Consider the following 111,951-nt stretch of genomic DNA (forward strand, 5'->3'; position numbering starts at 1 on the left):
GAGCACATACGGGCAGCGAAACGGATTAACTCTCGTCAAGCCAGGTGTGCCCAATTTCTTACTCGATTTCAATTCATTCTGTCCTACCGCCCAGGATCCCAGAATGTGAAAGCTGACGCATTCTCCAGGATGCACCATACCGGAGAAAGGAAGGATCTGGGGGGCCCTATCCTGCCCTCGTCTCTCATCGTTGCACCTGTTGTTTGGGATGTGGACGAAAACATTCAACTGGCGGCTCAGGAGGACACAGCGCCTGCAAACGCCCCTCCGGTGCGTGTGTATTTACCCACCAGTGTCCGGGACCGCCTCCTGATCTGGGTGCACACCACCCTTATGGCAGGGCACTCCGGTATTACGCGCACCCTGCATTCTCTATCACAAAAGTACTGGTGGCCCACCTTTGCTTCTGATGTGTCCCGCTATGTCAACTCCTGTTCCGTATGTGCCCAAACGATGACACCTCGGAACGCCCCGGCAGGCAAACTAGTTCCTCTCCCAGTGCCTCAGCGACCTTGGTCACACCTGTCCATAAACTTTGTCACCGACCTTCCACGTTCTGACGACTTCACAACAGTCATGGTGGTCGTAGATCGGTTCTCCAAATCATGCCATTTTTTGCCACTAACTGATCTTCCTTCTGCTCTCCAGGTCGCTGAGGTCCTGTTCCAACAGGTCTTCCGGCATTATGGACCTCCGGAGGACATCGTCTTGGACCGTGGCCCCCGATTCACCTCCCGAGTGTGGAAGGCTTTCCTGGAGAAGATCGGGGCCACGGCCAGCCTCACTTCCGGGTATAGGCCTCAGTCAAATGGGCAGGTGGAGCGCATGAACCAGGAGCTGGGGAGGTTTCTTGGTTGCCACTGTCAGGACCGGCAGGGTGAGTGGGCGAGGTTTCTTCCATGGGCTGAATATGCCCAGAACTCCCTCGTTCACTCCTCACAGGGCTCACTCCCTTCCAGTGTGTCCTGGGGTACCAGCCGGCCCTGGCCCCTTGGACACCGAGCCAGACCGATGCGCCCGCTGTCGACGAGTGGTTCCACAGGGCCGGACAGGTCTGGGATGCCGCCCATGTCCATTTCCAGAGAGCCATTAGTCGGCAGAAGAACCAAGCCGACTGCCAACGCAGTGAGGCCCCTGTATTCCAGCCTGGTGATTGTGTATGGCTGTCCACAAAAAACCTCCCTCTCTGCCTGCCCTGCAAGAAACTGAGCCCCCGGTTTTTGGAGCCGTTTAAGGTCCTCTGGCAGATAAATGAGGTATCGTACCAGCTGCTCCTTCCCCCTCACTACCGTGTCTCACCCACTTTTCATGTGTCTCTCCTCAGGCCGGGGGTTACTGGTCCTCTGGTGGATACCATCCCCCGGGGTACGCCTCCTCCGCCCCTGGACATTGACGGGAGTCCGGTGTATACGGTGAGGGATCTGCTGGACTCCAGGTTCCGTGGGGGACGGCTCCATTACCTGGTGGACTGGGAGGGGTATGGTCCTGAGGAGAGGAGCTGGGTTCCGGCTGGGGACGTTCTGGACCCCAACCTAATTCGGGACTTCCACCGTCGCCGCCCTGACCGGCCCGCTCCTTGTCCTCGGCGTCGTCCTCCTGGCCGGCGACGTCCAGCGGGGTTACTGTCACATCTCCTCCCGTTGCTCCCCTCCAGCGCTCTGATTCGCCCGTCTACTGAGCGACCGGTCTGAGCGCACACACCTCGGCAACACTGGAATGGAAACCCAACGCACCCTAATCCCATAGGGTGGCGCAATTGGCCCAGCGTCGTCCGGGTTTGGCCGGTGTAGGCCGTCATTGTAAATAAGAATGTGTTCTTAACTGACTTGCCTAGTTAAATAAAGGTAAAATAGAAAATAAAAATAGCGCACCTGCACCTCATCTCATCACCACCCCTATTTCGCCCTGGACTGTTTTGTATGATGTGTGTGATTGTTTAGTTCTGTGTCGTTTACTCTATCTTTGTTATTTCTCTTTGTCATTGTTAAGTAAACATTGACCTTGTTAATTCCTGCGTCTGCGTCCTGCCTCTTCGTATACTCAGTACTCGTCACAATCATAGCACATTGTGCTTTATTGCGGGTGATAGGTTCAGTACACATCTTTGCTTTTGTATCAGAAAGTAGGCTGGCACTCCTTGAAGTCTCATAGATTGATACATTGCGCTCTTTTTGTCTAAAAAGCCCTCTTGCAATAACTTCTGCCATACCTTACCTCATTGTTAACCTTCAGACTTACAGTATAAGTTACCAGACCCAGACTCAAGGATGGCTAACCCTGGAGATCCCTTCAATATCCATCGAGTTAGGTAACTCTTCTTTTAATTTTTTTTGTGCCTCATGTGGAATGATCTCCAAAAGTCCTTAAAGTTGGTGGATTTGGTGCCTCTAGGGCAATTCAGGCAGATGTTAGCAGGCCTTTTTACTGAAGAATGTGTTTGTTTTGTGGTTGCTTTTTATGTATTGTTTAAATGATGTGTATATATACAGTACCAGTCAAAAGTTTGGACACACCTACCCATTCAAGGGTTTTTCTTATTTTTTTAAACTATTTTCTACATTGTAGAACAGTAGTGAAGACATCAAAACTATGAAATAACACATATGGAATCATGTAGCAACCAAAACATGATATATTTGTGATTCTTCAAAGTAGCCACCCTTTGCCTTGATGACAGCTTTGCACACGCTTGGCATTCTCTCAACCAGCTTCATGAGGAATGCTTTTCAGTCTTGAAGGAGTTCCAACATTTGCTGAGCACTTGTTGGCTGCTTTTCCTTAACTCTGCGGTCCAACTCATCCCAAACCATCTCAATTGGTTTGAGGTCAGGTGATTGTGGAGGCCAGGTCATCTGATGCAGCATTCCATCACTCTCCTTCTTGGTCAAATAGCCCTTACACAGCCTGGAGGTGTGTTTTGGGTCATTGTCCTGTTGAAAAACAAATCATAGTCCAACTAAGCGCAAACCAGATGGGATGGCGTATCGCTGCAGAATGCTGTGGTAGCCATGCTGGTTAAGTGTGCCTTGAATTATCAATAAATCACAGACAGTGTCACCAGCAAAGCACCCCCACACCATCACTCCTCCTCCTTCATGCTTCACGGTAGGAACCACACATGCGGAGATCATCCGTTCACCTACTCTGCATCTCACAAAGACACGGCGGTTGGAACCAAAAACCAAAAATGTGGACTCATCAGATCAAAGGACAGATTTCCACCGGTCTAATGTCCATTGCTCATGTTTCTTGGCCCAAGCAAGTGTCTTATTCTTATTGGTGTCCTTTAGTAGTGGTTTCTTTGCAGCAATTCGACCATGAAGGCCTGATTCACTCTGTCTCCTCTGAACAGTTGATGTTGAGATGTGTCTGTTACGTGAACTCTGTGAAGCATTTATTTGGGCTGCAATCTGAGGTGCAGTTAACTCTAATGAAATTATTCTCTGCAGCAGAGGTAACTCTGGGTCTTCCGTTCCTGTGGCGGTCCTCAGGAGAGCCAGTTTCATCATTGCGCTTGATGGTTTTTGCGACTGCACTTAAAGTTCTTGAGATTTTCCAGATTGACTGACTTTCATGTCTTAAAGTAATGATGGACTGTCATTTCTCTTTGCTTATTTGAGCTGTTCTTCCCATAATATGACAACACAACTGATTGGCTCAAACGAATTAAGAAGGAAAAAATTTCCACTAATTAACTTTTAACAAGGCACACCTCTTAATTTAAATGCATTTCAGGTGACTACCTCATGAAACTGGTTGAGAGAATGCCAAGCGTGTGCAAAGCTGTCATCAAGGCAAAGTGTTGCTACTTCGAAGAATCACAAATATAAAAAACACTTTTTTGGTTACTACATGATTCCATATGTGTTATTTCATAGTGTTGCTGTCTTCACTGTTATTCTACAATGTAAAAATTTTTAAAAAATAAACAAAAACCCTTGTATGAGTAGGTGTGTCCAAACTTTTGACTAGTACTGTAGATATGTATAGTGTAATTGTTGTGTGTTGATGTGTTGGACAGGTCGTCATTGTAAATGAGAATTATTCTTAATTGACTTACCTGTATAAATAAAGGAAAAAAATTGAACAAAAAAATAACCGTCTCCACACGTGACAAACTCCCCAACCTGTTATCTGTTGTGTGTGTATGTAAGGTGCGCCGTGCCATGTACCACTACAGTGTATACATCAACAGGGGATGTAGCTCAGTTGGTAGAGCATGGCGTTTGCAACGCCAGGGTTGTGGGTTCGATAAAATAATGTATGTGCTAACTGTAAGTCGCTCTGGATAAGAGCGTCTGCTAAATGACTAAAATGTAAAATGTAAATGTAATTATGACTGCTGTTACTACACATACAGTCAGAGGAATGAAGACAAAGCCTTGGTGCTGATGGCTCAAGTAAGGTGACAGCTGTCCTCTATGGAGCCCACTGAATAATTACGATCACAGGTTAAATATTGTCCCTCCCTCTCCTCGGGCAATAGCTGCTGGCCACAAACTGGTTGAATCAACGTTGTTTCAATGTAATTTGTCAACGTATTGTGACGCAGAATCTGTGAGGAAAATACATTGGATTTAAAAAAAAGTCAATAACCCTAACTGTTGTTATGAGGGTGACATTTCAACCACAGGATTATGTTTTCATGGTTAACAAATTTCAACATAAACAAACCTTGTTGAATTTGGTCCTTTAAAACAACTTCACGTCTTCACCGTTATATCCAATATCAGAAAAGATAACTATAGGCTGGGCAGCACCTCCTACTGGATAATTGATCTATCTACAGCTGCCCTTTGGTCTCCCATCCAGAGTTTTAACCTAACGAAGTCCAGCCCTGCTTAGCTTTGATATTTGTCACTGATTATTACCAATATGCTATCATGAGAATGATTGTTGAGAGATATCCACTTAAAAACGAAATAGATTCACTGTTGATATCATCAAGATATATTATTTCAATTCAAAATAGGATTAAACTAAAAATAGACAGTACATACTGTATGCACGCACCACTTTTCCGTTATTTATTTTTTAGAATGTTTTGAAACACTTAATTTTTTTCATTTCACTTCACCAATTTGGACTATTTTGTGTATGTCCATTACATGAAATCCAAATAAAAATCCATTTAAATTACAGGTTGTAATGCAACAAAATAGGAAAAATGCCAAGCGGGATGAATACTTTTGCAAGGCACTGTATATCCATAAAAATTATGCTGATTCATGATTTCAACTGGCAAGAGAAAAGCTGCCTGCCTGTCTGTCTCATCCCGACACCCAACACGTTCATTACTATGCGATAGTGGAGGTAAAGTTGATAAATTGCCTGGCTGGGCTGATGAGACAGTGGATTGTGCAGTCAGATGGAACAGAGTAAATAGACATTTTAACGTCATAGATTTAGCCGGTGGTAACTTGTGGAATAGACACCTGCTGGAATTTGGTTTTAACCAATCAGCATTCAGGATTAGACCCGTTGTATAATCTAAGTATAACAATAGGTTTCACAGCTTCACTTGTGAACCCCTAATTACAGTTTATATGGTTGTACTAGATTGTTTGGAACAACAAAGATATCCAATTTAAAAATAAGTCACTTGTTTTCGTAATTGGTTTGAGAATACAATTATTTTGGTTGGTCAGTTACTGGATGAGGATGGATAGTTACTCTCATTTGGGGAATTTCTTGATAAGTTTATAATTCCAATCACCCCTAACAAATATGCAATTGTTTTTGATGCGATTCCAATGGTGGCTTTATTGTTTTTGAAAAATTCCTCTGCGTTGATGTCAGTACAATAGATTTACATGATTATCTATTCTTTGAAAGTATTAACATCCTCATGTATAAATATTGTAATAAACAGATTAAGAATTGTTTGATACTACATTTCCCTCAACAAGATTTTTTTGGTCGAATATCTATGGTGATATACAATGGGGGAAAACATGAAAGTTTCCTAACAAATGTCGTATCAGCAAAAATGTAAAGGAAGTTTGATTTCGAATGTTACATAGAATGTATCCTGTGAAACATGTTTTGGAAAGATTCAAGTTGAATATTGATTATAACTGTGATTTCTGTGGATTGAAGAAGTAGACAATTTTTCATTTATTTTTACCTGTATTTATAGTAGAATGTTTTGCATCAGGGCCAGGCATAAGGAATTCAGTCAGGGTCTGAATTTACTGTTGAGAGTTACAATAGTAGAATACACAAGGTGTAAATTCAAAATATGGTTGTGCATCTGCAGTTTTTCTCTTGTTATGTCAGTCACTGACAGTCACTCAATTAGCCATGTCAGCTTACAATTTTTAGATTGGTAAATTAGTATAGCCAGTTATCTAAACTTGTAGTAATCATGGCTGGATACTGACCAGGCACGCAGGGCAAGTGCCCAGGGGCTCTGACCTCCATGCGCCCCATTGATTTTGTCACTCTCTCTCAGATATCATTGACATGGCATAAGTCATGGCAAACTGTGTATAATTGCAGGAAATTAGCTTTAAAACGGCAAAAATGTCTCTATGCCCCATGGCAAAATAGGCAGAATTGCATGAAATTTGTTATAAAATTGCTACATTTTTTCTACACCCCATGGCCAATCAAATCTCACTTAGGGCCCCCAAAAGTCTAGAGTCGGCCATGTTTTGGATTGACATAGAGAACTTTGTTAAAAAACAAACAGGCCATGTGATAAAATTGAATGGTTTTGATATAATGATTTATTTCAGAAAAAATAAATAAAATAAATAATAAAAAATTTGTAAAGTGGTTATCCCACTGGCTATAGGGTGAATGCACCTTAATTTGTAAGTCGCTCTGGATAAAAGCGTCTGCTAAATGACGTAAATGTAAATGTAAATTTATAAGGATGTAGTATATTTAATTCAACTGCTAATAATTATAGGTCAATTGCATATTCACAAAAACAAATGGTCTGATTCAAAACCTAACATTTTTCATTTTATAAATGAATTTAAACAATATGGCACTACTTTAACTAAAAGGCAGTAAAAACCTGCATTATTAGTGAATATGATTTGTTTGTGTAGAATCCCTGGCAATGTTAAAAGTTTGTAAGTATATTTTTTGTATGTGACTATTTCTCTTTCGCTTGTTGATGTTTGTTAATATGTTTGTTAATAAAGATGTATTTTATTTATTTTAAGTTTTGCACATTGTAATGAATACTCGGACAGAGTGGTAAGATCCAATCGCAGAATTGCGATGCTTTATTAGAGTACAGACAAGGGAATAGCTTAATCGTAGTCGGGCGGGCTGTGGTCAAAATCGGGCCAGGCAGAGACAGGCAGAGGTACCAAGGGAGCGGGCGTAGTAGTAGTCGAGGGCACAGGCACAGGGTCAGAGTACGGTAATCACTGGGATAGACAAGCAGAGGATTAAGCAATACGGGGAGTCAAACAACAAGGCACAGGTCGGATACACGGGTAATCAAAAACAACAAACTCTCTCTCTCTCTCTCGGAACAAAACACTTAGCAAGTCACAATGGAACAATACCTCGCACCAACTGAACTTCTGAGCACACCTTATATCCTACCCTAATTATGGACAGGTGTGCTCAGAACTCAGGTGAACCAGATCGAGTCTGATGACTCCCCCTCTCAGTAGATCGGGAAAGTGTCAGACTCTGTCTAGACCCAGCCAACCCCCGATCCCTTACAGTATCCCCCTCCCCAGGGCCGGCTCCTGACGGCCTTCTACCTCTACCGGGTGGTCTTCCTCTGGGTCGGGGTCCTGGATGATCTGGGTGTTCAGCGTGGAAAGTGGCCTTGAGAGCGGGATCTAGTATGTCCTTAGCAGGGACCCAGGACCGTTCCTCAGGTCCATATCCCTCCCAGTCCACGAGATATTCGATGCCCCCTCGTCTCCGTCTTGACTCCAGTATCTCGTGGACTGTATAGGTGGTGTCCTGTTCCTCCTCCAAAGGTGGTGTAGTAGGTTGTTGAGCGATGGGGGGGTACATCGGGCTATAGTGGACAGGTTTCAACAGGGAGACGTGGAACGTAGGGTTTATCCTGTAGTGTCGAGGGAGTAACAGACGGTAGGTGACAGGGTTAATACGTCTCTGTACCTTGAAAGGACCGATGTACCTGGGTTGGAGCTTCTTGCAGCTCCGTCGGAACCGCAGGTCTCGGGTAGACAGCCACACTCGTTGCCCGGGTTGATAAGTGGGAGTAGGTCTCCGGCGTTGGTCGGCGTAGGTCTTTTGCTGTTGTGAGGCCTGACTGAGATGTTGATGGGCCGTCTCCCAGACCTGCGCACTCCGACGGAACCACTCGTCCACCGCCGGTACCATCCCGGGTGCGGTATCCCACGGGAACAGGGGTGGTTGATACCCTAGAACACACTGGAAGGGCGTTAGACGTAGGGAGGTGTGAATGAGTGAGTTCTGAGCATACTCTACCCACGGAAGGAATCGTCTCCACTCTTGCGGCTGCTGCGAACATTGTTGCTGTAGATACTTCCCAATTTCCTGGTTGAGCCGTTCTGTCTGCCCATTGGCCTGGGGATGATATCCGGAGGTGAGGCTCACCGAGATGCCCAAGCGTTCGCAGAAGGCCTTCCATACCCAGGATACGAACTGGGGTCCCCGGTCGTAAAAACAATATCCTCCGGAACACCAAACTGCCGGAACACCTGGTTAAACATAGTCTCAGCCATCTGAGTGGCGTTAGGTAAACGGGTCATGGGTACCAACCGGCACATCTTGGAGAATCGATCGATGACCACGAGAATTACAGTATGGCCCTCCGATTCTGGTAGATCGGTAACAAAGTCCATAGCAATGTGCGACCAGGGTCGTTGAGGAGTAGGCAATGGCATCAGCTTACCCTCCGGTAGTGCTCGAGGCGCCTTGGACTGAGCACATACTGGGCAGGATAATACGTAGTCTCTGACGTCATCTGTGAGGGAATCCCACCAGTATTTTCGACTGATGAGTCGTGTAGTTCGAGTGATTCCGGGATGACCAGATCCTAGCGACGTGTGGCACCATTCCATCAGTTGCGGTCGAAGCGGAGCTGGTACAAACACCTTCGACACCGGGGTTTCTGGAGGGGCTGGTTCCGCTTGGAGGCTCTCCTGAATAGTGTCATCGATAGCCCACCTCACCGGACCAGCACGGCAACTCATGGGGAGGATAGGTTCTGGTTCCACGGGTCTTTCCGCGCGCTCGAACCGTCGGGAAAGCGCGTCTGCCTTACAATTCTTGGACCCGGGAATATAAGAGACAGTGAATTGGAAACGGTTGAAGAATAACGACCACCTTGCCTGTCGGGAGTTCAGTCGTTTAGCACTGTGAAGATACTCCAGATTGCGGTGGTCCGTGAGCACTTGGAACGGATGATCTGCTCCCTCCAGCCAATGTCTCCACTCCTCCAGTGCTAACTTCACCGACAGTAATTCCCGATTTCCCACGTCGTAGTTCTGCTCGGCCGGATTCAGCTTCTTAGAAAAAAAAGCACAGGGTCGTGATTTGGGTGGCTCACCTTGGCGCTGGGATAGCACGGCTCCAACTCCAACCTCCGAGGCGTCCACCTCCATGATAAACGGCAAGGTAGGATCCGGCTGATATAAAATGGGAGCGGTGGTAAAGCGTTGTTTCAGTGTCTCAAAGCCCGCACTGCCCCCTCCGTCCATTTCAGACCACGACCCTTGTAGCTGGTCATCGCCGACAGGGGAGCTGCGGTTGTGCTGAAATTACGCACGAACCGTCTATAGTAATTGGCAAACCCTAAGAATCTCTGGAGCTCTTTCACCGTCTGGGGTTGAGGCCAGTCTCGTACAGCTTGTACCTTGGATTCATCCAGTTTTACCCCGTCGGGAGTGAGTATGGCCCCAAGGAAGGAAATCGCAGTGACATGGAATTCACTCTTTTCGGCCTTCACAAACAGAGAGTGTTGTCGGAGTCGGTCCAGAACCTGTCGTACATAGGACACATGTTCACTCAGAGAGTTAGAGTAGATTAGGATGTCATCAATGTACACTATAACAAAGCGATCAATCAAGTCCCTGAAAATGTCGTTCATGAACGCCTGGAACACAGAGGGCGCGTTAGTAAGTCCATAGGGCATGACACAATATTCATAATGTCCTCGATGGGTGATGAAGGCGGTCTTCCATTCATCCCCTTCTCTAATGCGCACCAGATTGTACGCACTCCTGAGGCCCAGTTTACTGTAGATGGAGGCCTGCCCCACCTGCTCGAGGGCTGCTGGAATCAAAGGAAGCGGGTAACGATTTTTAATGGTAATATCGTTCAAACCTCGATAGTCTATACAAGGACGTAGTCCGCCATCCTTTTTCTTAACAAAGAAAAAACTGGATGCGGCGGGAGACGTAGATGGGCGAATGGCCCCTTGCTGTAATGCCTCATCAATATACTTGCTCATAGATTCTTGTTCCGGCTGTGACAAAGGGTAGATTCTTCCGCAAGGAGGTGTAGCCCCGGATAGCAGATCAATTGCACAGTCCCAGGCCCGATGCGGTGGTAACACGGTAGCCCTCTCTTTGGAGAACACCTGCGCGTAATCCTGGTACTCTGTAGGAACAACAGTAGACACCGCACCCTGCGCATCCTCCACAGTAGACGTTTTGCAAGGTAAATTGAGGCACTCTGCCCTACATACCTCACTCCAAGCCGTGATATCGCCAGATCTCCAGGAGATGACCGGATCATGGGTAACGAGCCAGGGGTGGCCGAGGACTAGCGGCTCCCGTGGAGTGGAGATGACGAACAGAATGATGTTCTCATGGTGCAGGGAGCCCACTTGTAACTTTATTTCCTCGGTACGGTGCGTAATGAACCCAGTGCCCATGGGCTCACCGTCTAGCGCGTTGACTCGCAGGGGAGGTTGAATTGGGATAAGTTGAACTCCCAATTCCTCAGCGAGACCCACATCCATAAAACTGGCAGCCTCCCCGGAATCAATAAGACCTTCCAATCTGCACACTCTCTCTCCAACAGATAAGGTAACTGGCACATACATTTGTTTAGATGTGATGTTGAAAACGTGAGTCTCACTCACCGGTTTGGCAGTTCCGAGGCGATATTCTGGGGTACGGTTTGGTCGTACCGGACATTGCCGAATGAAATGACCCGACTGACCACAATACAGGCATAGTCCGTCTTGCCGACGTTGTTGTCTCACCGAACCCTGTAGGGGTGACCGTCCCAGTTGCATAGGTTCCTCCTCCGATTCTCTCCTCCGCTCTGACGATTGCGTAGGACCAGTGACCGAGGGCTCCCGGACTGTGGATACCTTGTGTTGCACTATCAGATTATCAATAGAGATGGCGATGTTGATAAACTCATGTAGCGCAGTGATATCTCCTCGACAAGCCAACTCAGTCTGTACGTCTTTGCGCAGCCCTCTACGGAAAACGGTGAGCAAAGCAGTCTCGCTCCATCCGCTACCGGCTGCTATAGTACGGAACTCTAAAGCGTAGTCGGCTACTGTGCGACGGCCCTGCTGAAGTTCGCATAGTTGGTCCCCCACACTACGCCCAGATACTAGGTGGTCGAACACCTCTTGGAACAGTCTTTTGAACTGAACTTCCGCATTCAACTCGGGGACCTCAGCTGCCCAAAGCGCAGTAGCCCAATCCAGTGCTCTTCCCGTTAGCAGCGAAATCATGAAATCCACCCTGCTACGGTCATCGGAAAACATAGTACGATTATACGACATATACAGGGACGTCTGGAGTAGAAACCCCTGACATTTGCCAGGTTCCCCGTCGTACCTTGTCGGTAGAGAAATCGGAGGTGCATGACGAGGACTGACCGGGCTCGGGGTGGTGCCTTCAGCCGCACCAGCGTTGAGTAGTTGCAGGAGTTCATCCATCCGTTTCTCCTGTATCTCCCATTGCCTCTGTAATTCCGCTGGATCCATGGTTCAGGCGAGGTATTCTGTAATGAATACTCGGACAGAGTGGTAAGATCCAATCGCAGAATTGCGATGCTTTATTAGAGTACAGACAAGGGAATAGCTTAATCGTAGTCGGGCGGCTGTGGTCAAAACCGGGCCAGGCAGAGACAGGCAGAGGTACCAAGGGAGCGGGCGTAGTAGTAGTCGAGGGCACAGGCACAGGGTCAGAGTACGGTAATCACTGGGATAGACAAGCAGAGGATTAAGCAATACGGGGAGTCAAACAACAAGGCACAGGTCGGATACACGGGTAATCAAAAACAACAATCTCTCTCTCTCTCTCTCTCTCTCTCTCTCTCTCTCTCTCTCTCTCTCTCTCTCTCTCTCTCTCTCTCTCTCTCTCTCTCTCTCTCTCTCTCTCTCTCTCTCTCTCTCTCTCTCTCTCTCTCTCTCTCTCTCTCTCTCTCTCTCTCTCTCTCTCTCTCTCTCTCTCTCGGAACAAAACGCTTAGCAAGTCACAATGGAACAATACCTCGCACCGACTGAACTTCTGAGCACACCTTATATCCTACCCTAATTATGGACAGGTGTGCTCAGAACTCAGGTGAACCAGATCGAGTCTGATGACTCCCCCTCTCAGTAGATCGGGGAAGTGTCAGACTCTGTCTAGACCCGGCCAACCCCCGATCCCTTACACACATGATATCGGTGCAGTATCAGTACGGACCCAGTTTGACAGCGCAAAAAGGTAGGGTCATATCAAAGACAATACAGTACAATATAGAGCTGTGAGGAGGAGGAGCTCCGTGGACCCTTCATGTCCGGAAGTAATTTAGCCATTCATTGTAGCCATTGGCGCTCTGTCGAGTTGCTATTTTTCTCAGGTTCTCTCATGTCAATTAACTCGTGATATTCCTGGATTACTTATTATACTAATAAAGTCTTATTTAATCAACAAATATGATAGTCAGTTTAAAAAAGGTTATGGGTACAAGACTGTGTATATATCTGACTGTGTTGGCAAAATGACTACAAATCCCATCGAGCCAAGTGGGGAGAGGTTGCCGTTGTCACAGTTCCAAGACCAGTCAGAAATGTCCAGCTAGGGGCCTCCCGAGTGCCGCAGCGTTTTAAGGCAATGCATTGCAGTGCTAGAGGAATCACTACAGACCCGGGTTCGAGCCCGGGCTGTATTACAGCCGTAATCGGGAGTCCCATAGGGCGGTGCACAATTAGCCCAGCGTCGTCCAGGTTAGGTTAGGGGACGGTTTGGCCGGGGGGGGGGCTTTACTTGGCTCATTGCACTCTAGCGACTCCTTATGGCGGGCCGGGTGCCTGCAGGTTTCCTCCGACACACTGGCTTCCGGGTTAAGCGGGCTGGTGTTAAGAAGCGCGGTTTGGCCGGTTATGTTTCGGAGGACGCATGACTCGACCTTCGCCGCCCGTTGGGGAGTTGCAGCGATGAGACAAGATCAAAATTGTAAAAAGATCCAGCTAATCCTACGCCAATTAGGCCGGTGGATCTCAAAACTGAACTTGGATCCGCGTTAAGTAACAATTATATCCTTTTCCACCGTTGTCTTGCGACATGACAGATAGCTCGAACCAGTCATGACTATTCAACAAAACAATAAATCATATAATTTCAAAAGATAAGGTACAAATGCTTTAATTAGAAACAATGCTATTAATGACAATTTAAAAAGCTTCTATGAAAATCTATATAAATCTACATTTAACAATAGTTGGACTGATCCTACAGCCTTCTTAGACTCAACAATTATTTAGCAACTATCAGCAGACAAAGAATAATAAATATTAGATATTTAAAACATTCACGTGGAGAAACGCACCAGATATGGATGGCTTTCCCATATAATTTAATTTAATATTCTGGGACCAAGTAACGCCCCTATTTACACAAATGACAACACACGTCACTCAATTCCGTGTTTCCTAGTTCCATGTATCAAACAATTATTTCAGTTATATTAAAAACAGGAAAATCGGGATTCTCCCGAAGACTACAGACCCATAAATGTAATAAATTGCAACAATAAAATAAAAACAAAGCTCATAAGCAACAGAATGGCAAAATTCTTAGACTTGATACATATTAATCAAACAGGGTTTATTAAAAATAGACATTTACAAACAAATACAAGAACATGTTTCAATATAAAACAATACGCAAAAAAACCAAGATCTAGATTTATCAATAGTAGATGTCGAAAAGGCTTTTGACCGTCTTGAATGGCCTTTTCTATACAAAACTTTGGAAGCTTTCAACTTTCCAGCTAAAATAATACATTTCATAAAAATATTACAGTATATAAATATCCTAAAGCAAAAATATCAACAAATAATACAAGACATGGATGTCCTCTCTCCCTCCTCCTGTTTGCACTGGCAATTGAACCACTTGCAGAAAGAATTAGACAGGACCCAAACATAACAAATATTAGTGTTGGTAAACATGAATATAAACTAAGCTTATTTGCAGATTATCTCCTGATTTACCTGACCAATATTGAAAACTCAATACTTAGGATACTTAACCCATTACAGTCTAAGCCCCGTCTAAGCTAGGGGAGGGAGTCTACTAAACTATATGGAATTGTTTTAAGAAGGTCGTACCAATGATCATTTAGCTATTTGATTTTGAATTTTAAGACCACTTGAAGTATAAACAAATATATTATAATAATATTTGATTTTAAAAAATGGCCTTACTGCTATTAGCCCATACAAACGCATTGAATAACAGATTTGCTACATTGAACAACAGATGTACCGACTTCAGACAGGTCCCAAGCCGCCTGTGGGGGTAGTAGAGCAAAATGGTGCTTGTGAGAGTCTCATCATTCCATACAGGGATGTGGAAGTGCTACATCGGTGGATGTGGTGGATTGAGACCAGTGGGGATTTTAACATGTAAATCTTGGTAGGGCAAAATCTTTTTTTTTTTTAGATGCATGCCAGCAAAGCCACTACACAACACAACACAAAACAATAAATTAATTGCACTATAACGGTGACAAACGGTGACAAACGGTGCCCACAAACTGTTAGGGCCTACATAAAGCTGTCCCAACAGCAGAGCTTTCTTTTCAGCACCATTGAGTGAATCCTTACCACCGCTACACCTGGCTATCAGCGGAGCCTTGTCTGGCAGCAAAACAGTTAATTAAGCCTAATTTACTGCCTTTTTAAAAAACATAGCTGATATGGCTGACTTGCTTACACAAATGTGGTTTCTACTGACAATTGAGATGTACAAACTATGGCGTAAGGGAACGATGAGCGGATAAGAGGCAATCTGTAATTTCGATTAAGACATTAATGAGCGAGCTAAGATGAACGTAGTCAACATAACTATTTGTTCAGCACTTTTGAAAAGTGCAGTGACAGAATTCAGAACATGGGCTGTTCTTACAGTATTCTCCCTGTACACCAAGTCAGAACCATAGGATAAATAAAGGGGCATATACAGTGGGGGAAAAAAGTATTTAGTCAGCCACCAATTGTGCAAGTTCTCCCACTTAAAAAGATGAGAGAGGCCTGTAATTTTCATCATAGGTACACGTCAACTATGACAGACAAATTGAGGAAAATAAATCCAGAAAATCACATTGTAGGATTTTTAATGAATTTATTTGCAAATTATGGTGGAAAATAAGTATTTGGTCACCTACAAACAAGCAAGATTTCTGGCTCTCACAGACCTGTAACTTCTTCTTTAAGAGGCTCCTCTGTCCTCCACTCGTTACCTGTATTAATGGCACCTGTTTGAACTTGTTATCAGTATAAAAGACACCTGTCCACAACCTCAAACAGTCACACTCCAAACTCCACTATGGCCAAGACCAAAGAGCTGTCAAAGGACACCAGAAACAAAATTGTAGACCTGCACCAGGCTGGGAAGACTGAATCTGCAATAGATAAGCAGCTTGGTTTGAAGAAATCAATGTGGGAGCAATTATTAGGAAATGGAAGACATACTAGACCACTGATAATCTCCTTCGATCTGGGGCTCCACGCAAGATCTCACCCCGTGGGGTCAAAATGATCACAAGAACGGTGAGCAAAAATCCCAGAACCACACAGGGGGACCTAGTGAATGACCTGCAGAGAGCTGGGACCAAAGTAAAAAATCCTACCATCAGTAACACACTACGCCGCCAGGGACTCAAATCCTGCAGTGCCAGACGTGTCCCCCTGCTTAAGCCAGTACATGTCCAGGCCCGTCTGAAGTTTGCTGATGATCCAGAAGAGGATTGGGAGAATGTCATATGGTCAGATGAAACCAAAATATAACTTTTTGGTAAAAACTCAACTCGTCGTGTTTGGAGGATAAAGAATGCTGAGTTGCATCCAAAGAACACCATACCTACTGTGAAGCATGGGGGTGGAAACATCATGCTTTGGGGCTGTTTTTCTGCAAAAGGACCAGGACGACTGATCCGTGTAAAGGAAAGAATGAATGGGGCCATGTATCGTGAGATTTTGAGTGAAAACCTCCTTCCATCAGCAAGGGCATTGAAGATGAAACGTGGCTGGGTCTTTCAGCATGACAATGATCCCAAACACACCGCCCGGGCAACGAAGGAGTGGCTTCGTAAGAAGCATTTCAAGGTCCTGGAGTGGCCTAGCCAGTCTCCAGATCTCAACCCCATAGAAAATCTTTGGAGGGAGTTGAAAGTCCGTGTTGCCCAGCGACAGCCCCAAAACATCACTGCTCTAGAGGAGATCTGCATGGAGGAATGGGCCAAAATACCAGCAACAGTGTGTGAAAACCTTGTGAAGACTTACAGATAACGTTTGACCTGTGTCATTGCCAACAAAGGGTATATAACAAAGTATTGAGAAACTTTTGTTATTGACAAAATACTTATTTTCCACCATAATTTGCAAATAAATTCATTAAAAATCCTACAATGTAATTTTCTGGATTTTATTTTCTCATTTTGTCTGTCATAGTTGACGTATACCTATGATGAAAATTACAGGCCTCTCTCATCTTTTTAAGTGGGAGGACTTGCACAATTGGTGGCTGACTAAATACTTTTTTTCGCCACTGTAAGCAGACAATGAAAGCTCTTACAAGATTTGATGATGACATTTCTCTAAAACATGCTACATGTCACCACCAAGTCAGAACAGTAGGATAAGTTATGAGGGGGAAAGGGACCAAATTAGTATTACTTTCTTAGCTACAGTATACATATCTCACTGGCATATTACATCATTTATGCAGCAGCATAAAATACATTTTTGGACTCACCTTGTTGTGCTGTGCTCACTTGAACAGGAAGGTGGCGCGGCAGTCCGTCTTGTGGGGAAATTTTGTCATGAAACTTCGTCTTCAAAATCTGGCATTTTCTGGATTTATGGTTCTTTCAAGACAACTGGGAAAAAACAAGGTTGAATCATGACGTCAGTGATCTTCAGGTCGGAGCTTTAGAAAGAGGCCCGAGTTCCCGACTTGGAATTCCAAGTTGGATAACCGTTCAAAATGTATTTTCCAAGTCGGAGCTCGTCTTTTTCCGAGTTCCCAGTTGTTTTGAGCTCACTGAAGTCTGACATTTCCCAGTTCAGAGTTTCCAGTTGTTTTGAACGCTGCAGTAGTCATGCTGAAGTCAACCTTTTCTGGCCAATGGTGTTGAGTGTGAATGTTTATCCTTTTAAGCTTGGAAAACCCAGACTTGTAACACACACCCTCTCCACCGAATAGCAGGCAGAGGAAGCAAAATCAGGATTGCTTTACAACGCTTGCAGTTAGCCACCGATTCCTTCCAAACCACTCATTGTTGAATTTGCGATTTCCAACTTGTTGTGTAATGTTTATTTCCAATGGCCGATGAGCACCGATACGTTTTATCTATAATTTCTCTTCATATGACAAGGATTGAAAAGTATTTGCCAGTAGATTGTCGACGTTATTCATGATGATGACTGCTTGTCTAGCTTGCTAGCTAGGATTGTGAAAGTATGATGTTGACATGATCAGTCCAATCAAAGCTACGGTAGATATAATGTGATTTGACGTCATTTTATCTGTGGCCAATGACCTTGATCCTTCTTCGATGGGCACTTCTAATGTAAATCTATAAAGCAGAAAATAGACCATGTTTGTTTTTATTTTGATACTGCCCCCCCATGGGAATCGAACCCACAACCCTGGCATTGCAAACACCATGCTCTACCAACTGAGCTACATCCCTGCAGCCCATTCCCTCCCATACCCTGGGCCAATTGTGGGCCGCCCCATGGGTCTCCCGGTCACATCCAGCTGGATTCGAACCAGGATCTGTAGTGGCATAGATAGCACTGCGATGCAGTGCCTTAGACCACTGCGCCACTCGGGAGATATTAGTTCACCTGTTTCTTTGTGTTCTTGAACGTAGCCCTGTCTTTCATTTTTGTTCATTTATTTTACCTGTATGATTATTAACTCAATATAATAATTTTTTACATTGTTTGCAAACTGATATGTGACACGTATTAATGGCAAAATAACAGGCTCTGCCCCACCTTCCCTGAATGATGGGTCGCCACTGATTGAGACTCATCCAATGCAATTAACCAGATGCTGTAGCTCTAGCTTAAACTGACAGATTTTTATGGGGATTTTTTTATTACGCTAATTGATGTTCGCGGGGCGCGGACATCAACTCTAAGGGTTAATAAGTGACATACAACAAACATATAAAGATAATGTAATCCCATTACTCAACAATGTAATGAATACTCAGGGAGAAGATTCACGCGCAGAGCGCAGCAGGTGTTTATTACGCCTTCGTAGAAGGCAGGAATCGTGGTCACAGGCAGGCAATGGTCATACACAGGTAGGCAAACAGGCAGGTGAAACAAAACTAGGATGGAAAGCTAAACTGGTTCTCACAAACGAGCTAGGAAAATGCTTAGCAGAGTCAAAACGAACAATACATCACAAGGCACAAACAGAAAGAACTGAACTAAATAAGCAGCTGATGAGACCAGGTGAGTAACTAACACAGGTGAAATCAATGAACAAAAATGAAAGACAGGGCTACGTTCAAGAACACAAAGAAACAGGGCTACGTACAAGAACACAAGGTGAACTAAGAAAACAAATACAGAACCTTACAAACAAAATGAAAGCAGATCTATTTAAATGGACAATCTTCCCATAAATCTTACAGGTACAATAAACTCCTCAGAATGGCATGGCTACCAAAGTTTTTATATTTATTCTCGGTAATACTAATTACCCAACCGAAGACATTCTTTAAAAATATATACTCGGCCATAACAGACTTTATATGGGAAAATAAAACTCATAGAATAAAAAGTGAAGTTTTATATCTCCCAAAGTGAGTGTGGTTTTGACCTCCCAGGCTTGGAATTGTATCAACTTGCCACCCAAGTCGTTTACTTGAGACATATTGTTAAATGTACTAAAGAGGAACAATGGGTACATATTGAAGATGCGCATGCTCACCCCCAGAATCTTTTCATGTGTCTTTTTTCAAAGGATAAAGCTAAGCACATGTCACGACTTCCACAGACTAATGGGGATATGAACCAGGTGTGTGTAATTGACAAGACAAGACAAATGGAATGATGATATATGGAGCGGCAGTGGCTAGTAAGCCGGTGACGACGAACGCCGAAGCCTGCCCGAACAAGGAGGGGAGGCAGCCTCTGCGTTCGTCGTCACCGGCTTACTAGCCACTGCCGCTCCATATATCATCATTCCATTTGTCTTGTCTTGTCAATTACACACACCTGGTTCATATCCCCTCATTAGTCTGTGTATAAGTGTTCCCTCTGCCCCCTTGTCCTTGTGGGTGATTGTTTTATGTGAAGATGAGTGTAGCTCGGTTGAGCTACCCTTACTTTGGATTGCCGGGGTTATTTCTCCCCGTGTGCCTGTATTGTTTTCCAGTGTGCCTGTATTACGCCCTGTGTTGTTGACGCTATCCAGCGTAACTGTGTCCTATGGAATAAACTCTGTATTCGGTGATTTACCCTCCTGCGCCTGACTCCTTCAAATCACACTCTCACAGCACATTAACAACTTCATAGTTAAAAACATTATAACAATATGGAAGAAAATGAAACAGATTCTACAAGAATCAATATCACTCCCAAAAAACTCAACCCTATGGAACAATCCTTCGATAGCTTTTCAGAATGCACCGATGAATTGGTCCATATGGAAAACTAAGGCATAGAAACCGTAAATGACTTAGTAAAAGAAATACATTTATTTCCATGACAGAATTAAAAAGCAATTTTGGACTGACCAATAAAGATATTTTCAAATACATGCAACTTTAAAGTGTTATATCACGAAATTTGGATTTAAAATATTTTGGACATCAGAGCAATCTTGAAGGAACCTTGCAGAGAGTCTATCCAACTGACAACCTCTTAGGAAAACAATATTAACTATTGGAACCAAGACTTAAAAATAACTGATATTGGCACAAGATGGAGGGAATGCTGGAACATTCTAACTAAATTACAGGGAACGAAAACGTATGCTCAATCCAGTATAAACTAATGTATATAATTTATTATACAAGAGACAAAATTCACAAATTCTACAGCACAAGACAGAGTCATGTCTTAAGTGTAAAACTAACAATGACTCAATAATGGGAATGCAATAAAGTCCAAAAGTTATGGGCGGGGTTAGATTTAAAAAATATTTATATTTTATGCATATTTCAAGACATGTCATATGGGGCAGTGAGATACCCGATGGGTTGGAAAATACTCCTCTTGTAATTGTCTACTTAAAAACTGGAAATCAACCATTCCTCCATCGTTAAGACAATGGAAAAATCATTTGCTTCATTATCTGAATATTGAAGAGCGTGGATGACGCAAAGGAACAAAATGGTGCAATTTGAGGACATGTGGCTGAGAGTAGTGCAGGCACTGGAGATAGGGGAGAGAACAGGTGGGTCTGTGCAGGAGTGATGTTGTTGATGTTTGTGTGCATCTGTATGTTGCCTTTTGTATGTGTATGTTTTGTTTATACTGTTAGATAATAATAATATATATATATATATACAGTACCAGTCAAAGGTTTGGGCACACCTACTCATTCCAGGGTTTTTCTTTATCTTTACTATTTTCTACATTGTAGAATAATAGTGAAGACATCAAAACTATGAAATAACACACATGGAATCATGTATAATCAAAAAAGTGTTAAACAAATCAAAATATATTTTATATTTGAGATTCTTCAAATAGCCACCCTTGATGACAGCTTTGCACACTATTGGCATTCTCTCAACTAGCTTCACCTGGAATGCTTTTGCAACTGTCTTGAAGGAGTTCCCACATATGCTGAGGACTTGTTGACTGCTTTTCCTTCACTCTGCAGTCCGACTCATCCCAAATCATCTCAATTGGGTTGAGGTCCGGGGATTTTGGAGGCCAGGTCATCTCTGTAGCTCAGCTGGTAGAGCACGGCGCTTGTAATGCCAAGGTAGTGGGTTCGAACCCCGGGACCACCCATACACAAAAAAATGTATGCACGCATGACTGTAAGTCGCTTTGGAAAAAACGTCTGCGAAATGGCATATTATTATTATTATTATTATGCAGCACTCCATCACTCTCCTTCTTGGTCAAATAACCCTTACACAGCCTGAAGGTGTGTTGGGTCATTGTCCTGTTGAAAAACAAATGATAGTCCCACTAAGCCGAAACCAGATGGGATGGCGTATCGCTGCAGAATGCTGTTGTAGCCATGCTGTTTAAGTGTGCCTTGAATTCTAAATAAATCACAGACAGTGTCACCAGCAAAGCACCCCCACATCATAACACCTCCTCCTCCATGCTTTACGGTGGGAAATACAGTGCCTTGCAAAAGTATTCATCCCCCTTGGTGTTTTTCATATTTTGTTGCATTACAACCTGTAATTTAAATGGATTTTTATTTGGATTTCATGTAATGGACACCCCCTTTGCTATGAAGCCCCTAAATAAGATCTGGTGCAACCAATTACCTTCAGAAGTCACATAATTAGTTAAATAAAGTCCACCTGTGTGCAATCTAAGTGTCACATGATCTGTCACGTGATCTATATATAAACCTGTTCTGAAAGGCCCCAGAGTCTGCAACACAACTAAGCAAGTGGCACCACCAAGCAAACAGCACCATGAAGACCAATGAGCTCTCCAAACAGGTCAGGGACAAAGTTGTGGAGAAGCACAGATCAGGTTGGGTTATAAAAAATATCAGAACCTTTGAACATCCCACAGAGCACCATTAAATCCATAATTATAAAATGGAAAGAATATGGCACCACAACAAACCTGCCAAGAGAGGGCTGCCCACCAAAACTCACGGACCAGGCAAGGAGGGCATTAATCAGAGAGGCAACAAAGAGACCAAAGATAACCCTGAAGGAGCTGCAAAGCTCCACAGCGGAGATTGGAGTATCTGTCCATAGGACACTTTAAGCTGTACGCTCCACAGAGCTGGGCTTCACGGAAGAGTGGCCAGAAAAAAGCCATTGCTTAAAGAAAAAAATAAGCAAGAACGTTTGGTGTTTACCAAAAGGCATGTGGGAGACTCCCCAAACATATGGAAGAAGGTACTCTGATCAGATGAGATTAAAATTGAGCTTTTTGGCCCTGCCGATGAACACCATCCCCACAGTGAAGCATGGTGGTGGCAGCATCATGCTGTGGGGATGTTTTTCATTGGCAGGGACTGGGAAACTGGTCAGAATTGAAGGAATGATGGATGGCGCTAAATACAGGGAAATTCTTGAGGGAAACCTGTTTCTGTCTTCCAGAGATTTCAGACTGGGTCGGAGGTTCACCTTCCAGCAGGACAATGACCCTAAGCATACTGCTAAAGCAACACTCGAGTGGTTTAGGAGGAAACATTTAAATATCTTGGAATGGCCTAGTCAAAGCCCAGACCTCAATCCAATTGAGAATCTGTGGTATGACTTAAAGATTGCTGTACACCAGCAGAACCCATCCAACTTGAAGGAGCTGGGAGTTTTGTAAATTTTTCAAGGCAAAACTGTACAAAAATCCCTGTGGCTAGATGTGCCAAGCTTATAGAGACATACCCCAAGAGGCTTGCAGCTGTAATTGCTGTATAAGGTGGCTCTACAAAGTAGTGACTAGTCAGGCCGCTCAAGTTTTCTGTTTTTTAGTGTTATTTCTTGTTTGTTTCACAATAAAAAATATTTTGCATCTTCAAAGTGGTAGGCATGTTGTGTAAATCAAATGATACAAACCCCCCAAAAATCCATTTAAATTCCAGGTTGTAAGGCAACAAAATAGGAAAAATGCCAAGGGGGGTGAATACTTTTGCAAGGCACTGTACAAATGTGGAGAACATCCATTCACCCACACTGCATCTCACAAAGACACAACAGTTGGAACCAAAAATCTCAAATTTGGACTTCGGACCAAAGGACACATTTCCACCGGTCTACTGTCCATTGCTCGTGTTTCTTGGCCCAAGCAAGTCTCTTCTTCTTGTTGTTGTCCTTAAGTAGTAGTTTAGTTGCAGCAATTTGACAATGAAGGGCCTGATTCACAAAGTCTACTCCGAATAGTTGATGTTGAGATGTGTCTGTTACTTCAACTCTGTGAAGCATTTATTTGGCCTGCAATTTCTGAGGCTGGTAACTCTAATGAACTTATCCTCTGCAGCAGAGGTAACTCTGGGTCTTCCATTCCTGTGGCAGTCCTCATGAGAGCCAGTTTCATCATAGCGCTTGATGGTTTTTGCAACTGTACTTGAAGAAACTTTCAAAGTTCTTGAAATGTTCCATATTGACTGACCTTCATGTCTTAAAGTAATGATGGACTGTCGTTTCTCTTTGCTTATTTGAGATGCTCTTGCCATAATATGGACTTGGTCTTTTACCAAATAGGGCTATTTCTGTATACCCCCCCTAGCTTGTCACAACACAACTGGTTGGCTCAAATGCATTAAGAAGGAAATAAATTCCACAAATGAACTTTTAAGAAGGCACAGCTGTTAATTGAAATGCATTCCAGGTGACTACCTCATGAAGCTGGTTGACAGAGTGCCAAGAGTGTGCAAAGCTGTCATCAAGGCAAAGGGTGGCTGTTTTTTGGTTACTACATGATTCCATATGTGTTATTTCATAGTTTTGATATCTTCACTATTATTCTACAATGTAGAAAACTGTAAAAATAAAGAAAATCCCTTGAATGAGTAGGTGTTGTAAAACGTTTGACTGGTAGTGTATATATATATATTATAGAGTATATTCAATTGTAAGGGGTTTCGTGAGCTACATATAAGTTAGGTAGTTAGTTACAAAACCTGCAGACCCTGTCAGATATTGTAATTTGCTTTTAATTATAATTTTGCCATCCACTTCTTGGGGATTGTGGAGAAGCGCTATTCTCACTCTAAAGACATTAAGGTTAGTCAGGAGTCTGGACTAGTTGCTTTTACAATGCTCAGTATATCATGATCATAATCATAGACAACTGATACTTTTACTTCCCCTGTTATAACAAATTGATAACCCACATATTGTTACCCAGCTAATTATTGGGATCCAAAATAACAGTGTCATGATCTGACTTGTCTTCCCTGCTTCAGCAGAGCGGCTCCAGTGAGGGGCCTGTGTATCCCTACCGGTGTGGTATGAAATGCTGAAACCCTGTCGTCAGGCAGGTGTTGTGTGGCGGTGGTCCGTGTCAGCGGTCCTGCTTCCTCCATGGTCCTGAGGAACATGGCTGGTCTGACCCAAGCCCTACCCCCTCCTTGTACTGCCCTGCTGTGGAGGATCATTGACCCCCACTCCAAAGAGCTGCTGGACCGTGGCCTGGTCCTCTGGTTCCCAGGTCAGAGGAGATCTCACAGTTATTATTGGAAAAACACAATACATTTTGATTTGCATTTAAAAAAGAATAACAAACATTTCATATTAGCTGTGCTTGATCTGTACTGAAGAAGGGTGCCTCATCCAACGCTGCTGTTGTTGTTTTTGTTGTTGTTATGACTGTTGTTGTGATTTCTTTTCAGGTCCCTACAGCTTCACAGGGGAAGAGTTCCATATTCACAGAGGTCCTGCAGTCATCACAGTATTCCTACAGGCCCTAGGTAAGAGACACGTCTAAAATGGCATCCTTTTCCCTATGTAGCATGCAATACAAGTCCTCTTGTAGCATTTCCATTTGGTTGTCTGCACTGCTTTCCTTCCTGCAAACACTTTCCTTGAACTTGAGAGCAATGTTGTCAGCTTCCTTGCAATGTTAATGTTTGGCTGTTAGAGGGCAGTGTTGTATAAATCAATACTGTGCAGTAGAGGTCTCCACGGATTCGGGTGAATCCCTCAGGTCCGGGTCGGGTCTTGTTTATTGTCATCGGGGCTCGGGTCTATGTAACTACAGCTGATAGACCCGAGGGGACCCGACCATGGCTCTGCATAGTCTATAGCATGTTTATTTTACGCTAAGAAGGTGAATTTATTGACTAATAGAAGGCCTAGTCAACATATAAAGACCTATATGTTAACCAGAAGGTCAACTTGGCTTATAAACAAAAAAAAACATTACACTCGGGTCTGGTCAGGTCGGGTCTAGGTTGTCTTTTCTTGGGTCCATACAGGTTTGGGTCGGATTATTGTCGGGTCCGAGTCCCCATTTTAATTTTTTACTATCGGGTCGGGTCTGATTGTCATCAGGTCCGTTCGGGTCCGGATCCAGGTCCAACATTTTGGACCTGTGAAGACCTCTACTGCGCAGTGCCTGAGACTGCAATTAGATTGCATCTTCTCAGAACACAGTCAGTCAACAACACAATACATGAAGCTGATGTCTTGCTGTGCTGTGTGTGTGTAACTAATTGACCCTGGCTTTGACCCTGTTTGAGTGAGTCTCTGTCTTGCTGTGCATTGTGTTGTGCAGGAAGGCCTGGGGGGAGGTGAGACCTGCTGAGGCAGGGGAGTTCACACGGAGGGCTTTCCACGTGGGGAAGCTGGGCCTGACGGAGGTGGAGGACCTGGGGGAACTGATCCACGCTGAGAGAGAGGCCCAGGGGAGGCAGGCCCTCAGGCAGATGGACGGGGAGCTAGGACTGAAGCTACAGACTCAAACGGGTAACATTCATCTTACATAGCAAAGATAGTTTTTTTCACATGTAACATTGGTTATTTGGAAAGTGAACTTCAACTGTCCTGTCCCTGCCTGTCTCCCCTTCAGTTCAGTTCTCCAGGACAGTTCAGTGCAACATCTGCAGACAGAGATCGAGAGACAACTAAGGGACGAGAGGAGAGGAGAAAGGCTATGCAGTGGTGTGAAAGTGGTCATAGCAGGAGCTAGCAATGCTGGGACGAGCAGCCTGCTCAACACACTCTAATAATAATACACACACACACTAAAAGTATTACACTAAATTTCCCATTGACATCAATGCATGAGTACACTTAGTCATACACCTACACTTATTTCTAGAGAATACACACCTAATACAATCTGCAGATGTCACACACGAATGACAATGACAAAAAAAAATGTTTTATCCAGAGCGACCTACAGTGAGTGCATACATTTTCATACTGGGGTCCCGTGGTAAACGAACCCACAACCCTGGCGTCGCAAGCGCCATGCACTACCAACTGAGCTACAGGGAACACCACATAGAGAAAGACTCCACACACTCACGATATGGCTTAAGTCCGATGTCCCTTGAGAGAAAATACAGTGGCTTGCAAAAGTATTCACCCCCCTTGGCATTTTTCCTATTTTGTTGCCTTACAACCTGGAATTAAAATAGATTTTTTGGGGGGGGTTGTATCATTTGGTTTACACAACATGCCTACCACTTTGAAGATGCAAAATATTTTTTATTGTGAAACAAACAAGAAATAAGACAAAAAAACTGAAAACTTGAGCATGCATAACTATTCACCCCCCCCCCAAAGTCAATACTTTGTAGAGCCACCTTTTGCAGCAATTACAGCTGCAAGTCTCTTGGGGTATGTCTCTATAAGCTTGGCATATCTAGCCACTGGGATTTTTGCCCATTCTTCAACGCAAAACTGCTCCAGCTCCTTCAAGTTGGATGGGTTCTGCTGGTGTACAGCAATCTTTAAGTCATACCACAGATTCTCAATTGGATTGAGGTCTGGGCTTTGACTAGGCCATTCCAAGACATTTAAATGTTTCCCCTTAAACTACCCAAGTGTTGCTTTAGCAGTATGCTTCCGGTCATTGCCCTGCTGGAAGGGGAACCTCCGTCCCAGTCTGAAATCTCTGGAAGACTGAAACAGGTTTCCCTCAAGAATTTCCCTGTATTTAGCGCCATCCATCATTCCTTCAATTCTGACCAGTTTCCCAGTCCCTGCCGATGAAAAACATCCCCACAGCATGATGCTGCCACCACCATGCTTCACTGTGGGGATGGTGTTCTCTGGGTGATGAGAGGTGTTGGGTTTGCGCCAGACATTTTCCTTGATGGCCAAAAAGCTCAATTTTAGTCTCATTTGACCAGAGTACCTTCTTCCATATGTTTGGGGAGTCTCCCACATGCCTTTTGGAAAACACCAAACATGTTTGGTTATTTTTTTCTTTAAGAAATTGCTTTTTTCTGGCCACTCTTCCGTAAAGCCCAGCTCTGTTGAATGTACGGCTTAAAGGGGTCTTATAGACAGATACTCCAATCTCCGCTGTGGAGCTTTGCAGCTCCTTCAGTGTTATCTTTGGTCCCTTTGTTGCCTCTCTGATTAATGGCCTCCTTGCCCGGTCTGTGAGTTTTGGTGGGCGGCCCTCTCTTGGCATGTTTGTTGTGGTGCCATATTCTTTCCATTTTTTAATAATGGATTTCATGGTGCTCCGTGGGATGTTCAAAGTATCTGATAATTTTGTATAACCCAACCCTGATCTGTACTTCTCCACAACTTTGTCCCTCACCTGTTTGGAGAGCTCCTTGGTCTTCATGGTTCCGCTTGCTTGGTGGTGACCCTTGCTTAGTGGTGTTGCAGACTCTGGGGCCTTTCAGAACAGGTGTATATATACTGTGATCATGTGACACTTAGATTGCACACAGGTGGATTTTATTTAACTAATTATGTGACTTCTGAAGGTAATTGGTTGCACCAGATCTTATTTAGGGGCTTCATAGCAAAGGGGGTGTACATATGCACGCACCACTTTTCCGTTATGAATTTTTTTGAATCTTTTGAAACAAGTTATTTTTTTCATTTCACTTCACCAATTTGGACTATTTTGTGTATGTCCATTACATGAAATCCAAATAAAAATCCATTTAAATTACAGGTTGTAATGCAACAAAACAGGAAAAACGCCAAGGGGGATAAATACTTTGGCAAGGCACTGTAACTGCGTAATGACATTTATGCAACTGTGTGTGTTTGGCGGCTGCACCACAGGGCTTCCTATCCGAATAATATATGTATTTATCAGACTTCAGAGAAAGTCCTGTTATTGTTTCCTATTGAGCTTTGTCTTTCCCAGGGCCTGACTCATGCCCTCAGCTCTGACACCGATTAATGACCGAGCCTGGCTGTCAGTTGTTTCACTGGGCAGTAGGGAGATAGGGATGCTACCATATAGAACTTCACACTACAGTATGTACGTACAGTTTCGCCGGACTAAATCTGAATTAAGCCATGTGAGTCTGGATGAAAATATCCCATGGCAGGAGACGGTTGATGTGTTTGTCAAGGATCTTATTTTGACGTGATTCCAAGATGATGAAATAAGATAGATATGGGATATAAAAAAGACCTAAAGAACAGTTTCGGTCAAAATACAGGTTCTATCTTAAACGGAGAAGAACGCCGGGCTTCCATTCCTTAGGCCCATACTTTTATTTTTTGTTATAGATGCGAATTTCACCGTTGCAAAGCAAAAATTCTGTGTGGGATTCTGTTTGTTCTTATGGTGGATGAGATCCTTGGTGATGACTGAGTTCTCTCTCCATCCCTATCTATTTCTCTCTTCATCCCTCTATCTCTATCCCGCTCTCTCTCTCCCTCATCCCTCTCTCCTCATCCCTCTCTCCCTCATCCCTCTCTCTCACCCATCCCTCTTCATCTCTCTCTATCCCACTCTCTCTCTCCCTCATCCCTCTCTCCCTCATCCCTCTCTCTCCCCCATCCCTCTCTATCTCTCTCTCAAGCCCTCTCTCTCTCTGTCATCCCTCTCTCTCTGTCTCTCTCCCTCATCCCTCTCTCTCCCCATCCCTCTCTATCTCTCTCTCAAGCCCTCTCTCTCTGTCATCCCTCTCTCTCTCTCTCTTTCTCTCTCTTTCATCTCTCTCTATCTCTCTCTCTTTCATCCCTCTCTCTCTCTCTCTCTGTCTCTCTCCGTCATCCCTCTCTATTTCTATCTTCATCCCTCTCTCTCCCCTATCCCTCTCTATCTCTCACTGCAGCCCTCTCTCTCTCTCTCTGTCATCCCTCTCAATCTCTCTCCCCATCCCTCTCACTCATTGCAGGGACCACCAGGGATGTGGTGGAGACCACACTGGACATTGTGGGGTTCCCTGTCCTCTTTAGTGACACTGCGGGGTTTAGAGACAGCCTAGATAGTGTGGAGAGAGGGGTCTGCAGAGCCTGCCAGAGGTACTGTAGGTGCTTATCAATCAATCAACCAATCAATCAATATCAACATGTATATAGTACACCACATAATGTATGTTGTACAAGGCTTTATTGTCAAAATGGACATTTCATTTCAAGTAATTGAATATCTTTGTTATGTAGTTCACCTAAAATGAATACACTTAAAAGCTCTTAAGGATCGGGGACCCTTATTTCAACTTTCGCCTAAAATGACATACCCAAATCTAACTGCCTGTAGCTCAGGACCTGAAGCAAGGATATGCATATTCTTGATATAATTTGAAAGGAAACACTTTGAAGTTTGTGGAAATGTGAAATGAATGTAGGAGAATATAACACATTAGATCTGGTAAAAGATAATACAAACCAAAAAATATATGCGTTTTCTATTATAATTTTTTTGAATAATCTTTGAAATGCAAGAGAAAGGCCAGACAGTGATGTAGGGATATCAGTGTAATTTAGATTTTGTCCACAAGATGGAAGCATTGTGTGTGCAAAGTTTCAGACCGATCCCGTGAAGGATCTCTACACAATATTTTGTATCAAGTCTACTAGGACTTTTCCCAAATGTTCCGAATTGATCAATTTATACATTTTCAAGTACATAACTATAGAGAACATACAACAATTCTATGGTAATAAAAAATGTAAGTTAATAGTCTCCCAGAAATGTGATACATGATGGATCATTAGCTTCCCTAAAGAAAATACACTAACCTTAAAAATGGATTTTATCAAACAAAACTATGCTACATTCTATCTATGGGACCCTCAGGATGACAAATCAGAGCAAGATTACTGAATGTAAGTACATTATTTACCTTCAGAGGTGAATGTATCAAACCAGTTGCCGTGACAAAAGTGTTTTGTTGTTGTGCACTATCCTCAAACAATAGCATGGTATTTTTTAGCTGTAATAGCTACTGTAAGGTGGATTCTGCAGTTAGATTAACAATAATTTAAGCTTTCTGCCCATATAAGACATGTCTATGTCCCGGAAAGTTGGCTGTTGTTTACAATGCCATTCTAGTCACATATCGCATATTGAGCAGCAACCGTCCCGGTATAGGGGCGCCAATCCTGTAGAGGTTAATTCTTATCCGAGTGAAATCCAGCATACAGTGCACAAATTACCTTCAGTACTAGGATTTGGAAAGACATTAAACAATCCGTTATGGGGACATAATGTGTATTGGGAGTATCATCCTGTGAATTGTGACTTCTGTACAGAACAAAATCAAGTATTGTCTATCAATCAATCATTCAATCAATCAAATGTTATTTAGAAAGCCCTTTTTACATCAGCAGATGTCACAAAGTGCTATACAGAAACCCAGCCTAAAACCCCAAACAGTAAGCAATGTAGATGTAGAAGCACGGTGGCTAGGAAAAACTCTCTAGAAAGGCAGAAACCTAGGAAGAAACCTAGAGAGGAACCAGGCTCTGAGGGGTGGCCAGTCCCTTTCTGGCTGTGCCAGGTGGAGATTATAACAGTACATGGCCATTAAGGCCAGATTCTTCTCCAAGATGTTCAAACGTTCATAGACGACCACCAGGTTCAAATAATAATCACAGTGGTTGTAGAGGTTGCAACAGGTCAGTATATCAGGAGTAAATGTCACTTGGCTTTTCATAGCCGGGCATTTAGAGGTTGAAATAGCAGGTGCGGTAGAGAGAGTTGAAAACAGCAGGTCTGGGACAAGGTAGCACGTCCGGTGAACAGGTCAGGGTTCCATAGCCGCAGGCAGAAGAGTGGAAACTGGAGCAGCAGCACGACCAGGTGCACTGGGGACAGCAAGGAGTCATCAGTCATGAGGCATGGTCCTAGGGCTCAGGTCCTCCGGGATGGGAGGGAGAGAGAGAGGGAGAGAGAGAGAATTAGAGGGAGCATACTTAAATTCACACAGGACACCAGATAAGACAGGAGAAAAACACCAGATATAACAGACTGACCCTAGCCCCCCGGCACATAGACTACTGCAGCATAGATACTGGAGGTATCTACATTATATGGGCAATAGGAATAAAATGTTCAAGACACATGAAAATCCGTAAAAACAAAAAAATGAATAAAATAATTCAGGGCTTTTGTCCCATATATTTTATTTTGGGTCCAGTTCCAGTGATGTCCTAAGCGTATACATTTGTGCTAAAGAGAATGTATGGACATAAATACCAGACAAACACACTCAGGAGGTGGACGGTTGCACAATGGAGTGCCACCAAGCCCAATTGCATTATAATATTTACCATACAGAGGGTGAGGCGCGTACACACACAAACATACTCACACACACCGTCTGTGACAGAGACAATTACATACTGTACATACATACACTATATATACAAAAGTATGTGTACACCCCTTCAAATTAGTGGATTCGGCTATTTCAGCCACACCCGTTGCTGGTGTATAAAATCAAGCACACAGCCTTGTAATCCCTATAGACAAACATTGGCAGTAGAATGGCCTTACTGAAGAGCTCAGGACTTTCAACATGGCACCGTCTTAGGATGCCATCTTTCCAACAAGTAAGTTCGTCAAATGTCTTTCCTGCTAGAGCTGCTCCAGTCAACTGTAAGTGCTGTGAAGTGGACATGTCTAGGAGCAACAACGGCTCAGCCGCGAAGTGGTAGGCCACACAAGCTCACAGAACGGGACCGCCGAGTGCTGAAGCGCGCAGCGCGTAAAAATAATCTGTCACTGGTTGCAACACTCACTACCGAGTTCCAAACTGCCTCTGGAAGCAACGTCAGCACAAGATCTGTTCGTCGGGAAAGTCATGAAATGGGTTTCCATGGCCGAGCAGCTGCCTAAATTCACCATGCGCAATGCCAAGCGTCGGCTGGAGTGGTGTAAAGGTGACTTTCTTCTGAAGGTTGTGGTCAGCCGCTCTTGGAGGAGCATTATAGTTCAATTAAAGGTGCTTGTTTCTGACTATTAGTCTTGGTTGGACTGCATGGTAGTGAGTGTCCCCTGCCTCAGGTGGACCAGCCGCTCGCCCGCCTCTCTACCTTCGGGCGGGTGATCGAAGACTGCCCAGAAGAGGTGAACGAACTCCCCGTAGTTGTCCAACGCGGCTCCTCCTTCACTCCAGACCACGTTGGCCCACTCCAGGGCTTTCCACGAGAGGCAGGAGACGAGGGCGAACACCTTCTCCCACTCCGATGGAGCTGGGCTGATGGTGGAGAAGTAGAGATCCAGTTGCAGGAGGAATCCCTGGCAGCGGGCAGCTGTCCCATCATAATCCCTCAGTCGGGATAGATGAATCCCTCTGGGTGCTGGGGTGTGGGTGGCTGGATCCGGTCGCTCAGCTGGTCCCGAAGGATCGGGTTCTCTCCTCTCCAGGCGTTGGATGACCTGGAGAACCCGATCCTTCGCTTCTCCCAAGCTGGCTAGATTCGTAGAATGCTCCCGGACCCACGCCACGACTCCAGGCATGTGCTCCTCTCCTGCTGACTCCATGTCTTGGTGTGTGATTCTGTGGTGAGTGATTTTGAAGGAGTCAGGCGCAGGAGGGTAAATCACAGAATACAATTGTTTATTCCGAAAACACAGCGGTACGCAGCAATGCGTCAAACACTCCAGTGTGTAAATAAGGCGCACTGGGAAACAACAAAGCACACAGGTGAAATATCCCAGCGATACAAAATACAAGGAGCTCCACCGAGATAAACTAACCTCCACAATAAACAATCACCATGACCTGGCCTTGGCCACAGAGGGGGTACGTCTCTCCCTCACCCACTTGGGACGCATCACAGGACGGGTCGGAGACTTCTGGGAAATAACCAGATAAAACATTTATGCCTTAAATTAAATACCCATCCAATGCAGAAAGGACACCATCACACTGAATAATGTGCCAGTGTGAAACACACAGAGACTTAAATGCAGTTATTCTAGCAATACGTAGGAACTGGAACTGTTGTTGACCCAGTCCAGTCACTTCAATCAATAGCAGAGTTTACGGCAGTCATTTTGGATTGATCTTTTAAGTGCTGCGTTGTTTGGAATCTATGCTCAGCTCTCAGGCCTTGATGTTTTCTCCAGCAGCTTGGAAATGTGTTGCAGGGTCTGGCTGTATCACACTGCTGAAACAATAGAGCACAATGGAGAACAGTGAGTAAGAGAGCAAAATATACTATAAATGGGTATTATTGGAATTTAGGAAGTCTAGGTGTATGTGTGGCATTGGGCCCCAATTTTGTTAATGATTCTGTTATGTTAGGCTTCCTGCTTTCCTTTGGAAACCGGGGTGTTGATACCTGGAATTATGTAATCCTGTGAGAAACAATATTCCTTATAAGTGTTTGATAAGAAGATTACATTACTGCGTGTTCTTCCAGTTGTTACCAACTTATAACATTTTTATTTGTAATAAGTTGGTTAGAACTGGAAAAATACATGGAATTCTGCTCGTTTTTTTATAAGGAAAATCATCATCAAGTGATCAAAAGAAAACAAGAATGTGATACTCTTGTTTCTCTACTATGTGAACCTTTTCAACATCACTTTCATTACGAGACACACATAGACCTATAGTGAGCTGTGCCATGGACGTGTCATGGTTGAGTGATGAGTGTAGTTTAACCTGTATGGTAATTGTGTTTCCTCTGACGTAGTTGTGTGTGTGCGTTTGTGCATCCGTGTGTGCATGCACGTGTGTTGTGAGGAACGGGAGCAACGTGGTGTAATTGGGGGCATTGGGGTTCACATTCACAGATCCGATCTGTGTGCCCACTCCCCTTGGTTGACTCAGGGTAAGATGGAGTGAGTGTGTGTGTGAGAACACACAGGGCTCAAACAGTCCTTAAACAAAGGATTTCCTGAGAACAGTAGAGGCTCCTTCACCTGTAGCTCTGTCATCCATCATCAACAGACACAAGCAGAACGGAAACTCACTACCATGCAGTCCAACCAAGACTAATAGTTAGAAACAAGCACCTTTAATTGAACTACCGTATTGGTCCGAATATAAGACGGCCTTTTTTCCCCTCGAAATAGGTCCAAAAAAGTCGGGTCGTCTTATATTCGGGGTCTAGTATTCAGAGCGCAGTTTCTCTTCTTCGGCGCTCCCTTTAAATGTCAATACACATTCGCGGGCACAGATGGCGCCAAAAATTCGTTCCGGACGGAGGGAAGAGGCGTCCTTAACAACCAGCCCGTTACCGGTGTTTAAAGATGGAAAGACAGGCTGACCATTTAGAGACAAGTGGCTCAAAAGTGGGCCAGGTCAATAAACAACAGCGGAGGAGCTATGATGCCAATTTCAAAATAATGGTTGTCAATAAGGCAGAGTCATCTAACAACTGCCAAGCTGCCAAGACATTCGGGGTCACTGAGTGTAATGTAAGAAGATGGCGAGCAGAAAAACAACGTCTAAAAGATGCTAACAGTCAGCGAAAATCCTTCCGTGGTCCTCAAAGTGGTCGTTTCATTGAGGTTGACCGGAGGGTTTTTGAATATGTCAGGGAAAAAAGAAGTGAGGGAATGCCCATTACCAGAGCTGTCATCCAGGTTAAGGCCCTGGAAATCGCCAGAGAGCTCAACATCACTGGATTTAAAGCCAGCCTCGGCTGGTGTCGTAGGATGATGCGGCGTAATGGACTATCACTTAGACGGAGAACGAGTTTGGCCCAACGCCTGCCGTCAGACTTCGGAGAGAAGCTGCTTTCGTTTCAGCGCTTTGTTATCAACCTGAGGAAGAAGCACTCCTACCCGGACGACGTGCTTTGGGAGGAGCCGGTGGAAGCGGAGCAGCTGGGGAGCGATGACAGCGAGAGCGAACACAGCGGGGCAGAGGACGTGTGTGAGGGATAGAGAGACATCGGAGGAGAAGTTTGGCGAATTTTTGTTAAGTTTAGTTAAATGTGTGGCCTGTATTTTCTCTGTTATTTAAAAATGTTGCTTTATTATTGCTTGATATTAATTTTGAATCATACTGTACATAGTTTGCCTTTGTGTTTAATTCACTGTGTTTTTAATATTGTTATTTTAAAATAAAATGAAGTTCTTTGTTCGGCAAATCTAGTCTGCAAATCTGTTTTTCTAAATGTTTGTGTTGAAAAACGGGGGGTCGTCTTATAATCAGGGTCGTCTTATATTCGGACCAATACGGTATAATGCTCCTCCAAGAGTGGCTGAATATTATTATGCTATAGATTCAAATGACCACAACCTTCAGAAGAAAGTCACCTTAAACCAAATTCGAATTTGGCTGGGCGATATATTATATTTTAAGATACCTGGTATGGATCCACATACGGTATGGATTTTTACAATACCGTCTATAACAATGTTTTGATACAGTGCTAAATAAATGAAAAGTTTTCCAAATTGTACTACTTCACTGTCAGTTTTGTCCTAGTTTGGTTGCATATAAAACAATCAGAATGGAGAAAGAAATAAAACCGACTTAGAATTCAATTGTTGCCATCCTAGGGTCATGCACTACTCAATACATATTTAGAACTTTTATTATTCCGAAATATTAAATACCAGCCTCCCGAGTGGCGCAGCGGTCTAAGGCACTGCATTGCAGTGCTTGAGGCATCACTACAGACCTGGGTTCGATCCCAGGCTATTTCACAACTGGCCGTGACAGGGAGTCCCATAGGGCGGCGCACAATTGGCCGAGCGTCGTCTGGGTTAGGGGAGGGTTTGGCCGGGGGGATTTACTTTGCTCATCGCGCTCTAGCGACTCCTTGTGGCGGTGCTTCCGGGTTAAGCGGGCGGGTGTTAACAAGTGCGGTTTGGCGGGTCATGTTTTGGAGGACGCATGACTCGACCTTCGCCTCTCCCCAGCCCGTTGGGGAGTTGCAGCAATGAGACAAGATCATAATTGGAAATCACAAAAAAGGGGGTAAAAAAAATAACTACGAAAATAAATATTAAATACCGCCATATTGTCAAAAATAAGAAAACATTTTGTGATATGATATTTCAGCCATTTCGCCAAGCCCTAGTGTGGAATGTAGGCTGCCATAACATAACATACCTTAGAATGAATTATGTAATAGAATGTCTTAACTGAACTACCCCTCTGCGGCTCGGTGTGGGGATGGTGTGTTCTGTGACACCATGTGAACCCAGACTAGGATGTACAGTGCCTTGCAAAAGTATTCAGACCCCTTGGATTTCTTTAAATGCATTTGAAATCTTAATTTGCAAGGTTTTGGCTGCACTTCTCTTCTCAACACACTAACACAATACATGTTATTCTACATTTCAAAGGGCAAAAAAACTGTCAGATTCAAACCCTAGCCAATCTGCAACAATTACGTGGAGCTAGGCAGTCTACACAGAGAGCTATTTTGACCAGTCAGTCAAACAGACGTGATCTAGTTGCTTTGATTATCTGAACGTGCCATTGGACTTCTGTTAAGGACGCTTTCATGAACAAGTGTTGGATCACATCAAACTACGTTGACGATTTTAATTGGCTGATACAGAATTTGAACCGGATATACAGTGGGGAAAAAACGTTTTTTAGTCAGCCACCAATTGTGCAAGTTCTCCCACTTAAAAAGATGAGAGAGGCCTGTAATTTTCATCATAGGTACACATCAACTATGACAGACAATTTGAGCATTTTTTTTCCAGAAAATCACATTGTAGGATTTTTTATGAATTTATTTGCAAATTATGGTGGAAAATAAGTATTTGGTCACCTACAAACAAGCAAGATTTCTGGCTCTCACAGACCTGTAACTTCTTCTTTAAGAGGCTCCTCTGTCCTCCACTCGTTACCTGTATTAATGGCACCTGTTTGAACTTGTTATCAGTATAAAAGACACCTGTCCACAACCTCAAACAGTCACACTCCAAACTCCACTATGGCCAAGACCAAAGAGCTGTCAAAGGACACCAGAAACAAAATTGTAGACCTGCACCAGGCTGGGAAGACTGAATCTGCAATAGGTAAGCAGCTTGGTTTGAAGAAATCAACTGTGGGAGCAATTATTAGGAAATGGAAGACATACAAGACCACTGATAATCTCCCTCGATCTGGGGCTCCACGCAAGATCTCACCCCGTGGGGTCAAAATGATCACAAGAACGGTGAGCAAAAATCCCAGAACCACACGGGGGACCTAGTGAATGACCTGCAGAGAGCTGGGACCAAAGTAACAAAGCCTACCATCAGTAACACACTACGCCGCCAGGGACTCAAATCCTGCAGTGCCAGACGTGTCCCCCTGCTTAAGCCAGTACATGTCCAGGCCCGTCTGAAGTTTGCTAGAGTGCATTTGGATGATCCAGAAGAGGATTGGGAGAATGTCATATGGTCAGATGAAACCAAAATATAACTTTTTGGTAAAAACTCAACTTGTCGTGTTTGGAGGACAAAGAATGCTGAGTTGCTTCCAAAGAACACCATACCTACTGTGAAGCATGGGGGTGGAAACATCATGCTTTGGGGCTGTTTTTCTGCAAAGGGACCAGGACGACTGATCCGTGTAAAGGAAAGAATGAATGGGGCCATGTATCGTGAGATTTTGAGTGAAAACCTCCTTCCATCAGCAAGGGCATTGAAGATGAAACGTGGCTGGGTCTTTCAGCATGACAATGATCCCAAACACACCGCCCGGGCAACGAAGGAGTGTCTTCGTAAGAAGCATTTCAAGGTCCTGGAGTGGCCTAGCCAGTCTCCAGATCTCAACCCCATAGAAAATCTTTGGAGGGAGTTGAAAGTCTGTGTTGCCCAGCGATAGCCCCAAAACATCACTGCTCTAGAGGAGATCTGCATGGAGGAATGGGCCAAAATACCAGCAACAGTGTGTGAAGACTTACAGAAAACGTTTGACCTGTGTCATTGCCAACAAAGGGTATATAACAAAGTATTGAGAAACTTTTGTCATTGACCAAATACTTATTTTCCACCATAATTTGCAAATAAATTCATTAAAAATCCTACAATGTGATTTTCTGTTTTTTTTTTCTCATTTTGTCTGTCATAGTTGACGTGTACCTATGATGAAAATTACAGGCTCTCTCATCTTTTTAAGTGGGAGAACTTGCACAATTGGTGGCTGACTAAATACTTTTTTCCCCCACTGTAATCACAGCCAGCTGTGCAGGTTAGCACAGGGCTAAGTACACCATGTTATCTGATGGGAAAAGCTAACATATAGCATTTGCTCAAGTGCAACTACGTCTACAATTTTTAATTGGCTGAAGTGCATTTTGAGACTGAGAAAACGTTTAAACTGCAAGTATGGTCCCAGTAACTTTATTTTACATGAGTATAACATTGAAACAGAACATAAAGGCTTTTCACAGTAGACAGTGAATTCCCAGTCTAAACTCACGCTGGCAGTGAACATTTTGCAGAAACATAAAGCTATGTTGCATATCTCACTGCTTTCTTCCATGCGCTGTGCTCTCTTACGCCAAATAATTAACACTACTTAATATTAATTCAATGGATTGTAGTCAGTAAGCCCATGGAATATTGTGTCAATAATATTTATAAAAATCTATTAGCAAGTACAAATACAAGTGCATAACTATATCGTAATTTTCCATGAAGAATAATTGTTGGAAAAATAATGTATCATTTTGTTGCAATGTTTTCATAAGCCATGTTCAATATTTGATTTGGCAATAAAAAAAGCCTCATGTTGATGTTGGTCACATTACTGGTAACTAATGTGAGCTAGTCATGCTGTACGCACTGTGCAGTTCCAAAATAATCCAAATGGTGGCAGCCTAAACCACAAATTAATGTTTTGCATAAAATAATGTTCTAGTCACGTGAAATATAGCAAGATTGGGATTTTTAGGCTAACATCCTTTGGAATATGTTGGAACTGCGTAAACTCACATTAGCAGTAGGCTTGTACTATAACTGTAGAGAGGGAGGGGACACAGGACTTCCAGATAATTCTGTAGAAACGCAGGCACCAAACGCATGAAAAGCTTGATTTTATCATATTTGTGGTAATAAATCACAGATTCCAAGGTCAATTAGCTACAGGACAATGTTTCTACCTAATTAATTACACAACGACAAATACATGCTGGTTTTAGGAAGCACTAAAAAGATAGGGCAGGTCAGGGCTCATGTTTGGAGTATTCATTGCAGTGTGTAATGCAGTGTAGCCTAGCTTGTTTTACACCATCCCAGCAGGGCAAAAGCCCCGAAAGTCCGGCTCGGGTGACACCTAAATTGTAATGCAGTGGATGTACAGTAACATGCTATAAATTACGTCAGAGTTCAAGCTCTGCGCTTCACAGCGCTGTATGGGTTTTGACTGACAGCCGTTCTGAACTTGAGGACCACACATGACAAACGTTGCCCCCATCCCTCCCACTAATTGGGCAATTTTTTCTACTTTTTTGTTGTCTGACTGAGGGAAATGCTGTAAATTAACAGGACTCGATTAATTTTGAAAGATGAGACATTGAGGATTATAATAAATACCGCTTTGATGTCATTCAAGCAAGCCAAACACCTGTCAGTCCAAATGTGCACTTAACATTTCCATATCATAAAACTCATGTCCTGTACAGTGACAACGTTTATGATCACTATGTTTGATGTGGTTACAAGATGACATGGCGTCATACCCTGGTTTGTTCTGAACAGTATGAGCCTATGTTTGCCAATTGTGAAGAAGATTTGCAGCAGAACACGCACCTGAATGCACTCATGACACCTTTCTATGCGCACCAAAATTACGATATGTTTCTCTGAATTGCCTTGTGAAAGCCTAACACTGTAAGATCATATTTTATAACTTAGCTAGTCATCTTGGCAATAGAACAAGCTTACAAATTATGCCCACCTGACCCAGGTTGCGATTTATAATGGGCCGTTTTTGGATTGCGTAAACAACAACAGTAACTGTGTGATGGCGGGGATGCAGGGTTGTGTTCCAAACAAAACAACTACAAGTGTGCAAAAAAAAAAGCACCTTTTAGCTGAAGACTCTTCTTTGAGTCATAAAAGTGCATTTAACTTAATTAGGAACTGTGCACACTTTGGAGAGGTGTATGGCCACTTGGAGAGACCAGTTAGTCCTCTCACTCAAACCCCAGGAATATTCTTATCATGTTACTGAATGTATCCAGAGTATTTTCTGAAATCGTTATCAACAAATGCAGGGAAAATGCACATAAAATCAACAGTGTAATGTTTGGATTCAATCTTGTGTCAGCTAAACTGTTGTATCCTCAACATTGGTCTAACAATGTTCCTATAATCTTCAATCTGTTCCCTTCTAATTGCTACCATCCTTATGTATATGCTTTTCATATTTCTTCTGTAAGAAACGTTTCAATTAGCCCTATCCATACAGGCCAGTTCCCACGAGTGTAAAGGGTTAAACAGGCATACACACTGTATACATTTGTAGATAAAAAAAATTGTATCAGGATTTGCATAATATATACACGATGTAGGACAGTAGATACAACCTACACTATAGTGTCAGTAGTATTTACATATGGAAATTCAAAGTCTAAGAGCACACGTTGATCATTGAAAGGCACCACACCTAATCCTCCGGGGGCCATGTCAGTAAATCTCTTCATTCCCTCACTCAATCATGGCCCAGGTAGGCCTGTGTGAGTGGGCACCTTCCTCACGCCCGTCACTTCTCACCTCACCTGTAGGAACGAACATGGACACATCAGTAACATGCTTACGATGTCATGTCTGATGATCCCATTAGAATACCGAACTGGGTTTATCATTGTAACATTTAGCATTAGGAGATCAGCACATTTTCAGAAATATCAATCTGAGCTCAAACAGATATTTTGATTATGTACTGGAGTTGACAGTGTAATACCAGTGCATATGAGAGTATGTGAATAAGAGCCAGTAGTGTGTCTGCACTATGGGGGTTTGCTGATCCCAGGTGAGACAATAGATGGTCCCCACTTCACGGCTGCCATCAGTGTAGCAGGCTTTGGGCCGGCGAGCTGCAAAACAGACAAAATATCACAAATGGATTGAGTATTACCCAGCCAACAGATTCACACATGTAATGTTTTCATGTAAAAGGACCCATGAGAACCAACATGTGAAGTTCATAGGAGCATATCAAATTTGGTGTCAAATAAAAGTTAAAAGTCTATATTTGAGAAATTAAGGCTTATATACAGTGTATTCTGAAAGTATTCAGACCCCTCATCAATCTACGCACAATACCCTATAATGACACAGTGAAAACAGGTTTTTAGAATTTAAAAAACATAAATACCTTATTTACATAAGTATTCAGACCCATTGCTATGAGACTCGAAATTGAGCTCAGGTGCATCCTTTTTCCATTGATCATCCTTGAGATGTTTCTACAACTTGATTGGAGTCCACCTGTGGTAAATTCAATTGATTGGACATGATTTGGAAAGGCACACACCTGTCTATATAAGGTCCCACAGTTGACAGTGCATGGCAGAGCAAAAACCAAGCCATGAGGTTGAAGGACTTGTCCGAGACAGGATTGTGGCGAGGCACAGATCTGGGGAAGGGTACCAAAAAATGTCTGCAGCATTGAAGGTCCCCAAGAACACTCCATCATTCTTAAATGGAAGAAGTTTGTAAGCACCAAGACTCTGTGGAGATGGGAAAACCTTCCAAAGGGACAACCATCTCTGCAGCACTCCACCAATCAGGCCTTTATGGTAGAGAACCAGATGGAAGCCACTCCTCAGTAAAAGGCACATGATAGCCAGCTTGGAGTTTGCCAAAAGGCACCCAAAGTACTCTCAGACCATGAGAAACAAGATTCTCTGGTCTGATGAAATCAAGATTGAACTCTTTGGTCTGAATGCCAAGCGTCACGTCTGGAGGAAACCTGGCACCATCTCTACGGTGAAGCATGATGGTGGCAGCATCATGCTGTAGGGATGTTTTTCAGTGGCAGGGACTTGGAGACTAGTCAGGATCGAGGGAAAGATGAACAGAGCAAAGTACAGAGAGATCCTTGATGAAAACCTGCTCCAGGGCACTCAGGACCTCAGACTGTGGCGAAGGTTCACCTTCCAACCGGACAATGACCCTAAGCACACAGCCAAGACAATGCAGGAGTGGCTTCGACAAGTCTCTGAACATCCTTGATTGGCCCAGCGAGAGCCCGGACATGAACCCGATCGAACATCTCTGGATAGACCTGAAAATAGCTGTGCAGCGACGCTCCCCATCCAACCTGACAGAGCTTGAGAGGATCTGCAGAGAAGAATGGGAGAAACTCTCCAAATACAGGTGTGCCAAGCTTGTAGCATCATACCCAAGAAGACTCAAGGCTGTAATCACTGCCAAAGGTGCTTCAACAAAGTACTGAGTAAAGGGTCTGAATACTTATGTAAATGTGATATTTCAGGGTTTCTTTTGTTGATCAATTTGCAAAAGTTTCTAAAAACCTGTTTTTGCTTTGTCATTCAAATCAAATCAAATCAAATTGTATTTGCCACATGCGCCGAATACAACAGTGAAATGCTTAATTATAAGCACTTAACCAACAATGCAGTGTAAAAAATTTAAAAATATTTTTAAAAAGTATTAAGTAAAAAATAGATAAGTTAAAAATTAAAATAACAAATCATTAAAGAGCAGCAGTAATCTAAAATAACAGTAGGGAGGCTATATACAGGGGATACCGGTACAGAGTCAATGTGCGGGGGCACCGGTTAGTCAAGGTAATTGAGGTAATATGTACATGTGGGTAGAGTTAAAGTGACTATGCATAGATAATAAACAGGGTAGCAGCAGCGTAAAAGAGGGGTGGGGTGGGGTGGGGGGGACAATGCAAATAGTCAGTTTAGCCATGATTAGTTGGGAGTATTGGGGTATTGTGTGTAGATTGATGAGAGAAAAAAAACATTTTAATCCATTTTAGAATTAGGCTGTAACATAACGAAATGTGAAAATAGTCAAGGGGTCTGAATACTATCCAAATGCACTTGTTCAACCATTTTCCATCCTAAAAATGTGGAATAAGCAAAGGCTTTGATTTCTGGTCAAACAGTTGGAAAGGGGGTCTTAGACAACATCTACCAGATAATGTTTTAAAATGTATTAGAAATACATCAAAACACAAAAAATGTTGAAGTAAAGACCCCTGCCAACTAATATCAACACTTGGAGAAAATGTTCTGCCTTGTGTAAGTTGAAGAAACATTGCCTTGTGCCTTGAAATTCCGTTACCGAAAACCCCCATATCTTCAAGATATTTTGTAATTTCTTTCCCTCACGAGGGAAGATAATGAAAGTTCACAGAAGTAACAAGAAAAGGTAGACCTATCAATTAGTTAGTATTTTTACTGCCATCAATTTTGTTTATGAATTATTAAGTGATTAAAATTAAATTCCCTTAACAAATTGGTAATGTAATTTCCGAAAAATCCGTAACAGAATTTCTGCATTTATATTGGTTACAATGGAAATCAGTCACAAACCACAGATTGGTTCACAAGTTTGGACAGCACAGTACAGTAAAGTAGAGTATAGTTCAGTACTGTGTCAGCCCGCTCTGGAAAGCTTCTGGAAGGCTGGCTGGACCAGCATGGGAGAGTTGAGCATAGTTCAGTGCGTACATTTTGCGCTCTTTCACTGAGTTGTAAAAGGAAGCAGAACCGAAACTGGCTGCTCTTTAGTTGACTGATGTAGCTGGCAAGGTAACTGCTGTTTAACTTAACAGAAAGAAAAAAAAAACTAGTGTTTATTCGCAGTGCTGAGCTAGTATTATAACTGCCATGTAACGTTAGCTAATGTTTCATCCCCTCTCGACTGAGGTGAATGAATAAGCTACACTAATGAGTAACTACCACAGCCAGGTCAGCTCTAGCCTCTAGTTATCTGTCAGATAGCGATATGAGGTGGCTATTATTACTATCTTACAGCAGTTGTTTGTATGGAAATGTTTTGTTGCCTTTACTTTGTCATGTTTCAGAAGTAAATGAACTTGGCAAGCTTTTGCCAGTTGATGTACCGTTAGAGAGAGGGCTGGCCAAAAGTTGGCTTACATTAGCTATTATTTTTGCCTCAAACTAGACCTGAATCAAACGATGAAACCATCGCCCAAACGATTGAACATTGATATTCTGATGTTTTTTCTGTGCAATGTGAGTTGTATTAGTCAGTTTTTCAATGTAACATTATTGATCTGTCAGTTTCCCTAGATAATTCCCTACTTTTCACACTGACACAGTAATAAATAGCCTTCACTAGCACATTAGAGGCTGCTGCCTAGATTAGAAATCACTGGCCACTTTAATAAATGGAACACTAGTCACTTTAATAATGTTCACATATCTTGCATAGATTAGAAATCACTGGCCACTTTAATAAATGGAACACTAGTCACTTTAATAATGTTCACATATCTTGCATTACTCATCTCATATGTAAACTCAGCATAAAAAGAAACGTCCTCTCACTGTCAACTGCATTTATTTTCAGCAAACTTAACATGTGTAAATATTTGTATGAACATAACAATATTCAACAACTTAGACATAAACTGAACAAGTTCCACAGACATGTGACTAACAGAAATTGAATAATGTGTACCTGAATAAAGGGGGGGGGGGGGGGGGTCAAAATAAAAAGTAACAGTCAGTATCTGGTGTGGCCACCAGCTGCATTAAGTACTGCAGTGCATCTCCTCCTCATGGACTGCACCAGACTTGCCAGTTCTTGCTGTGAGATGTTACCCCACTCTTCCACCAAGGCACCTGCAAGTTCCCGGACATTTCTTGGGGGAATGGCCCTAGCCCTCACCCTCCGATCCAACAGGTCCCAGACGTGCTCAATGGGATTGAGATCCGGGCACTTCGCTGGCCATGGCATAACACTGACATTCCTGTCTTGCAGGAAATCACGCACAGAATGAGCAGTATGGCTGGTGGCATTGTCATGCTGGAGGGTCATGTCTGCAGGAAGGGTACCACATGAGGGAGGAGGATGTCTTCCCTGTAACGCACTGTGTTAAGATTGCCTGCAATGACAACAAGCTCAGTCCGATGATGCTGTGACACACCGCCCCAGACCATGACGGACCCTCCACCTCCAAATCGATCCTGCTCAAGAGTACAGGCCTCGGTGTAACGCTAATTTATTCTACGATAAACGCGAATCCAACCATCACCCTTGGTGAGACAAAACCGCGACTTGTCAGTGAAGAGCACTTTTTGCCAGTCCTGTCTGGTCCAGCGACGGTGGGTTTGTGCCCATAGGCAACATTGTTGCCGGTGATGTCTGGTGAGGACCTGCCTTACAACAGGCCTACAAGCCCTCAGTCCAGCCTCTCTCAGCCTATTGTGGACAGTCTGAGCACTGATGGAGGGATTGTGCATTCCTGGTGTAACTCGGGCAGTTGTTGTTGCCATCCTGTACCTGTCCCACAGGTGTGATGTTCAGATGTACCGATCCTGTGCTGGTGGTGTTACACGTGGTCTGCCACTGCGAGGACGATCAGCTGTCCGTCCTGTCTCGCTGTAGCGCTGTCTTAGGCGTCTCACAGTACGGACATTGCAATTCATTGCCCTGCCCACATCTGCAGTCCTCATGCCTCCTTGCAGCATGCCTAAGGCACGTTCACGCAGATGAGCAGGGACCCTGGACATCTTTCTTTTGGTGTTTTTCAGAGTCAGTAGAAAGGCCTCTTTAGTGTCCTAAGTTTTCATAACTGTGACCTTAATTGCCTACCGTCTGTAAGCTGTTAGTGTCTTAACAACCGTTCCACAGGTGCATGTTCATTAATTGTTTATGGTTAGTTGAACAAGCATGGGAAACAGTGTTTAAACCCTTTACAATGAAGATCTGTGAAGTTATTTGGATTTTTACAAATTATCTTTGAAAGACAGGGTCCTGAAAAAGGGACGTTTCTTTTTTTGTTGAGTTTATATACTGTATTCTATACTATTCTACTGTATCTTAGTCGATGCCGCTCTTACATTGCTCGTCCATATATTTATTTATATATTCTTAATTCCATTGCTTTACTTAGATTTGTGTGTATTGGGTATATGTTGTGAAATTGTTCGATATTACTTGTTAGATATATTGCAGAAACACAAGCATTTCGCTACACCCACAATAACTTCTGCTTATGTGACCAATAAAATTTGATTTGATTTGATTAACAGCTCTAAAGTTACAGGCTTTACTGTCATGGTGCACGGTAGTGGTCTGTGCGGGACCAATTTCTTCATCCCGCACCTGCTGGCTTTCTGTCCGACTGCCACCCGCTACCGCAAGAACTGGTCCCAAACCCAACCGCAGTCCCGCAATGTTATTTTAGGTGTATGTGATGCAGCTCACTTGCCAGCCATGGTCCCAGCAATTTTGTGTCCTATAGGCAATATCAAATGTGCAAAAATAACTTAAGAAATAGGTTAAATTACCAGAGATTCTCACATGGCCCTTACATTGTATTACTGGGCTATATCAGCCAATATGCTAGATGTAGTTTGAAGAGTGCAGAGTTGTAGAGACTTGCACTTACTCTTGAGCAATTTTTAAAGCCTACCTTTTAGGAGTAGGAAGATTTTCAGACTGAGAAATATGGGTGATCAATATTTAGGCCTATTTCTAGGCAATGTAGTAAACTATAGCCTAATCGTAGGCCTATTTAGGAAGTACATTTCCTTGGAAAGATAACTGCCCCGTGATTCTCCGCCCATATATACATAGGCTATAGCCTACTCTATTTAATTGAGACCACACATACAAGGTGCACTTGAACTCTCACACCCAACTAGGAGAGGTAGGCTACTGAAGCTGAAATATGTGCTTTTAATACAATAGGTAAGCAAACGCATACAAAGCAGAAAGAGGAATGTTTCAAAATAATCTGTGGGACAACAAAACTATTTTCATCCCAAAGTCGTCTGTCTGACCGTCCGCTCCCGCCTGCAGCATGAAAAATACAGACTGCGTTGCAATGATCTCTGTTGGGAACCGCAGTTCCCGCAGGCATCCCGCTGGAATGCAGCCCTCTAGTGCAGTCAGTACACAACACTATGCTCACCATGTCTTAGCAGGATCAGATGGTGACAGGGGTCCCAGCAGGGTCAGACAGTCAGGGAAGACCAGTCTACGGAGCTCAGGGGAAATTTGCAGCATATTCAGTGAACGATACAAAGTTCCATCTTGAATTGATGGGTAGACGTACAGTAGCTACAGGACAGCAGCTTAAGCTTAAAGCTACAGTCTGGGATCTGGGAATAATGGTCATTTCAATTATTGAACCATTGATTCTATTCTTGGATAATATAATGTATAAATGTACACCAAGGTAATTCTTTGTCATACCTCATTTTAGGAGGATCAGATGGTGACAGGGGTCTCAGCAGGGTCAGGCAGCCAGGGAAGACCAGTCTGTGACAGATGTGAGGTGAATTTTGCAGATACAACACTTTATTCCCTCTGTCCAGCAAACACTGGACCAGCCAGATGCTATTTTAAGGCAATCTGACAAACATCCAAAGTTGATTTCAAAACTATATAAAGGGTTGATAGAGGCTTTTCCCAGTCAGGGCATGCCCAGTCATGTTCATATAATCGCAGACATGAATTACTGCAGTTTAAGACCATCCATAGAACTTACTATGCCAGTGAAACTGAAGATCATGCACTCAGAAATTGTATTATTCTGCTGGAGGTGTAAAGCAAAAAAGGGGACATATTTGCATATGTTGTGGGCTTGTGAAGGCTAGCTGAATTCTGTCAAAGAGTATGTTCTTTTATCTCAGCATGTCTACAGATTCTCCCTTCTCCCTGTTTTTGTTTGCTTGGAAATGTTGAAATTGGAGACTGTTATCAGAAGAAACTGTGTAACCTAGCATTTATAGTGGCTAATAAATGCATTGCCAAAAGTTGGTAGGTTGGTTATCCTCCCACAATGTATGGAATAAATGTAAAGTTACTGTATGTACAGTATCACTAGATTTGTTTTAAGTTTAAGGGTATACTGTGCAACTTTCATAAGGTCTGGATGCCTTATATGGAATACTGTACAACAAAAGGAGTCTGTATTGAAAACATGCCCACGTCAGGGGAGATACCAATCCTGTCACGGATTCAGCCGAGGCTGCCCCTCCTCCTTGCTCGGGCAGGCTTCGGCGTTCGTCGTCACCGGAGTACTAGCTGCTACCGATCCATGTATCTATGTTCGACTTGTTCTGTCTTTATTGGTTACACCTGTTTCCCATTATGTAGTGATGTCTTCCCTATTTAACCCTCTGTCTTACACTGTGTGTTGTGTGTGTTTGTTTCATGTTTCGGCAGTCGTAGTGTGCGGGATTGTTCCCTCCCTGTGTGGAGGTTGTTGTTATTTATTTTACCTTCGAGTAAAGTACGTCTTCTGATCAGCTCTGTGTCCTGCGCTTGACTTCGCCTACCGCATTTCACTGACGCCCTGACAAATCCTTAGATGCTGTGCTGCTCAGTACTGGCCCTGGGGGTCTGCTGTACTGTTGTCCCTCTGGCCTTGGCCTAACACACTTGAAACAAATAATGAATGTTTCACTAAGATCCTAAAGCTGAGTGGAATGTGTTGGGTTGGAGCGCTACAGGGCCATGGATCCCTAGGGGCAGGGCGGGGTGACCCAGCTATATTGTGTGCAAGTAAAAAGAGCTCTACAGTACTATTAGGCCTATGATATGAATTATATGGAGGGTGTACCGTTTCTGTGTGTTAATGTGTAGGAGGTGTATGTGTGTTTTCATTCAACTTTTGTTTTCCAAACCTTTCCTTTGAGACATAAAAAAAAAGATGGAAGGAAGTTGTGTTGGGGAGAGAGTTGAGTTATTGACTAGACTGGTGGGGGACGGGCTTGTAGGCGGCTCGGGTTGGCTGGGCGGACTGGCTGAAATTTGATATAGAGGATGTCTTAAAGGCAATCAAAAGTTGTCTTTGTACTTGATTTGTAAGAGTTGTTAATTTGTTAGGCTATTGGTTAAAGGTGCAACACAATATTGAGTATTTCATTATCATGGATCTAGTTCAGTCTGATCAATCACTTAAAAATATGTAATCTCTTACATAGCTTGATGACTGTGGGCATTTTTGCTTACTTTTTGTTTTTGTAAATAGAGAAGGCTATAAGGGCCATGGGTCATATTAGATTGTGTAGAAATGCAGGAAATGTGCTATCGATGCCCAGAAAAATGGGAGGACCCCCAGACACCCTGCCAAGTTATGTCCCCCTCTGCAAATAGCACTGCTGGGTGATTTAACAAGTCAGTCAATCGATCAATAATATAATAATACTCTTAGCAAAACTGTTTATTTTTAATTTACAATATGTAGAATCTAAGAGAATAGAAAGGTTCAGAACTTTTGTGAAACATCACAGCACAGTTGAAAAATATATGGCAAATCAAAATCAAAACTGGATGGTGTACAACTGGATGGTGTACAACAGTTTTCGCTTTGTCATTATGGGGTATGGTGTGTAGATTGATAAGGATTTGTATTTATTTAATCCATTTTAAAATAAGGCTGTAACATAACAAAATGTGGAAAAAGTGAACAGGTCTGAGTACTTTCCGAATGCACTGTAATTGTTACCCAGAAATGATTTGATATTGAGATAAAAACAGCTGCATTGGACCTTTAAGTGAAAGGATATCAGGAGATCTCCTCTAGAGTGGGTCAGTTTTTTCAGGTTTCAGTGATGGAACAGGAAGTAGATGAGCTGTGTGGTATCACTATCAGCGGCATCACTATCTCACATAGTCATATTTCAGAGCTTGGATGAATGTCTGTGTCGTTGTCGTCCTTTCATCCCTCCCTCTCCTCGTCCCTCCCTCTCCTCGTCCACTCACCCTCCAGCCCGCCTTATCCCCATGCTCATCAGCCCTGTTGTGAAGGTAAACCAAAGAAGAAGTAGGGAGTTAAATGGGAGTAAATTTCCAAATTCTGAATTGAGCCCAATCTTGACACGTTACAGTGAGGGGAAAAAAGTATTTGATCCCCTGCTGATTTTGTACGTTTGCCCACTGACAAAGACATGATCAGTCTATAATTTTAATGGTAGGTTTCTTTGAACAGTGAGAGACAGAATAATAATAATAAATAAATAATAATAAACAAAAAAATCCAGAAAAAAGTATGTCAAAAATGTTATCAATTGATTTGCATTTTAATGAGGGAAATAAGTAATTGACCCCTCTGCAAAACATGACTTAGTACTTGGTGGCAAAACCCTTGTTGGCAATCACAGAGGTCAGAGGTTTCTTGTAATTGGCCACCAGGTTTGCACACATCACATGAGGGATTTTGTTCTACTCCTCTTTGCAGATCTTCTCCAAGTCATTAAGGTTTCGAGGCTGACGTTTGACAACTCGAACCTTCAGCTCCTTCCACAGATTTTCTATGGGATTAAGGTCTGGAGACTGGCTAGGCCACTCCAGGACCTTAATTTGCTTCTTCTTGAGCCAATCCTTTGTTGCTTTGGGCGTGTGTTTTGGGTCATTGTCATGCTGGAATACCCATCCACAACCCATTTTCAATGCCCTGGCTGAGGGAAGGAGGTTCTCACCCAAGATTTGACGGTACATGGCCCCGTCCATCGTCTCTTTGATGCGGTGAAGTTGTCCTGCCCCCTTAGCAGAAAAACACCCCCAAAGCATAATGTTTCCACCTCCATGTTTGACGTGGGGATGGTGTTCTTGGGGTCATAGGCAGCATTCTTCCTCCTCCAAACACGGCGAGTTGAGTTGATGCAAAAGAGCTCGATTAATGGTCTCATCTGACCACAACACTTTCACCTAGTTCTCCTCTGAATCACTCAGATGTTCATTGGCAAACTTCAGACGGCTTTCTTGAGCATGGGGCCCTTGCGGGCGCTGCAGGATTTCAGTTCTTCACGGCGTAGTGTGTTACAAATTGTTTTCTTGGTGACTATGGTCCCAGCTGCCTTGAGATCATTGACAAGATCCTCCCGTGTAGTTCTGGGCTGATTCCTCACCGTTCTCATGATCATTGCAACTCCACGAGGTGAGATCTTGCATGGAGCCCCAGGCCGAGGGAGATTGACAGTTATTTTGTGTTTCTTCCATTTGCAAATAATCGCACCAACTGTTGTCACCTTCTCACCAAGCTGCTTGGCGATGGTCTTGTAGCCCATTCCAGCCTTGTGTAGGTCTACAATCTTGTCCCTGTCATCCTTGGAGAGCTCTTTGGTCTTGGCCATGGTGGAGAGTTTGGAATCTGATTGATTGATTGCTTATGTGGACAGGTGTCTTTAATAAAGGTAACACGCTGAGATTAGGAGCACACCCTTTAAGAGTGTGCTCCTAATATCAGCTCGTTACCTGTATAAAAGACACCTGGGAGCCAGAAATCTTTCTGATTGAGAGGGGGTCAAATACTTATTTCCCTCATTAAAATGCAAATCAATTTATAAAAAAATTTACATGCGTTTTTCTGTTTTTTTTTGTTGTTATTCTGTCTCTCACTGTTCAAATAAACCTACCATTAAAATTATAGACTGATCATTTCTTTGTCAGTGGGCAAACGTACAAAATCAGCAGGGGATCAAATACTTTTTTCCCTCACAGTGTACTGGTCTACATAGATGACATTCTGGTGTATTCCACTACGCGCGCCGAGCATGTGTCCCTGGTTCGAAATGTGCTGGCCCGACTGTTGGAAAATGACCTTTAATGCCAAGGCAGAAAAGTGTCTGTTTTTCCAGCAATTCGTCTCCTTCCTCGGATACCGCATTACACCTCAGGTGTGGAGATGGAGGGAGATCGCATTTCAGCCGTTCGTAATTGGCCGACTCCAACAATGGTTAAGGAGGTGCAGCGCTTTATTGGCTTCGCCAACTACTATCGGAGGTTTATCCGGGGATTTGGCAAGGTCTCAGCTCCCATTACATCTCTGTTGAAGGGTGGGCCTTCCCGGCTCCGCTGTTCTGCTGAGGCGGACAGGGCCTTCAGTAACCAGAAGGGTCTGTTCACCTCAGCCCCGGTACTGGCCCACCCCGATCCATCACTACCGTTCGTAGTGGAGGTGGATGCGTCCGAGGTAGGGATAGGCGCTGTCCTATCTCAACGCTCGGGCACGCCACCCAAGCGCCGCCCCTGTGCCTTCTTCTCTAAGAAGCTCAGCCAGGCGGAGCAGAATTACGACGTTGGTGATCGGGAGCTGTTGGCTGTTGTCCGAGCCCTGACCCTGTGGAGGCATTGGCTCGAAGGGGCGAAACCCCCTTTTCTCGTCTGGACGGATCACCATAACCTGGAGTACATCCGGGCAGCGAGGAGGCTGAATCCTCGCCAGGCCAGGTGGGCCCTATTCTTCACCCGGTTTGATTTCACACTATCCTACGTCCCGGGTACGAAGAACGTGAAGGCAGACGCATTGTCACTGCTGTATGACACAGAGGAGAGGCCCAGAGACAACACCCCCATACTCCCGGCCTCCTGCATTGTGGCGCCGGTAGCAAGGGCGATGGACGGGGAAATAGAGCAGGCGTTACGCACAGAGCCATCTCCACCTCAGTGTCCAGCTGGGCTGCAGTACGTGCCTGCTCTTATCCGTGACCGTCTGATCTACTGGGCACACACGTCACCCTCCTCTGGTCACCCAGGTATCGGTCGTACAGTGCGCTGCCTGACAGGAAAGAACTGGTGGCCTACCTTGGCTAAGGTCGTGAGGATTGTATGTCTCCTCTTGCTCGGTGTGCCCCCAGAGTAAGGCACCTAGGCACCTCACAGGGGGTAAGTTACAACCTTTACCAGTTCCACAACGACCATGGTCTCACCGTAGTGTTGATTTCCTTACCGATCTTCCCCTCTCCCAAGGTAACACCACCATCCTGGTCGTTGTGGATCGCTTTTCCAAGGCCTGCCGCCTCCTTACTCTGCCCGGTCTCCCCACGGCCCTGCAAACTGCGGAGGCCCTGTTTACACACGTCTTACAGCACTACGGGGTACCAGAGGATATAGTGTCTGACCGGGGTCCCCAGTTCACATCCAAGGTCTAGAAGGCGTTCATGGAACGTCTGGGGGTCTCGGTCAGCCTGACCTCTGGTTTCCACCTGAGTCTAATGGGCAGGTGGAATGGGTAAATCAGGACGTAGGTAGGTTCCTGCGGTCCTACTGCCAGGACCGGCCGGGGGAGTGGTCGGTGTTCTCGCCATGGGCAGAATATGCCCAGAACTCTTCGTCACTCCTCCACTAACCTAACACCATTCAAATGTGTTTTAGGTTACCAAAAAGTTCTGGCACCGTGGCACAAGAGCCATACCGAGGCTCCTGCGGTGGATGACTGGTTTCAGCATGCGGAGAAGACGTGGGACGTTGCCCACATCCACCTCCAACGCGCCGTGCGTCGTCAGAAGGCCAAAGCTGACCGCCACCGCAGTGAGGCCCCGGTCTTCGTACCGGGTGATCGGGTCTTGCTCTCGACCCGGAATCTGCCCTTCCGCCTACCCTGCCGGAAGCTGAGTCTGCGGTTTTTGGGGCCGTTCAAAGTCCTGAGGAGAATCAACCAGGTTACCTATAGGTTATTACTCCCCCATGATTACCGTATTAACCCCTCGTTTCATGTGTCTCTCCTCAGGCTGGTGGTGGCTGGTCCGCTCCAGGAGACTGAGGTGCGGGAGGTCCCTCCGCCTCCTTTGGACATCGAGGGGGCCCCGGCGTACTCTGTCTGTTCCATCCTGGATTCGAGGTGTCGCGTGAGGGGCATTCAGTACCTCGTGGAGTGGGAGAGGTACGGTCCGGAGGAATGTTGCTGGGTCCCGGTGAGGGATATCCTCGATCCCTCCTTGTTGCGGGATTTCCACTGTCGCTATCCGGCTAGTCCTGCTCCACGTCCTCCTGGCCGCTGGAGCTGCGCGTCAAGGGGGGGGGTACTGTCACGACTTCCTTCAAAGCTGCCTCCCCTCCTTGTTCAGGCAGGCTTCAGCGTTCGTCGTCACTGGCCTTCTAGCCACTGCCGCTCCATATCTCATCATTCCATTTGTCTTGTCAATTACACACACCTGGTTAACTCATCAAGTGTTCCCTCTGCCCCCCTTGTCCATGTGGGTGATTGTTCATTGTGAGGATTAGTAGCTCGGTTGAGCTCAGTATTTTGTATTGCCGGGGTATTTTCACTGTGTACATGTTTGTTCCAGTGCGCCTGTTTTGCACACTGGACTGGTTACTCTGGATTTCGGAATAAACTCTGTATACTGTGATTTACCCTCCTGCTCCTGACTCCTTCAAATCACGCATCACTGGGAATTCCCTCTGCTTGCGGTTTGCTGAATGTACAATCCTAAAGGAGGGCTGTGATTGGCACCTAGAGTTGATGCCCGCACGTAAATCGAATGAACATAATAATAAAAAATCCCATCAAAATCTGTCTGTTTAAACTAGAGATCTGTTTGGATGGAAAGATGACAGTCTCATATTTCCATCCTCTATGGAAAGATGAGACTGTCACGAACACAATGGTGTTCTCTGTTTTGCTGTACGACCCCCACAAGCGTCACCGGACTCGTCTGAAGTCGGTACCGCCGATGTGCCAACTTCTGTCTGTAGCGTGCGAACGGTTTGGGCTGCACAATAATATGATCCCTCTTCGGAAAGATGAGACTCTCACGAACACGACGGTGTTCCCATTTGCTCTACGACACCCACAAGTGTCACGGTAGTTGTCTGAAGGTAACCCGGTACCGGACCGAAAAATGTATGGAAGTGAATAGGGCATTTCCCGTCAAAAGCGATACGGGTCATTCCACGGTAAAAAAAAATCCTAAATATGATTAATTCTAAATAAAATAGCTAAATGATCCTTGGTATGACCATGTTAAAACAATTCCATATGTTAGCTTAATAGAAACCCAGCCCCGTAGAGTAGTTTCTTTTACTGACCTATAATGTCAATTTCTTTGTATAAAATGGGTCATATCATCAAAGAGCACACTCCAAATAATGTCTAAAATAGGCCAAATCAAAAAGGGTACTTCTGAAATATTCATATGAATAATTTTAAATGTTGATTAAATGAATGTGAAAATGTATATTTCAGAATCTAAACATACTCCATATTTGAGAGCACACTGTGTGTATAATGACACCAAGATGTTGTCTGTATCGTGTACGGTTCACAGATCATAGGGTCTTACAGGACACATGTATAGGTCTAAAAAGGGCCTAAAATGTCCAATTTCATCATGATAAAAAATTAAAAATGGTTTGTGTTGTGTGGCACACTGTATTACTTATACAAGTAATATAAGGTAAAGAGGATAGACTGCCTCAGTTCCCAGCCTTACCCCTGGGGTGTATTCTGCCCCAATGACGGAGGTTTGTCTGAGCTAAATATTCAACCTTTCAGGGGGTCGTCTTTCTCTTGCAGGGTAATGACGACGGACAGGTGAGTCTACAGTCACATTGTCTCTGAGTGTGAGTAGTGATGGTGTATGCCCAGACCGGGGGACAGCAGTACCCTGAGTAGGCCCTCTGGCTGGTTCAGGTGAGTCTGGAGCACTTTCCACATTTGTAGGTGGCTGCAGTGGATGTTCAGGTGATGGCTCGTAGTCATTTTAGGTCTCCAGTAGCTGATCTTGGTTTTTCAATTGACATGAGTCATCTCTGAGGTTGGTTCCTGGCAACAGTTTATCCACATGTCTCCTCCAGATGATGTTCTCCGGTGTGTGAACTGTGTAGGACACAGGACCTGTTTGTGCGACCACTGTTGCTAGTATCCACTTTGGACCTTTGCAGTAATTCCGAGCAAGAACTCTCTCTCCAGATCTGAAGCTTCTGTCTTTTGCTTTGCTCCGTCTCTCCACCTGTGCTCTCTGTTGTGTCTGTACAACCTGTTTAGTCTTTGGAGGTCTCAGGAGGTCGAGTCGTGTGCGAAGCTGTCTTTTCATCATGGCTGACGCGGGTGCCACTTTGGTAGTAGCATGGGGGGTGTTTCTGTAGGTCAACAGGAAGGTGTTTAGGTGCCTATTGAGGGACCCGTTCCCTTGTGATGATTTTAAAGCTTGCTTCATCGTCTGGACAAATCTTTCAGCGAAGCCATTCGTTGCAGAGTGATACGGCGCTGACTTTCTGTGCTGAATTCCATTTGCTTCCATGAATGACTGGAACTCTTCAGACACCAGTTGGGGGCCATTAACGCTAACCTGGCCACCAAAAGTAGCTGCGTGCAATCTCCTTCATTCGCACCATGCCACAGTGCCCTGAATGGAGTTCTTCAAGCGCCTGCCTACTCAGTGGCGGCGGTATGATGTCTCAAAAGCCCCATAGCAAGCATTCAGACTGAACTTTGAGCTCGTTTCTCCTCACTAGCTCGTTTCTCCTCCTTTCCCAAGAGTGACAATGTCCACAACCTCATACGTCACTGGATCAGTGTGGGTGAACTTTTTCACTTGGACAGACGTAACTGGGGCGTTCGTCATTTCCTTGAAGTAGAAGATTTCAGCCTGGGAGTGCTCAGTGTGAGCGACAGGTAAGGGAAGCCTTGAGAGGCCGTCTGCATTGCAGTGCTGCTCAGACCTTCTGTACTTGATATCGTACTGGTGAGCAGATGCCCATCGCTACATGCGGCTGGCTGTGAGCGACGGAATGCCAGTGTTGGGACCAAAGATGGAGGTGAGGGGTCTATGGTCCGTCAGCAGTATGAATAATCGGCCTAACAGAAACTGATTACATTTCTTAACTCCAAACACAATGGCGAGCGCTTCACGCTCTATCTGTGCATAATTTCTCTTGGCTTTACCTAAGGTCCTAAGATGCGAAAGCAATTGGCCTTTCTTCACCTGATGGCATGATGTGTGAGACAACAATACCAACACCATAAGGCGATGCATCACATGCCAACTGTAATGGCAAGTTGGGGTTGAAGTGGGTTAGGGCCTCTGACTGAGCTAAGGCTGTTTTGACTTTCTTGAAGGCCTCCTCACATCTGTCTGTCCACTTCCACTTTGGTTTTGTTCAAAAGTTCATGAAGTGGCTTTAACATGTTAGCTAGGTTTGGCACAAACTTTGCGTAGTACGTCAGTAGTCCTAAGAATGATCTCAGCTGACTCACGTTCTGTGGGGATGGTGCTTCTGCAACGGCCTTCACCTTTGATGGCGCCTTGTGGAGCCCCGAACTGTCGATGACGTGGCCCAGGTACTCAACAGAAGGCTGGAAAAACTCGCATTTGTCCTTCCGGACCCTCAGACTGTACTCCTCCGGTCTCTGTAGTGCAGCGTTCAGGTTTCTCAGGTGCTCCTGCTCGTCTTTGCCGGTGATGAGTAGATCATCGAGGTAACATTGGACCCCGGTGAGCCCGCTCAGTATCTGGTCCATAGCTCTCTGAAACAAGGCCGGAGCTGAGGTGGTTCCAAAAGGAAGCCTCCGGTACCTGTACAGTCCTTTGTGAGTCACTATGGTCAACAGTTCTTGTGACTCTTGGTCCACATGCATCTGTAGATAGGCCTTGACATAAGTCTATCTTACTGAATTTCTGTCCTCCAGCTAAACCAGAAAAGAGGTCGTCAATGAGGGGTAGTGGATATTTTTTCAGCAGTCAAGACGGGGTTAACAGTGACTTTGAAATCACCACAGAGTCTGAGTGATCCGTATTTTTTTATGACTTGAACGACGGGTGTAGCCCATTCACTAACATTCACTGGATCCAATACTCCACTCTCGACTAGTCTGTTTAGCTCAGTTTCAACTTTGGGTTTTATGGCGTAAGGGACAGGTCTAGCTTTGAAGCATTTTGGCTTGCTGTCTGGTTTCACGGTCAGTTTATCTGTTATGTCCTTCATACTGCCAATTTCTCCTTTGAATACATCCGCGTGTTTCCTCAATATCCCTTGTAGGTTTGTGTCCTCTTTTTCAAGCATGTGAATTTCCTGCCAGTTTAGTTTGATACTTTCCAGTCATGTGAGTCCTAGCAATGCTGGATGGTTGCCTTTCACGATGTAGAGTGGTAGCTTTACCTTCTGTTTGTTGAGCTCCACTGTAACAATCACGCTTCCTCTCACTGGAAAAATCTTCGATCACCCGCCCGTAGGTCGAGAGACGGGCGAGCGGCTGGTCCACCTGAGGCAGGGGACGAAGACCGTGCAGGACTTCGCTTTGGAGTTTCAGACTTTTGAAGCGGGGTCCGGGTGGAACGAGCGGGCCCTGATCGACCATTTCCGGTGCCATCTGCGGGAGGACGTCTGACGGGAGCTAGCCTGCCGGGACACCATGTTTTGTTTTCACGCAACTGGTGGGCATGGCCATCCGTTTGGACAACCTGCTAGCAGCCAGAGGACATCCTGGAAGGGGTCTGCCCATTCCCACCCCAGCCGACTCGGATCCCACGCTGATGGAGCTGGGTGGAGCCGCCGTCCGAGAGAGCGGAGGGCGACAGCGACAGTGCCACTCTGGTGGCACAAAGGGACAGTACATCACACGTTGTCGTCAATGCTCTTTTGGGTCGGGAGGCGACAGGCAGGGCACTCTCGCATCACCCCAGGTATCGAAAACCCACACTCGTTCAGAGCCATCTGTTGCGCACTGTACCCTACCCATCTACTTTCCCGATCACACGGTAGTTCCCCAGTGTAAGGCGCTAATCGGGCGCAGCTGGGAACTTTATGGACAGGGCATTCTCACACCGTCTAGGCATTTCATTGGTTCCCCTATCCATTCCACTCCCCATAAGAGCACTTAATAGTCGACCATTAGGGTCAGGGTTTGTTCAGGAAGTTACTGCACCAGTCACCATAATTACCCAGGAGACTCATTGTGAGCAGATCACATTTTTTATTATTGAGTCCCCTGCTTTCCCTGTGATATTAGGTATCCCTTGGTTAGCACTCCACAACCCTAACTTCTCATGGCCGCAGAGGGTTCTCACGGGGTGGTCGCGAGAGTGTCAGGGTAGGTGTCTAGGTGTTTCCGTTGGTGCAACCACGGTGGAAAGTCCAGACAGTACCTCCACCGTGCGCATTCCCCCCCGAATACCTCGATTTGGCGCAAGCGTTTTCAAAGATGCAGGCTACCAAGTTACCATCTCATCAGGCTGAGGATTGCGTGATAAACCTGCGGCTAGACGCTGTACCTCCCAGGAATAATGTGTACCCCCTGTCGTAGGCTGAAATGGTGGCTATGGAAACATACGTCACAGAGTCCCTGCGCTAGGGGTATATACGTCCCTCCACTTCACCTGCCTCCTCAAGTTTTTTCTTTGTGAAGAAGAAAGACGGTGGTCTGCGCCCATGCATTGATTATTGACCACTGAACAAAGAGACGATCAGATTTAGTTATCCTCTCCCCCTCATTCCGTCAGTGATCGAGTCAATGCATGGGGCGCGCTTCTTCACCATATTAGATCTCAGGAGTGCGTACAACCTGGTGCGTATCCGAGAGGGGGATGAGTGGAAGACAGCATTCAGCACAACCACGGGGCATTATGAATACCTGGTGATGCCCTACGGTTTGATGAATGCTCCATCTGTCTTCCAGTCCTTTGTGAACGAGGTGTTTCGGGACATGCTTGCAGTGTAATGGTCTACATCGATGACATTCTGGTGTATTGCGCTACGTGCGCCGAGCAAGTGTTCCTGGTTCGCAAAGTGCTGGTCCGACTGTTGGAAAATGACCTTTATGCCAAGGCAGAGAAGTGTATGTTTTTCCAGCAGTCCGTCTCCTTCCTCGGATACCGCATTACCACCTCAGGTCTGGAGGTGGAGGGAGATCGCATTTCAGCCGTAAGTAATTGGCCGACTCTTACCACGGTTAAGGAGGTGCAGCGCTTCCTTGGCTTCGCCAACTACTATCGGAGGTTCATCCGGGGCTTTGGCAAGGTCGCAGCTCCCATTACATCCCTGTTGAAGGGTGGGCCATCCCGGCTCCGCTGGTCTGCTGAGGCTGACCTGGCCTTCAGCAGACTGCGGAGTCTGTTCACCTCAGCCCCGTACTGGCCCATCCCGATCCATCACTACCGTTCGTAGTGGAGGTGGATGCGACCGAGGTAGGGTTAGGCTGTTTTGTCTCAACGCATTTTAATGAGGGAAATAAGTATTTGACCCCCTCTCAATCAGAAAGATTTCTGGCTCCCAGGTGTCTTTTATACATGTAACGAGCTGAGATTAGGAGCACACTCTTAAAGGGAGTGCTCCTGATCTCAGCTTGTTATCTGTACAAAAGACACCTGTCCACAGAAGCAATCAATCAATCAGATTCCAAACTCTCCACCATGGCCAAGACCAAAGAGCTCTCCAAGGATGTCAGGGACAAGATTGTAGACCTATACAGGCTGGAATGGGCTACAAGACCATCGCCAAGCAGATTGGTGAGAAGGTGACAACAGTTGGTGCGATTATTCGCAAATGGAAGAAACACAAAAGAACTGTCAATCTCCCTCGGTATGGGGCTCCATGCAAGATCTCACCTCGTGGAGTTGTAATGATCATGAGAACGGTGAGGAATCAGCCCAGAACTACACGGGAGGATATTGTTAATGAGCTCAAGGCAGCTGGGACCATAGTCACCAAGAAAACAATTGGTAACACACTACGCCGTGAAGGACTGAAATCCTGCAGCACCCGCAAGGTCCCCCTAATCAAGAAAGCCGACTGAAGCTTGCCAATGAACATCTGAATGATTCAGAGGAGAACTGGGTGAAAGTGTTGTGGTCAGATGAGACCATTAATCAAGCTCTTTGGCATCAACTCAACTCGCCGTGTTTGGAGGAGGAGGAATGCTGCCTATGACCCCAAGAACACCATCCCCACCGTCAAACATGGAGTTGGAAACATTATGCTTTGGGGGTGTTTTTCTGCTAAGGGGACAGGACAACTTCACCGCATCAAAGGGACAATGGCCATGTACCGTCAAATCTTGGGTGAGAACCTCCTTCCCTCAGCCAGGGCATTTAAAATGGGTCGTGGATGGGTATTCCAGCATGACAATGACCCAAAACACACGGCCAAGGCAACAAAGGAGTGGCTCAAGAAGAAGCACATTAAGGTCCTGGAGTGGCCTAGCCAGTCTCCAGACCTTAATCCCATAGAAAATCTGTGGAGGGAGCTGAAGGTTTTAGTTGCCAAACATCAGCCTCGAAACCTTAATGACTTGGAGAAGGTCTGCAAAGAGGAGTGGGACAAAATCCCTCCTGAGATGTGTTCAAACCTGGTTGCCAACTACAAGAAAGGTCTGACCTCTGTGATTGCCAACAAGGGTTCTGCCACCAAGTACTAAGTCATGTTTTGCAAATCAATTTATAACATTTTTGACATTCATTTTTCTGGATTTTTTTGTTGTTATTCTGTCTCTCACTGTTCAAATAAACCTACCATTAAAATTATAGACTGATCATGTCTTTGTCAGTGGGCAAATGTACAAAATCAGGAGGGGATCAAATACCTTTTTCCCTCTCTGTAAATCAGGATGTGGGTAGGTTCCTGCGGTCCTACTGCCAGTCAGAACATCGATTCAAACTTTACGAAAATCTCTAATCTTTTGTGACAACTAATGCGTCCTCTCCTTCAGTGTCAAACTGCATGTAACTGTGTTGACTGTCATTGATCTACAAGTCATTTTGCATGCCGAACAACCCCAGGCAATCTCAGTAGCCCAGTTTCGCGGCCTGTGCCCAGCATTGCAGGCTGACCAATGTGAGGTAGGCGGCCTGTTCCTGATCTTGCACATCTGCGCAGCACCTTCAAATCAAATCATTATTTGCCACATGCGCCGAATACAACAGGTGTAGACATTACCGTGAAATGCTTACTTACAGCCCTTAACCAACAATGCATTATTTTTTTTTATAAAAAAGTAAAATAAAACATTAAAAAAGTGTTGAGAAAAAAATGTAAAAGTAAAATTAAAAAACAGTAGGGAGGCTATATACAGGGGGGGGTACCGTTGCAGAGTCAATGTGCGGGGGCACCGGCTAGTTGAGGTAATATGTACATGTGGGTAGAGTTAAAGTGACTATGCATAAATAATAAACAGAGTAGCAGCAGCGCTAAGGAGGGGGTGGGGGTGGGGGGGCAGTGCAAATAGTCTGGGTAGCCATGATTAGCTGTTCAGGAGTCTTATGGCTTGGGGGTAGAAGCTGTTGAGAAGTCCTTTGGACCTATAATTGGCACTCCGGTACCGCTTGCCGTGCGGTAGCAGAGATAACTTTTTGAGGATCTTAGGACACATGCCACATTTTTTCAGTCTCCTGAGGGGGAATATGCTTTGTCGTGCCCTCTTCACGACTGTCTTGGTGTGTTTGGACCATGATAGTTCGTTGGTGATGTGGACACCAGGGAACTTGAAGCTCTCAACCTGTTCCACTACAGCCCTGTCGATGAGAATGGGGGCGTGCTCAGTCCTCTTTTTTTTCCCGTTGGTCCACAATCATCTCCTTTGTCTTGGTCACGTTGAGGGAGAGGTTGTTATCCTGGCACCACACGGCCAGGTCTCTGACCTCCTCCCTATAGGCTGTCTCATCGTTGTCGGTGATCAGGCCTACCACTGTTGTGTCGTCGGCAAACTTAATGATGGGGTTGGAGTCGTGCCTGGCCATGCAGTCATGGATGAACAGGGAGTACAGGAGGGGACTGAGTACGAACCCCTGAGGGGTCCACGTGTTGAGGATCAGCGTGGCAGATGTGTTGTTACCTACCCTTACCACCTGGGGGGCGGCCCGTCAGGAAGTCCAGGATCCAGTTGCAGAGGGAGGTGTTTAGTCCCAGGAGTTTTGAGGGCACGATGGTGTTGAATGCTGAGCTGTAGTCAATGAATAGCATTCTCACGTAGGTGTTCCTCTTGTCCAGGTGGGAAAGGGCTGTGTGGAGTGCAATAGAGATTGCATCATCTGTGGATCTGTTTGGGGCGGTATGCAAATTGGAGTGGGTCTAGGGTTTCTGGGATAATGGTGTTGATGTGAGCCATGACCAGCCTTTCAAAGCACTTCATGGCTACAGACGTCAGTGCTACGGGTCGGTAGTCATTTAGGCAGGTTATCTTAGTGTCCTTGGGCACGGGGACTATGGTGGTCTGCTTGAAACATGTTGGTATTACAGACTCAGTCAGGGACATGTTGAAAATGTCAGTGAAGACACTTGCCAGTTGGTCAGCACATGCTCGGAGTACACGTCCAGGTAATCCATCTGGCCCTGCGGCCTTGTGAATGTTGACCTGCTTAAAAGTCTTACTCACATCGGCTACAGAGAGCGTGATCACATAATCATCCGGAACAGCTGGTGCTCTCATGCATGCTTCAGTGTTGCTTGCCTCGAAGCGAGCATAGAAGTGGTTTAGCTCATCTGGTAGGCTTGTGTCACTGGGCAGCTCGCGGCTGTGCTTCCCTTTGTAGTCTGTAATAGTTTTCAAGCCCTGCCACATCCGAAGAGCGTCAGAGCCGGTGTAGTACGATTCAATCTTAGTCCTGTATTGACTCTTTGCCTGTTTGATGGTTCGTTGGAGGGCATTCAAATGCTAAAATGGCTTGCGCGATATTAGGCTTCATTAATTGAGTGACAACCTATGTAATTTGTGTTATCTATGCGCTGTTGAAAATTGTGTTTTACCAGGAAAAAAAGTAAGCTACTGGAGACAGTTCTCATCTGACTATACAGTGCCTTCAGAAAGTATTCACTCCCTTAGACTTTTTCAACACCCTTAGACTTTTTGTGGGAGACTCCCCAAACATATGGAAGAAGGTACTCTGGTCAGATGAGACTAAAATTGAGCTTTTTGGCCATCAAGGAAAACGCTATGTCTGTTTTTCATCGGCAGGGACTGGGAAACTGGTCAGAATTGAAGGAATGATGGATGGCGCTAAATACAGGGAAATTCTTGAGGGAAACCTGTTTCAGTCTTCCAGAGATCTGAGACTGGGATGGAGGTTCACCTTCCAGCAGGACAATGACCCTAAACATACTGCTAAAGCAACACTTGAGTGGTTTAAGGGGAAATATTTAAATGTCTTGGAATGGCCTAGTCAAAGCCCAGACCTCAATCCAATTGAGAATCTGTGGTATGACTTAAAGATTGCTCTACACCAGCGGAACCCATCCAACTTGAAGGAGCAGGAGCAGTTTTGCCTTGTTGAATGGGCACAAATCCCAGTGGCTAGATGTGCCAAGCTTATAGAGACATACCCCAAGAGACTTGCATCTGTAATTATGTTATGCACACTCAAGTTTTCAGTTTTCTTGTGTTTGTTTCACAAGAAAAAATATTTTGCATCTTCAAAGTGGTAGGCATGTTGTGTAAATCAAATGATACAAACCCCCCAAAAATCTATTATAATTCCAGCTTGTAAGGCAACAAAATAGGAAAAATGCCAAGGGGGGAGAATACTTTCGCAAGCCACTGTAGGCCTACAACAAGTTAGGATAGGCTACCAAATCATCCCATCTGTCATTTAATTGACCCACTTCACAGTAGTAAATAGATAGCTATTTTAAGTATTTTGCTCTATGAGATCCGATCAACCTGTAGACGTTAGCATATTAAATGTAAATCTGTCTCTGATTCAGAGGGGTTGGGTTAAATGTAGATGACACATTTCAGTTGAATGCATTCAGTTGTACAACTGACTAGTATCCCCCTTTCCTTTCCCTTTTATAAATGAGGTCCCTGTAGTAAAACTGTGCGAGCGTGAACAATCATTAATAATTTGCCCAGAAAACGCCCTTCATTCACCTTTTATGGTGACAATAACACCCTTTATTCACCTTTTATGGTGACAATAACGCCCTTTATTTTCTGCATCATTTGTCACTATTGGAATTAGGCCACGGGCAGTTTGTAAAAGAAAGAGCAATGGCATATTTCATCACATTTCTGTAGAGATGTGGGCAGAATGTTTTTACATTTTGCAGATACTTTTTCCAACTAAACATGCATGCTGCCTATAGTGAGTGCCTGTCCGCATTCTGCAAGATTGATTGTATATTGGAAACAATTAAAAAGTAGGTTACAGCCCACACTTCTATGCAAAGGACTAATTGTTGTTCAATATTTTATGTTTCTATGTGCTGCCTTGGTATAGGCTCAGAGATTAAATAGGCTATTGCATCGCAAAACTGTAGCCTACCCATACTGTCAAATATTTTACATAAGCTACTGGTCTATTTACCGTGTTGTCAGAATGTTAAAAGTTTGAGGTAATTTATGTGTCACGCCCTGACTCAGAGGACGCTTGTATGTTGAGTCAGGGTGTGTATTTTCCTTGCTGTGTTTGTCCATGTTGTACATTCTAGGATGTATAGATCTATGTTGGCCTGTGTGGTTCCCAATCAGAGGCAGCTGTCGCTCGTTGTCTCTGATTGGGGACAATACTTAGGCAGCCTTTTGGCACTAGTGGGTTGTGGGATCTTGTTCCGTGTTAAGGTATGTTGTGTTGCGCTGCCTTGGACTTCACGTTTCGGTTGTTATTTTGTCGTTGTGTTTGATATTTAATAAACATGTACGCATATCACGCTGCGCCTTGGTCCGTACTGTCGATGAACGAACGTGACATTATGCTGTATTTGGCAAAGGACTGTGACAGTTTCTGAAAGAGAAACAAATGGCAACCGACTTTTCCCCCAACCTAAATACGCTGGACTATCCGCAAATTCTTAAACATTGTCTAGGCTAGCCTACAAAAAATAAATACATACTTCAATGTAAAATATCAACTGTCTTGATGTTCACCTTGATGTTAAATTCATCTCTAGTCTATAAACCACACTGTCTATGGGATCGCATACAGCAAAACTTGAAATGCGTAGCCTATCTATTTACATAGGCCCAATTAAAACCGCATTGATCATTTGTTGTATGGCTACTTCAGGAATATGAACCCATCACGGCCAGAAAAGGTAATTATTTTAGATTCCAAAAATAAATCACTCAATTTTCACTCTTCTCACTAATGGCAAATGGCTATATCTTGTTATGTTTTTATGAATAAGCGTCTCATCACGAGCATGGCCTTATTTCTATTACAACATATGGTGTCGAAAGCGTTCCACAGGGATGCTGGTCCATATTGACTTCAATGCTTCCCACAGTTGTGTCAAGTTGGCTGGATGCCCTCTGGGTGGTGGATCAGTCTTGATACACACGGGAAACTGTTGAGCGTGAAAAACCCAGCAGTGTTGCAGTTCTTAACAGAATCCGGTGTGCCTGGCACCTACTACCATACCCCGTTCAAAGGCACTTAAATCTTTGGTCTTGCACATTCACCCTCTGAATGGCACACATACACAATCCATGTCTAAATTGCCTCAAGGCTTAAAAATACTTATTTAACATGTCTCCTCCCCTTCATCTACACTGATTTGAAGTGGATTTAACAAGTGATATCAATACGGGATCATAGCTTTCACCTGGATTCACCTGGTCAGTCAATGTCAAGGAAAGAGCAAGTGTTAATGTTTCGTATACTCTGTGTATATGGAGAAATGAACAAGGAGTCCTCAACTGACCATACCCTAAAGCCCTATCTGTTTGTTGTCATGGGGTACTGGCGTGACTTGCATTAAGCCTATATCTTGAACCAACGATCTTCTAGGATCTTCTGTAATGTGTGTGTCTGTATGTGAGAGAGGGTTTATGAGTATGTGTGTGTGTGTGTGTGTGTGTGTGTGTGTGTGTGTGCTTACATAAGCTATCAGAATCACTACAGCTCATTCAGGCCTCCCCTCAAGGCATCTGTTGCCTGGCTTTTGCTTAGGAACGCTATCAGTAGAAATGCAAAATGAGGATGTACATTTTTACTGGCTGTCTGCTGGGGCTGATTACTGCTGGGGTTGTACCAAACCTTCACCAATCTGCACTGAGGGTCCTTGAGGTTTGGATGTGAGAGGAATGAGAGTGTTTTGTTGTGTCTCAAGCCTTGTTCAAATACTCTACTTTCAAAATGCATCCTGCCTTCCTTGCAGTGATGTGTCTGGGATGTCAAGTTCTATGACCGCTTCCAGTCCAATTCCTACTACTATGACAAAGCTGGCCATTGCCAACCCTCCTCCTGGAGAGCTACTGGGTGTGCAAGCTTTTGCTCCAGCCCTACACAAACACACCTGACACAGCTAATCAAGGTCTTGATGAGCATCTGATAAGTAGAATCATATGTGTTAGCTAGATTAGGACTGGAGCAAAATTTGGTTTGCTTTACAGGAGCAGGATTGGCCACCTCTGCTCTTTGATATACATATGACCCATTTGGCTCAGTTGGTAGAGCATGGCGCTTGCAACGCAAGGGTTGTGGGTTCGATTCCCATGGGGGACCAGTATGAAAATATATGCACTCACTACTCTAAGTTCCTCTGGCTAAGAGCGTGTGCTACAAGACTGAAATGTCAAATGTAAAAATGTCTTATTACACTGAACAAAAATATAAACACAACATGTAAAGTGTTGATCCCATGTTTCATGAGCTGAAATAAAAAGGTCCCTGAAATGTTACATACGCACAAAAAGCTTATTTCTCCCAAATGTTATGCACACATTTGTTTACATCCCTGTTAGTGAGCATTTCTCCTTTGCCAAGATAATCCATCCACCTGACAGGTGTGGCATATAAAGAAGCTGATTAAACAGCATGATCATTACACAGGTGCACCTTGTGCTGGGGACAATAAAAAGGCCACTCTAAAATGTGGTTTTATCACAACACGAAACCACAGATGTCTCAAGTTTTGAGGGAGCATGCAATTGGCATGGTGACTGCAGGAATGTCCACCAGAGCTGTTGCCAGGGAATTGAATGTTAATTTCTCTAACATAGGCCGCCTCCAATGTAATTTTAGAGAATTTGGCAGCCTCACAACCACAGACCACGTGTAACCACACCAGCCCAGGACCTCCACTTCCGGCTTCTTCACCTGCGGGATCGTCTGAGACCTGAAACCCGGACAGCTTTGGGTCATTGTCCTGTTGAAAAACAAATGATAATCCCACTAAGCGCAAACCAGATGGGATGGCGTATCCCTGCATAATGCTGCAGAAGCCATGCTGGTTAAGTGTGCCTTGAATTCTAAATAGATCACTGACAGTGTCACCAGCAAAGCACCCCTACACCATCACACCTTCTCCTCCATGCTTCACGGTGGGAACCACACATGCGGAGATCATCCGTTCACCTACTCTGCATCTCACAAAGACACGGGGGTTGGTACCAAAAATCTCAAATTTGGACACATCAGACCAAAGGACAGATTAACACCAGTCTAATGGCCATTGGTCGTGTTTCTTGGCCCAAGCAAGTCTCTTCGTATTATTGGTGTCCTTTAGTAGTGGTTTCTTTGCAGCAATTCGACCATGAAAGCCTGAATCATATGTCTGTTACTTGAACTCTGTGAAGCATTTATTTGGGTTGCAATTTCTGAGGTGCCGTTAACTCTATTTAACTTATCCTCTGCAGCAGAGGAAACTCTGGGTCTTCCTTTCCTGTTGCGGTCCTCATGAGAGCCAGTTTCATCATAGCGCTTGATGGTGTTTGTGACTGCACTTGAAGAAACTTTCAAAGTTCTTGAAATGTTCCGTATTGACTGACCTTCATGTCTTAATGTAATGATGGACTGTCGTTTCTCTTTGCTTATTTGAGCTGTTCTTGCCATAATATGGACTTGGTCTTTTACCAAATAGGGCTATCTTCTGTATACCACCCCTACCTTGTCACAACACAACTGATTGGCTCAAACGCATTAAGAAGGAAAGTAATTCCACAAATTAATTTTTAACAAGGCACACCTGTTAATTGAAATGCATATCAGGTGACTACCTGGTTGAGAGAATGCCACGAGTGTGCAAAGCTGTCATCAAGGCAAAGGGTGGCTAAATATATTTTGATTTGTTTAACACTTTTGGTTACTACATGATTCCATATGTATTATTCAAAGATTTTACTGAGTTACAGTTCATTTAAGGAAATCAGTCAATTTAAATACATAATGCTGCCATCTGCTGGAAATATTTAGCAATTGCAGTACCTTTAACCTTTTTTAAATAATGTGTTGATAATGCATTACATTTGCATTGTTTACAAACATTTGAGTAAAATAAGCTTATATTTTGGGTTCTTATGGGGTACAAGTTATATTCTTCAAGAATCAAATGGGACCATTGGGTATTCATAACTAACTTTTAAGTCCAAAAATGGATGTAGAACCTAAGGATTCTAGCTTTAACATACTGTATAAAAACAGACATTGGAAATTAGTTATTGGTTTTTAATAAATATGGTGCCTCTCAAAAAATTGCCTTTGCTTCTGCTGAGCTGTTTGCTGCCTGCAATTCCTGCCTGACTGCCTGCCGTTAGAGGAGTGGACCTGTGAATATTGAAAAGTTATTCATTCACAGCAGACTAAAGACATTGGCGAGGCAGCTGAGACGTAAAGTATATTTTTCTTATTGATTAGTCTACAAAATAAAATAATAAAACAATAAAATGTGGCTGGTTTGTTGGAAGTGTTCTGCCTTGCAATAACAAATACCATACAATAAAAAATAATTTCAAAACCAAAAAGCAAATACTTATTGATTTTGTTAAAAAATAACAATGAAAATGCTATTTAGTACTATAATGGTATTTACTAACATAATTACAAAAATAGTTTCAAAAAGTGTTGTAGGCTACCCTACCCTAGAATTAGGATTATTGTTTGTTCAGGGTTAGACACACTCCAATTTGCTTACCGCCCCAACAGATCCACAGATGATGCAATCTCTATTGCACTCCACACTGCCCTTTCCCACCTGGACAAGAGGAACACCTACGTGAGAATGCTATTCATTGACTACAGCTCAGCATTCAACACCATGGTGCCCTCAAAGCTCATCACTAAGCTAAGGATCCTGGGACTAAACACCTCCCTCTGCAACTGGATCCTGGACTTCCTGATGGGCCGCCCCCTGGTGGTAAGGGTAGGTAACAACACATCTGCCACACTGATCCTCAACACGGGGGCCCCTCAGGGGTGCATGCTCAGTCCCCTCCTGTACTCCCTGTTCACCCACGACTGCATGGCCAGGCACGACTCCAACACCATCATTAAGTTTGCCGATGACACAACAGTGGTAGGCCTGATCACCGACAACGATGAGACAGCCTATAGGGAGGAGCTCAGAGACCTGGCCGTGTGGTGCCAGGACAACAACCTCTCCCTCAACGTGACCAAGACAAAGGAGATGATTGTGGACTACAGGAAAAAAAAGAGGACTGAGCACGCCCCCATTCTCATCGACGGGGCTTTAGTGGAACAGGTTGAGAGCTTCAAGTTCCTTGGTGTCCACATCACCAACGAACTATCATGGTCCAAACACACCAAGACAGTCGTGAAGAGGGCACGACAAAGCCTTTTCCCCCTCAGGAGACTTTCCACCATCATTTGCAAATAAATTCATAAAAAATCCTACAATGTGATTTTCTGAAATTTTATTTCTCATTTTGTCTGTCATAGTTGACGTGTACCTATGATGAAAATTACAGGCCTCTCTCATCTTTTTAAGTGGGAGAACTTGCACAATTGGTGGCTGACTAAATACTTTTTTCCCCACTGTACCTCCATTCTACTGGCCAATGTACAGTCACTCGATAATAAGATGGATGACCTCTGATCGCGGATTTGCTACCAACGGGACTCCAGAAACTGCAATTTTCTTATATATTTGCTTTTCTGAAACATGGCTCTCGGACAAGATACTCCTCATGGCTATCCAACTCAAAGGACTCTCCATTCACCGGGCGGACAGGACAGTGGAGTCTGGGAAATCCGGGGTAGAGGGGTTTTCCTCTACATCAATTCCAACTTGTGTGCTAACTCCAGCGCGGTGGAAGTGTCGACCCACTGTTCACCAGTCTTGGAATACCTGATGGTCAAATGCCGACCCTTCCCGAGGGAGTTTTCAGCTGTTATCGTGACTGTTGTATACATTCTACCCCAGGATAAGAAAAATATCAAGCTGGCACTTAACAAACTTTACAAGTCTATAAACAAGGAAGAAAACCTCCATCCAGAGGCTGCTTTTCTGGATGCTAGCGATTTTAATTCTGCGTCACTAAGACAAGTAATGCCCAACTTCCATCAACACGTCTACAACACCATTATGGCAATAAAGTCCTAGACCACTGTTATTCTACCCATAAGCAAGCACACAAAGCCCTCCCTCGTCCGCCATTCGGCAAATCAGATCATGACTCCGTACTCCTGCTTCCTGTTTACAAGCAGAAACTCAAACAGTAAGTACGTGTGACTCGCTCCATTGAGAAATGGTCACCAGAATCAGAGATTATGCTACAGGACTGCTCTGCTAGCGCTGATTGGAATATGTTTTGAGACTCCGCCGATAACATTGACGAGCTAACCACCTCCATCACCGCTTCATTAGTAAATGTATCGGCGCCATTGTCCCTACGGTGAGGGTTCGCTGCTTCCCCAATCAAAAGCCGTGGATTAACACAGAGGTTGGCGCTAAACTAAAGGACAGGGCTACCGCACACAGAGCTATCATAGACAACCCTGAGGCTACGGCTGAGGACAGAAATAAGTACAAGAAGTCCCGCTATGACCTCCGCAGTCATCAAACGAGCAAAAGGACAATATAGGAATAAGGTCGAATCATACTACACAGGCTCCAACACCAACTGCATGTGGCAGGGGCTACAGTCCATTACGGTTTACAAATGAAGACCCAACCGTGATCTGTCCAACGATGCCTCTCTACCAGACGAACTCAATGCATTTTATGCACGCTTTGACAACAACATCGCATCGGGTGTGAGGGCCGTCACCGACCTAGAGGATTGGGTGATCTCGCTCTCTGAGGCCGACGTGAAAAAGGTATTTAATCAGGTCAACACTCGCAAGGCCGCGGGGCCCGATGTTATTCCAGGGCATGTTCTCAGAGCATGCGCAGAACAGCTGGCAGGCATATTTACGGTAATTTTCAACCTCTCCTTGACCAAGTCTGTAATCCCCACGTTTGAAGATGATCACCATCATTCCTGTCTCCAAGAACTCTAAGGCTTCATGCCACAATGTCTACCGCCCTGTAGCACTCACTTATGTAATCATTAAGTGCTTTGAGAGGCTGGTTATGATACACATTAACTCCACCATCCCAGACACCCTAGACCCACTCCAATTTGCATACCGCCCCAGTCTTGACACAATCTCATTTGCTCTTCACACTGCCCTCACCCACCTAGATAAGAGGAATACCTGTGTGAGAATGCTGTTCATTGACTACAGCTCAGCGTTCAACACCATTGTCCCCTCCAAGCACGTCACTAAGCTTAGGATCAAGCTTAAGTAGACAAGATGGCATATTGAATACACAGCAGTGCGAATCACCTCAAGATAAAAACATAATATTCAATATCAGTAAGTTAGACTAAATATTAGCACTTCATATATTCGCGGGTAATAACATTCCATCTGGATAATAACACAAAACAAAAAATAAGGCCAGAGAAATGTATCGACAAATATTACAACATCAAGCAACACTCAAACATGACGGAGGATAAACGAGGAGAATCAATCTCCAAGAGAAAACGCGACTCCTCGACTGATACAGATGATTTATGCTTTTCACCACTGGGACTGGTAAGTGTGGAAAACGATCTTTTGAAGCGATAAATTACAAACTAGGCATACGAGAGTTGGTCAGTAATGATGTTAAAAGAGTTGAAGCGAGTCTTGAAATGAGTGACGAAAAAGCTGCATAAACCGCAAGCTGTACGACAGGTAGAGGAAGTAAGCGACGATAGAGCGGGAGGCACTGGCAATTAAGTGGGCCCTGGAATATCTGAGGTACTATCTCCTGGGGAGGCGATTCCGGCTGGTCCTGGATCATGCGCCCCTCCAGTGGATGGCGGGTAAGCGATACACGAACAGCCAAATAACAAGATGGTACCTGTCACTCCAACCCTTTAATTTCCAGGTGGTTCACGGATCGGGAGGGCACACGGAAATGCAGACGCACTATCCCGTCGAGACCCGGAGGTCTCGACTGGCGCACGCCCCTCTGGGTCGTTCTTGGGAGGGAAGGCATGTGAGAGTTCAGTGACCAGACGGAGGAAGACGACACGACAGCACCCTCCTCAGGGGAGAGGTACTCAGTGTAAAACCATTTAGCACACAGCTGGGCCCACTAATTGCTTGGTGTCTTCCTCTATATAGGTGTGCCAGGAGAGGAGCTGAGGGAGGATTGGGAGTAGAAATGGAGACCTGGAAGGACGTCGTATTATCCCACCTCAGAGAACGCGTCTTCGTCTGGGGCACCTTGTCTCTCTGTTAACCAAGGCAGACTATAGCTACAGAGAAGCATTCCTCCTGTAACTATTATGTGTAGACGATAGTCTAAAGACAGGAATAGCCGTTTGTTGTTTTGCTTTCCCTTTTTGGGCCACGGCCATTTGGTTTACTGCTTAGTTTATGTTAATTGTTTTGTTACACTGTTGTTTCAGCGTTGGACGTTACCCTGTATTGGAATTATTTAGTCTGGCGAAAAAGAACCGGTCAGTAACAATGCTGGAAATCTGAGAAAAGGAACCACAACCACTGCCTCTGGTCTGTTCATTTCATGCCTCCTGCTTGTGTTATGGTGCTTCAGACAAGCTGATCCATTCACAGAATGTATTATAGGTTTTCTGTTGATTGTTGATTTATACTGGTAAAGTCAAAAGGAACTGACAGTTGTTTTTTAATCTTTGTACAGAATTCCATGCTCTGTGACGTGGATGCGGGGGAGGTCATTCGTAGCTGGTGTGCCCTCTACCCATCTCTATGGTCACGTGAGGACGGAGGGCACTCGTGGCAGGTGTGACCTCTATGGTAAGGTATTAATATGGGCAGGTTCAAGGGCACCTCCTTTCAATCCGGGTCTTTCACCCAAACAGAGCTGGGTAGCTGAGCACGACAAACGACTCTCACGAACAACAACCAGTATGTGAGTACAAGCCTTTTTTTCTTATAAAAGAGGATAAGAGGACTCCTTACCATTGTTTGTTTCATATAGTTGGTATTGGCCGCCAATGGCTGCGAAATGCTAATGGCTAAATCAAACAACCAGTCTATTGATCTGTTCTATTTGGTACTTGTAGTGTTAACCTTTTCATGTGTAAGTTCCAAATATCTCTAAAGGTCTCCCCAGCATGAGTTTTTTTTTTAAATGCGTGTGATGTCAGAATGCACTCACTGTTCCAAAATGTGATTGTTATGCAACAGGACAGTTAACCCGCGCTATCCTCAAACCAAGGCATGCTGCCTGCTAACTATCTATAGGCTGTTTCAACTTGTCAATTTCAAATTCGTTTCTAACAAGTTTCATTTTCCAACAACAGTTTGAATTGAGGTGTGTTCTGCCACCTCATAAATTCACATAGAAGTAGCCCATTTCACTGTTGCAAAACACTTATGTTTGAGGCTTTACTGATCCGGTCAAACTTCTCTCTTCAAGGAGAGCCCAAGCACTTCCCCAGTGTTTCCCCAGATCAAGTATGAAGAAATTGTGCATCTCTAGTCAGAACAACACAGGCCTTGCAAACATTTTCCCCCTGGCTCATTTTCTGAGGTGACAACATTTTATTTGCTTTGTGATTTGTCAAAAATGGTAAACGAGTTGTCAAGGCATGTGCTCCGGTTCTTGTATACACTGTAACAAGTACATCAAATGTGTAATATGCTGAAAAGTGGCGAAACTAAGTTAATATTTTTCAGGCAATGGGTGCAGCCATCTTTGACTTTGTTTATTTGCATCTTATAGTGAATGGCATTCTGGGATTAAGGAGTTTTCGCTTGTCAAACATATAACAAACATGGCTGCCATCATAAAGAATTTAGCTGCTGTTAGCTTCGCTGACACGCATCACTTTTCTAAACAATATTATATTTCTCCCTTGTGCTCACCAGAGATGTGGTACATTGTAAACAAGCCTAGCTGTTAGGTCGCTAACTTATGTTGTTTTTTTTTCAGCGCAACCTGTTTAGACTGATTTATGTAATGAGTTTGGCTGTGGATGTGTTCCGTGTGATGTTTGGATGATGAAGTTCACATTTATCTTTTACAATAAAAGGTGAAATTGAGGAATAAAGTTGTGAAGACCTTTATTTCCCATCAGTACAAAACATTGTTTAGATGCTTTCCAGACAACAATGCTGTTTAGACTTGTTTGTTGGATCATATATTCTGTTGCTACTGTTCCAATCACATATGTGCGATGGTACGCTGCAGGGACCACTCAACAATGATCACACATATGTGATCGTACGTGTCGTTTGTGTTAATGGACACAAATGAATAATTGTTCTACTTGTTGTGCATTGCCTTTGTTATGCTAACCAGACCTGCTTTATGGCTATGGTGAACTGAATCTCTGTGAAAGCACAGTATATAGTGGACGTAACAGATCTATGTAAATTATTTTGGTGTACTCTTGTTAATGCGTTTCTGTGTCAAATAAGCAAACCTAATTGCCTAAGCTTTAATGAACTTTGCTTGTGTCACACCCTGGCTCTGGGGACTCTATATGTTGAGCCAGGGTGTGTAGATTCTATGTGGTTTTGTTCTATGTTGTAGTTCTATGTATTGTATTTCTATGTTGGCCAGAGTGGTTCCCAATCAGAGGCAACGAGTGTCAGCTGTTGCTGGTTGTCTCTGATTGGGAGCCATATTTATAGAGGCTGTTTTCCCACAATAGTTGTGGGATCTTGTTCCTTTCGGTTTGTTCCAGTTGGTTTTGTGTTTGTACTGTGGACTTCACGTATCGTTTGTTGTTTTGTTTATTGTGTGTGCACTTAATTATATAAGATGTACAAATCTCACGCTGCGCCTTGGTCTACTCCCTTCGACGATCGTGACAGAAGATCCCACATTACCAGGACCAAGCAGCGTGTCCAGGAGCAGGCAGCCTGGACGTGGGAGCAGATAATGGACGGGCAGGGGTCCTGGACCTGGGAGGAAATCCAGGCCGGGATGGATCGCCGTCCATGGAGGGAGACGGTAGAGGCGCGACGGAGAGAGGAGCAACGGCGTCAACAGGGTCGTCGTCGGACGGACGAGAGGCAACCCCAAACATTTTTTGGGGGGGGGGGGGGGCACACGGCATGGGCGACGGGGCAGCAGGAGGCAGCTACAGGGCGTATTGGGAGGTTGGGTGAGGAGGCCACCAGGTTAAGGGGGCTATTGGTCCAGAGGGAGCAGGAGTTAGTGGTTCAGAGGGTGGCGCTACTGGAGGCGATAAGGGAGAAGGTGAGAGTAGAGGCACGGCGAGAGGAACTGTGTAGGCAGCTGAGGGAGCGGAGGGTTATGAAGAAACCCAGTCCCGCTCCTCACACCAAGCAAGTGGTGTGCGTCACCAGTCCGGTCCGGCCCGTTCCTGCTCCCCGCACTAAGTTGATGGTGCGCGTCGCCAGCCCGGCCCGGCCTGTTCCTGCCCCTCGCACCAAGCCTACGGTGCGCGTCGCCAGCCCGGCCTGTTCCTGCCACTCGCACCAAGCCTACGGTGCGCGTCGCCAGCCCGGCCCGGCCTGTTCCTGCCACTCGCACCAAGCCTACGGTGCGCGTCGCCAGCCCGGCCCTGCCTGTTCCTGCCACTCGCACCAAGCCTACGGTGTGCGTCGCCAGCCCGGCCCTGCCTGTTCCTGCCACTCGCACCAAGCCTACGGTGCGCGTCGCCAGCCCGGCCCGGCCTGTTCCTGCCACTCGCACCAAGCCTACGGTGCGCGTCACCAGCCCAGCCCGGCCTGTTCCTGCTCCCCGCACCAAGCATACGGTGCGCGTCGCCAGCCCAGCCCGGCCTGTTCCTACTCCACGCACCAAGCCAGGGGTGCGAGTCGTCAGCCCGGTCCGGCCCGTTCCTGCTCCACGCACCAAGCCAGGGGTGCGCATCGTCAGCCCGGTCCGGCCCGTAGCTGCCCCAGGCACCAAGCCAGGGGTGCGCATCGTCAGCCCGGTCAAGCCCGTTCCTGCTCCACGCACCAAGCCAGGGGTGCGCATCGTCAGCCCGGTCCGGCCCGTAGCTGCCCCAGGCACCAAGCCAGGGGTGCGCATCGTCAGCCCGGTACGGCCCGTTCCGGCTCCACGCACCAAGCCAGGGGTGCGCATCGTCAGCCCGGTCCGGCCCGTAGCTGCCCCAGGCACCAAGCCAGGGGTGCGCATCGTCAGCCCGGTCCGGCCCGTTCCTGCTCCACGCACCAAGCCAGGGGTGCGCATCGTCAGCCCAGTCCGGCCCGTTGCTGCTCCACGCACCAAGCCAGGGGTGCGCATCATCAGCCCGGTCCGGCCCGTTCCTGCTCTACGCACCAAGCCAGTGGTGCGCGTCGTCAGTCCGGCACAACCCGTGCCTGGGTCACCGGGGCCTGGTCAGGTAGCGGTCAGCTGCTCCACACCGGAGCTTAAACAATCCGCTCCTACGATGTCCAGTCCAGCTCCAGCCAGCGGGGCCAGACCGGACCAGGGGCGCTACGGGGGGATTATTGGAGGGTGGTGGGCAAGCCCGGAGCCGGAACTGCCTCCGAGGAGGAATGCCCACCCAGCCCTCCCCTGTTTGGTTTATGTTGAGGCGCGGTCGCAGTCCGCGCCTTTGGGGGGGGGGGTACTGTCACACCCTGGCTCTGGGGACTCTATATGTTGAGCCAGGGTGTGTAGATTCTATGTGGTTTTGTTCTATGTTGTAGTTCTATGTATTGTATTTCTATGTTGGCCAGAGTGGTTCCCAATCAGAGGCAACGAGTGTCAGCTGTTGCTGGTTGTCTCTGATTGGGAGCCATATTTATAGAGGCTGTTTTCCCACAATAGTTGTGGGATCTTGTTCCTTTCGGTGTGTTCCAGTTGGTTTTGTGTTTGTACCGTGGACTTCACGTATCGTTTGTTGTTTTGTTTATTGTGTGTGCACTTAATTATATAAGATGTACAAATCTCACGCTGCGCCTTGGTCTACTCCCTTCGACGATCGTGACACCTTGTTCTTTATATTTGCCTCTGTACTGATTTTCTTTAATGGGCGTAGAACCTGTGATGTTACAATTGTAATAAAACATTGATATTTTTGCTAAGTCATTGTCTGGTCTGTTGCATTGCTCAGAACTGTTGTCTTCTGTTCTGGTTGAGCTGATCTCATAAACAGTAGTCTGGTATTATTATTTTTTTAGCTAACCCTAGTCAGCAGGTGTTACTACAATATAATACAGTCATGTCCGTGAAAACAATACAGTGAATACTACTATAGGATACTACATCACATTTGCAAAAACACTACAGTGAGCGGGTCGAGAGCTTTAATTTCCTCAGTGTCCAAATCACTAAGGACTTAAAATGGTCCACAAGCGCACAGTCGTGAAGAAGGCGCGACACTGCTTCTTCCCCCTCAGGAGGTTGAAACGGTCTAGCATGGGCCCTCAAATCCTCAAGTTCTACAGCTGTACCATTGAGAGCATCTTGACGGGCTGCATCACTGCTTGGTATGGCGATAGCCCCGCCCTACCATCGCATGGCGCTAGAGGGTGGTGCGAATAACCCAGTACATCACTGGGGCCGAGCTCCCTGCCATCCAGGACCTCTATTAGGTGGTGTGAAAGGAAGACCTGAAAAATCGTTAGACTCCAGCCACCCAAGCCATAGACTGTTCTCTGCTTCCGCACGACAAGCGGTACCGGTGCATCAAGTATGACACCAACAGGCTCCTGAACAGCTTCTATCCCTAACCCATGAGACTAACTAAATGGCTACACTGACTGAGTTGACCTGTATTTTTATTTTTTGCACACTCACAAGGCCCTTCACGCACACTGACACTCCAACACACACACTCCTTTTGCTCACACGCATAAATACATTTATACTGACTCTACACACTCACTCACCATATACACTGCTGCTACTCTGTTTATCATATCCTGATGCCTAGTCACCTTACCCCTATACATATCTACCTCTATCACTCCAGTATCCCTGCACATTGTAAATATGGTACTGGAACTGACTGACCCTGTGTATATACAGTCCATTCGGAAAGTATTCAGACCCCTTGACTTTTTCCACATTTTGTTATGTTACAGCTTTATTCTAAAATGGATTAAATAAATGTTTTTCTTCAATCTACACACAATACCCCATAATGACAAAGCAAAAACAGGGTTTTTATAAATTTTTGCAAATGTATTGAAAATAAAAAACAGAAATAGAAGCCACTCAGTAAAAGGCACATGACAGCGCGCTTGGAGTTTGCCAAAAGGCACCTAAAGGACTCTCAGACCATGAGAAACAAGATTCTCTGGTCTGATTAAACCAAGATTGAACTCTTTGGCCTGAATGCCAAGTGTCAAGTCTGGGGGAAACCTGGCAACATCCCTACGGTGAAGCATGGTGGTGGCAGCATCATGCTGTGTGGATGTTATTCAGCGGCAGGGACTGGGAGACCAGTGAGGATCGAGGGAAAGATGAACGGAGCAAAGTACAGAGAGATCCTTGACGAAAACCTGCTCCAGAGCGCTCAGGACCTCAGACTAGGGTCGAAGGTTCACCTTCCAACAGGATAACAACCGTAAGCACACAGCCAAGACAACGCAGGAGTGGATCCGGGACAAGTATATGAATGTCCTTGAGTGGCCCAGCCAGAGCCTGGACTTGAACCCGATTGAACATCTCTGGAGAGACTTGAAAATAGCTGTGCAGTGACGCGCCCCATCCAACCTGACAGAGCTTGAGAGGATCTGCAGAGAAGAATGGGAGAAACTCCCAAAATACAGGTGTGCCAAGCTTGTAGCGTCATACACAAGAAGAATCAAGGCTGTAATCGCTGCCAAAGTTGCTTCATCAAAGTACTGAGTAAAGGGTCTGAATACTTATGTAATATGTGATATTTCATGTATATTTTTTTTTTATAAATTTGCAAAAATGTCTAAACCTGTTTTTGCTTTGTCATTATGGGGTATTGTGTGTAGATTGATGAGGAAAAACCCACAATTTAATCCATTTTAGAATAAGGCTGTAACGTAACAAAATGTGGAAAAAGTCAAGGGGTCTGAATACTTTCCGAATACACTATAGCAAGTAAGAATTACTATAGTAATACTACAGTATTTATACTATAGTATTTTTTTCACATGGGTGGCTTGCCCGTTTGTCTTTTTCTTTCTTTCACAACCTCTTTTCCCCTCTTCCTTCCTTTCTCTCATTCTCTTTTTCCTTTTTACTCTCTTCAAACTCTCCCTCCTTCCATTCTCTCACCCCCTCCTTCTCTCCCTCCCTCGCCCTAATCCTCTCTACCCCTGCCCTGTCCTAGGTGGCCAGCCGGCTGCAGCTGTCACCAGCGGTCAGGAGGTTAAGGCAAAGGTTCAGTGTCACACCCACCAGGTCACAGCGCTGCCTGTCTGTTGTAACAGCCTCTGAATGGAGGGTTCAGGGGGCCAGACTAGAAGGTGAACCCCTGTCACCCTGACTCTTGCCTGGGCTTGCTCTTTGTGGCAGCAGAGGTCATCAGGGAAGGTCTGCTGCCCTGCTCCCCTCTCTTTGGGTCTCTTGGTCATTATGGCCATTGTTATAATAGATGCGATTATAACAGATGATACAATTATGATTCTATTTCACTCCCTCTCTTTCATTCTCTCTCTGGTATGCCTCATGCTCATCAAAGGGTCTCAATCCAACGGGAAGGTTCTAACCTCTGGTTGACTCTGCTTTCCTGGCAAAGACGTCACAAGATGGGGTAAGGAGAGGATGTGTTGATGCACTCATTCTTACTCACTATAGCGTTGTTACAGTAACTATCATGTGAAGGGAACCATTTTACATTTTAGTCATTTAGCAGACGCTCTTATCCAGAGCAACTTACAGTTAGTGAGTGCATACCTTATTTTTTATACTGGCCCCTCGTGGGAATCGAACCCACAACCCTGGCGTTGCAAACACCATGCTCTACCAACTGAGCTACATCCCTGCTGGCCATTCCCTCCCCTACCCTGGATGACGCTTGGCCAATTGTGCGCCGCCCCATGGGTCTCCCGGTCGCGGCCGGCTACGACAGAGCCTTAGACCACTGCACCACTCGGGAGATACCTTATGTACATGGAACCCTCAGGCTTATTTCATTACAGTAATGTCTGATTCCTCAGTATCAGGATTCAGCTGTTGGGTGATAGGGTTGAGGTGATGAGCATCTTATCTCTGATAATGTCTTTTCATTACTGGAATGTTTCAAAATTACTGTGTTGAATTATTGAATGACTTATCCCCTTGGTTTGGAATGAAATCATGCCACTGACATATTTGATCTATTTGTAAAAGGACAAGTTGAAGGAAATCCTCGTGTATGATCATGCATGAAATGTGAATAAGAAGTGTTTGCTTTTCATTAGGGAGATATCTCAAATTTTTCACACCATGTACAGAAGTTATTGGTGAACAGATTGATGATAGGGAAATAGGGGATCTGTAGATGCCTGGGAAAAAGTCCCTCTGTTATTATTAGACAATGACAGAGGCTGTCAATCACACACACACACTCTAATGCACACACAGAGGGCAGTGACCCTGGGGTTTAAGGTCACCTCATTTACTCTTTGCATCCGTTTCTAATTTGAATAAGCTGTATAAAGACATCACAGGCTGTGCCCCACTCCTTTCTTCCTCAGAGGCATGAGCTCACCCCTCTATCCCATTTTCTCTCTCTCCCTTGCACCCTCTCTATTCTTCCCCTCTCCCCTGTAAGGCTACTTGTGATGACACCACTCCACAGCCTGACAGGGTAGAGCCCTATAGAGGGGTCAGAGATGGACACTTTTCTCTGATGTTAAAAAGCAGATTTGACCTCTATTAAAACAATGTATCACATCTGCTTTGTGCTCTCACCCACTCATGTAATGACACCCAACAATACAGATCACCAAGAGCTAAATGATCCCATCATCACTGAGCACAGACACATAAGGAGACCCAGGCATCTCCAAACACAACACAATCACACACTTGGCTGTTCAGGCACACAATGGCCACCGTCATGATAGTCACAAATGGGTCTCACCACTTCCCTATCAGATACACAGGGAAGGCTAAAACAACCAGTTGCTTTGTGGGGTTTAGGCCTACAACCTACATAAAATGTCCTGTTTGGCCTTATAAGTAAATGTGCATCCCAAATGGCACCCTATTCCCTTTATAGTGTACTACTTTTGACCAGAGCCCTATGGCTCTAAGTAGTGCACTATATAGGCAATAGGGTGCCATTTGAGACCCAGCCTAAGCCATGTCAGGTCCCAGATAAGGCCAGCGTAGAGAGCAACCAACCTAATTAAGGTAATTTAGCGCTTCAGCCTCTCTGTAAAGCGTGGGATTATGGGACTACGGTCTGGCGAGGTGAAGGCCATGGAGGGGCGTGGTTTCTGGCTGCTGGGCTGCGCTGAATGGCTGATAATCCCGTTAGTCTAACTCTGAGATGTCTTAATAAGACCCGTTAGGGCCTCTGTCTGCCTGTCCTCAACCAACCACTCCTCTGTCTCGCCATCCGCTCCCTCCATTCACAGTAGCTAGTGAACAACAGATTGGAAATGGAGATTTAACAGGAGATTGGAGATGGACACCGTGGTCAAAATTGTTGTCTGACTGTTATGGGTTAGGGTAATGCTTAGTCTTAATGTGTAAAGCTCATTGTGTAAGATTAGTAGATGATGATTCAATGTTATTTTAACAGGGATGTCTGTAGATAGCATTGTCTTCTGTTACAATGCTGTTTAATGTGTTAAAAATAATCTAGAAATATACAATTGTATGGATAAATGTAAAACACTTTGATTTGTGATTTGTTGAACAAAATATTTTGTAAATTGAAAACATACTAGTAATGATCAACTTCTAATTAACTATTTATTTAGTACTACAGTATTACTGACGAGAGTTTGGTGTTACTAGATATAGATCTATTTTCCAACAACATACAGCAGGTCTTGTGGAGGAGGGAGGGAGGAGAGAGTGGGTAAATATTGATTGGACCGAAAGCGTTGTGTGTTATGTGTTGCCAACCAGCAGATGTTTTTCTGAGGCAGGTTCCACTGGCCTGTTTATTTTATGCTGCTCCGTCATTCAGCTAAGGTCAAAAGGCCCCGCAGTGCTGAGAGAATGAGAATGAGAATGAGTAAGCGAAGGAGAGAATGAGTGAGGAGAGAGATCGTGAAAGACAGAAATAGGAAAGGAGAGAATGAGAAAAGGAGATAATGAGAGCAGGATAGAAATAGAGAATGATATAATTACTGAATTAGAGAAGGGAAGAGACAGAGAGAGAGCAAGTGAGAGAATGAGTTGTGGGCCAAAGGTTAGTGGCACTAATGGGCAAGCGGTGCTGGGAGTCATGTGCTGCCGTTCACACAGTCAGAGAGTCAGTCACAAACAGGGTAAAAATTTAAACCCACTGGCCAAATTCCTTCACACCCTCAACACATTCACTAGCACGGTCAAAATACCAGACCTGGGTCAAATACAGAACTTCTTGATTTAGGAGTTTGTTCTTTTGGATACCGATATTCAGGTGTAGCCTGCTTTAAGTTGTGTGTGTGTGTGTGTTTGATATATAGGGATCAGGTCAACATAGTGGAGGCTGATAGGCTTAGGGACAGTTACTGCATGCTGTATCTGTGCTTCACTCTGCTCCACTCTGTATTGGGCTTCTGGCTGTGTTGAGAATGTACAGACCCCATCTCAGCAGACTTCATGCAGAGCAACGGCATTCCTGATCTACAGTTCAAAGAGCAAGGGACTCCCACACACAGTCGCACACATGAGCGCACGAGCACTTGAACACATGCACACGCGATTGCATACACACACACGCAGAGAGTCACACACATTAGCGCATGAACACATGCACACACGCATGCAAATGCACACATTCTCTTGCAAAAAGACAACAGAGGTAAATAGACACTCACTCCCACTCACACCTCCTCCTTTACAAAGAAATCATGCAAGACCAGATTGTTGTCCAAATAGGGGGATGCAGTGCATATAACATCAGTCAAGCCAATACATACTGTATAGTGTTGGACCATAGAATACTGGTCCATAGAAGGTCTTTGAAGTAGTGTGACATCAGAGCAGCAGTGAAGGCTGTTATATTCTGTGACTTGAAGGCTGCCAGGTTGTTCTGTAATATGAAGGCTGTCAGGTTATTCTGTAATATGAAGGCTGCCAGGTTGTTCTGTAATATGAAGGCTGCCAGGTTGTTCTGTAATATGAAGGCTGCCAGGTTGTTCTGTAATATGAAGGCTGCCAGGTTGTTCTGTAATATGAAGGCTGCCAGGTTGTTCTGTAATATGAAGGCTGCCAGGTTGTTCTGTAATATGAAGGCTGTTAGGTTGTTCTGTAATATGAAGGCTGCCAGGTTGTTCTGTAATATGAAGGCTGTCAGGTTGTTATGTAATATGAAGGCTGCCAGGTTGTTCTGTAATATGAAGGCTGCCAGGTTGTTCTGTAATATGAAGGCTGTTAGGTTGTTCTGTAATATGAAGGCTGCCAGGTTGTTCTGTAATATGAAGGCTGTTAGGTTGTTCTGTAATATGAAGGCTGTTAGGTTGTTCTGTAATATGAAGGCTGTTAGGTTGTTATCTGACTCCTTGGCTGCAGGGTCCCTCTGTGTTTTTTTCTCCTCTCTTTTTCAGGAGACCTTCACCTGACAATGTTGTTGGCATGCTCATGCACGCAATCACACACGCACACGCAACATTTTTGTTAACCATACAGTTGCTAGCTTTGGAAGAAATGGGAAGTTAACTAATTAAGGTACAATGTTAGATAAGACAATGCACACAAGATCAAGCGTTACCAACACAATTGTTGCATGTTAGACTTTATTATACTATTATAATTATATATGTACCAATCATATGTTAACATGAGCACTCCATATTTCCCCTTTATTTTAAATAACCTGTCCACAAGACACAGCCAAACAGGTGTCCCTATTTGACTAAAGTGTCCGAAAATCGGAAAAAAGAGGCCAAAATAGAGCATGTAAACTTTAACCAAGTCCTTCAACAACAAACCCCTCCCTGCTATTATGGGGTCAACAGAATCAGAGGAAGTCAGCCAGGTGGATTAGAGAGAAGAACATGAAGCTGGAGTAAAAAGTACTGCCATCTGCCTGGTGTGTTGGCCAGCAGCGCCCCTTTGTCTGCTGGCAGTTTTGCAGTTAACTCCCTAGTGCTGGGAGGCAGGCATGGGGTCAGTTAGAGAAATGGGCAAGCAGGCAGCAGCATTCTGTGTGTATGTGCGCGAGTGTGTGCATGTAGAGTGGAGAGAGAGAGCCCTCCAGTGTCGCTCCCTCCGCACCCCACTCTCTGCTCTTTGACTCCAATGGCCTTATAAGGCAGGGTGTGCCATGGCAACCAGAGGGTTTGAATAGTAGTGCCAAATCCCTGAGCATGCTCTCTCTCTCCTACTCCCTCTCTGGGCAAAAGGAAGGGGGGAGAGACAGAGAGTGAGACAGAGAGAGAGAGAGAGAGAGAGAGAGAGAGAGAGAGAGAGAGAGAAGAGCAGCAGAAGAGGCTGTGTTAGACTGCAGATCCACAGCAACAGCTAGCGTTGGCTATCGTCTGTGACCGTGTTTTTCCTCGGCTGGTTTGCCTAATTTATTCAAGACGGGGCCAGAGAAGAGGAGAAAGAAGGGAAGGGGACAAAACAATAAAAAACTGCAATTGTACACCGTGACCGTGCTTACGGGAATGCAGCGAGGCTTAGGTCTGAAGTCATTACTGCTGGATGGACAAGCACTGACAAAACAAGGGAGGGAGAGAAAGATAAACGGAGAGAGAGGGACGAGGGGAGGCTTGCTGAGAGGTGCTCCCATTCTGTCTAAGGGCTAATAGAGAGAGGGTTTCCCTCCTTTTCTCCACTCTTGTCTGTTTTTTTTTCTGGTCATTTGAACTATTGAAGATCTCTGGGAGCAGGAGAGGAACAAGAAGCAGACGCTGTTTCACAACAAGTAACAGAGCAAGGAACAGAGCGAGAGAGGGGACGTCACTGCACTTTGAACTAGCAGGACCAGAGGGAGCTGTGGGTGTCTATCATTATCTATTTAAAATCTGTGTTCTAAATAGCGAGCCTTTAGATTCAGTCTGTTCGTTCCCTGGATTTGTCTATCAACTCTGACTATTGGCTGTCTGTCTGGGGGGATAGAATAGTGCTGCCAAGCTAATGAAACAAAAAGTGCTGTTTATAAACGTTTTTGTAACAACCTTCTATGGGGGTTGAATGACAGCATTTCATTTCCAAGATTTTCTGAATATCTGCTTGTGGCACATACGTATAAGAAATTCTTCACACAAATTCGAGCTCCTTGTCCATCATTAGTTCTTGCCAAGCTAAAACGGTGCTGCTGCCTGTAAGATTGATAGATAACACTTTCTACACACAGCCCAGAACTGGTCCGACTAGTTTTGTAAGCAGGGTAAAGTAAGTCGGGCTGTTTGAAGGAGAGCAGTCCTTTTCTTCCTGCTCTGCTAGTCCAGGGTGAAAGTAGCGTGGTGTAAGGAGAGAAAATGAAGACAGGCTCTATTTTACCCCTCATCGACCCTCCGCCTAGTGTGGTGGAAGTGAGAGAGACCGAGTAAGTGCGAGAGAGAGCCTGAGCCTCTGTGTAATTTATTGTTTTCTGTGAAGGGCAGGCTGCACCCTTTTCTCCCTCCTGAACTCTGAACCGCTTGTTGTGTCAGAACTTTCAGGAGGAGTCATTGTCTAGGGGTCACAGGAAAAACAGAGGAGTGAAGGAGAAGAACAAGAGAGTGAGAGGTCGGAGGACAGCGCCACGGTAGAGAAATAGAGCAGTGAGAGGGACCTCCGGGTCATTTGACGGAGACAGAAGGGGAAAGAGGTCAAAAGAAGGAGTCTGGAACATGCTGTGCAGTTTCTGTTGTTTTGACTTTCCATAACGCTGTCAATTTTGCCTGGAAGCTGACTAAAAACCAATACCTCTTTGTGTGTGTCGGCCGTGTCGCTCAGATATGGCCATGGTGAGCGGGGGATGGGGCAACCCTAACGGGGAGACCAACGGACTGGGGCGGGAGAAGGCTTACCTGCGTGGGGATGAGGAGGAGGGCTCACCCCAGGCCGGGAGTGATGTGGAGGTGGGAGACGAGGACAAGGCATGCGTGGTGGACTGTGTGGTATGTGGGGACAAGTCCAGCGGCAAACACTACGGGGTGTTCACCTGCGAGGGCTGCAAGAGCTTCTTCAAGAGGAGCATCAGAAGGAACCTCAACTACTCCTGCAGGTAGGTGAAGCCGCTCTGTAAAATATCAAGAAAATATGTTAATGTGAAAAACAACATCATTTAAAAAAGGCAGTCTAGGAAACACACAAGTTAATGTCAAAGGTTACTGTGTACATAGGCTACTGTAATGGATCCCTAAAATTCCTATTCTTGATGGTCATATCATATGTACAGCATGCTTATAGACCCTGTAACTTGTTAGATACTATTTCCCTTGGGGATTCCTCTTTGTGTTACAGCTTTAACTCAAGTAAAAAAATATATATTTTCAGGTATATAATATACACATGGCAAACAGACTTATTTTGTATCAGAACCATACAAATGCGCCTTTCCCACTTCAACCTAGTTTACAGTCAGTAAAATATCTTACAGTACTACCATATTACACTTCTGAGGAATGTGAGCCTTTGTTTATTGTTAACTATCTAAGGGCCGTATTCAATCAAAACTATTTATCCGTTACTGTACAGTGTACACAGTAGTTACAATGCTCTCAATCTGTTTCATAAATTGTGAATCATACAGGACAGGTAGCGATGTTTGAAAGCTTTACAGACCTATACAGCTATACATACCTATACAGAGAAGCATAGAGCATTTGTATTCTGTCTGCACTCCACAAAACCATTTATGTTCCAGCCTATGACTCCTTTCACACAGCCAGAGCAGCCACTCTGTAAGATCATTAATTCATGAGAGAGAGAGATGAGGATAATCCATTCTATGTCTAATGTTCTGTTGTGCAGGTCGAATCGAGAATGCCAGATAGACCAGCATCACCGCAACCAGTGCCAATACTGCCGGCTGAAGAAATGCTTCCGTGTTGGCATGCGCAAAGAAGGTAACTATACTATCTTACCTGTTGCACAACATCTCTGACACTCAGACGATGCCTAAAGCAGAGGCAGAGATACTGCCAATCCAATGTTCCATATACCATAACTGACAGCAGCACTACATCGTTCTACAAAAACATGCCCCTGCCATGATAAACAGAGCTGATATTTCACAACTGTCAGTTGGCCAAAATATTTACACTGTAAGATACAGCAAGCTTGATTTTAAAAGGTGAAGAAAACAGTTTCAGAGTTTCATATATCGGTTTGGCAGGTAGCTTAGCGGTTAGAACATTAGAGCGTTGGGCCAGCAAACGGAAGGTCGCAAGTTCGAATCCCCGAGTTGACAAGGTGAAAAATACAGTGAGGGAAAAAAGTATTTGATCCCCTGCTGATTTTGTACGTTTGCCCACTGACAAAGAAATGATCAGTCTATAATTTTAATGGCAGGTTTATTTGAACAGTGTGAGACAGAATAACAAAAAAAAAATCCAGAAAAACGCATGTCAAAAATGTTATAAATTGATTTGCATTTTAATGAGGGACATAAGTATTTGACCCCTCTGCAAAACATGACATAGTACTTGGTGGCAAAACCCTTGTTGGCAATCACAGAGGTCAGATGTTTCTTGTAGTTGGCCACCAGGTTTGCACACATCTCAGGAGGGATTTTGTCCCACTCCTCTTTGCAGATCTTCTCCAAGTCATTAAGGTTTCGAGGCTGACATTTGGCAACTCAAACCTTCAGCTCCCTCCACAGATTTTCTATGGGATTAAGTTCTGGAGACTGGCTAGGCTACTCCAGGACCTTAATGTGCTTCTTCTTGAGCCACTCCTTTGTTGCCTTGGCCGTGTGTTTTGGGTCATTGTCATGCTGGAATACCCATCCACGACCCATTTTCAATGCCCTGGCTGAGGGAAGGAGGTTCTCACCCAAGATTTGACGGTACATTGCCCCGTCCATCGTCCCTTTGATGCGGTGAAGTTGTCCTGTCCCCTTAGCAGAAAAACACCCCCAAAGCATAATGTTTCCACCTCCATGTTTGACGGTGGGGATGGTGTTCTTGGGGTCATAGGCAGCATTCCTCCTCCTCCAAACACGGCGAGTTGAGTTGATGCCAAAGACCTCGATTTTGGTCTCATCTGACCACAACACTTTCACCCAGTTCTCCTCTGAATCATTCAGATGTTCTTTGGCAAACTTCAGATGGGCCTGTATATGTGCTTTCTTGAGCAGGGGGACCTTGCGGGCGCTGCAGGATTTCAGTCCTTCACTGCGTAGTGTGTTACCAATTGTTTTCTTGGTGACTATGGTCCCAGCTGTCTTGAGATCATTGACAAGATCCTTCCGTGTAGTTCTGGGCTGAATCCTCACCGTTCTCATGATCATTGCAAATCCACTAGGTGAGATCTTGCATGGAGCCCCAGGTCGAGGGAGATTGACAGTTATTTTGTGTTTCTTCCATTTGCGAATAATCGCACCAACTGTTGTCACCTTCTCACCAAGCTGCTTGGAGATGGTCTTGTAGCCCATTCCAGCCTTGTGTAGGTCTACAATCTTTTCCCTGACATCCTTGGAGAGCTCTTTGATCTTGGCTGTGGTGGAGAGTTTGGAATCTGATTGATTGATTGCTTCTGTGGACAGGTGTCTTTTATACAGGTAACAAACTGAGATTAGGAGCACTCCCTTTAAGAGTGACACCTGGGAGCCAGAAATGAAATGTTTCTGATTGAGAGAGGGACAAATACTTATTTCCCTCATTCAAATGCAAATCAATTTATAACATTTTTGACATGCGTTTTTCTGGATTTTGTTGTTGTTATTCTGTCTCTCACTGTTCAAATAAAACTACCATTAAAATTATAGACTGATCATTTCTTTGTCAGTGGGCAAACGTACAAAATCAGCAGGGGATCAAATACTTTTTTCCCTCACTGTATGTAGATGTGCCCTTGAGCAAGGCACTTAACCCTAATTGCTCCAGGGTTGCCGTTGATAATGGCAGACCGTGGCCCTACTCTCCGAGGGTGATTGGGGTCACGGTCATTTCCAATTCACACATGCGTATAATACACACTTCTGTGAAATAGGACAAATATAAGCACCCACCAAATTATTATTGTGGTATTTTGAATTTAAACTTCATTTCATTCATGTAACTATAGTATTTGTAAATCCAGTTTAGCTCTATCCTTATTTGCCCTCAGTCTAACCAACACACTCCTGACCCCTACTCTAAGTATCCTCGCTACGTAGTATGTATCATTCAGGCCCTTGTGGCAGAGGCATTTGCCAAGCAGTACATAAGTTGAATAACCCAGGCAGCCAGCCCATAGGTGTCATATTTATTCTGCATTGAGCTGGCACCAGCCCAGAGCTATATTCAGCAAGGATAGTCATGCAGGGGTCTGAGTGACCCAATGACTGCACTGACGCAGCCAGGCCACAGTGTTTCCACATGACCTGGAAACGCTTGGATCACCTTCTCCGGGTAACGGGTCACTGTTCACCAGGAATAGTAGTGGTCTACTTTACTACATGACTGTTGTGTGTAGTCAATAACACTGCAATGACAAGTCAGACACATACTGGCAAAATGTCTAACAGCTAACCGTGGCCTAGCTTTGGTAGTTTGACAGACTCTGTATTGAACTAGTTTAGCAAGACAACAAGTTGGGTATAGCAATAACAGACTGCCTAGGCTAGCAGTGAAATGGTATGAAATTGTCTGAAACTTTGAATAATTCACAAATGTCCAACTAACTGGTTGTTAGACGGAGTAAGCATAGCACTGGTACCTGACTGTTTCTGCTATCAACAATGCTACATTGTTGCCTTGCCAAGACACGGACCAGTTAGCTGAAGAAGTGACAGATTACCACCAGACCAGCCTTTAGAAACCCGGACCCAGTTTTCAGTGCATGAAAATTAAGCCGTGATTAGGACTGCCCAAGGAGACCCTAAATAATCATCTACACTCCTAGCAATAGTTATGCAATGTTACATACACTACATGACCAGAAGTATGTGGACACTTGCTTATCGAACATCTCATTCCAAAATCATGGGCATTAATATGGAGTTGGTCCCCCTTTGCTGCTTTAACAGCCTCCACTCTTCTGGGAAGGCTTTCCACTAGATGTTGGAACATTGCTGCTGGGACTTGCTTCCATTCAGCCACAAGAGCATTAGTTAGGTCGGGAACTGATGTTGGGCGATTAGGCATTAGGTGTTTGATGGGGTTGAGGTCAGGGCTCTGTGCAGGCCAGTCAAGTTCTTCTACACCGATCTCGGCAAAACATTTCTGTATGGACTTCGCTTTGTGCACGGGGGCATTGTCATGCTGAAACAGTAAAGGGCCTTCCCCAAACTGTTGCAACAAAGTTGGAAGCACAGAATTGTCTAGAATGTCATTGTATGCTGTAGCATTAAGATTGCCCTTCACGGGAACTAAGGGGCCTAGCCCGAACCATGAAAAACAGCCCCAGACCATTATTCCTCCTCCACCAAACTTTACAGTTGGCACTATGCATTGGGGCAGGTAGATTTCTCCTGGCATCTGCAAAACTCTGATTCGTTTGTCGGACTGCCAGATGGTGAAGCGTGATTCATCACTCCAGAGAACGCGTTTCCACTGCTCCAGAGTCCAATGGCGGTGAGCTTTACATCACTACAGCCGACACTTGGCATTGCTCATGGTGATCTTAGGCTTGTGTGCAGCTGCTCGGCCATGGTAACCCATTTCATGAAGATCCCGATGAACAGTTATTGTGCTGACGTTGCTTCCAGAGGCAGTTTGGAACTCGGTAGTAAGTGTTGCAACCGAGGACAGACGATTTTTACAAGCTACGTGCTTCAGCGGTCCCGTTCTGTGAGCTTCGCGGCTGAGCTGTTGTTGCTCCTAGACGTTTCCACTTCACAATAACAGCACTTACAGTTGACCGGGGCAGCTCTAGCAGGGCAGAAATATGACGAACTGACTTTTTGGAAAGGTGGCATCCAATGACGTTGCCACGTTGAAAGTCACTGAGCTCTTCAGTACAGGCCATTCTACTGCCAATGTTTGTCTATGGAGATTGCATGGCTGTGTGCTCGATTTTATACACCTGTCAGCAACGGGTGTGGCTGAAATAGCCGAATCCACTATAATTTGAAGGGTTGTCCACATACTTTTGTATATATAGTGTATATGTAACAACAGGCATGAAATCTAACTCATTATTTCTGAAACCCAAGTAATAAAAGCAGCATCATATTATACATGTTTCATGTATGAAGTACAGCCAGTATACACACAATGCTCACTCCATGCAAATATTAACACACAAACAATACTTTAGAGAAAATGGTAATTGTTAAACCAGTCTGAAAATGCATTGCATATCATGCAAACGCTAGCTGCAGTATTCAAAACGCCCGACTATCATTGGTGTCTATTATATATGTTACCGTTAAGATGGGCAGTTTGCTCACTTTTTTGCAAATTGGTCGCCTAACACTCAAATATATGTTTAATAAAGAGATCCAGACTCTGGGTGTAAGTTTTCATTATTTGACGTGATATACACACAATGTAATTTTATATAAAGCATCATAAAATGTGTGGTTTGCATCACTTAACGCCCAATGTACATATACGCAACGTGACTTTTTCGAGTGTTCTATACTTCACCAAAAATGAATATTGTTCTTAGAAAGTTTACTCAAGCGTCTCTGGACAGCTAATGAGCATTTTGCATGCATTGAATTTCAGAAACTCACCTTTTACGAGACTGTTTCGGGGGAGCAGAACTGCCATGTTGACAAGATTCGGAGGCATGCCATTTTGAGTGACGATTTCCGGTTTGGTAATTACAATGATCGGCCACCAGATAGAGTCTGGTGTGTGGTGTTTTTTGATGTTTTGATCGCGTACAGACACGTTACCAGGTGTTTAAAGACACTGTTAGGTATATGTAACATCGGGCGTTAAAGGGCTACTTTTCAGCCTACTTTTCCGTCAACAAACACCTGTTATGTTGAATGCTAAACTTTAGCTTGCCAGCGTGTTTTGCATTAGCCTCTACAACCTCTACAAGCCCTTTCTCTCCCCCTCTTCCCCTCTCCTCCCTCTCTCTCTTCCCTCCAGCAGTCCAGCGTGGACGTATCCCTCCATCCCACCCAGGCGTCAGTCCCACTTCTCTGGTCGGCGGAGGTGGCGGTACGGGGGCTGGGCCAGTAGGGGGCGAATTCTTCAACGGCCAGCCCGTGTCAGAGCTCATCTCCCAGCTGCTCCGCGCCGAGCCCTACCCCAGCAGCCGCTACGGACCCCAGTACGGCCAGCAGCAGCAGATGCAGGGCGCTGGAGGAGGCTCTGTCATGGGCATCGACAACATCTGCGAGCTGGCGGCACGCCTCCTCTTCAGCACCATCGAGTGGGCCAGGAACATCCCCTACTTCCCTGAGCTGCCTGTCTCTGAGCAGGTGGCTCTGCTGAGACTGAGCTGGAGCGAGCTGTTCATCCTGAATGCAGCCCAGTCCGCCCTGCCGCTACACATGGCTCCTCTGCTGGCCGCGGCCGGCTTCCACTCCCAGCCTATGTCGGCAGAGAGGGTGGTGTCCTTCATGGACCAGGTGAGGTTGTTCCAGGACCAGGTGGACAAGCTGACCCGGCTCCAGGTGGACTCAGCAGAGTACAGCTGCCTCAAGGCCATCGCCCTCTTCTCTCCAGGTCAGTGTACTGGTCGGTCGTTACTCTCTGGTCCAAACCAAAACCCCTACACCTTAGAAATACAACACCTTGTCCTAACAGGCTGCTACCCTGCTGGTTTTAATGTTCATAGTGAGTCACTCTGGCCGGGTTCTTTTGGCTCCGTTTTCAAAATGTCACCCTTCTTACTAGAAATACTGATATACTGCAGTGCATCACTATTCACAATCCCCTAGGAATACTAATGCTGAATTGATTCCTAGAAAGCATTATAATTCTTGCTTGCACTCAGATTAGAAAGCAAGAATATGGGAGGAAGTGGGATACAGGCCCAGGCTCATAGCTTTAGAATGAGTTTTCCTTTACTCCCAGAAAATCCATGACTAGTATTCCAATCTAGACAAATGAGTCATGCTGATGTAAAGTTCAGCCTGTAGGTCAACATTTCTCATATGAACAGCTTTTTAAAGCGTTATATCTCTGTCCATATAATAAATATTGACATACACCTCTGCAGAAGCACAACTGACCTTTCAAGCAGCATGTCTCATTGATGTCAAGTTGTTTGAGAAGTCGTATTCTCTTCCAATACAATAGCTCCTGCCTGTGTTCTGCACTATAGCGCTGACCATTTCTGCACTTCTGATTTGACCTTAAGTCAATGCTTAAGTCCGTCTGTGTGTCCTGTGATGTCCTCTTCAGATGCGTGCGGTTTGACAGACCCCGTCCACGTGGAGTCTCTGCAGGAGAAGGCCCAGATGGCTCTGACGGAGTACGAGAGGATGCAGTACCCGGGTCAGCCACAGCGCTTTGGCCGTATTCTCCTCCGCCTGCCTGCCCTCAGGGCCGTGCCCGCTAATCTCATCTCCCAGCTGTTCTTCATGCGCCTGGTGGGCAAGACCCCCATCGAGACCCTCATCAGGGACATGCAGCTGTCTGGGAGCTCCATCAGCTGGCCATACATCCCTGGGCAGTGAGGAACAGAAGCCTGGGACACACAGGATCCTGGAAGAGGAGCCTGGCTGGGACCTAGAACAAGATGGAGAGGGATTAGCCAGTGATGTCATAATTCTTAAAGGTGCAATATGCAGAAATCGCTCCGCCATGTCCTGGTTGCTAAAATTCTAATCGTTTCAGTTTCTTTTCAGTTTATGTGACGAAGCAAGCAGTGTAGAGAATCATTGTACCATCCAAACCAGTGTGAAATATATTTTCAATAACCAAAAATATGGTAGTTTCAGCTGTTTGAAGCTGGTGTACCAAACCAAAAGTAAAAGACACAAAAACGACACTTAAGAATGGGAATAGTGCACATAACACAGATCTATCGCTTCTTAGACTTGCTTTCAATGAGAATGACAGGTATAATAACTCACAATTCTATGTGAATTTGGTGGGTTGCCCAAAATGTTCCATATTGCAGCTTTAAACGTCTAATGAAGCCGTTTTTATCTCAATATGAAATCATTTCTGGGTAACAATTAAGTACCTTACTATCATTGTTTTCAATTAAAATAGTCAAAATAAATAAAAATATCTTCTTAGCCAAGAGCCAATTCTCAAGCAAGAAGTTTGCTAAGACTGTCTGGGAGTGGTCTGAGTTGGGAGGGAAAAACGGAAAACTAGCTGTTATTGACAGAGAGGATTGGAATTCTTTCTTATTGGTTTATTAACTAATTTACCGCCTGGTGTTGACACTTGGCTTGCCAAAACTCCATCCCACCAAAACAGGCTGAAATTTCAGTCGTTCTTTTAAAACAGCTCTTACACTAAAAGGGCATTATCCTAATGTTTTATAATTTCACAGTTTTACTCCAATCTCATAGTGTGGAAATATATATAAAACACAGGAAAATCACATTTTTGACTGCACTGGGTCTTAAAGGACGTAGTAGATGAGTACTGTATTGCTACTCACTCACAGAGAGCCACATGGAAATACCAATGAATGGAACTGGAACAAAACCATTGGAATAATTTAGCTGTTCCGTGTGTATTCCAAGGAAATCATACATTTGACTTAGTGTATACTTCCTGATCTGTATTATGACCTCTGTTTAGTCCTTTTCTACCTCATTCTGGCCCCAGAACAGGGCTCTGAAACACAGACTGTAACTGAAGGCCGCGTGCCACTACTACCTCCATCCCTATGACCCCCAACATGACTCTGTCTGACCCCTTGGGTCTCAAATGGGACCCTATTCCCCATAGCTACAGTGCATAGGGCTCTGGACAAAAGTAGTGTACTGTATGGGGAATAGGGTGCCATTTGAGCTTCAGCCATAGGGATTGTGATGCCACAGCCATGGCACATACTTTCCTTATATGCTGTTGCCTTTTGAGCCCTCGATTTATATACATCTTTGGGTATTGATTTACATGAATGTTGAGCTTATAGTTGTTTATGTAATTATACATTATGCATATGTGGTAATGTAAATCTTTGAATGTTATGCAAATGAAGGGCTCTGGACAACTCCATAGTATATTTAGCGATAGCATACATGCTACAGTACATGCTATGGTGCCGAACACTTGCAGAGGTGAATGTATATGATAGATAACCCCTCACACACATCCTGAGTCCGAGTCACCCCTGTCTTATACATTATTACCTCAAGTTTATACCAATTACAGAGATTGTATAGTGGATTACCTGATCATAGAACCCATAGTATCCAGTCCCTTCAGATCTGTAACACTGAAGGGTAGGGGCTAGGGGAAGGGGCTAAGGGGTTATTTTCCAATCAGGCATTTATTGTGATTGATTGTCACACAATGTAACTAAAGGTACTGACCCCATTAAGGACTTAAGGGCATGCTGTGTATTGACAGTAGCACTTTGCTAAAGTGTACAAGGTTATGTGCATTCTCTGAGTGATATTACCATGGACTGCAATACGATGCGACTATGCTTGTTTAGCCATATTACTTACAGTATTGAAAGTGCAAGGTTGTGAGGAGTTGAAAATGTTTTTGTTTTTTTCAATTCCACTTTTTCATTGTGTATCAGATGTTAACAAAGAAGCTCAGAGTTGACATACAGTTGCAGTCGGAAGTTTACATACACCTTAGCCAAATACATTTAAAATCAGTTTTTCACAATTCCTGATATTTAATCCTAGTAAAAATTTGCTGTTTTAGGTCAGTTAGGATCACCACTTTATTTTAAGAATGTGAAATGTCAGAATAACAGTAGAGAGAATTATTTATTTCATCACATTCCCAGTGGGTCAGAAGTTAACATACACTCAATTAGTATTTGGTAGCATTGCCTTTAAATTGTTTAACTTGGGTCAAACGTTTCAGGTAGCCTTCCACAAGCTTCCCACAATAAGTTAGATGAATTTTGGCCCATTCCCCCTGACAGAGCTGGTGTAACTGAGTCAGGTTTGTAGGCCTCCTTGCTCGCACACGCTTTTTCAGTTCTGCCCACAAACTTTCTATAGGATTGAGGTCAGGGCTTTGTGATGGCCACTCCAATACCTTGACTTTGTTGTCCTTAAGCCATTTTGCCACAACTTTGGAAGTATGCTTGGGGTCATTGTCCATTTGGAAGACCCATTTGCGACCAAGCTTTAACTTCCTGACTGATGTCTTGAGATGTTGCTTCAATATATCCATATCATTTTCCTTCCTCATGATGCCAGCTATTTTCTGAAGTGCACAAGTCCCTCCTGCAGCAAAGCACACCCACAGCATGATGCTGCCACCCCCGTGCTTCACTGTTGGGATGGTGTTCTTCGGCTTGCAAGGGACCCCCTTTTTCCTCCAAACATAACGATGGTCATTATGGCCAAACAGTTCTATTTTTGTTTCATCAGACTAGAGGACATTTCTCCAAAAAGTACGATATTTGTCCCCATGTGCAGTTGCAAACCATAGTCTGGCTTTTTTACGGCTGTTTTGGAGCAGTGACTTCTTCCTTGCTGAGCGGCCTTTCAGGTTATGTCGATATAGGACTAATTTTACTGTGGATATAGATACTTTTGTACCTGTTTCCTCCAGCATCTTCACAAGGTCCTTTGCTGTTGTTCTGGGATTGTTGATTTGCACTTTTCGCACCAAAGTACGTTCATCTCTAGGAGACAGAACGCGTCTCCTTCTTGAGCGGTATGACGGCTGCGTGGTCCCATGGTATTTATACTTGCGTACTATTGTTTGTACAGATGAACGTGGTACCTTCAGGCATTTGGAAATTGCTCTCAAGGTTGAACCAGACTTGTGGAGGTCTACATTCTTTTTTATGAGGTCTTGGCTGATTTCTTTTGATTTTCCCATGATGTCAAGCAAAGAGGCACTGAGTTTGAAGGTAGGCCTTGAAATACATCCACAGATACACCTCCAATTGACTCAAATGATGTCAATTAGCCTATCAGAAGCTTCTAAAGCCATGACATCATTTTCTGGAATTTTCCAAGCTGTTTAAAGGCACAGTCAACTTAGTGTATGTAAACCTCTGACCCACTGGAATTGTGATACAGTGAATTATAAGTGAAATAATCTGTCTGTAAACAATTGTTGGAAAAATGACTTGTGTCATGCGCAAAGTAGATGTCCTAACCGACTTGCCAAAACTATAGTTTGTTAACAAGAAATGTGTGGAGTGGTTGAAAAACGAGTTTTAATGACTCCAACCTAAGTGTATGTAAACTTCCAACTTCAACTGTATGAATACTGAAATCAAATAATCAGTTTTAATCCGATGTGATTTTTGACTAGCGACTTGGTTGTGTAGTTTTACATAATAATCATGTTTTATTACCATGTCAAACCAAAATATAAAGAACATGCATATTGCTGACCTTGGCTATTTTTGCATTACTGGAAATAAAAGTATAAGTACTCTTACTGTGGTTGATTTAACATTACTTTCAGTTAGTGACTGATAGAAACACCATAAACAAAGCAGGACCACAGGCATCATTAAAATGGCATTACAGTATAGACAACCCGCTGGGCACAGACGTCAATTCAACGTCTATTCTAAGTTGGTTCAACGTCATTTCATTGAAATGACTTGGAAACCAGGGGTGCAACTTTGGTTTTAGAAGTGGGGGGGGGGACATATATGTGTATGTGTGTGTATATACTGTATGTGTGTATACAGTAACAGTCAAAAGTTTGGACATTGTAGAATAATGGTGAAGACATCAAAACTATGAAATAACATTTACATTTTACATTTTAGTCATTTAGCAGACGCTCTTATCCAGAGCGACTTACAGTTAGTGAATACATATATATTTTTTTATACTGGCCCCCCGTGGGAATCGAACCCACAACCCTGCCGGCCATTCCCTCCCCTACCCTGGACGACGCTGGGCCAATTGTGCGCCGCCCATGAGTCTCCCGGTCGCGTCCGGCTGCGACAGAGCCTGGATTCGAACCAGGATCTCTAGTGGCACAGTTAGCACTGCGATGCAGTGCCTTAGACCACTGCGCCACCAAAAAAGTGTAAACAAATCAAAATACATTTTATATTTGAGATTCTTCAAAGTAGCCACCCTTTGCCTTGATGACAGCTTTGCACACTCTTGGCATTCTCTCAACCAGCTTCACCTGGAATCAGTGGCGGCTCCTGAAAAAATTCTCAGGGGGGGCAATTTTTCTGATGATTTAGGTGACCTACACACATTTAAAAAAAGATATGTCCAGCAACAACATGAAGACAGGGGCAGCATATAAGTCAATGCCAGAAGCATTTATTGACTGATCTCAAAAGTGTTGGCTTACAAAAGCAAAATAAGTTATCACAGTAAAAATTATCAAGGGTGTTCTTTCACATTCCTCAACACTGCATAAACAATATGCATTTCCATAAACAAATGAAATATCAGCTGAAAATACAACATCTTGGTATTTGTTCAGATTGCAGGATCAACAAGAGCTTTTACCACATTTTTTGCCTCATGGTTGAATTGGAAATATGTGCACCTGAGCATAATTCACAACAAGCAAGCATGAGCTTTTGATAGAGGCTACTGAAAACATTGATGCAAGTTATTGGTAATAAGAAATTTTTATAGACTTCCATATTCTGCCCTCTTGTATAGATTTGTGAAAATGAACAGTGATAGACATTTTGCCTGAAAACAGAATTTGAAAATAATTTCTAGAAAAGGTAAACACAGCTATCTGTATGGCTTTGTAAAAATTAACAACCATATTCTGGCCAATTGTATAGATTTGTAAATATGAACAACCATATTCTGGCCAATTGTATAGATTTGTAAAAATGAACATGAACAGATTTTTTTTTTTTTTTGACTTTTTTTAAAATGAAAAATAACTATTTTAAACAACATCAACTGTGAACTGATTTGGGCGTGTGTGTGTTAAAGAGACAGACAGGGAGGGACAAAGAGAGAGAGAGGCTACATTACTTGTACTGAAACTGTTCTCTTCTCTCTTTCAATGCAGCAAAGCGGTCAATGACTTTCTCATTGAAATCAGGCATGCTGAGGACTAGTTCCCTCTCCATGGAAAGCATGGCCAGTGCATTCAGACGTTCCTGGCCCATTGAATTTCGCAGGAATGTCTTAACTCGTGTCAAAGTTGAGAAACATCTCTCAGCTTCAGCTGTTGTCATGGGAGTAGTTATGAGGATGTTCAACAGAGTCACAGTCTCAGAGAACGTCTCCTGGAGGTTGTAGCTCATGAGAACCTGGTACAGTGCCAGTGCACCACAGTTTGACTTTCTCGTCGTCGGCAAAAAGACCGTTCAGTCTCTCCAAAAGCACACTGGCGATTGAGACTGAGGTTGATTCCGAGATGGGAAGGAACTCAAAAAAGCGCTCCTGCACTTTGTGGTTGCTATCTATGTACCTCAGCACAAGCACCAGCTGTGTCTGTGTAGAAACGTCCGTGGTCTCGTCAGCTTGGATAGCTACGAAGTTCGCCGACTTCACCTCCTCCACAATATGTTCCCTCATGACCGCTAGCATACACTCCAGTAGCTCATTTTGAATGGTCTTTGATGTGAACTTCTTTCAAAGAGACAATCGAGTTGCACTGAACGCTAGCCATCTTGATAGTAGTACGTGAATTGATTGACGCTGCTACCCGCTCTTTTCTTAGTTACGTTCATGGTTATGTTACGTATGACGAAAGCGCGTAAGTGCAAGCCCTCAGAAACCCATAGAGATTGTATTGAAAGCTCTGATATTTGAAAAAAAAAAGATTTTACATGAGAGTCTATGAGATACTTCTGGGGCGATTTTCAACCTGACTGAAATCGCCCCAAAAGGGGCGGGGCCATTTGAAGCACGACTTTAGCCTGATTGGACATTTAGTGGCAGATCAGACGTCTAGATTAGAACACTGATAACTACTGTTGCCGTGATATAATTGATTAGAAAAAAAATCCCTTCCCTTTCCCGTTTGGCAGTGCGTCGCCCATATCGCCCTAATGAACACACCGCCCCTGCCTGGAATGCTTTTCCAACAGTCTTGAAGGAGTTTTAGCCTCTACTTGAGACCTTACACTGGGAGAGAAATTCACCTTTCAGCAGGACAATAAGCACAAGGTCAAATCTCCAAGTGTCCTAGACTCAGTTCTGATGAAATACTCATGGAAATATATGAAGATTCAATAATACCCAACCAACTTTACAGAGCATGAGCAATTTTGCCAAGAAAAACGTACAGTATACATGATTCCTCAGGTGTACAAAGTTGGTTGAGACTTTCCTTCTTTTTTTTATTCACAATGGCTGACAAAAGTTATTCTACGTATTGATGCAGGGGGATGGAGTTCAGTTAATTTTTCTATCTTTAATAAATATGAATGTAAATGTGATTGAATGCATTTACATTTGTTTTCTTTTTTCTAATCTATACAAGTATGAGACACCATACCCAGTCACAGGGATTGCTAACTCTTGAAATTCCTTCTGTCATTACAGATTTACGTAATGGCTTTAAATTCATTCGCACCTCACTTACGGCACAATCTTCAGAATACCCTACAGTTGGATGCATTGGTGCCTTTAGAACAATTCAGAATGTTGGTTAAGTAAGTCTTTACTGAGAAATGTGGTTGTTTTTTATGATGTTTTTGTGTATAGTGCTTTCGGAAAGTATTCATACCCCTTGACTTTATCCACATTTTGTTACGTTACAGCCTTGTTCTAAAATGGATTAAATTAAAATCCTAAGCAATCAACACACAATACCCTTAGATTTTTTTTGCCAATGTATTAAACATAAAAAACTGAAATACCTTATTTACATAAGTATTCAGACCCTTTGCTATGAGACTCGAAATTGAGCTCAGGTGCATTCTGTTTCCATTGATCATCCTTGAGATGTTTCTACAACTTGATTGGTCCACCTATGGTAAATTCAATTGATTGGACATGATTTGGAAAGGCACACACCTGTCTATATAAGGTCCCACAGTTGACAGTGCATGTCAGAGCAAAAACCAAGCCATGAGGTCGAAGGAATTGTCCGTAGAGCTCTGAGACAGGATTGTGTCGAGGCACAGATCTGGGGAAGGGTACCAAAACATTTCTGCAACATTGAAGGTCCCCCAGAACACAGTGGCCTCCATCATTCTTAAATGGAAGAAGTTTGGAACCACCAAGACTAGAGCTGGCCACCCTGCCAAACTGAGCAATCGGGGGAGAAGGGCCTAGGGAGGTGACCAAGAACCAGATGGTCACTCTGACAGAGCTCTAGTGTTCCTCTGTGGAGATGGGAGAAACTTCCAGAAGGACAACCATCTTTGCAGCACTCCACCAATCAGGCCTTTATGGTAGAGTGGCCAGACTTAAGCCACTCCTCAATAAAAGGCACAAGACAGCCAGCTTGGAGTTTGCCAAAAGGCACCTAAAGACTCTCAGACCATGAGAAACAAGATTCTCTGGTCTGATGAAACCAAGATTGAACTCTTTGGCTTGAATGCCAAGCGTCACGTCTGGAGGAATCCTGGCACCATCTCTATGGTGAAGCATGGTGGTGGCAGCATCATGCTGTAGGGATGTTGTTCAGCGGCGGGACTGGGGGACTAGTCAGGATCGAGGCAAAGATGAACGGAGTAAAGTACAGTGAGATCCTTGATGAAAACCTGCTCCAGAGCGCTCAGGACCTCAGACTGGGGCGAAGGTTCACCTTCCAACAGGACAATGACTCTAAGTAAACAGCCAAGACAACGCAGGAGTGGCTTCAGGACAAGTCTCTGAATGTCCTTGAGTGGCCCAGCCAGAGCCCGGACTTGAACTCAATCGAACATCTCTGGAGAGACCTAAAAAAACCTGACAGCACTTGAGAGGATCTGCAGAGAAGAATGGAAGAAACTCCCTAAATACAGTTGTAATGTCACGCCCTGACTCGGGGGACGGTTATTTGTTGAGTCAGGGTGTGTATATTTCGTGTTGTGTTTATTTCTATGTTTAGTTTCTAGATCGTTTAGATCTATGTTGGCCAGGGTGGTTCCCAATCAGAGGCAGCTGTAGCTCGTTGTCTCTGATTGGGGACCATACTTAGGCAGCTGTTTGGCACCAGTCTGTGTGGGATCTTGTTCCGTAAAGGTATGTTATTAGTCTACCTTGGACTTCACGTTTCGTTTGTTGTTTTTGTCGTGTGTTCAGTACGTCAATAAATATGAATGCATATCCCGCTGCGCCTTGGTCCTTCTCGTTAATGAACGATCGTGACAGAAGATCCCACCAATCCTGGATCAAGCAGCGTGATGAGGAGAGAGGATGGACTTGGGAGGAGATGAGTGAGAGTCTGGCAAGAGGGATGGAGGCCATGAGCACGGGGGAGAGACAAGCCCAAAACATTTTTAGGGGGGGGCTCACGCCGTGGACGACGAGGCAGCAGGAGGCCGCGATAGAGCGGTTCAGCCGTTTAGCAGAGGAGGCCGCCAGATTAAGGGGGTCATTGGTGCAGAGGGAGCAGAAGGAAAGTGTAGAGGCACGGCGAGAGGAGCTGGTTAGGCAGCAGAAGGAGCGGGGGTTAATGAAGGAACCCAGTCCCGCTCCTCGCACCAATCGAGTGGTGCGTGTCGCCAGTCCGGTCCGGCCTGTTCCTGTCCCTCGCATCAAGCCAGTGGTGCGCGTCGCCAGCCCGGTCCGACCTGTTCCTGTCCCTCGCACCAAGCCAGTGGTGCGCGTCGCCAGCCCAGTCCGACCTGTTCCTGTCCCTCTCACCAAGCCAGCGGTGCGCGTCGCCAGCCCGGCCCGGCCTGTTCCTACTCCCCGCACCAGGTCAGTGGTGCGCGTCGCCAGTCCGGTACGGCCCGTTCCTGCTCCCCGCACCAAGCCAGTGGTGCGCGTGTCAGCCCAGTCCGGCCCGTTCCTGCTCCCCGCACCAAGCCAGGGGTGCGCGTCGTCAGCCCAGTCCGGCCCGTTCCTGCTCCCCGCACCAAGCCAGTGGTGCGTGTGTCCAGTCCGGCACGGCCCGTGCCTGTTCCACTGGTGCTTGGTCCGGCACCGGTCAGCTGTTCCACTCCGGAGCCAGAGCAATCCGCTCCACCGGGGTCCAGTCCAGCTCCGGTCAGCGGCTCCACTCCAGAGCCAGAGCAGTCCGCTCCACCGGTGCCTGATCCAGTTCTGGTCAGCGGCTCCACCCCGGAGCCAGAGCAGTTCGATCCACCGTCGTCGGGTCCAGCTCCAGTCAGCGGTTCCAGTCCAGACCCAGACGTCAGCCCCTCTCCAGGTTCGGGGTCTCCCACACCAGGGTCCAGACAGGGCGTGCTACTTCGGGGGAGGAAGGAGAGAGGAAGCAGCGCGCCAAGGTCCAGACCAGACCAGGGGCGCAACGGGGAGGTGGAGAGTAAGTGGTGGTCACACCCGGAGCCAGATCCGCCTCCAAGGCGGAATGTCCACCCGGCCCCTACCCTATTAGGTTTATGTGGCGCACCTTTGGGGGGGGGGGGGGGGTACTGTCACGCCCTGACTCAGGGGACGGTTATTTGTTGAGTCAGGGTGTGTATATTTTATGTTGTGTTTATTTCTATGTTTAGTTTCTAGATCGTTTAGATCTATGTTGGCCAGGGTGGTTCCCAATCAGAGGCAGCTGTAGCTCGTTGTCTCTGATTGGGGACCATACTTAGGCAGCCGTTTGGCACCAGTCTGTGTGGGATCTTGTTCCGTAAAGGTATGTTATTAGTCTACCTTGGACTTCACGTTTCGTTTGTTGTTTTTGTCGTGTGTTCAGTACGTCAATAAATATGAATGCATATCACGCTGCGCCTTGGTCCTTCTCGTTAATGAACGATTGTGACATGTGCCAAGCTTGTAGCGTCATACGCAAGAAGACTCGAGGCTTTAATCGCTGCCAAAGGTGCTTCAACAAAGTACCGAGCAAAGGGTCTGAATACTTATGTAAATGTGATATTTCCATTTCTAAAAACCTGTTTTTGCTTTGTCATTATGGGGTATTGTGTGTAGATTGATGAGGGAAAAAACGATTTAATCAATTTAAGAATAAGGCTGTAACGTAACAAAATGTGGAAAAAGTCAAAGGGTCTGAATACTTTCCCGAAGGCATTGTACTTACTATTTATTGATTGCATTTCGTATTTGATGTGTGTCTTTTTGTAAAAGAGACCTGGGTTTCAATATGACTCCCCAATAAAGGTTATTAACAATGTTGTGTTAATGCAGGAGTTTTTGCCAAAGGTCATCATAAATGAACAGAATGCAACGCTTTGACCTACGCGTCATCAAAGAGGACCAGCCTACATTTACATCATTTAGCAGACGCTCTCATCCAGAGCGACTTACAGTTAGGGCATACATTATTTTTATTTTTTTCATACTGGCCCCCCGTGGGAATCGAACCCACAACCCTCACGTTGCAAACGCCATGCTCTACCAACTGAGCTACATCCCTGCCGGCCATTCCCTCCCCTGGGCCAATTGTGCGCCGCCCCATGAGTCTCCCGGTCGCGGCCGGCTACTACAGAGCCTGGATTCGAACCAGGATCTCTAGTGGCACAGCTACACTGCGATGCAGTGCCTTAGACCACTGCGCCACTCGGGAGCCTACTTTCTGATAGATAAAGCATTGATGAGTGCTAAACCGGCCGTCCGTGATTATGATGCACTATGGTAAACTGCATGTAAAGGCTTTAAAGAAGTGGGAGCTGCATTCATATAGATGACATCGTCATAGTCTAGGACCGCTAGGAACGTTGACTGAATTGTCTGCTTTCTACTATTAAGCAAGAGGCATGACCTATTTCTATAGAAGAAGCATTTACATTTACGTTTTAGTCTATTGTATTCTCAGCTTCTTCACTAACTCATCAATATGCTTTCTAAAAGACAACTTATTGTCTATCCAAATACCCAGATATTTCTAAGCAGGGACATCTGCCCCCTTTATTCTATGTACCCAACGCACTAGAAGACCAGTTCTTAAAGCCTTTAGCCGTATCCTTATTCTAGTCCTCCTCTGTTCCTCTGGTGATGTAGAGGCTAACCCAGGCCCTGCAGCCCTCAGTATCACTCCTACTCCCCAGGCGCTATCATTTGCTGACTTCTGTAATCGCAAAAGTCTTGGTTTCTTGCACGTAAACATCAGAAGTCTACTTCCTAAGTTTGAGTTATTCACTGCGTTAGCACACTCCGCCAACCCTGATGTTCTAGCAGTGTCTGAATCCTGGCTCAGGAAGGCCACCAAAAATTCTGAAATTTCCATCCCCAACTATAACATTTTCCGTCTAGATAGAACTGCCAAAGGGGGTGGAGTTGCAATCTACTGTAGATATAGCCTGCAGAGCTCTATCATACTATCCAGGTCTGTGCCCAAACAGTTTGAGCTTCTACTTCTAAAAATCCACCTTTCCAGAAATAAGTCTCTCACTGTTGCCGCTTGCTACAGACCCCCCTCAGCCCCCAGATGTGCCCTGGACACCATATGTGAATTGATTGCCCCCCATTTATCCTCAGAGTTCGTACTGCTTGGTGACCTAAATTGGGATATGCTTAATACCTCGGCCATCCTACAATCCAAACTAGATGTCCTCAACCTCACGCAAATTATCAACGAACCTACCAGGTACAACCCTAAATCCATAAACATGGGTACCCTCATAGATATCATCCTGACTAACATACCCTCTAAATACACCTCAGCTGTCTTCAACCAGGATCTCAGCGATCACTGCCTTATTGCCTGCGTCCGTAACGGGTCCGCGGTCAAACGACCACCCCTCATCACTGTCAAACGCTCCCTAAAACACTTTAGCGAGCAGGCCTTCCTAATTGACCTGGCCCAGGTATCCTGGATGGATATAGATCTCATTCCGTCAGTAGAGGATGCCTGGTTGTTCCTTAAAAGTAATTTCCTCTCAATCTTAAATAAACATGCCCCATTAAAAAAATACAGAACTAAGAACCGATATAGCCCCTGGTTCTCCTCAGACTTGACTGCCCTTGACCAGCACAAAAACATCCTGTGGCGTACTGCATTAGCATCAAATAGCCCCCGCGATATGCAACTTTTCAGGGAAGTTAGGAACCGATATACACAAGCAGTCAGGAAAGCAAAGGCAAACTTTTTCAAACAGAAATTTGCATCCTGTAGCACTAACTCCAAAAAGTTTTGGGACACTGTAAAGTCCATGGAGAATAAGAGCACTTCCTCCCAATTGCCCACTGCACTGAGGCTAGGAAACACTATCACCACCGATAAATCTACAATAATCGAGAATTTCAACAAGCATTTTGCTACAGCTGGCCATGCTTTCCATCTGGCTACCACTACCCCGGCCACCAACTCTGCACCCTCCGCTGAAACTTGCCCATGCCCCCCCCCGCTTCTCCTTCACACAAATTCAGACAGCTGACGTTTTGAAAGAGCTGCAAAATCTGGACCTACTACAAATCAGCTGGGCTAGACAATCTGGACCCTTTCTTTCTAAAACTAGCCGCCGACATTGTCGCAACCCCTATTACTAGTCTGTTCAACCTCTCTTTCATAACGTCTGAGATCCCCAGAGATTGGAAAGCTGCCGTGGTCATCCCCCTCTTCAAAGGGGGTGACACTCTAGATCCAAACTGCTACAGACCTATATCCATCCTGCCCTGCCTTTCGAAAGTATTTGAAAGCCAAGTTAACAAACAGATCACCGACCATTTCGAATACCACCGTACCTTCTCCGCTATGCAATCCGGTTTCCGAGCTGGTCATGGGTGCACTTCAGCCACGCTCAAGGTCCTAAACGATATTATAACCGCGATTGATAATAGACAGTACTGTGCAGCCGTCTTCATCGACCTGGCCAAGGCTTTCGACTCTGTCAACCACCGCATTCTTATTGGCAGACTAAATAGCCTTGGTTTCTCAAATGACTGCCTCGCCTGGTTCACCAACTACTTCTCAGATAGAGTTCAGTGTGTCAAATCGGAGGGCCTGTTGTCTGGACCTATGGCAGTCTCTATGGGGGTGCCACAGGGTTCAATTCTTGGGCCGACACTTTTCTCCGTGTATATCAATGATGTCGCTCTTGCTGCTGGTGACTCTCAGATCCACCTCTACGCAGACGACACCATTTTGCATACATCTGGCCCTTCATTGGACACTGTGTTAACAAACCTCCAAACGAGCTTCAATGCCATACAACACTCCTTCAGTAGCCTCCAACTGCTCTTAAACACTAGTAAAACTAAATGCATGCTTTTCAATCGAACGCTGCTGGCACCCGCCCACCCGACTAGAATCACCACTCTTGACGGGTCTGACCTAGAGTATGTGGACAACTACAAATACCTAGGTGTCTGGTTAGACTGTAAACTCTCCTTCCAGACTCAGATAAAGAATCTCCAATCCAAAGTTAAATCTAGAATCGGCTTCCTATTTCGCAACAAAGCCTCCTTCACTCATGCTGCCAAACATGCCCTCGTAAAACTGACTATCCTACCGATCCTTGACTTCGGCGATGTCATTTACAAAATAGCCTCCAACACTCTACTCAGCAAATTGGATGTAGTCTATCAGAGTGCCATCCGTTTTGTCTCCAAAGCCCCATACGCTACCCACCACTGTGACCTGTACGCACTTGTTGGCTGGTCCTCACTACATGTTCGTCGTCAAACCCACTGGCTCCAGAGCATCTATAAATCACTGCTAGGCAAATCCCCGCCTTATCTTAGCTCATTGGTCACCATAGCAGCACCCACCCGTAGTCTGCGCTCCAGCAGGTATATCTCACTGGTCATTCCCAAAGCCAACACCTCCTTTGGCCGCCATTCCTTCCAGTTCTCTGCTGCCAATGACTGGAACGAATTGCAAAAATCTCTGAAGCTGGAGACTCTTATCTCCCTCACTAACTTTAAGCATCAGTTGTCAGAGCACCTTACCGATCACTGCACCTGTACACAGCCCATCTGAAATTAGCCCACCCAACTACCTCATCCCTATATTGTTATTTATTTTGCTCTTTTGCACCCCAGTATCTCTATTTGCACATAATCTCTTGCACATCTAGCATTCCAGTGTTAATACTATTGTAATTATTTTGCACTATAGCCTATTTATTGCCTTACCTCCATAACTTGCTACATTTGCACACACTGTATATATATTTTCTGTTGTATTTTTGACTTTATGTTTTTTACCCCATATGTAACTCTGTGTTGTTTTTATCGCACTGCTTTGCTTTATCTTGGCCATGTCGCAGTTGTAAATGAGAACTTGTTCCCAACTGGCTTACCTGGTTAAATAAAGGTGAAATAAAAAATAAAAAAATAAAAATCAATCAAATTCAATCAAATGTATTTATAAAGCCCAATACATGCTAACCTCCCTTGGTATTGGCAGTGGTGAGAGGTTAGCATGTCTTGGGGGTATGATCTTTGACCCTCTGTAACTTTCTCACTCATCATTATTCACGATTCATTCAGGATTATCCGTAATCATGGTAGCATCCACATTAATTTAGAAGTGTTTAGAAACAGATTCTATTCTATTTGGATGAAGTGATCGAGTTCCAGTTCCGGTGGCATGCATTGAAACGCGTGGCCTTTTTGTAGTTTTCTTTTGCAAATGACAATGAATTAACAGACTTATTTCCTAAAACTTGCCAATACCAAACATGGTAACACTTTACTTGAAACCCAACGTCATAACACATTATGACACGGTCATAACCATGTCCTAATATGTCATAACAGCTGACATAACCTGTCATAATATGGTCATAACACTGTCATGACATATATATTTAGACTTATATTGCATTATTTTATGGCTGGTTATGACACCTACATAGGAATGTCAAAACGCACAAAACCTATCACACAAGGCAAAACATTCCATTACACCATAGCATCCGTGTAAACAGTATGTTTATGTTATATAACCTTTTCTCATATTATATTGTAATTGTAATTGCACACAAATTGATGGCAGAAATGCACCTATCCCAATGCTCTGTAGCTGATGACTGGGATGAATGCAGGAGCAGATTTCAGGAGCAGGAAGAGACACCCTCGTTTTGACTGATGACTGACATAAGGGCATGTACGTGATAGGCCTATCTGGCTTATATGATTATGATGGTCATAATGCTTCTTGACAGTGTCATAAAGTGTATTTTCTTAGTCCAAGTAAAATGACACAGGATGGTCATAATGCTTCTTGACAGTGTCATAAAGTGCATTTTCTTAGGCCAAGTAAAGTGACACAGGATGGTCATAATGCTTCATGACAGTGTCATAAAGTGTATTTTCTGCAAGTTATTTAAGATATGATGGAAAAAAAAGCATAACTGTAAAGAATTAATTACAACAACAAAGGACTTAAGAAACAAACTTTCAAACGAAAGGAAACTTCTCCTGCCCGCAATAGGGACACAGCCCCAGCTGTCTCCGGCGCTGTCGCTCTGCCACGGGGAAGTGTGTGACCCCTATCTCCATGAGTTCAGGCTCTGCCCCAGGATGGCCAAAGGAGGAGGGCCAGAGGCTCCGAAGAAGGTTGTCCAGATGGATGGCCATCGCGATGAGCGCGTCCAGGGAAAGGTTTTTGTCCCGCCACGCCAACTCCGTCTGGACCTCCTCGTGCAGTCCTCTTCGGAATAGCGTGCGGAGCGCTGGCTCATTCCATCCGCTGGAGGCTGCCACGGTCTGGAAGGTGAGGGCGTACTCCACAGTGGTTTGGGCACCCTGCCGGAGTCGGGGGAAGTCGCTCACCTCCTTCTCTGCCCTCCGGTGGATGGTCGAAGACCGCCCTGAACAGAGCCATGAAAACCTCGTAGGCACCCAGCTCGTCCTCTCCTCTCTCCCAGACGGCAGTAGCCCACTCCAACGCCTGTCCAGTCAGCAGGGAAATTACTGTGGCAACCTTGGACCTCTCGGTGGTGGGGGCTCCCATCTGATGTGTGAAATAGAGGGAGCACTGGAGTAGGAAGCCACAGCATTGGGATGGAGTCCCGTCGTATTTGTCGGGGAGGGAGAAATGGGCCTCGCTGACCTGGGCGGACTGCTGAATGGGCTGGGGTGCTGGCTCGCTGGCTCGCTGGCTCGAGTTGTGGTAGAGGGCCCTCCGCTAATTGAAGGTAAATCCTCTCGGGTTGTGTCGATTATTTTGTTTGTTTTCTCGCATTGTTTGTAAATTATTTTGTACATAATGTTGCTGCTACTGTCTCTTATGACCAAAAAGAGCTTCTGGACATCAGAACAGCGATTACTAACCTTGAACTGGACAAATAATTTGTTTTTAATGAATCGGACGAGAGGGATTTGCTCAAGACACCCGACAGAGCCCTCATCCCCATCATTCTCAGGAGAAAGAGACGGAGATATTGCGGAA

At 44.8% G+C, this 111,951-nt stretch overlaps 1 protein-coding gene and 1 pseudogene across 3 annotated transcripts; both read left to right on the top strand.

Moving 5' to 3' along the window:
- The first annotated feature begins 685 nt into the window (after positions 1-685).
- LOC311149171 (tRNA modification GTPase GTPBP3, mitochondrial-like) lies at positions 686-55,947 on the top strand (annotated as a pseudogene). Its single transcript has 9 exons — positions 686-738; positions 1,325-1,435; positions 24,244-24,330; positions 24,513-24,757; positions 24,939-25,016; positions 25,823-26,054; positions 26,117-26,268; positions 29,376-29,502; positions 55,899-55,947. The product of its transcript is annotated as a tRNA modification GTPase GTPBP3, mitochondrial-like (transcript).
- Positions 55,948-86,353: 30,406 nt separating this feature from the next.
- On the top strand, positions 86,354-99,033 carry LOC311148402 (nuclear receptor subfamily 2 group F member 6-like; the record flags this gene model as incomplete). 2 transcript variants are annotated; one of them, XM_084185369.1, is made up of 5 exons in its annotated part: positions 86,354-86,437; positions 87,383-87,653; positions 88,403-88,497; positions 93,622-94,203; positions 94,885-99,033. In XM_084185369.1, the coding sequence occupies 4 exons, from the start codon at positions 87,385-87,387 to the stop codon at positions 95,157-95,159; spliced, it is 1,221 nt and encodes a 406-aa protein (XP_084041495.1). In that variant the 3' UTR covers positions 95,160-99,033. The 2 variants fall into 2 exon arrangements, with proteins under 2 accessions (XP_084041495.1, XP_084041496.1); XM_084185370.1 differs by lacking the exon at positions 86,354-86,437 and having other exon boundaries at positions 87,385-87,653; positions 93,625-94,203.
- Between the last annotated feature and the right edge of the window lie 12,918 nt (positions 99,034-111,951).

Source organism: Coregonus lavaretus, assembly GCF_964263955.1.
Source record: "Coregonus lavaretus genome assembly, chromosome: 21".
Classification (NCBI taxonomy): Eukaryota; Metazoa; Chordata; class Actinopteri; order Salmoniformes; family Salmonidae; genus Coregonus; species Coregonus lavaretus.